Source organism: Cyprinodon tularosa, unplaced genomic scaffold (assembly GCF_016077235.1).
Source record: "Cyprinodon tularosa strain WSP-4 unplaced genomic scaffold, ASM1607723v1 ctg598, whole genome shotgun sequence".
Classification (NCBI taxonomy): domain Eukaryota; kingdom Metazoa; phylum Chordata; class Actinopteri; order Cyprinodontiformes; family Cyprinodontidae; genus Cyprinodon; species Cyprinodon tularosa.
The window spans coordinates 595551-723143 of NW_024039338.1; the positions used below are offsets into that span (position 1 = coordinate 595551).

Sequence of the window (127593 nt, forward strand, 5' to 3'; positions counted from 1 at the left end):
AAAATTGTAGTTGCTTCCACAGGTTGTTTACATGACAGATTTCAAAGGTGGCAATAAGAGAGGCAGTGTAAAGAGTTTAGAACAGATCAAATAACTATGGATCTAACGCAAAAAACAGAAATTAATTCAGCAACCAGCTATTGAAGTTTTAAATGTAATTTTAAACAGTTCTGTCAGGACATAATAAAGGACATCATTACATCATTGCTCCTTTACAGTTACAATCTTAACTGTCACAGTAACAGACAAGCACTGTTGCATTATGGGCCCTACCTTTCTGTGATTTGTCCAGTTTGGTTTAAAACTGAGAGTATTGAGAATAAGTTACTCCACGTGTAAAGGGTGTTTGGTTGGCCTGAATATCATGCCAGGAAATATAGTAGGGTCAGAGGTACGTGACAGTCCTGGAAGAAAAATTATCCTTTATATGCCAGTTTTGAAATTGTGCCACTGGTGCTAGAGCTACATAGCGCTGGCTTACCTCAAATCATAGCCATTTGTTTGAATCCCTCAATAACAGGCAGGAACTGAATCTATGTGATGCACAATAAAAATACAATAGGAATGGGACCAAATGTTCTAAGTTGTTGAGGTGTACCCCAGAAAAATTCAAATTCTCTGCTCAGGGTTGTTCTATGTTGTTAAGTGAAGTTGTTTTTCTTTTCTTTTCTTTTTTTTCTTTACCTTATTTTTTCAACTTCTCATCAATGCTGTTTTAAAACCTCTGTTTCACATTAAGCACTTCAGACATACCTTGATCAGCAGCACTTTGTATAAACCCTTTAAAATGTCATGTTTGTACTGGATGGTTATTTGCAGCAAAATTGAATCAATCGGATTAGAGTGATTCTATTTATACAGCGTGAATCAGAACTCATTAATATGTTTCAGTTCAAATTCTGTACAAATCAGATAAATATATCTGAATATTCCAGTTTAATCTAATAGTCAAATTAGCTCCAAATACTATTACAGAGGTTCTGTATTTAAACAAAGCCCATCCAATGGCATTGAGAGGTTGGTTTTTACAGCAACCCATCAAAATAGAGAAAGCATGTTGAGTTAAGGAAGTACTGTAAGTTATCGTGCAAAACAGAGACCTTTTTTTATTCTCTAATTTCAGGGTTTCAATCTACTATTGTGGTAAACCTACCAGTAGAAAACTATGACAAAGACTTAAGTAAACACCTACTCATATCTTGGTTTATTGTGTAATTTTTAATGCTACTAATGATCTAATATTTATAAATACAGACCAGTTAACATTTTGAGTTGAAAAGCAATTGCTTTTTTCTTATTCACTTTTTGTCTGTTGAAAGCAGCCATGAACTGAACCGAAGTTGTTTGAGCACGAAAGAGTAGAACTGAATGAGAAAACTGAATGAGAAAACCAATGACACTTATAGCCGTAAAAATCATCTCCAACAGAAGAAACATCACCGTTGGTCTCCAGAATTCTATAAGAATGCAGGATGCGACTACAAGCGACCGAAATTAGTTTCCTTTGCAGAGTGGCTGTGGAGTAGAGTTGTTGCTCCTTTTCCACGTCAAAAGGAGCCAGCTGATGTGACTCGGGCATCTGATGCCTCCTGGTCGCCTCCCTCTGGAGGTGTTCCAGGCATGTCCTATTGGGAGGAGGCCTTGTGGAAGGCCCAGGACACGCTGGAGGGACAATGTCCCTGAGCTGGCCTGGTGTCGTCCCAGGGTCCCTCCAGAGCAGCTGGAAGAGGTGTGTGTGGATTGGGAAGTGTGGGCATTTCTGCTTAAAATGCTGCCTCAGCGACCCGGCCCTGAATAAAGCGGAAGAAAATAGATGGAAAAATGTCGGACAGTATTAACCGGCCAAAACACGAACTGTCTTTCTAGTCTTTGCCTCACCTAACATCTTGATGGCCATCACACCTAAGCTATAAGAAAGTTTGCAAAGCTTCCAGGGCACACAGCATTGCATGCAGACATGCTTGGTCTTCTGTTTGCAAGCAGTATCATTACATATGTTTGCATTTTTTTTACCTCTTTAAGTTGGGGTTAGGTACGGTCAGGTGCTCTGTGCCCATCATCCGCAGCTTCTTGATCTGGCAGACCCTTCCTCTGTATCCTGGCCTTCATCACCCTCACTTTCTTTATCCTAATTGTCTGTATCTCCATCACCATCATCATCATCATTTCTGTTCTTCTCTGCCAGCCTCTCATCATAACTGTTGGCACTACACTCTCTGTCCTCATGACAACTGGAGCTGGATCTTAAACTATTCTCTAGGCTGCCCTATTCTTTGATGTGTTAGAAGTTTGCAATATACATAATTGGTATAGTTACAGAATCTACAACTAATTTACACAAAAAGTACTAAAATGTAGATTATAAGTGAATGGCCTGTCTGTGTAAGAGTAAAACAATCATAAGCCACAGAAAAGTGATACCTTCTGTTGAAAAATTACAATGGGTGATGCATGACGTCCACTTCATTGGACACATGGTTAATCGTAACTTTATACATATTGGATAATACATACTGTTGGCCTTGGATTGGATGCATACTGTTGGGCTTTCTGGATTCAGAAGACATTTACTTGCAGTATCTGACCACTGAATTGAACTCAATGGAGTGTGGCAGCAGAGAGCATTTTAAACACTCATGGAATTTCATTAGAGAAATCAATGCATTAAAGAGATATTTACTTTTTTTTAGCTGTCCACTACATTGACCCCTTCAGAGGGTTAGGGGGTATCTTATTTTTAATTGAAACAAATTAATATGTATTTGTAAACATATTCTATAAAGAATCCCATAAAAATGGACGGTTCAACAGAGTTATGGCTCTGGATGAGTTTAGCAACTGCATTAAAAAGATATATAGGATTATTCTTATTCTCCTCAATTAAGGAGGACAAATATGCTGCTCTTGTGGTGTCAAGTCTGACATAGAGGAAAAATTGCAAACCTTCTTTTGGAAAGTACCGTAAGCTTGTATGAGCAATGCAAACAGCAAATTTTAAACAGTGTGCGTGAGGAGAAATGTGCTTGTGCACGCTCTCGCCCGCATTTAACAGGCGTTCCCCCTAGGAAGCGGGTACAGGGTTCTGCATGTGCATTTTTTTTGTGGAGAGGGTTGGTATTTTCAAAAATTTGTGAAAATCCTCCACTATACCTTTAAATTATGAATCAAAAGTTCCATCAAACAGCTGATGATACAAAAGTGGGAGATGACCCATGAGGTCAAAAATGAACACAGAAAAAACAGAAAGAAGTGTTTGTAAAGGAAGCAACATACATTAAGTGTAAAGTCCACTATAATTTCAATAACTCAAAAAGCAGAACCTCAAATCTAAAGCACGTCATTAATGTCTGTTCTGTACATGCGTCTTGTGGGTAGTAAGGGTCAGGTTGGGTGGCGTGTAGAAAAAAAGCTGGTTATGCAGCAGGTTACCATGACAGAGTGCATGAGGAAAGCTCCAAACTCATCCATTCTGGGAGAAGGTTCCAGTTGATTTTTTATTGCCTTTTCGTGTGGATGGGACGCCCTATCTGACCAAGATATGCATGCACCCCCCAACCAGGCTTCTTCTGGGCGTTTATATATCAGACATCTTACACTAAATGTAATGATCTCCAAGGTCAGTGAGACACAAAATATCAGCAGCGATGCTTTGCAGACACTTTATTACACAAATACAACAGTTACTGAAAATAGCACTCTTGTACTTAAACAACTGTAGGCTATATGGTAGGCCATATGTGACAGCGTAGCTTAATATCTATGGCATGCGGTAAGGAAAGCCTTTAAAAAGTCATAGCAAACTATGAGCAGTGGCAGAAAAAAACAGTTTAAAAATAACAACTAAAAACAAACAACACATAACCTGGTGATACAGAAAGCAACTGAGTGGCCTGAGCATATAAATTTATACTTTTTTTGTTTTGTTTTTCGATGCATCTATACTGAATTATTCACTTTCATTTGCTAAACAAAGTGTCTAAATAGCAGTTAAAAGGAAAATAAATTCTTAGTCTCTTCATGCTGTCCTAAATACAGTATCAGAACAAGTGTGCTGTTTTTTGTAAACTCATTAAATGTAAAGAACCAATTTATCAATCTAACCAACTGCTGCAACGAGTTTCAGCAACCAAAACACTACAGAAGCATGAAGATACAGAATATTTTCCTTTAAGAGAACAACAATGCAAATGGAGGAAGGCACAGAAGTACAAATCAAATGATACGCAAGTACAACATTAATGCAGAAAGGACATTAGATGTTACCATTTCAACTTCAGCTACACGTTACAGGCTTCTGCTCTAAAATCCTGCTTGATTTCTGTCCCCATCATAAAAATATTGAAATTTAGGATGAAATTTATCGACCATTTTCCAGCAGAGTGAATCATGTGCAGCAGCCACGGGGTGAAAAAAAGACCTGACAGCAGCCCCACCTAGCATTAGCATTGGTCTATGCACTTCAGTCAGATATAGCTGAAAATTGTATTAAAATGATTTAAAAGAAACAAAAAAAGATAAAAAAAAAAAAATATTAAAAACTTTATGAAAATCATTCACATAATAATAATGCAGATTTTCTTTGACTTTTATGGCTAAACATGAAATTAGTGGACATTTGTTTTAGGGACTGAGCTAATATTTTCCATAAAGGCAATTTTTATAGAAGAAAAATATAAATATAATTATTTTGTCTCCAACACTTTATCAAGATGACAATAAAATAAATTTTATATACAAGAAAACATTTAAAAATATAAAATAAATAGCATTATTGGCAGCTGACAACATTTACAAAAACATTGAATAAGCAGGTGTGATAAATGAGAGGCAGCTGGGCCTGGGCCGCCTAAGAGGAGGACTGAGGAGGAGGTGGACGAGGGGGAGGAGCAGAATACTCCTCTGTGTCAGAATCGCTGCTGTCCTCCACGTTTCTCTCCTGGTCACTGCCTTCAGTGCTCAGCTGGTCGAAACCCTGACGACTGTAGCCTTTGTGGGAAGCAAAGAATTTCCCCAGGTTCAAAGTCCCCACAGCTTTACCTGAGAGCGAGGAGAAGAACGGAGTTAGCTCCTGTTGACATCAGGTCACCCTTCACTGCTGATTTGTTTATATGCAATATATACAGCTACCAATTTCAAATCAGATATATTCTCCTCTAATTAACCCTTTATAGGGCAATCATTGAAATACTTTAAAATCTAAATTCCAGCACAAGACCTTATTACCTTTGTAACATTAAAAAATATGGATATTTTGATGGCAAAAACGTATTAATTAATTAATTAATGTAATAACAAGAAACGCCAAATTACCCAAATATATTAAGAAAAATAACAAAAGTGTTTCTGTAAGAAATTAATGAAAAACACAGAGTAAAAGAAACAATTTTTATTTATTTTTTTTTTGGTGCAACATAACCTTAGAGGCATTAATGCTGATACTGGCACTTAAATTCTTTGGTTTATAAACTTAAATATAATTGTTAACTAGGCTTATTAACTTTTTAACTTTACTTTTTAACTTTTCACTTAGCTTTTTACCTTTTTTCTTGACTTGTTAACTTTTTTTCAACTTTATTTGCTTAATGAGTGGAAATAGATCTTGTGCTTTTAGACCTCACTGAGGGACGGAGGGGGGGGGATTCCATTTGTAAGGGGTCTGACAGTGATCAAAAATGGTAACTTGCCCTATAAAGGTTAAAAGTCTTTCCTGGTATAATGCAATTCTGAGTCAGCTGCTCTATTTATGATAGAACATGAACATAAAATTCAGTTTTGTTTTTTTAATGCTAAACTAAACTTGTTTGTCTTTCTTATTTTTACTTGAACCGATCACAAAAAGACTAGTCAGGGCAAAATCAAAATGTCCAGAAATCTCAGACTAAGCAGTCAAAGTATTTATTTTAAAATCTCCACTGTTCCCGCCTAAACTGACTCAACTCAGATGCTCACCTTTGCTCTGCAAAATCAATGACATTCCAGGGATCTATCTAATACATCCTGTAAGTAAATTATTCTACACAAGGAGAGATAATACAGAAATTATGCAAAACTTTTGATCAGAATACTAGATGTTAAATCAAACACAGAAATGTGGCTTCAATGCTGAGAGGCAAATTCTAAAGGCCAGAACAGCTAAAGAAAACTCCAACAGACTATAAACCAGTGGGGTAGATTAACACTAATTAAGTTAGAATATCTTATTTGCTTAATTAAAAGTTTTAGAGAGTGACGTTTGATCCTCTGCAGAGTCCACCATAAGTATCTGTCAGGTAGGGGAGGTATATACAACTTCACAAACTCTCAGCTCTTAAATAGTTGAAGTTTTCAGTTTCTGAATTTAGGGAAATTAATCTAAATATAAAATACCTCTCCAGCTTCCTGCAAACCGTAGCTGCTACCTTTATCAAACTCCATCACATGCGGGTAAATTAACTGGATTCTCTACTTACTGCCTGATAAAAGTATCCATAGGAGCTTAGTTGTCAAATTAGCTCCTAAATCCTTCAATAATCACGTAGAGGCAATGAACAATGGCGATCATCTATTTTCAGTTTTCTATCTATGTAAACTACAGACCCTGCCTAATTTAAAAAGTCAGTAGTAAATTTGTCTTAAAGTAATATTATTTTCCTTGAATCAAGAAGGTTGGCAAAACTACAAACTAATTGAATTCTATTGTTTACGATTAAAATAAGAAGAAAATCATCTCTGTTATCTTAATTAAATTCCATAATCTCCAATTACCTTAGTTTAAAGGCAGAAACACTGAGATAATCTGATTTACCCTCTTAAATTAAGGGCAAATATACTCATTCTAAGTATTTTTCACTTTTTGGAGGGTCAGTTTTCACAGTGCCACAAATGTTGATTGTTTCCAGTTTTCAGTTTTTACTATGATGAATAACTTACCTCGAATTTTCCCCAGGACTCCACCCATAGAGTGCGGCTCTAGTTTAATGTCATTTCTCTCTGAAAACAAAGAGAACCCTAAATTAGGTCAGGTCACACAGATCCCCACCACTTTAACACCTCATTCACTATAAATATTTAATGTTAGGTTCACACTAGTTGGTGAGCGGGTGACGAGACGTTTAGAGGAAGCACAGAGCTGCTTCCTGTAAACTAAATCTTCATTTCTCTTCTTTCCCTGAAGGAGCTTTGAATTCCATGTAGGGCGTTTGATAAAACTGATGCCAGTTTTTTAACTGTTATGCCACCAGGGCACATCAGGTTAGTATCACGAAGGATTAACAAGTGGAGTTTCTGCTCTAGCTGTCAGACAATTTCAGGGAAGCTTATCTGCATGCCGATTATCTACTTTGGGTTTTCAGTCTGACGGAAATTCTTTGCAGGCAGCTTGATGTCTAATCAGCTTTTCTAAATGTGCAATCACCACCTAGAACTAAGCAAAAGAATTTTTAAATTAAGTGTATTTACTCCTAATTTGTGACAGGGAAAAAAGATGATTTGCCAGTGGAATGGGTATTTTTACTCTTGCCCTAACAACTAGGCCACTAACTCTCCCAAATATAAGAAAATTAGATAATATGCACTTCAAATAAGACAATGCATTTGTTTTTCCTTATTTTAACAAAACTAGCAAAGTAACAACTGTGTTGAAACACTACCAAACCAAACATCTGGTTTATACATGTTGAATCCCACCTCAAAGTTATTACTGAATCTGGGCCTGCATAAGGCAAAATATTTACCAAAATAAAAGCTTCCAGTAAATTTGACTTTCTAAGTTTCTTCCAGAAGAAACTGTTGCTTCCAGATGGAAAAAAAACCTGGGGTGGCACACTGAAACTATTATAGTTTCAGGGTTTGAACCTATTGAATTCTATTGTGGTACACCTGCCAGTATAAATCATAAAGACTTAAGTAAACATGTCGTCATATCTTTGTTTATTGTGTGATTTTTATTGTTACGCCGCTGGCTGTGCATGATGGGATGGAACGCTTCATCGATGCTATAATTTACCCTGGCCAGTGGGGTGGCCATGGCATTTCACAGGGTGGCCACCCCCTGGTGGCGCCACTGCACTCTGGAAGAAACTTCCAACCCTGCTATGATTTTTCTTCATACTTACTGTTTTTACTCCAGCACATGAAGAATCCAAGGAAGACGATGACCAGCAGAAGGATGAGAAGCAGAGAAACGACGACGGCTGGGAGGACGCTCTGTTTTCTGTCGGCTTTAGGAGTGCTTTTCCTCGGTTCCACTTCCACCAGTGGATGGGTTTTTTCGGCCACAGTTTGCTTCTCCTTGATGGTGGCTACCTTTGAAATGTTGAGATGTGGTCTCAGCTTGGCTTGAACAAATGCCTCGACTTCTACATGGAGAGATTAAACAAGCAATATTAATTATCACCAGCTTTTACTAAAGGAAAAAAAAATATTTGTGAGCAGAGAAATATAGTTTGAATTGACTTGGTGATCTGGTTGATTGTAGTATTTTTATACTAGAATCAACCAGATCACCATCAAGTTTAGGATCTTAGTTTGAAGAGAGAAAATAAAAATGAGTCAGAAGGTTAGGGTCAATGTCAATAATTACACAGTAAAATGTTTGGACAGATTATATATCTTATAAATGGTCTTCTTCTCTTAGAGTATAAAATTCTCCAGACATTATTTATTCTGGGTTTTGAAAGTAGTAATATATTTGAGTTATAATCGCGATACAAAATATATATTACATTATGTTTAAATTACCTTCATAAACAATAGAGCACATAAAATTGCACTGATATACTCATTCAAACATCTGTTTTTAAATTTAAAACAGTTTATTTTAACCAGCTCAAAGCTTTTTACAAATGATACTGCACACAATACCAAATAAAATGTGACATCATTCAGAATGAAAAAAGAAATTTCCCTCGCAAATTACAAAAACAAAACTCAAAACTGTCCAAAAAGTAGAGAACTATTAGAGTTTATGCGCTGCTCCTTTTTCTCATAGGCGAAGCGTTTACACTCCAGAGCAGAAGGTGGCGGTACTGCGACCAAAGCCAACCACCAGTAGTAAACAAGAAGAAGAAGAAGCGAAGCAGCGTAGCCGGGTGTAGCAGGGAAAAAAATCAGTTGTGGAGAATTGTGTGGGTATGGCGAGAGGGAAAGAACAGGAGTTGGAAGATGCGCCAGCAGCACTTTATAGGTCTGGTGTATGGGACCACTTTGCATTTAGAGTGACCTACGATGAAGGCGGAAAGAAAGTTGCGGATAAAAGTGCAACAGTGTGCAAGCATTGTGCAACACGTTTTGTTTATGCTAACAGCAACATGACCAACATGTCATGCTAACCCTGAAATCCCTCATACTCCGTCAGCGCTCCGCCCCGCTGCGCTCCAGACCGCCTGCACAAAGCAAAGCCTACAGCCTCCACTGTGGCTCCCGATGGCTCCGCTCTGAGTTCCTTGGAGATCGTAGAGAGCATGCGCCAGATGATTAAATTCAAAGCAGAAAAACATACGGAAATGATCCAGGGTTTCATTTAAAATAATAATAATAATACTAAATAATACTAAATAATCCATTATTTTTTGGGGGATTTTTTTCATTAATTTCATAAATTTTTATGGGATTTCGGGGTAACAATCAACATATACCGAATCGAACCGAACCGAAAACCGTGACCACGAAACCGTGAATCGAACCGAACCGTTGATTTTGTCAAGTTTAGAAAATGCCTGCAAAAACTCTGAACAAGACCACATAACATTGAAAGTATTAGAGCATCTAAGAAAACATGGAAATAACATAATAAATAGCGTCTGTGATTTCCCTCCATCGCTTCCTGTTTCTCTCATGGGATCACTTTTTCAAACGCCAAGGTCAACCTCATCAACTAACAGCGGATTTATTATTTTTGTATATATATATATGTATATGTATATATCTATATATATATATATACATATATATATATATATATATATATATATATATATATATATATATATATATATATATATATATATATATATATATATATATATATAGAATTTGTTTCTGTTTCTTGATTTTTCTGGCTTTCGTTTTGTTTAAATATCCTCTTTTTTATTAGTGTTAAACCAAAAGTATAACTAATTTTCTGTGTAAGAATGGAAAAAAAAAGAACTGTAAAAATACCAAGTCTCAAACATCACTTTAGTATGAAATATTAGGAACATTTCACATAAAATATTACTAAAAATATCAGCAGCTAAGTTACATTCTGCAGAGCTTACCTTCAAGTTCCTGGACTTCAATTCCAGCTTTCTTGACAGAGCGGTGCAACTCTGCAAAGTACAGACAGACAAGTTTCTAATAGAAAGTAAAGAATGTAGTATGCACACATCACAAATGGAACTTCACATCTAATAACAACAAAAATCGATTATAGACAATTATTCGGATTCCCTGCCTGGAAACATTGAAAAGCAGGAGAACTTTTACAGAATGCTTCAGAGTGGCAATAATGAAGATGAACTTACTTTCAGCAGAAAACTTAAAGACTGATTTGTTTCCTGCATCCCCAACAAAAATAGTTCCATCCTTAGTTACAACAATGTCATGAGGCATTTTAAACTCCTGTTGAAAAGGAAAACACTGATCAGTTCATACTTCAAAGGAGGACGAAACATCATGAATATCTAAAAAGTTTTCAAAATTTCAAAATTTTCCCAGTTGACACAAACTTTAATGTATTTTATTTATGCTGGGTGCCCCTGTTGTCTGTTCATGTGTTGTTCTCAAGAACATACTTGGCGAAGGCACGAGTCTGTACTCACATTCTTATGAAATGAGAAACGGTCCTTGTTTTAAAGCTAATGAAACTGGAGGAGCTGCTGCTCATGTGAATGGGCGTCTCAGGCTTATGGCCTCACAATGGAAAAGCAAACAACAAAGCGCCGAGGGAGATTAAAGGTTGCATGAAGTTGTGTTGCAGAGAAGGTCTTTGATAATTTGAATTAGGGTTGCAATTAAAGATTATTTTGCTAATCCATCAAACGGTTAATAATCAGATAGCAAAAAGTTATGTAGAGAAGATTTTTTACAGAACTGAACCAGGTGAAACTAAAACTTTAGTTTTGTGGAGTTCTGGATAAAGCATAATGGCAGCTGAAAAAAGTTTTTGTTAAACTTACATGCAAAATACTTATGTTTTTGTTACAGTTTTGGTATAATTACTGCTCTAAGTGGATCTCTCTTTCAGCTAAAGACATGTTTCAGAGTCTCTATATTCTAGTTAACGATTAATCGATTACTAAAGTAGTTCACCATTATTTGAGGTGTGGGCAGTGCTATCCAAACCTTGAACAAAACTTTCACTATTGTCTGATGGGTCACTGATAAGTCTGCGTTTTTCCTGGGGTGGGCAATCACCTTTGGACTTGCTTGCAGAATCTGAGCCGCTTCCTACCGACTTCTCATTATTCCCTCTCCACCTGGATCGCTATCACCAATATTTTAAAGCATTTCTAAAGCCTCTTTTGCTGTTAGATTTTTTCTAAAAGCCAATTTTCCGTATTAGCCAAAGAGTTCTAGGTAGAATGTTGGCTGCTAGGCAATGGTGCTAAACGTCAATCACCGCTGGAAGAATTTCAAATGCAACTAATAGAGCAATCAAAATGAAGGCCGTGGGAGATCATGTAAAATTAACTACATTTTAAAGTTTTTATTTTATATTTTTTTTAAAACTATGTGAAAATGAAGGAAATATAGAAACAGGAAAAGTCAGTTAACATTAGCAACATATGATTAATGTAAATAAAGTTCTTTGCCTTTAAAATCTCAGACCATCAAAATGACGGCATTGGGAGTTCTAGTGCTAATGGTTTCAGCCTAAGTTTGAATCCGCCTGTTTGGTTCCCATCTTAACCTCAGAGTGCTGCATCCCTCTATGCATTGTGGGAAACTGCAAGCACATTATTTAATTATCCCTCCTGATTCCCTGAAGCTCTTACACATTTCATTGCTACATTTATAAGTAATGTTCTTCCTCATTCGCCTTTCTATTGAAATCAATGCTAAGCCTTTGTCTATTTGCCTTTGAGTCAAACCCTTTGATTAAACAGAGCTCTAAGAGCTGTTGAGCATCCTGACCCTGTTTTAAACCTCTCTACAGCAGAAAAGCCAATAGAAAACCAATAAAAAATCATTTTAAAAGTAAGTTACTGCATTCAATTGGTCGTAAAACAGGCATTTAATTTAATTATTAATCGTAATCTCAAAATATCAACCCTTCCCAACACTTTTAGCATTTTTAAGGACTGAAGCTACTAGAACAATTACAAAAATACAAAATAAACCCAAAATTTGTAATAGTAAAATGCATTTTAGGCCACGGTTTTCTGGTCTCTCTTTATTCAGTAGGGTGTGGGGCTGGTTGAAGGTGAATTCTTTGTTTATGTAAGCATGTTGCCAAGTGTTTACCTTTTGGGTGGGGCTGAAGGAATCCAAAATTTGCTTAGTTGAATAACCCAGAACAAAACCTCTAAGAGGAGTAAAATGGTTGGATGAGTCCCCATTCACTGCAAAGATCAGGCCATCTTCATTGAGGAGAAATAAAGAGAAAGGACCGAAACAACCATGAAACACATCAAGCATATAAAAAATCCCCTAAATGAAACATATACAAACTCAATTACAAATAACATAAGTAAAAAAAAAAAAAAGTTCCAAATGTATTAAATTGCACCAAATTGAGAGAGAGTGAGACTGAAATTTAAAATCATAGATTAAAAAGAAAGGATAACTTGTGGATGACTGACAGGATACTAACCTTCAGCAGGACTATAGGCGATGGCGAAAACTTCTCCTCCAAACTCTTCATTTTTTATTTCTTTGACAAACTCCCCAGTTTCTGCTATGAAGCACTGGATACGTCCATTTTCCCTGTCAGCTACACAAACTTCCTTTCTGTCAGGAAGGAACACTAGGCTGTGAGGGATCTGAAATGGTGTACGCCTCCTTCTGTCTGATGAACCTAAACCAGAAGAAATGACACAAGGCACATATGAAAGATTTCTGTCTCCAGTGCATCAGAGTTAGTGATGAGTAATCCAACTAAATTACACTTTCATTACTGCTCTGTCCAAAAAAGCTAATAAACAATCCACTGGACTTGGTTTCCAAGTTTGAAGACCCATCCAGGAAGCTTTTTAATTCAAATGTACGGAATAGCGTTGAGTTGCTTTATACATTACCCTACACAGCCTTGGAATGGGGGTTGACCCCCATTCCAAAGGGGTGGACCCGTTCGTCTACTGTATAAAGCAACTCAACTCTATATTTGCTATATTTTTATAGAATTTGTGAAGTGAGCTGGTACCTGCACCCCACTGAGACAAGTATGTGCCATCAGCAGTGAACTTCAGTATCCTGGCATTGCAGTAGCCATCGGACACAAAGATGTTCCCAGTTTCAGGGTCGACTGCAACATCAGTTGGTTTGCAGAAGTGGTGGGTGTCACTGCCAGGCATGAACGCCTCACCCAGGACCAGCAGGGTTCTGTCTCTGCCATCACTGCTCACTTTTAACACCTGAAGAACAACAAAGATGGCAAAAGTGAAGAGAGCCACTTTAATAAGACACATCTGTTCTTAATTATTTTTATACATCTAAGGATGAAGTGCCTTTGTACCGTATTTTCACGACCATAAGGCGCACCGGACTAAAAGGCGCACTCTCAGTTATGTGTCCCATTTCTGTATTTAACACACACATAAGGCGCACCGGACTATAGGGCGCGTTTTTTATATACAGGTACAAGTCCTCTACTACCTTTAAATACCTCTACTGCGTATTTAAAAATACAGCGGGGGCAAAACTGAGTATGATTGTGCTTTATTCATGTATTTATTACAAAGTATTAATCAAACCTGGCAGCTGGCCGTGAGACAGAGACATCGCAGATGACACAGCGCTGTGGTCACTCCTAAATTAACTTAAAATCCTGAAACCTGCTGACGGAATATGTTCGCTTTTATTGCCGGTATCCTGGTGCCTGCAGCTAAAATTATTTAGATGAAAAACACCTGCCAGCAGCCGCGGTGAACCCCAGGCTGCCCAGCCTACAGGCTGCTGATGAAGAGATTTCTGCTGTCAGCGCACCGCTGGTATGTGGGGGTCTGAGCGCCTTCGACAGAAATAGATAATCTGGATGAACTGACTGCAATTATTAAGTTTTCAGGTGGACTTTCTCACTTAAAAACATATTAAAACTACTTTATTCCCACTGATCACAGCAAATATAGCTGCAAGATTTAGATTATTTAGATGAAAAAACACCTGCCAGCCACCGCGATGAAGAGGAGGAGACGCGCCGGGGATGCTGTTGAATTAAGTTTTCAGGGAGAAAAATACAGCGGGAGCAAAACTGAGTATGATTGTGCTTTATTCATGTATTTATTACAAAGTATTAATCAAACCCATCAAAGTCATCATCCTCTGTTTCTGAATAAAACAGCTGCGCTAAATCAGACATGCCAGTTTCCCCTTCTTCGCTGTCAGTCACTTTCCGTGCAGCGCGGCTCCTCAGAAATAATGCCGGCTTTTGCGAAAGCTTGAACAACAGAGCCAGCAGACACTTTAGTCCAAGCATCTACAATCCATCCGCAAACTGTGGCGTAATCTGCCCGGCGCTGCCTTCTTATCCTGAAACTGTGGTCTCCGTCGGTCATCCATCGCTCCCACGCCGCTCGCAGCCTTACTTCGAACGGCTGCTTCACACCGATGTCGAGCGGTTGAAGTTCCTTTGTCAGACCCCCGGGATAACGGCGAGCACAGCGTTCATTTGATTCACCTTTTTTTCACATCGGCTGTGAGATGGGCACGCAGCGATGGTGATGCGTGGAAAAAACCACCTAGTCTTCTCACATACACCTGCCTCAGCCACGCATCCATCCAGCCTTTTCCATTTGCGTTAATATCATATGTCATCAGAGCGCTGTCTGTCTCGCTGGCAGCTCCCAGATCAGCTTCTCTGATTGGTTGATGCGGCGCGTCCAGCAGCAAAACTTCAATTTTTCCATCTCGAGCAGCAGAAGCGCGGCGCTTCAGATGCTTAAACGCTCCCGACGTGCTGCACCAAAATGCGCTGCGGGACCTTTTGCTGCACCTATATGCGCGTCAACCATTGACTTTGCATGTAAACTCGCTGCTTCTGCTGCACCTGCTGGGTCCGGTTCACACCGATGTCGAGCAGCGTTAATTTGTTTTCCCATGTTTTTCACATCAGCTGTGAGATGGGCACGCATGGAGTTACATATTAACAGCGATGGTGAGGGGTGGAAAAAAAACACCTGGTCTCCTTACATTCAGCCACTCTTTCATCATCTCCTCAATGAGGTGGTCTCAAAAGTCGCAGTTACAACACACATAAGGCGCACCGCACCATAGGGCGCACCGCACATTTTGAGGGAAAAAAAAGACGTTTAAGTGCGCCTTATAGTCGTGAAAATACGGTATCCTGCTCCTATGAGTCAATACTTTTATGAAACTAGTTTCGTCATTATTGTAGCTTCAAGACGTTGAAAAAGAGTCATTTGCCCGAATAAGCCTCTTTCACATGTCTGGATCTGTTCCTGTTTGGCTGTGACTCCATCCTGGAGAGAAATATCAGCTGTGCTGCTGCCATCAACACCTTTGTTTCTAGATGTTAGAGATCTGCCTTTTTTTCAATGTAGTCCTTTTTCTCTGACTGTGACTAACTGGATGTGCTCTCTACATCCTCTGACATGGGAGCTGGCTCGGAGATCCTCTGCCTGGCTGTGTGTTTCCTAGAGTGGGCCGCCTTTTACAGTTTCCTTTCGTGTCTGCTTCTTTTTCTATGTCTGCTTCTGTCTCCTTGAACCCCAGTCGGCCTCGGCAGGTGGTCGTTCACACTGAGCCTGGTTCTGCTGGAGGTTTCTTCCAGTTAAAAGGGAGTTTTTCCTCTCCACTGTCGCTATAAGGATGCTTGGTGTGAAGGATTGCCTTCGAGTCACTGAGTCGATGTAATCAACTTGCCTAGATAGAAAACTTTGAATGAACTTGACTGTATGATCTGGTGAACTGTAAAGTACCCTGAGGTGACGTGTTGTGAATTGGCGCTATATAAATAAACTGAATTGAATTTTCTCAGATACACTTTAGAACGATGCGTTTAAACAACTAAACTATGTCTCACTGTCCATTTAAACAGCCGATCATTAGCTTCAGATTTGGGTTTTCATGTTAGCTTCTGCTAATGGTGTTGGATCTAGGTAATACTGTGATATAGCTCTTCTTTTAGTGAAGTCCAGCAATAAGTGCTGGAAGATATTTTGTTCTGTTAGCAGTTCCTTTAATCCGCTGGTTTCGGTTAATCTCAGAGAAATATTAAAACTTGGGTCTATCCAGTACATTTACAAACAAGCCTCTCCTGTCAACTTTGTCTTTTACTATTGTTACACATGTTTTGCATAAAGCCTAGGGGTGTAAATATCAATCGTTTTGTATCGATGCATTGATCCAACAACCGACGATACAACAAGCATCGACACGTCTGCAAGTATCGATAAATTTATTTATTATTTCCTCCGATCTATTTTTTCCACTTGCTTCTGGACGTAATTCTGACCCCCGAGCTGCGGTGGCGCTAAACCTATTTTGCCCTCCTACCTCGCTTCCTTTAGCCACTACCCACTTTCCGCATGCACACACAGTGGCGTAAACAGTAGGCAAGACGGACATGGCGGAGATAGCGGAGGTGAAAGAAGAGGCGGAGGAAAAAGAAGATGATGTATTCTTGAGTATCGAAAATAATCGAATCGTTGGGTCAGGAAATCGATACTGATGGGTGTGATTTACACCCCTAATAAAGCCCGTCACTTTTTAAGGGGTAGTGAGCTGCCTCCAATTCATTCGGACAGTAGCTGTCTGTACTGTGGTCTGATCCAAGATGGCCGCCCTCTAGGCTTGTTGCCGACAGTGTCCAATGAGGCATCTGCATATTAATGACTATGCAGTGAGTGACGACCAACGCATTCTAGTCACCAGCCTTTCCAAAGCTAACGCAGGTCAGTTCTTTCCCTCTCAGTAACTAGCCCGGTCATCTCTTTGCTAGCAGTAGCTGTTCAGTTGCCGGTAACTGCCAATCACTGAGCAGCTCACTAGCGGGAATTGGAATAGAAATAGCACAGAAATGGCATCAAAATTAAGACTATTGCAGACCCGGTGGTGCCTATTTCCTAAGCGCAGGAGGATTTCCAGGTGATCAGAAAAGCATCAACTATGAGGAAGCTCTTCTACTTCAAGCCAGACACTTGCTTGACACGTATTTAACTCTTTTCTATTGGTTTGCACATGGAAGGCAAACAAAATGAACTGAGAGTTTATGTCTAGAAAAAAATGTTAAGAAAAAGAAGGGCAAAATATTCTTAAAGTCTGTGAGGCACTTCTTGTGTTGCTTTTTACTTAACTACCCCAGACTTGTAGAAATATTGCTTTCTAAAAACACAAAAGCAACTACAAAAATTTATAACCATTATATAACATGCATTACGCAACATAAAGTGATTAGAAAAAAATATGTTAGTAAATTCACGATAGAAATGGTGATTTGACCAAAAAAGTATTTCATTCTATTATAGTTTGATGCTACTATAAATGCTAGGTTTGTGAAAAAGCAAAAGAGCGCAAACGCAAACAGCAGCTCACCTGATGCAGAGCCACATCTGTCACCCAGTAGTTATTGTCCTTGTCTGTTGTTATTCCATGAGGCAAGTAGAACCTGCAACGTCAGAAAATGGATGATCAAAAGGCCAACTTTTAAGGACTTTAAACCCAACAATAATAACCATCAAAGGAGCGATAAGACATAATCTATTATTTTAGATACAAAGAACAACTAAATAGTGATGTTAAAAACTAAAGGTCTACACCCTATGGACAAAGGACAATCTTTAAGGACCAGAATGTTCACATTTTGGACAAAGAAAATAGGTGGTTTGAGAGGAAGGAAGGAAGTCATTTATGTTAAGAAAGAAAAACCAACCTTAAACAGAGGGGGTGAACTCAGGTTCCAGCTTTCAAAAACCTACAATGCAGCAATTTAGTTGATCCCTTCCCACTATCATTGCAACTCCAACCCCTTTACAGGCGAGCAGAAAACCTTGCCTATTCAGCCAGGCCAGCAATTCTCTTAACGACCGCCCTTTCAGAGACCTAGACAGGTATGGGGTACTGCAGACTAACAAAGAAGCAAAACGACCCCCATTCCAAAGGGGTGGAGGCATTTTTCTGGTTCAATTTGCATGTTTTTTAAACAAAAACAAGGCGTGTTAAAATCGCCTCAGTTCCGATCAGTATGCTGCGGGAACATCAGACCCAGGTCAGACCATTGAACGCAATGTACAGATGTCAACACACCGCACCAGACCTGTCTGACCTAACAAGCCAAAACAACCCTGTTTACATTTGATAAACATGGAGCAGCACTGGTGGGAAGGATTCAGATACATAAAACAGTGAAACAATACAGCACACTATGCCCTGGCTTCCTTACGTGTTGCTCTTCATTGTCTACTTTCCTGATTTCTGTCACACTGGTGACATCATCAACACTAACAGAGCATGACGGTGTAACCAGACACGCAGCTGCGGGGGGACAGAGGCCACGTTGCTTTACAGCTTTTTTTGCCAGTGGGAAGGGAGCCAAATGCTGATTGTGAGCGGGTCGAACCATGTTTGAAAAACAGGCGTAAACCCGATATTTTCAGCGGAAAACAAAATTAATAGAGCAGTGTAGCATTAGAGAAAAATGGCCCTCTGGGAAGAGGCTTCACAGTATTCAATGCACGACCAGCAGATACAGCAACAGCTTCTTCCCCATTGCCATCATACAGCTGAACTGTTGTGAAAACTTGTAATCATGTAACTGACTCGCCATAACACTGAAAACACCAATCCAAAAATTCTGTATATTTGCATCATACATATTTAATGCTCTGAACTTCCACATCAATGCGTTTTTTTTTTTTTGCACTACATTTTTCCCCCCACACTGTTTACATTTGATCACTGCTGCACTTTAAGAAACGGAAATGTTATGAAATTAGTGGCGGCCTAGTGGTTAGTAGCCTGGGTGCCATTCCGAACTTAGTCCCGCCCACAATGTTTGAGGTCGGGAAGTTCGGTCTGGCATTGCTCAATAGTAGCGCGAATATGCTCGCCCAATATCTGGTCGGGCCAATCAAATTGTCAGGGCGGGCTTTATACGATGATGGACGGATGATCAACAGTATTGTAATCAACCACGTCACCAAAGCGCGCTTGGGAGACAACAACAATGTCTGCCGCTGGAGAGTTGAGGTGAGTAGATTCTGCTATTAGGTCTGTTCTAGAAGATATCGACAGCAAATTAATTTTAAAAGAGGAACAGAGAAACGCGATCAAGGCATTTGTTGAAAAGAAAGATGTTTTTGGCGTCCTTCCTACGATTCGGCAAAAGTTTAATTTACCAGCTGGCTCCCTTGGTCGCTTAACATACGTCACGCACTCCGTTGCTCTTATTGGTTGTAGGTCTATCCAATTGAGTGCAGAGGCATTTTTTTCCCCTGGTCTGTTTGAAACACGCCCCATAATCACAGCTCTATGGAGCAGTATCAGACTCATATTCTGACTAGATTTGAGTAGGACTACGTCAGGCTTAGTGGTTAGGGCATAGAGCTTGGAATCCTGAGGTTCTGAGTTCGAGCCCCACTCCCACAGACTGCCACTCTGGCTCTCTGTCAAGAACCTTAACCCCACACTGCTCCCCAAGGGGATGGGTTAAATGCAGAGGTAAATCTCTCCAATGTGAGATCAATAAAGTTAAATTATTATTATATAAAAGTTAAAGTCTAACAGCATTAAAAAGTAACACGTTGCTTAATTCTTTGCCAAACATCAAGTTGATGCTAATTGGCTGAGCATCATTTAATCCAAATATGTGACTGGTGCAAAGAGAGGGGGATAGGGGAGGGGTGGGGTTGAAGAAGGATTTGTAACTGGATTGGAGGTACAGAGAAGCATTGCTTGTCGCATATCTTGTTTCGGTCTACAGACAGTTTACAACAGCCAGCCTTGTGTATAACAATATACATCTTACATGTTTCGGCCAGAGGCTTTTAGAATTCTGCCATTGGCGGGGTCCACAACCAAAATGGCCGACTGCTGGATGGGCCCCAAGAACCTCTGCTGGTATCGAGCCTGGCTGTTGAAAGAACTAAACAAACACAAAAGGATCAACATTTAGTGAGCAAGACAAGAAATGAGACAAGGGATTGGCAAGATTTCAGCCTAAATACAACCTTTTACATAAAAGCTTTTTTATAACACAATGCTAATATTACAGTATCTATGATATAATGCTGTGCTGCTAATAAAATAGAAGTAAACGCTAACTGAGAGGTTTTGGTTAATAAAAATATTTTGCATCCAGCATAGGGCTTTGTGGGATAACCCTTATTTGGATTGCTCTGACTTAAAATATGCATAGAACTATTTTTGTTTTTAATGACAAAACTTAAGACTGAGTCAGAAGAAAATGTGTAGGAGGCTTAAAATCTGATAAATAACAGCAGTATTTAGAGGGATAAAGTTTTCTTTTGAAGTGCAGCTAATGACTCATCTACAGGCAATGACTAACATTTTAGCAATACTTATTTAATGAACAACAGAGATGCTGTTTGATTAAAAAAGGCACCAGTAGCAACAACAAAAAAAACCCCATTAGAGTCGTAGGGAAGCGGTTGTTTCAACTGTTGCGGTTCCGAATTCTCCCGAGTGGTGCATGACTTTACACTTGTGAATAAAGTGAATGTGATTGGTCGATTGTCAAGGGGGCAGGATTGTTGTGGCAGAAGGTTCGCAAGCATGTTTGGTTGTGGCCGGTTTGTCGGAAGCATCTTGCTAAACAATTAGCAACTTAGTGCTAGCAGGTTCCCAATGGGAAATTCCATTGGGACCAAGTAGCACTAAATTGGTGACTGAAAAACGACGCTGTCAAGGAACGCTATGGACAGAGGAAACATGCAAGAGGAGGAGAGTTTAGTGTCGGAGGTCGTGGATGAGTCTCCTCCGTCATCCATTTTTTATTTAGAGGAGGAAAGCGGGGACGAAGATGTTGTGGAAGAGGACGCCAGGGCGGCAGAAGCTTGGTTTGGTGTAGAAGGCTTCCAGCTCCAGCTGATGTATAACTAACATGCCTGCATAAAATAACGAAAACCCCAACCCCCAGGTTTTAAAATAGGATTTTTTTTTAAATAGAAATTTTCTAACTTTTGGGACAATATCGTCTGATAAAGAGTTCATTTATATACATGTTAAAGCCAGAATGAATGGACATTCAATATTTACAAGCTGATGTATAACTAACTGGCCTGCATACTCTAGACAGATTTTTGTCAGCACTTCTTAGCACTTTGATTCCAAAAGGGCGTTATGCTTATCTGCAACAAAATTATTTTCCTAAAGAAAGTCAATTATTTGTAAAACCAGCGAGGACTAAAAAGCCGTTTTAACATTCTACTAAGGTATCTTTGGGAGGGGCTTAATGAGGAAAGTACAGTTAAGCCGAATCCGCCTTTTACAGCTGCTTTTGTATTTCTGTTTCTGTCTCCTTGAACCCCAGTCGGCCTCAGCAGATGGCCGCTCACACTGAGCCTGGTTCAGCTGGAGGTTTCTTTCTGTTAAAAGGGAGTTTTTCCTCTCCACTGTCGCTACAAGCATGCTTAGTGTGAGGGATTGCTGAAGAGTCAATGAGTCGATGCAATCAACTGGTTTTCCTTACATAGAAAACTTTTAATCAATGTGACTGTATGATCTGGTTGAACTGTAAAGTGCCTTGAGATGACTTGTGTTGTGAATTGGTGCTATAGAAATAAACTGAATTGAATTGTAAATTGTGCAAAACCTGCACATAAAACCGATGTCTATGTTGAGGTCTAAGACTAACTAATAGTCAATAGCAATTTAGTTAAAAAATTCTATTTATTAAAGCATCTAAATAAGATTAAAAAGGAAAATCAATAGAAAGAAAGACATACTCTGCACCCCAGTGGTGGTCACCTCTGTGAAAAATGACTAGATTGGAATCAGAGTCGAGGGCGAGTCCTGACACCTGTCCGAGCTGAAGAGGACTCTGTGGCCAATCCGACACGTGCTCCAAATGATAATCTGAAACCATAGCAAATTTTTAGAGACACAGACACACATTTGGGAGAACTTTCAACATTAAGGAAAAGCATAATACTTTGCTTGTATTTTTCTTATATTCCAAGAACGCATTATGCTTTTTTAAGGGTTAGAAAAAGATAATTGTTTTTTAAAAATTAAATCATCTTTTTTTTTTTTAAGAGTTTATTTTTTCTATAACTTTTAGAGCTAGCTTAGCACACAGCTATACAGCATAGCCAGCCTTTGATTTTGTATGGTCATATATCCTTTCAGATGTGTACATTAATATTTAAATTACTCTCTTGTTTTAATTGAGAGTATCTATTCAATCATAAACGCAGTTTGGCTTATTGTTTGATGGTATATTAAACAAACTACAGAAGTCATATCTGTCCTTAAAGTAAGCTAAAGGTGCAACTAAAGCTTAATTTCCTAATTAATTAACCTCTGATTTTTAAAAATATAAATAGATTAATAATTAGACAGCAGAAAGTGTTTTTAGTAGCAACACTGCATAACCTTTGACCCAAACGCTACCTTAATTTAAATCTTAAATCTATGACAATACATAAGGTCAGAACTTGCTCTTCATCTATGTTTAAAATATAATAATAAAAATTATTTAAAAAATAAAGTCTGAAACAGGCCTGGACAAGAATGATGGTAGCCCTATAAATTAATTTAATCTAAGAGAAATGTTAAATTAAGGCGTGTTCACCAATTCTCTTCTAATCAGTCAGTGGGCCTACATATGGCACTAGAGGAGGTGACAGTGCAGATTGGAAGCATGGTGTGTACCACACTCAACATGGACCAGAGGGACTTAAAGGTGCTGTAACTGATTCTGCAGTTTTAAACCATGAGTGAAGAGAACAGTTTAGTTTAAACTGTAAGCACCACCCCTAATCTCCCATTAGGGGTGGTGCTCCGTGCAGGTAATAAAGCGCACATCTTGTAATGAAAGTAATGAAAAGACACCTGTCTAGAAGGACTACAGGCAGTTCAGAGTCCAGATTTAGTCCTGCAAACAATCTACATCGGCTGGTCAGAGATTTAAACAGGTTTTGTTCAGCCTTTGGTCATTCTTGCCTTTAAATGCTTTCGCCTTCCCCCATTTATACCCATTTAGGCTGCTTTGCTGTATATGCAATGAGAGCATCGCAACTTTCCCCTTGTTTGCTACCAAGCTTCTCAGTTTAAAAGTTGTGACGTGGAAACTCTACAGAAGGAACCTCATTGGCAGAGAAAACGATTACGTTAAAGTTAGAATCCACAATAAATTGGCAGGGACTCCTGCATATCAATGAGTAATACGTTTTAATAAAATGACTCCTTCTGCAACAAACTATACCATGTAAAAAGCATTTTGTTAGAGAGATTTAAAAAAAATCGTAGGCATGGTTTGAATGGGAGACAACAAAGGAAGACACTATTTCTGAAGCCAATCTGGAATTTGCCACACTACGTGTTGACAAGCCACAAAGCTTCTGTTCCATAGTTAGATGAGACAAAAATGAGCTTTTTGTCAAGACACATCAGCTCTATGTTGACCGACTCCAGAGAGAAATTTGCTGACCAGAGTCAGAAAGCTTGGTCTCAGCTGCAGGTCATGGGTCTTTGACAGGATAATGACCAGAACACACAGCTAGAAAAACGATGTGGCTTGTCCACACGTAATTTAGCTGTGACCTAAATCCTATTGAGGAATCCTGGAAGGAGCTGAAACAGGCCAGCTCGAAAAGGCAGCCTTCAAACCTTGGACAACTGAAGCAGTTTGCTGATGAAGACTGGAAACAAAACACGAGCTGAGAGCAGCAGAAGTCTGTTGCAGGAATTGATTAATTGCAGTGATTGACCCTTAATGTTGGACAATCAAATATTAAGTTCATTTAATCCAGGCCTGGTTCATTATTATTATTTTTTAATTATTCTGCTAAGGTATGTTTTAAAAGCAATTTCTGACTTTTATTTGTTCATATTCATAGAATTCTTATTTATAATTTCTGAATACTTTATTTATAATTTCTTTGTAACAAAATACATATCTGGGACCACGGTGGGTTTTTTTAAATTAAACAAATGGGTACAACCAATTCTGTCCATGGGTGTAATATAAGATCGTATTGACCTAATATAAAGCAGTTTGGTGAGTATCAATTCTACAACAAACTTTAGTTGAGATTGTCAGTTTTGTAGCTAAATGAATAATTGGAACTTCTCTGATGTAGGATTAAACCTAAAGGGATAATTTGGTCTTTTTAGAAGTAACTGCATGACTTCTCCATCTGCTGGTCTAAAGTGATTTCTATCAGATTTGCAAACACAGACTGTTTCATTTTACACCAATGAAGTGTTGCTAGTTGCTTTTTGAGGAACTAAACCTGGAAGTTACAGATCAACCCCCCCTAGTGGCTAAAGTTACACAGTCTACACAGAGACTCAGTTACAGTTATTTCATTATTCGATTAGGGCCTGTCACACCTTGCCGATTTAGACAGCGTATGCCCGACTTCCCAAAATCTCCTAAAACGCTGGAATACGCCAGTTAAAGCTACGCCCCTCAGTTACAACGCTGCTCCAGAAGGGCCAGCGATACGTCCGGAGGCACCCGGTCTGCATAAAAAGATGCCTTTGATTGTGGTATTAACCTAGCTGCTGTTTACCGCCTGCCCCCAAAAATAGACAAAAAAGAAAACAAAAAAAAGAAAAAGAAAGCAGGTTTGCAGTCGCAGCAGATGCTAGGAAGTTTGTGGGTGGTGGGCGTGAACGCAGAGAGGATCCATCACTCTCACCTTCTAGCTCACCCTATGATGGGGATGAAGTCTGGAGGAGAACTGACGGTTTCCTCCTGTGGACCCCCTTTATACCAAAACGCTGCAAATACGCCGTTAAACAGTAGCTGGAAGTTAGAAACACGTTCAGCGCTCGTCTGGAACACGTCAGATACCTTGATATGCATTGGAGAGAAGTTCTTGATAAATTACGCAGAATTTATGTACATGTTACTCATAGGTTTAGGCTAAGCTAGACGCCACGACTGATGAGTAATTTACACTTAAGGTATGTCGATCAGATAACTTACCTGTAACTTATGGCCCACGTATGGCATACGTCGGGAAATTTTAAGCATGCTCAAACTTATGCTTGCATACTCCCCGTATGTCGATATGTACCAGCGTGTTTCAGCGTGCTCATAACTTATACAAAACGTACCCGTAACTTATCCAAAGTATGCCAAAGTTTCTGCCAGATTTTTCATACGAAAGGCATACGCTGGTCTGAATCGTCAAGGTGTGACAGGGGCTTCAATCATGAACAATCTGATTAATCTGTTCAGTTGTTTCAGCCCTACTGCAAACCATAACTAGTTCTCTCTCTGCAGATTAAAGAATGTTTCTAAATGATGTGAATATTGAGGCTGCTTAGAATTAGAAAACATGCAGTTGGACATTTTTGTAACAGATGATGAACGGATGATCAGTTTGTATTAACCCCACATTTTTCTCCCAATTTTAATTATTATTATCTCATTATGTTTTCTCATAGCTACAGCTTAATATTTGATTGAACTTACCCTGATCCAGATCTGTAATCTCTCTGTTTGTTAAAAGCTGCTTGTCATCTTGATGGATCAAGAAAGAAAAGGAAAAAAAAGAAAAATGTAGTTTTGCAGCAAAAAAGAGATAAGAAAAAACAATACTGATGCTATTTTTGCAAAGATAACAACATGCAAATCAATTATGTCATAAAATTCCCAACTTCTAAACTCGTCAAAAAAGATCAACCTTTCGTAAAATGAAATTTCAGCTAATAACTAATCCCGTCTTTAGCTTTGATTTATGCTATTTTTCATTTTCAAAGGGCCAGTCACCCAGATAGACACACACAGTCCACAAAACTTCACAATCATAATGAGAAAGTGAGTAAAATGCAGACTTAAGACTTTAGTGCGGTAAAAGATCATATCATCAAATAAACCACTATAGAATGTTATAGGCTTGGAAAAAACAATGTAATAGCTGATATTTGCAGCTATAATGTGAAACTATAGCAACAGCTGCTTCCTTTCTGCACAGGGTTTCAAAGTACATTAGCCGAAGCAGATAATGATTACCTGGAAAATCTATTTCTTGGCTTTTATTCCATGTTCTATTCACACGCTATCTTTACAACCTGAAATGGGCTCACTTCAGTTTACCATATTCATACAAAATAAACCATAAAAATATTCACTAATCACTTTGAAATGAGTTAATGTCCCAGTTAAGCACTATGGAGAATCAAAATAGACATAATCAAAAAATAAAAGCAGAAATATATACATTGTATACATTTTCCGTTTTTATCAAGAAATGTATATATTTTGTTTTTCCTTTTCCTTACATAAGCCTTTTAAATTTCCTCCTCTCCTTTTTTTTTCTTTACAGTATCCCGTTCTGCCTCACATTTTTCTGTAATTAGCTTTTTCCATTGCCTGTTTTTCCTCCCTGTGCAGCAGGAACAGTAAAAACAGAGGGGACGTGCTTGTCTCCTATTGGTCAGTAGCTGCTGGTGGCTGCCTGGCTATAGAAGAGCTAAAAGCAATGGCTACCTCCCATCCTGTTCTACATTGGAGAGCAGCAGCAGATTAGTATTGTTTGGCAGCAGGCAGTGCAATTAGTGAGATACTTGACTGCTTTTTGCTGACCAATAAATATAGGAACTTTATACTAGATACATATTTCTGCTTTTAATATTTAATTATGTCAGGGTTGGTCCTCCTTACTGAAACGCATCTCTCATCTGCTGTCATCATTTCAAACATTTTGCTTTCACCCCTTGTAAACTTAGCCAGGAAGAAAAGCTACTAAACACACATGGAAAAAGGGTCAGTAAGTGATTGTGAAATATTTGGGGGGAAAAAGAAAACAAGAAAAAAAAGCCAAGTTTTAGTTTGTTACTGCTTTAAGCATATTGTTAATGCAAAAAAGTTGAACCATCAGTAAGGATTGTTGCTTTACCAAAACTTAGAACAACGAAGCAGCAGAAGCATCAACAAACCACAGCAAAATCACTTTTAAAAGGAACTAAATTGAAGAGGATTAATTTATATGAGTTAGGATTATTCTTAGTAATGAATGAATAAACCCTAATATTACCTGCCTGTTGTTCAGTAGTTTACCTAATTGGGACAGTTAGAATAAAAAATCATCATCATTCTGTATGTGGCAGAATGATGCCACATACAGTCGCTGGAGTCGTGGATGTCTCCTCATCTGCAAACGATGTGATGATCTGGCACACTGAAGTTATATAAAATGGTTCTCGTGGCAACTTCAACGATATATGTGAGCCCAGTTGGTAAGCGCTGCCTTCTGTAACTCTAAGGCTACGTTCACACACAGCCTGAAGTTACCCCAAATCTGATTTTTTTGCCAATATGCGACCTGTATCTGATCTTTTCAGGACAGTCAGAAAAAAATGTATCCAATTTTTTCAAGGCTATGGGGTCCTGAATCCGATACCAATCTGATATTTTAAAATGCAACCTGTGTCTGAAATGCAATGTGTCTGAATTAGGGATGGGGATCGTTAATATTTATTGATATCGATACCTTTATCGATACTTCTTATCGATCAGAGTCTTTATCGATACCACTATCGATACTTTTCTGTTATTTGGTGGAAAGAAGATGCGACAATATGTTTTTAACAGACAGAAAGGAAGTGGGAAAAAATTATTTGAAGAAATGTCTTCTTTTGGTTTAAAAAAATATATAAATTTTCACAATTGTTGGTTAATGTATTGTCTACTGTCACTTTTCATCATGTTTTTATGATTGGGAAAATATTTAGCAAATAAATAATTGTATTTTAAATTAAATGTAATTTTTAATAAATGTTGGCATCAGTAGTTTAATTATATTTTCTAAAATAAATAGAGCAATATACAACTGTATTACTCATGTTTCTCGTCAAAAACTCAATTTCCATTTTCTTTACGTTACACTTGAACGCATCATGATAACCTAAGTGTCGTTTTACTGAGCCAATCTAAACACATCATCACGCAGCACGTCTGAAACTTTATTTACTTTTCAAGCTAACTAGTTTGTATGCTGCCGATTACAACACGGATTTCACGATTACTATTTTTAACTGACCGGACAAGCTACAAAGTCTGTGTGCGCGCTTACCAGCGGTACTCTGAGTGGATGATTAAGACGGGCCCGACTGTGGTGCGGTGGCAGCAGCAGGAGGAGGAGGAGTCTTTTAAACCCGGAGACAGTCGAAGGTACTGCATTTGGCCTTTATTTGATGCACAATACTAATGTGCTTGGCCATTGAGGTGGTTTCCCCCCTTTAAAAGAGATGATTTTGCAACATAACATGCATTTCGCTTCTTCTTTATCTTTGAGCTTGGTAAAATGAAGCCAGACTTTAGACCTTTTCGTCCGTTCAGCCATCCTCCAGTCGCAAGTGAAGTTAACTGCCAGACTTCACTAGTTTTAATTTTAATATCTGTTTGCTTACAATTTCATTCCAAAACATTGGTGGACATGCTGCAGTGATTGGATTGATTAGATTTAAATGCTGTGACGCGACTCAAGGGACACAATTATGTTACAGGACCTCCGGGAGAAAAAGAAAAATAACGACCAGACTCGATAGTGGTATCGATAAGGCCAAACGTTATTGATTTTCGGGTTTTGAAAAAAGTGGAACCGGGTCCTTGATAGAACCGGTTTTCGATCCCCATCCCTAGTCTGAATGTCATTAATATCCGACAAAGGTTACTATTCTGCAACTAGCTATGCAGAAGTGGGAAGAAAAACAACAACCATGGCGGACGATGATGCGGAGAGTAGTATTTATGTTTTTACCGTCTTGAAAAGATTGTGTTTCTAAGGTTGGGAAAGATCACTAGATGTGCTCCAGCACCATCAACCATGTTTACTTCCGTAAACACAGAGCACGCCGGCTTGGGACGTCATTACGTCCTATACAGCACAAGCAGGACAATTAAGATGTATGATTGCAGTTCACATAAGAGATCACATAGAAGTCACATATATTTGGAAAAGTGAACAGCAACGATTTGACAAAAAAATCGGAATTGAGCATTAAGGCCAGCAGTGTGAACGTAGCCTAAGCAACTTCTCTGATCTGACTAAGTTTACTATTTCTGTCCAGATCTGTTGTCATGTCTCATGGTAGATTAATACATATATATTATGAAATATTATTTAAAGAGTTTGTCCTGAGTTTTCTCTTCTCAGGAATAGAACCACCAAAGATTCACTTTGTAAACATGGAGCTTTCCATAACATTAAGGCTATACAGAGAACATCATCCAGGCATCATATCTGTATCTTTGCAACACATCAGAGAGCTCACTCAACATCATCAGCCAAATTTCTAAAAAGGTAGAATGCTATTCATACAGGCATCTGCAATCCAGCTTCACAAAACAAAAACGGCTGTCTATCGAACCTTTCACCGTATTGTAAGCTTTTAGATTAACTTACACCTTGCAAAACACAACTAGAACAGCAGTTAAGTAAATCTGACATGTAGGAGCCAAACTTGAAGATAACAGAGTCGAGTTAACTGTCTAAAGTTTCTTCCAAAGAGAAAAGTTTAACTGCATCACGGCTCTGAATGTCATCTATCAGGGGCTTCTGGTAAATTAAAGCTAAGCTAGTAAAAAAGCTACTAAAATTTTTTAAAACGGTAAATATATGTTCTAAACAGTTTATTTTATTTTATTGCATTGCCATTAGAAAACTACAGATAAAAAAAATAAAGCTTAAATTCATAGTTTAAGCCAAGGATTAGACAGTACGGTCCGTAGATGAGGTAAATTTCCATACCTGCATTGTTTCCCATTCCCATCATGGCGTGCATGTGACCTGGACTGACAGCAATGGGAACATTTGCCTCTGCTGGAATATGTTCAAAAAGTTCTTTGGAGCCTGTCTCCATACAGTTCATGAAGGGATTCGCATGTTTGCTGTCCATGTAATACATCATGTAGAAGTTGCACATTTCATCGCTGGAAGTACCACTGCAAAAAAAAAAGAAGACAATAATTAGAGATACAATCAACAATGACTGATGTTCATACCTCAAAGTAAGTTCAGCTTGGAAACTTTATAACTACATGAACGTTTTTTCTGAGTACAAATAGTTAAAGGAATGGTGGAGGATATGCGAAATTCAGGAATTTTTGAAAAGACCCTCCCACTCCACTTTCCAAAAAAATTGCACATGTACAACCCGGTACCCGCTGTGTATGAAACACCTGCAAGAGTATGCAGGAGCCCATTTGTCCTCGTGCACGTTCGGTTTTACAGTTCCTGTTCACATCGCTCATACAAGCTTACTTGCAAAAAGAAAATTTGCATTTTTTTCACTATGTCAGACTCAGTGAAAATGGGGACAAACAATGGTGTCAAAAGTACACATTTGTTACTTAAGTAGAAGTATAGATACTGCAGTTTAAAAACACTCTGGTAAAAGTTGAAGTATAAACTTTACCTCTTTACTCAATTAAAAGTGAAAAAGTATGTGCTCCAAAAACTACTTAAAGTATAAAAGTATAAAGTAACCTTTAAAAAAACAGCCAGATGCCGCTATATGAACAGAAAGCTCCATTTTACAACTATTTCTATAAATTCTCTGAGATAGGGCCAAAGATGAGGGAGGTCTTGTTGGTGTCCGTCTCCTGATTCGCTCTCGCCTGTGTCCGACCTTTCAGACATTTCAACATCTTTTTCTGTATCCTACATTGTAGCATGGCATAGCCAATTCACGTTAGCAGTTTGAAGAACACCTGCTTGCGTCTGATGAATTCCTTTAGCTAACCAATGAGTGTTTGCGTTTTATGACTCATCCAATTACACTAGTTTCCACTATATATAGATGGCTCTGCATTGAATGGCGCACATGACGTGAAATAATTACTTATAAACATTAATCCAGCAGGTAACCAATTAAAAATCTGTGCAGTCTGAATAAAGACAATCATCAACCAGTAAATGTCCTGAGACATTTTTAATGATCTGTTATTTTAAACAGAATTTAACACTGAAATAAAATGAGGTGTTCATGCATTCATGTTATACATTTAATTTTTTAATAAAAAAAATAGAAATTGCCGAAAATTGCATCCCGTGCTATCTCAGATGAGTTGACACTGTATTCCTGTATATCCATCAGTAGTTAAAGGTCAGCAAATGCTAATTCTGCCTGTAAAACAATGACAGCGTAATTGTCGCTTTAGGATCTGAAGCCTCATTTGGATTTTGAAAAACTTTGATTATTTCCTGCTGTAATATTATAGATTTAGAATTTAGAATAAAAAGCTAGCAGATGTGCATACTCAAAAAATAAATAAATAACAGAAATACAATTATAGAGCATTCAGTATTGTGAGAAAGCCCACAATGTTTCTGAATAGATACATTATTGTATGAGTTAAGTTCTGTTCCGTTTATGTCTCTTTCCTTGTAAGTATTGAAGGCGATAGCTTAAGAGCAGCCTTTAATGCTATCTTAGACACTATTGGCTTTGTTCAAAATGTGAATAGTCCCACGCATTCTCATCTTCATACTTTGGATCTTGTGCTGACATACGGCATAGAATGTGAAGAAATAACAGTATTTCCTCACAACCCTGTCCTCTCTGACCACTTTCTAATAACCTTCAGGATTACTTTAACAGAGTTCTCCTCCCCCAAAAGAAGGTTCAATTTTAGTAGATCTTTATCAGATAGTGCAGTTATAAATTTTAAAGAATCTGCTTCACTTTCTCTCTCCTCTGTGTCACTGAGCAGTGCTGCAGAGTGCAAAAGTTTAGCTTATTCCCCTTCACAGGTTGATGATTTTGTTGATGGGGTTGCTAGTTCTCTGCGTATTGCCTTAGACAACGCAGCTCCTTTGAAAATGAAAACCGTTAAAAATAGAAAGCTTGCTCCTTGGTTTAATGCAGAGCTGCGTACTTTGAAGCAAAATGCTAGGAAACTGGAGAGAAAATATCGCTCCACAGGCCTGCGAGAGTCCTTCCTAGTCTGGAAAAATGGTTTACTGCTGTATAAGAGGACCCTTTGTAAAGCAAGAGCAGCATACTTCTCCTCATTAATAGAGGAGAATAAGAATAATCCTAGATTTCTTTTTAATACAGTTGCCAAACTCACCCAGAGCCATAGCTCTGTTGAACCGTCCATTCCACCTGCTCTTAGCAGCAATGACTTTATGGGATTCTTTATAAATAAGATTGATCTTATTAAAAATAAGATCATAAGCACTCCTCTATCCGCGATTGTACCTGAGGTAGTCATGGAATCTGAACTGGGTTTAGACTGCTTTGTTCCAGTTGAACTCTCTGAATTAGCAAAATTATTGTCTTCATCTAAGCCTTCAACTTGTATGTTAGATCCAGTTCCAACCAGGTTATTTAAGGAGGTATTCCCTTTGATCTCCTCCTCCATTTTAGATGTGATTAATCTATCTCTGTTACAGGGATATGTACCTAAAGCTTTTAAGGTTGCTGTAATTAAACCTCTGCTTAAGAAACCGTCTCTTGACCCAGATGACTTGGTCAATTATAGACCTATATCCAATCTTCCTTTCTTATCCAAAATTCTTGAGAAAGTAGTTGCCAAACAAGTTTGCGATCACTTCCACCATAATGAACTTTTTGAAGAGTTTCAGTCTGGCTTTAGAGCTCATCATAGCACTGAAACAGCTCTGGTGAAAGTCACTAATGATATTCTCATGGCCTCAGATAATGGACTTGTATCTGTGCTCGTCCTGTTGGATCTTAGTGCTGCATTTGATACAGTTGACCATAATATTCTTTTAGAAAGACTTGAATATTTTGTTGGAATTAAAGGAACAGCACTAGACTGGTTTAAATCTTATCTATCTGATCGAATTCAGTTTGTTCATGTTAATGATAGATCTTCAACACGCTCAAAGGTTACCTGTGGAGTACCACAGGGATCAGTGCTAGGACCAATTCTCTTTACTTTATACATGCTCCCAATTGGTAGAATTATTAGACAGCATGGGATTAATTTCCACTGTTATGCTGATGATACCCAGCTATATCTGTCTATAAATCCAGATGAAGCTAACCCATTACATAGATTACAGGCATGTCTTGAAGACATAAAAACCTGGATGACTCTTAACTTTCTGCTTCTGAATGCAGACAAAACAGAAGTTATAGTCTTTGGACCAGAGTCTCTGAAAAAGAAACTGATTAGCCAGTCACTTCATTTGGATGGGATTAAACTGATTTCAGATAATAAAGTAAAAAATCTTGGTGTTGTTTTTGATCAGGACCTGTCATTTAGGTCCCATATCAAGGAGGTTTATAGAATTTCCTTCTTTCATCTGAGGAACATTGCAAAAATTAGAAATATCCTGTCCAGGGGTGATGCTGAGAAACTAGTCCATGCATTTGTTACTTCAAGGCTGGACTATTGTAATTCTTTACTATCAGGAAGTCCACAAACTGTAGTTAAAAGCCTTCAGCTGATCCAAAATGCTGCAGCCAGAGTTCTAATGAAAATTAAAAAGAGAGATCATATCTCGCCTATCCTGGCTTCTCTTCATTGGCTTCCTGTTAAATCAAGAATAGAATTTAAAATCCTCCTTCTCACATATAAAGCCTTAAATGGCCAAGCTCCATCTTATATCAGAGATCTGATTGTTCCTTATGTTCCTAACAGAGCACTTCGCTCTCAATCTGCAGGTTTACTAGTGGTTCCTAGAATTTCTAAAAGTAGAATGGGAGGCAGATCTTTTAGTTATCAGGCTCCTCTCCTGTGGAACCAACTACCAGTTTTAGTCCGTGAGGCAGACACCCTGTCTACTTTTAAGGCTAGGCTTAAAACTTTCCTTTTTGATAAAGCTTATAGTTAGAGTGGCTCAGGTTATCCTGAGCTATCTCTATAGTTATGCTGCTATAGGCTTAGACTTTTGGAGGACATAGGGACCCCCATTTCATCATTCTGCTTCATTCTCTCTCTGTTCTCCTATTCTGCAGAATCTGTTAGTTCAATCTCTAACCTTCTGCTCTCTCTGCTTTTCCTCAGAGTAGCTTTGCCTCGTCTGTTCCTGTTTGGCTGTGACGTCATCCTGGAAAGAAACATCAGCTGTGCTGCTTCTATCAACACCCTTGTTTATAGATGTTGGAGATCGGCCTGTTTTCCAGTGTGGTCCTGTTTCTCTGACCGTGACTGAGTGGATGTGCTTTCTTCGTCCTCTGGCATGGGAGCTGCCTTGGAGCTCGTCTGCCTGGCTGTGTGTTTCCTGGACGGGGCAGCCTTTTACAGCTGCTTTTTGTATCTCTGCTTCTGTCTCCTTGAACCCCAGTCGGCCTCGGCAGATGGCCGCTCACACTGAGCCTGGTTCTGCTGGAGGTTTCTTCCTGTTAAAAGGGAGTTTTTCCTCTCCACTGTCGCTACAAGCATGCTTAGTGTGGGGGATTGTATTTGAGTCAATGAGTCAATGCAATCAACTGGTTTTCCTTAGATAGAAAACTTTGTATCAATTTGATCTGGTTGAACTGTAAAGTGCCTTGAGATGACATGTGTTGTGAATTTGGCGCTATATAAATAAACTGAATTGAATTAAGTATGAGATGTCCCATACTCCTGAATGCACCATAGCTATTTGACGCTCGAGAATGCATCACACTGGTCTGTGACACTGGGCTGTGTTGATGCGCGTTCAATTTTCCGCTTTAGCCAAAGCTTTGCAGTTTCCAAACTCACGTCGGCTATACCCGTTTATTGTTGTGTGTCAATAACAAGAGACTACAACAAATTAATCAGGCGTACCTCGGACAAAATCTTTGGATTTAATGTTGTTCATAACAGCCGTACTTTTGTAAATTAATCTGCCAAATAACCACAATTTTTTTCCCACAAGAGGTATATTTAAACGTTTTTATATCATTAATATAACAACAAGTAGCTCCATTGGTCATATTTTAATCCGTTTTCCTCGCCGATTGTCGCAGCTGTACAGAGCGAAGCGCGCTCCCGCGACTGGGGATGCATGTTTCGGCAGGCATGCACTTTTCGGCATAACACCGGACGCGGTCCTCTAATCAGTGACCTCTGCATTAAACCGAAGCCAAGAGTGACGAGTAACGTTTGTTTTAAAATGTAAGGAATAGAAAGTACAGATATTTGTGTCAAATGTAATGAGTAGAAGTCAGAAGTAGGAGGAAAAATAAGTAATGGAGTAACGTATAGATACCTAAAAAGTGTACTTAAGTACAGTAATGAAATATTTGTACTTTATTACTTGACACCTCTGGGGACGAGCACATAGGACGGCCTTAAATAAACATATCACAAGAATGATTGACCATTAGGAGGACCTTTAATTTTGATTGTCCATCCAAAAAAAGAACATCCTTAACTATAACTGTAAATAAAAAGCTTGGAAAAACTGTAAATAGCCTACCAACTCAAAAGATGATGAATCTAATACATATACACCAAAAATGTTTAAATATGACCCTGTGTGCAAAAAACAATCTGGATGTGAATGAGAGCTTAAGTCATATTTATAGAGATTAATGTAATCAACAAAGCAGTCATAGAGTAAAATCAGGATTTGAAATAATAATAATGATATAATAATAATGTATATAATAATAAGGCTTATATACCCTAAAAGTTATGCTGCTATAGGCTTTGAATGCTAGAGGACATAGGGACAACTTTTCATCATTTAATCTTTATTCTCCCTGTCTGCCGTATTTCTGAATAAATCTCTAACGTTCTGCTCTCTCTGCTTTTTCTCATAGTAGCCTCATCTGGTCTGTTCCTGTTTGGCTGTGACTCCTTTCTGGAGAGAAATATCAGCTGTGCTGCTGCCATTAACACCATTGTTTACAGATGTTGAAGCTTGGCCTGTTTTTCAGTGTAGTCCTGTTTCTCTGACAGTGACTGGCTGGATGTTCTGTCATACATCCTCTGACAATCAAGCTGGCCCAGAGTTCGGCTGGCTGGCTGTTTCTTTCCTGGACACAGGAAAGCCTGTGGAGCTGGTTGACAGTTGCCTTTTGTATCTTCTTCTTTTTCCATGTCTGTTTCTGTCTCTCTGAACCCCAGTAAGCCCTGGCAGATGGCCGCTCACACTGAGCCTGGTTCTGCTGGAGGTTTCTTCCTGTTTAAAGGGAGTTTTTCCTCTCCACTGTCCTTTCATGCATGCTTGGTGTGAGGGATTGCTTTCAAGACAATAAGTCGATGTAATCAACTGGTTTTCCTTAGATAGAAAACTTTTAACCAATCTGACTGTATGATCTGGTTGAATTGTCTCTGTAAAGTGCCTTGAGGCGACGTGTTGTGAATTGGCGCTATATAAATAAACAGAATTAAATTGAAGAGTCCACCTATCATTACTAAATAAGCAGCATTTTCATTTTATTTTAGTTCAATGTGTGTTTATATTGGAGTCTATCAGAAAATCAGAAAGAATTTGCAATGACTGATGAAACTCACCCAATATATGTTTTGGAGGTTCGGCCCTCGCCAGTAAAAACACATCTAGCAGCTATGGTGTCACCATATCGCACAGTCACCTCTTTATTAGCAGGATAGAAAGCCTGGAATTAGAAACAAAACAAAACAATACATAAGTAAAGACACATTAAGTGTTCAGAAATCTAAATATTAGGGATGTACTGACACAACTTCTGAATTTCCAATACGATACAGATATTGCAGCTTTGAGAAATAGCTGATGCGGATATTGACCCAATATGATTTTAGCACAAATCATACCTTCTGGTGAGCACAACTTTCACTCCTCTCCATTTCTATTAAGCTCTTAGTTCCTTATTCCCTGTGGCTGAACTTAGCTTTGCAATCCCCTGGTTGATGGTTCTTTCTTCAAATGCCACTTCAACATGACAGATAGGAGCACTAATGACTGCATTTGGACACCACTGTTTTAGAGATTTGAATTACAAAATTTGAGAAACTCAGAGCAGATATTATTTGTAGTTTATTATTTTATTAAGGCGTTAGTTGCTGCCATTAGGCCAAGTTGTTCAGTAGGATGGGTTCTCGAGTTAGAGTTCTACTTTCTTTGTGGTAATAGATTCAAACTTAAACTTCTCATAGTGAAAGTATGAGAAGAATTAAGACCCTACTGTTTTCTTTTGGTTTGTTTTTAAATAAAAAATAATAATTGTTAAGACGCATAAAGACAACATTTTCCAGGTTCCACTTTATTTCCCCCTCGCTCCTCACACACCGCTAGCAAGCAATCTACGCCAACAACAGAACCAAACCTCGCCATTTCCCCCTCCCTCCCAGGGGAGGTTAACAATAACTGTCACTTCTATGCAAGGTTTTTACAAGTGCTGTAGAATCTGAAGCATAGTTTTTCTACACTTCAATACATCAGGTGGTCTTTGAAACTTACAAGGTACTTTAAAATCACTATTATAATTATACTGGAATGTGATATTAGAAGAATTTATTTGTATTTTTGAATACTTAAAGGTGCAGTACAAGATCTTTTCTAACGCATTTTTTTACCATGTGGCTTAAAGATCTCCCCACAGCCGCTTAGCAAGCAGTGAAATAGAAGGTCTGGAAGAGAAACTAAAATAAATGGTCCCTGCTGCAATCAGAAATCAATGAATAACCCCCAACCAATCACAAAAGACGGTCCATTGTACAGGATTGGTTCCTGACACATCAAGCATGGTCATCTGCTTGTCCCTCCTCCCTGTGCGCATACTCTGACACATGAACGAATCGACCCCCCAATGCTTGTGCAGGAAGCCATGGCTGGAAGCTAGCCACTGTTATTTTGGGGCCACGGACTGGACCGGACCAGCGGCCAGTTTGGCAGGCAGGGGGAAGCACGAGGCCGCCGGTGTCCAGGCTACCGTTACCGGGTCGGGTTCGTCGCTCTGTCCCCAGCCCCGGAGTTCACGGCTCAGTTCTGCTGCGCTGTATTCGACCAAAATCCCGGACGACTTTGAAATCCTCCCGGACATTTTTTTAGATATGAAAAGTAGGACATGGTCACCCTATTCACACCTCAGGCAGCAAAAATGCACGTGCTGCTTCATTTCTGATGCTTGTACAAGTTTAGTTCTGATGCGCAGCTGAAGCATCTTTGCTGCTCTGTGGAAAAAGTGGGTCTGATGGGCGTTGGGTGGAGCTACCCTATCCTTTCTGGATGACTGAGAATCTTCATCAGCATACCCTATCCTTTCTTTGCTTGGAACAATGGCAGCTATATCTGCTGTGATCAGTGGGTAAAAAGTAGTTTGAATCTATTTTAACGTGAGAAAGTTCACCTGAAATCATTGTCAGTGCAGTCAGTTCATCCAAATTACAAATCCTGCCTTCAAAAAAATATTTCTGTCGGAGACCCCCGTACACCCGTGGTGCGGCGTCACTAGGAATCCCATTCATCAGCAGGCTCTGGCCTAGTCGCCTCCTCGCAGTTTGAGCGGCGGCTGGAATGGCTTTTTTATGTACGTAATCCAAACTGCAGGCACCAGGATAACAAAAGCAAACATGTTTTGCCGGCAGATTTCGGCATTTTAATTGGAAGGCGTGGTTTAGAGGGGTGGTCTGAAGGGAGAGGCATGGCTGTGTATGGTCAAAAATCTATCTTCCTGGGACCATTTTTCCAAGATCTCCTACAGCTCCTTTATGTACTTTTAAATCCATGTACTTTTGAATACTTTTGCATTGAGTACTTACTGAAGTGAGTACTTAAACTTGAGTATATGTTTGACTAAGTACTTAACTTGTAGTTGAGTAAGATTTGACTACTAGTATCCATACTTTTACTCAAGTACTACTGTTGAGTACTTCGTCCATCACTGCCTAATCGCAACTCAACAAAATAGCAGTTATGTGTAGGGCTGGGTATTGTTCAAAAATTTTCGGTTCCGGTACCAATACCGATACCTTCACTTCGATACCGGTTCCTAAGTAACTGCTTTACTTAGCAGTTTTCCTTTAGAAAAATTACCATGTCTGACAAACAAGCCCGTTGAATGGGATCCTACTGACAGCGCATAGCGCACCGCTGGTATGGGGGGGTCTGAGCGGCTCCCACAGAAATATTGGAAGGCAGGATGAACTGACTGCACTGATTAAGTTTTCAGGTGGATTTTCCCACTTAAAAACATAATAAAATTACTTTATTCCCACTGATCACAGCAAATATAGCTGCAAGGCGAATAAAGGATAGAGTAGCTCCGCCCAACGCGCGTCAGACACACTTTTGCACCGCGCAGCCAGAGCAGCAAAGCTGCTTCAGCCGCGCGTCAGAAGCTGGTACAAGCAGCAAAAAAGGAAGCAGCAGACGTGATTATGCTTCTCCTGCTGCGTCCAGTTTGAAAGCAGCATTATTCACTCCGCTCTGGCTTTGCTCCGCCCACGGGCTGCTGAGAGGAGGATGGTCGCGCTGGCTGCGGTCCGCTCTTCTTGCAGGCAAACACCGAGCAACTTTCTGCTCTTAAATTATTTCCGTGCACGATGTATTGCATTGCGCACCATTGGCATCAGTCTTAATAAAGTGAAGCCGCACTTTTGACACTCGGTACCGAAACTTGGTACCGAAAGACGAGGCATGTTTCGATACTCTGTAGAACCGAAGCATTTCGGTCGGTACCATAAAATAACCGAAGTTCGGTACCCAGCCCTAGTTGTGTGGAATTTATCTCAGTGTCCACTCACTGGTTACTCACCTGTGGTAACTGAGGGGACTGTCTTCCAATCAGGCTCCATTTTCCATCACGAACTCTATAACCACTGACTACTTTACCTGTGAGAGAAAATTCTATGAACATCTAATATGTTACACAAAGGAATGCTGAAAAAGTTCATTATTTGTAATACCTACCTAGGCTATGTGTGTGAGTCCTGAAGGCAAACGGGTAGATTGGGTAGGAGTCATATTCACAAGCAACATCAGCATTTGTAACTAAAGGAAAAGAAAAAATTCAGTGTATTTTGAATAAATGCTTCAATTTTCAGTTCTTAAAAAAATGGTGAGGTAGGCACTATCTAAATGTTTAAAACATGTGTTGGGATGGATCATGCACTGTTCTGCAGTCCATTAACGGCTTTGAGTGCAGAAAAGAAAATCAGACTCAGGCTTTATATTAAACGTTATATGTTCTGTCCTGGATGGTATCTTTTGGCATAAAACTTAAAATTTAAAGCAAAAGCCTAAGTAAATGGAAAACATTTAAAAGCCCTTAGTATGATAATGAGTTCTTCTTTTTTAAAGAACTTGCTCAAAGTGCAGTTAACAGTAACACAAAGTCACTGTTCCCCATTTGAAACATCTTATCTTTTCACACACTCACATTTCTACATATCCCCGTTTCCACAAAGAAACAAGCCTGTAAAATGTTGGCAGATAATGTTCTACGGTAAACCTATCCACTGCATCATCTGTAGACAGAAAAAGTGTTTTTTTGCTGCCTTGCTACTTAAATGTGCCATATTGCAGAATTAAGCTGTTGAATTGCACAAACTTCTGAGTTTCTGAGTCTTTTGCTAATCCAACTTTAAAGCCATTTTCATATAAATGTTTCACAAATATGGCAAAAAATAGCAGTTATCTTTATTTAGCATAATCCCACAAATTGTTTAGTAATAAAACCAACTTTCTCAAAGTGCAGTTAACAGTAACACAAAGTCACTGTTCCCCATTTGAAACATCTTATCTTTTCACACACTCTCATTTCTACATATCGCCGTTTCCACAAAGTAACAAGCCTGTAAAATGTTGGCAGATAATGTTCTATGGTAAACCTCTCCACTGCATGATCTGCACACAGAAAAAGTGTCTTTTTGCTTCCTTGCATCTTAAATGTGCCCTGTTGCAGAATTAAGCTGTTGAATTGCACAAACTTCTGAGTTTCTGAGTCTTTTGCTGACCCAACTTTAAAGCCATTTTCATATAAATGTTTCAAAAATATGGCAAAAAATAGCAGTTATCTTTATTTAGCATAATCCCACGAATTGTTAAGTAATAAAAAAACAAAACAAACAAAAAAGTAGTGCATTTATATAACCAGTAACTGGAGAGTTGGAGTTAGACTAGACTTGTAGTTTTTTCCTGCTCGTACAGATGAGGCACAATTGTTTCACTAGACTTATTAAATCCACCTGTTTTTAAAACATGGATAATAGGGGAAAATATCAGCAAGAAACACATGAATCCCTTTAAAGTCATAGTGTCAGGAATCCAGTTTTTGTGGGTTGTTTTTTGTGTTTCCTTTTCTCCTCCACCAAGTGGTGCCCCGTTCTCATTAGGCCTCCCTGAACACCTGCAGCTCGGTGGACCATTATCTGGAGGAGTACTTAAGCCATGGACTGTCACTACCTCGGTGTTTGCCAGTTTTGGGAAGCCATCCTGCAAGCTGGATGTTTGGCCTTCTTCCCCTGGAAGGATTGTTTGGTGTTTCACACTGAGCAGGGGTTTCACCTCCACATGTCTCGTTCATGTTCTCTCGGAATTCCAAGTGACAGTCCGCTCTATTGCTCCTCCTGGTCCAACGATTGTCTACCTGTCCACTCTCCAACGAGTCCCCTCTTCTCTGGATCAACCCACACTAACTGGTTTTCAAAGTGAGAGAAGAACCCCCCCCAGACGTGAGTCGCTTACCAGCGTTATCCTTACAGCATCCAAGTTTCCCACGAAACCTGAACTAACCACTGTGAACTTCCCTCCTCCCTTCCAGTTCCGGTTCACCAGCCCACTGAGTACACTGAGTTCCAATTCCAACCCCCTCTACCTTTACCTCAATAAACCTGTTTAACCTTTTGCCTCGCTCTCTGAGTGGTTCTCTGCATTTTTGGGTCAGACCTCTAAACACATCATGACACGTAGGAAAACGGCTGTTCCAACCGTTGCATTTCGATTCTCCTGAGTGGTGCCCGATTTTACACGAGTGAATAAAGTGAATGTGATTGGTAGATTATCAAGGGGGCGGGATTGTTGTGGCGGAAGATTCGCAAGCAGGAATGGTTGTGGCCGGTGTCTCGTAAGCATCTTGCTAATCAGGTAGCAACTTAGTGCTAGTAGGTTCACAATGGGAAATTCCATTGGGACCAAGTAGCACTAAATTGGTGACTTAGAAACTACACTGTCAAGGAACGCTATGGACAGAGGAAACATGCAAGAGGAGGAGAGTTTAGTGTCGGAGGTCGTGGATGAGTCTCCTCCATCATCCATTTTTTATTTAGAGGAAAGTGGGGACAAAAACGTTGTGGAAGAGGACGCCAGGGCGGCAGAAGCTTGGTTTAGTGTAGAAGGCTTATAGCCGTACATGTTTGAGCTCTTGCCTGTTAGCTCTACGCCTGCTGAAGACACAGATGTCCAACCCTGTGAACACTGGGACGTAACTCAATGTAAATTATTCTTATTTCTTATTTCAACCGTTGCATATATTAGCTGCGACATATGAATCAAGATGCTATGACCGGAAAAAATAGATTGACAGATGACTGTTGATATATGATTGGCCGAATTAGTATAACTAACTGGCCTGCATAAAATAACAGAGAAAAAAAAAAACTGATTTTAAGACAGGAGTTTTTTTTTTTATAGAAATTTTTTAACTTTTGGGACAATATGGTCTGATAAAGAGTACATTTATAAACTTCTGGAAATAATAACAGGCTCCTGTTGATATGATCCTAATCCAACCTCTAATCATATTCTTGGTGCTGGGTTAGCATCAATTTGTTAAGCATAGAACCACTTTCTCTTGGTGAAAGTTATGGCTTACGAACAGTATGAGAAATTTACGTAAATTTACGACTTTACTTTTTACAATCTCATTCTTCTAATGTTGCCCCTTCATTCTCCTAATATTACGACTTTATTCTCATAATATTACGACTTTATAATGTTACAAAAATTATTATTATTATAAGGTTATGGGGAAAAAAATCCCTAGCCTGGCCTAAAAGCTTTGTCATAGTTTTAATAGTTTTAATGGCCTTAATTTTAGCAGCTTTCATTTACTACATTTTAAAAAATTTTACAACCCTTTGGACACCGTTGGCTTAGACAAATTCATACAATATATACACATACCTTTTTTCCCTGGAGGTATAATCGTGTCCACAGACATTAGCAGGTATATGCCAGCAATGAATGGCTGCCTTTAATGAAAAAAAAAAAGAAGAAAAACTCTTACTTTCCACATCTAACGCAATAATAAATGAGAACATGCAGCCAGTACGATGTATAACTCTCAAGTGGAAACGTTTTAATTTCCACTGGCTAAAAATTCTTCTTAAAGGAACCCTTTGTTATCAGATTATTAATCCATTAATCAAAAAATAATCGACAGATTAGTCGATAGCATTCATTTACATTGATAGTTGATTAACAGGCTTTTGCAAGCATTTTTTTATTTACATTGATAGCATTTTATTGCAGCCCTACTGCAATAAAATACATGAAACCTTCTTTAAATCCCTTTATTGTCATTGTGTATGTAGCTTTTTGTTGTTCTGGAAGTCCAACCGACTGTGGTGAGCGCAACAGAAAATGCCAGTCGCAATTCAGCAACAAATGTTTTTTTCCTGCTCGTATAGATGAGGCACCATTTTTTCACAAAGTGAGTGCGCGATATAGTTAAATAGCATTGCAAAAGCACATTAAGCATAAGTTTAATAGTATGATTCTGCAGCTGAAGGCTGTTTAAATGCCGCAGTGATAAGTGCCTGTTGAGCAGCACTCGTGTCGGATCCTGTCATGGGCACTGATACAGATGACGTCGCTTCAAATGGGTAGCCATGCTAGATGTATTTCCACTCTCATATGTCTACATACTGTCATTGTTTTGCCCACCACCCTTCCTCCAACATCACAGTATTTGACACGGAAGCCAAAAGGCTCCCATAAAGCAACTTAAAGGATGCAGGTGGTTTTTCAAGCTCCTGTCTTCTTCTGCTAGCCATGAACGCTCCGTTTACTTGACTGGATTGAACAGGCATTCTCCACGTGAGCACGCCTCTTTATGTATTTATTTATTTTGGTCAACCAATCCGTGGACGACTTGCACACCGAACTGTGGAGAGAAATCCGTAATGTTACGTTCAGACCGCAAAAGCGTGAGCAGCAAAATCGCATGTGCTGCTTCATTTTAGATGCTTCTACAAGTTTAGTTCGCGCGGCTGAAGAATCTTTGCTGCTCTAGCTGCGCGGTCGAAAAGTGGGTCTGCTGCTCGTTGGGCGGAGCTACCCTATCCTTTCTTTGACTGTGACAATGGCAGCTATATTTGCTGTTGTATGTGGGTGAAAAGTAGTTTTAATATGTTTATATGTGAGAAAGTCCAACTGACAACCTCATCTGTGCAGCCAGTTCATCAAGATAACAATCCTGCCTTCAAATATTATTTCGCTGTCAGAGCCGCTCAAAACCCCCGCAGTGCGCTGTCACTAGGAATCCTGTTCAACAGCAGCCTCTGGCCCGGTCACATCGTGCACGTCAGATGCTCAGCTCATGATGCTCTGCTCCTGCTGCTCAGACGCGCTGCTCCTGCTGCTCAAAACACACTGCGGGACCTTTTGTTGCACCTTGATGCGCATCAACCATGGACTTTGCATGTATACTAGCCGCTTCTGCTACCTCTGCTGCTTGCGCTCTGAATGTAGCATTACAGACCAGTGATGATACGTTTCACCAATTCTTTCCCTTGATTCCTAACACTAACTCAGGCCTCCCCAAAGGTGGACCTCGAGGGCCGCTGTCCTGCAGGTTTAGAGGTTTCTCTGCTTTGCGTATTCTGATGATTGCACAGCCTGTTAATCAACTATCAGTGTAAATTAGCTGTGCTGGAGCAGCAAGAACCTCCTAAACCTGCATGACAGCGGCCCTCCAGGACTGACTTTGGGAATGCCTGCACAAACCCAATGTCAGTTGTCTTTTAATTCTTAAATGAGTGTAACAAAATGAATACTAACTTTTTAACAATGGTATTTAGATTGTATTTATTTGTACCATTGCCAAGAGTAGGAACATTTTACACAATAATAATAAAAAAAAAGCTGTTTTTATTTAATATTTTTCTTAAAAAATGTCTGACTGCAGCTTCATTTTCAGGTCTCTCTGATATTCCCAACTGAACTGCTAAGCTCAAATGTTGCAGAAAATATGAGTACCACATTCTTCTTAACCTTTTATTTAAAAAAAAATAAAAAATGTTATGTTGGAATGTTATGTTAGGTTAGACGACTAGCTGCTGCATAAAATTGCTTCCTTTCCTACCATGCAAAGATACATCTGATTGTTTGGGCTTCAGACTTACGGTTTTAATGTCATTCTTAAGGTGAGTCCGGAGCAATCTCTGTGATGGTCTGGAAAAAAAGGAGTATAATTGCTTATTAACAAAGCAACTAGAGCTACAGCAAAACCATTTAGAAGCACTAAAATGTGAGATATTCTACCTTATCCACGGATCTCTGTGTGTAGATGTTTTCAAGGTTATTGTGCTTCCACCAGCTTTTAAGAGATTTTTGTTGTTGTTGGATTATGTTGCATTAGGCTTTTAGGCTTTCATAAGGTGGTATACAAAACATACATAATCATGTCTCTGGCACTAGATTAACTGTCCAACTCAAATATAATTTTTTTTATTTAGAAGTGCAGAGATCTAGCTAAACAAAACCTACACTTTGCCATATACAGTGAACCCTCGCTATAACGCGGTTCACTTTTCACGGTCTCGCTGCTTCAAGGATTTACATCATGCATTGTTAAAAATTATTGTCAAACATAATCAAATGTGGCATGTCAGTTTATAAGGATCTTTTGGCCCAGAAGAAAAAAAGTGCGACAACATCTACCGATAACTATGTTCTTCTCTCCAAAAACACACACCTGCACCGCAGGCTTTAGAAGAAAAAAACGCCACAGAGCAGAGTCAGGATGCAGCGGCTCCGTCAGAATAGCAGTGAAATACTGTACTGAACACGTCAGTCACTATTTGTCCTGCTGTATTTTGTATTTTTTTTTCATAATCATTTTTCACTTACTCCTGTTCCAATCTGTCACAGTGGGGCGGTGTTGATCCCCGCAATATTAACCCTTCAGTAAGTATTGATGATTAAAATTATTACTTATTTATCTATAACTGTATTATTTTACAGTACAGTACAGTAGTTATGTGTAAAAAAAAAAAACAACAACAAACGTTTACACAGTACTTTTATTTGTTAAACAAATGCTTGGGCCTGTAAAAAGTTTTTGTTCCTTTGATTTTTTCATTGTATAATGATTGTAAAAAATAAAGGTTTCTACTTCACGGATTTCACCTATCGCGGGTTCTTTTTGGAACATAACCCCCGCCATAAACGAGGGTTCACTGTATAGCAATGCACATTGAACTTGTTACACCTTAAAGGCAAACCGCTGACTTTGTGACCTGAAGAGTTGATACATATGGGTTATTTCAAATGATTCCTCAGACCAATATACAGCGCTTGACACTATCAACGCTATGAGCGTTTATAGTGAAATACAGACTATGGAAGTTGGGAGAAGACTTTTGCTTTTGCTCTATCATTTTTCCGCCTGCTTGACTTCTGGTCATGGCTGAGGCAAGGAAAAAGTTTAAACCTTTTGAGGAGGCTAAAAAGAGAAAATGTGAACAGGACATGACCAAAACAAGAGTCAAACTTAGAAAGGAGTTTTTTCACTGGCGAAGGGTAAAAGAAGAAGCCGGGTGTAAAACCGATTCTCTTTGCTCAACTTTATTTAGACGTCCTTATACTATACAGTCATACATCTTTGTTATTATTTTTGATGTTTAGTAGAATTGCAAAGAAAAATACGGGCAGTTACAGGTCTAGCGCCCCTAGTGGCCCAAAGTTACATGGTGGGCCTTTAGGGTGACCCTGAAAGGTATTCTTGAACATTTTTTCTCAAGTCCCTTTCCAATCATAATTTCAACAACAACAACAACAAAAAAAAACCCGAAACCCCCCCCCCCAGAAATCTAACATTATTAAATCGCTTTGTGTTGTTACATCATGCTGTCCAATCTTCATAGATAAAACAGGGTTCCTACAGCATAAGGCAAGTTAAATTCAAGACTTTTTAAAACTTTTTAATGCCACTTTTAATAAAAATGTAAGACCAAATTCACAAGTAAACCTGCTTGCAACAACTTAACCCAAAGGTTTATTTTAACATAAACCACTGCACTAATGTATCAAATTTTGAAATGCTTCCCATACAGGAAGAAAGCTAAAAACACACAAATGACAGATATATTTTAACAATTATTTAACTGAATTCACAAACTTTGTTTTAGCAGGGAACAAAACAAATCAGTTTTAAAGCCCCAACATAACCAGTGCTAAGTCTTTTTTGCAGCTATTTTTCTTTGTATGGTTTTCTTAGTAGGGGTGGAACGATTCACAAAATCCACGGTTCGGTTCGATTCACGGTTTCTGGTCACGGTTTTCGGTTCGATTCGATACATGTTGATTGTTACACCGAAATTCCATAAAAAAATTATGAAATTAATGAAAAAATCCCGCCAAAAATAATGGATTGTAATTATTTTAAATGATCCGCGGAAACCCTGGATCATTTCCGTATGTTTTGCTGCTTTGAATTTAATCATCTGGCGCATGCTCTCTAACCTGACAACAGCCAGATGCATGTCTCGCTCATGTCTCGCTCCGCCACATGCATCTGGCTGTTGTCAGGTTACATGCTCTCTACCATCTCCAAGGAACTCAGAGGGGAGCGGACGGAGGGAGCCACAGCAGAGGCTGTAGGCTTTGCTTTGAGCAGCCGGTTTGGAGCACAGCGGGGGTTGCTGACGGGTTTATGAGGGATTTCGGGGTTAGCATGACATGTTGCTGTTAGCATAAACAAAACGTGTTGCACAATGCTTGCACACTGTTGCACTTTTATCCACAACTTTCTTTCCGCCGTCATCGTAGGTCACTCTAAATGCAAAGCGCTCCCATACAGCAGACCTATAAAGTGCTGCTGGCGCGTCTTCCAACTCCTGTTCTTTCCCACTCGCCAGTCCGTCACAATTCTCCACAACTGATTTTTTCCCCTGCTACACCCGGCTAAGCTGCTTCGCTTCTTCTTCTTCTTGTTTACTACTGGCGGTTGGCTTTGGTCGCAGCACTGCCACCTTCTGCTCTGGAGTGTAATCGCTTCCTCTATGAGAAAAAGGAGCAGCGCATGAACCGAACGAAACACACGCGAACCGAACCGAGACAGTCGAACCGAACGATTCTGACGGTTTTCATAAATCGTCCCATCCCTATTTCTTAGTATGTTTGATTTAGTGATAAGTGGAGGCGTTGCAGAGACAAGGGTGGAACTAAACTGAGAAATACCGGCTGTTTCTCTGTAACTCCATTTTGACGCTTTGTGTTTCGTGCTTCGCATGTGCGACTCCACTGCCTTAATTCCCATCGTTCTGAGCTTGAATGACTTCTTGCATAAATCCACTGAGCCTCATGTATGTTCCCTGGTTTTAGCCATGGAGAAAACTCTTGGTTGGAGACAATTTTGGTTACATTTACACTTGCTCATATTTTCCAGACAAAAAGTTAATGGTGCATCTCGAAAATGTCCCGGCCGCAACAACGCCTTTATTGGTTCCGCTATCAGGACGGAACCAATAATGGTGAGCTGTTATTTTTTTTAAATAAAAAAAAAATTTATCCAATTTTAATGTTTTATTTAGATTATAAAAATAAATCGTAATAAAAATAATCCTATTTATGATGTTTTAAAAATTAAGACCTACAAAATACTGATTTAAAATTTAAGACATTTTAATACGGTATGAAAACCAGCATGACGGATCCGGTCATGCAAGCTAACGCTAACTCAACTACAGAAAAATTAAAGTAATAAAGTCAACGTTGAGTTAGCGTTAGCTTGCATGACCGGCTCCATGATGCTGGTTTTCCTTCCGTATTAAAATGTCTTAAATCTTAAATCGCCACAAGCGTCACATCACGTGACTAAGAATTGGCTGGGTGTTGGACGCCACAATCCATTGCTAATGTCTGTGACCTGAAGTAACCCTTCCCTTTTTACACTGAATTTAGACGCCGAATTTAAGACAGTGAAATAGAGCCAGTTGAATTTCAGCAGGCTGAAAATATTGAGGTTGAATTTTGAAAGGTTGAATTTTTTTATATGCAGATTTTTTTAACACTGAAAAATAAGTATTGAAAATGTAATCACTGAAATAGTAATGTGAATTTTTAGCTTAAAGAGAAAATAACAAATGAAATTTCAACTGTGAAGAAATAATGACAATGAAATTCTTTTTAGGTCAAAAATGTGTTCTGAATATATTTTAACACTGAAACATTAAGAACAAACATACAACATTTAAATTTCAGTGGCATTTTTAATTCAAATCGCAGAAACACAGATTTACTTCCATACTGGCTGCCGTTAGCCTCGGAGGTCCACTGGTTGCCGCGGTTCTCTCAACTTCAGAAATAGTTTTTTAATTACGTATTAAGTCGGTAAATGGACCATATAGTTATGCTTTAAAGTATAATATTCTCAGCTCAAATGATCTTAAAACATACTTTTATTGAACAACAGCAACAGAAGGAGAACTTTTAACTTTCAATGGAGCGCTTCATTTAAAGGTCTTCCAACCTCGTTATGTGTGATAATTTTGTGCAGCCTTCAATCTAAATGGTAATTATATCTTATACAGATGTGAAACAATAAAAAAAAAACACAACAGTTTTTCACTCTTCTATAAGACTGAACATATAAACAAACAAACTTTCTAATCATGGCTTTGGAGTAAATACAGAAATGCTTTTTTAAATACACTGAAATAATGGAAATGTTTTTGGCATTTACTTAACCATATTTAGTTACTTTAACACAATTGTTTTATGTCCTACCCTGTTACCATGAAATAGTTGTGTAAATAAATATGTTTAAGTAAATGTCAAAAACGTTTGCATTATTTTTTTTAGTGCACTATCATATGAAAATAAAAAACCTCACCTCTGAAGGCACTGACATCTCCGTAATGTATTTGCAGCACAAAGTAAGATGTTCCTGAATTTCTTCCGACTTTAAACCCAACATCTGATGAAGAAAGAAGAAAATTTAGTTTAACCCAAAATCTGATGGAGTATGACGGAGTATTAGGGCCAGGCTAGAGAATTTGTTAAATGTCATAATATTATGAGAATAAAGTCATAATATTACAAGAATAAAATCATATATTTACGAGAATAAAGTCATAAAATTAAGAGAATAAAGTTAAAAAAAAATCATCCTACCTCAACCCGTTTCAGAAAGAAAGCTTGGAGCGTGCATCTTCGATACAGACATAGTTCTTTGCACAATTGTTTCAAAGTTCTGATACTGATAATAACTTTATGATGGTTCGCTAAAAGACTCAATATTTCCTTAAATGTGAAACCGAGGCCAAAGTTTAACTTCACAAGATGCTCAACATTCCTCATTTTAGGAAAGACAGTGCTTCTTGTATTTTCGTAAAATTCCACTTTATTCTCATAATATTACAATTTCATTATTGAAATATTACAACTTTATTTTACATTATTCTCTAAATCTCTAGCCTGGTCATAATACTGCGTCGTCGATGGAGAACCGATACAGAGAGAGCAGACCCATATCTCTCTGTTAGACAGCTCTTTGCTCTTTCTGCTTTGCTCCTGACTACGGCAGGAATGCAAGTCTGAAAGTTTTATTCTGATGTTTTCGATATAATTATCTGTGATATAGATATAAATACAGCTGTTGTTTAGATTCAGATAAAGAGATCAGAACTTTTTTTTACTTTCGTTTCTCTAAACAAAGCAATTTTTATATCACACATATATATGAAACAATATATAACCTGAAATTTTTTAAAACATTTGAATTATTAAAGTGTTTGACTTACTTTTAGGTAATTTTGTTGGCGGAGCATTTCGAGCCCAGGCATACATAATGGAAGAGTCATCTTCACAAGTACCTTGTACGCTGCCACAGTCCCTAAACAGAAATGGGAAATAATCAACACCACATGTTGTCTAAAAATAATCAGGCCATCGTACTTCAATAAAAACTATGGAAATCGCTGTTTTTAATACAGAACAAAAAAAAAAAAAATCAAGATTGTTTTTATATAATTTCTCTCTTTTTTTCCCCGCAATCAGATTCAGTCAGAAATAGCACATTTACAAAGCATTGCATAGAAAATTTTTTGCAGATTTCTTTAATATTTTGTAGAAGCCTATTCAGACTGATGGAAGTGGCACAAAAACGTTGATACCTTCACACCTTCTCAAAACAGTTCTGAAAACTTTTTAAGGTCTCCTTGGTTAAAAACAGTTTTTCAGCTCTGCCCACATACGTATTTTCTACAGATCTTCACTTTGGGCTTTTCCATGCCTGTCCAAAAAAACTTAACTTTGACATCTTCAGGCTCTTTATAACTAATATGACAGATATCTTAGGGTTATTGTCCATTGAAAGACTCATTTGTGGCCACGTTTTAATTTCTTGAATGATGTCGATGCTTCATTCTGTTCTGCTCCATTTCAAATTACTTTACTGATCTAAAAGGAAAATAAATGTTGTAGGAAACGAGTTGCTGTAGATGCACCTGTAGGCAGGAAGGATCTTCTGTAGTAAAGTCTGTTGTCCACATAAACACTGACATATTCATATTTCAACAAAAAGCTTTTTTACTATACAAGGCCATCAATTTTGAGGATGAAATATAGTTTATTCTATGTGAACGTCTGTTTTAAGTCGTTTTTTCTGACAGAAGTTATTAATTTGGATGTTTGTTTTTTTGTGTGTGTTCTCCTTAGATTTTTTGAAATACCAAATATTTAGAGATCCAGCCAAGAAAAAACTACATAAGCCACCAGAAGAGTACTTGATTTTAGAATAAAGAGGTATAACTCAAAAGATTCTCCTGGTCATGTCATCTTTCTATAAAAACACTACTTTGCTATGTTGTTAGTCCTATTTTACCCTTAAAGCTCATCTTTGTTATAGATATTTTACTACCTGTTACCTACAATGATGTTTCATTTGATCACAAAGCTTAAAAAAAGAGATATGGGCAGGAATATATCATTCTGCTTCATTCTATCTCTATTCTCCCAGTCTGCAGAATCTGTTAGTTCAATCTCAAACGTTCTGCTTTCTCTGCTTTTTCTCATAGTAGCTTCATCTGGTCTGTTCCTGTTTGGCTGTGACTCCATCCTGGAGAGAAATATCAGCTGTGCTGCTGCCATCAACACCTTTGTTTCTAGATGTTGGAGATCGGCCTGTTTTACAATGTAGTCCTGTTTCTCTGACTGGCAGGATGTGCTCTCCTCATCCTCTGACATGGGAGCTGGCTCGGATCTCTTCCACATGGCTGTGTGTTTCCTGGACGGGGCCGCCTTTTACAGTTGCCTTTTGTATCTATGCTTCTTTTTCTATGTCTGCTTCTGTCTCCTTGAACCCCAGTCGGCCTCAGCAGATGGCCGCTCACAAAGAGCCTGGTTCTGCTGGAGGTTTCTTCCTGTTCAAAGGGAGTTTTACTCTCCACTGTCGCTACAAGCATGCTTAGTGTGAGTGACTGCCTTCGAGTCAATGAGTCGATGCAATCAACTGGTTTTCTTTAGATAGAAAACTTGAACATTGAACTAATTTGACTGGATGATCTGGTGCAATGTAAACTGCCTTGAGATGACGTGTTGTGAATTGGCACTATATAAATACACTGAATATAATTCAATATAGAGTTATGAAATAATTAATTATGAAATTATTATAATACAATAGTCAATAATTACACTCAAACTACTAAAAATCTAAAAAATTATTTTGCTTAGATAATAAATGTAGGTCTTACCAGTAACCTGTAGTGGAGATAGGGGTCTGACAGCCAAAGAGTAGCATGTGGTGAACTGTGTCCATGCTGGCATGAGGTAGGAAGTCCACTGATTAAGGAAAAAAAAAACATTCACTAATTGCAATTTGTATTTCTATAATCTTTGAGTTTCCTAAATATTTGCTCATTCCATACCAACCTAATACATCGAATGATGTATTAGGTTGAATGCATCGAATACAATACATCGAATGAAGTTGCCCTACGGACAACTTCATTCGTGGGAACAAGCATGCTTGCTGTTTGCAAGCAGGTAAGCTTGAAACTTTGAGAAGTTGCCTGATAACTATAGGAGTATTTTCGATTTATTTTTTGTTCTTTGGGACAATACTGTCTGTGGAATGGGGGAAAAAAACAACAGCTAAGATATAAATGACAACAGGGGAGGGGGTCGCGATCGGTACTAAATCTGTAGCAAATGTCAAACAGATGCCCACGATTTTTTTAATGGTTCTTGGAGAGAATTTGAGTCTTTATTTCATAAAGATCGAAATAGATGCTGTTAGTGGATAACAGTGCGCTTATTTTGCCCTTTGGACATTTATAGCAGGTATAACTGCCCTTCGGTGGAACATACCTGGCTGTGTAAAAAGCCAGGCAAACAATGTACAATTTTTCACCTCCCGATCAGGAATCGTAAGGTCGGGAGAAAATCGCCGTCGTAAGGTATTTGTGAGCAAATCCTATGGTTCAAGCAGAGCTACGACCCGATTTACCAGAACATTGCGCATGTGCAAACAAGGCAGTTCTTCTTCTTCAGGTAGAGCGCATCAGAGCGTCGGGCCGCACCAAGTGAGAACACGCATCATGAGCTGTGAACTTTTAAACCCTGCAGTCTCATCAAACAGTTTGAAATGTAGCTGCATGCAACGGTTGAAAATATTGCAAAGCGCATGGCCGGCTTAACACATCAGTTTACATTCTCAAAATGTACTAAAACACATGAAAACGTGAGAATCAAATTTCAGATTAGTTTCAGTGTCAGCTGTAATCTTAACAGAATAGATAGGCAGAAATAAAAGCAGTCCTCTGTTGGTTTGCAGATTTTGTTGGAAGTATTTGAAGACTGTTTTTCAGTTTTTCGTTCTCAACGAGTCTAAATTTTAACATTTTCTGGGGGAGGATATGCCCAGACTAGGGCTGCAACTAACGATTATTTTGAAAATCGATGAATCGGCCAATTATTTTTTCGATTAATCGATGAATCGGACACAAAATATTTTTTTTATATTAACCTCTTTATTCCAAAATAAACATTTTAGACAGAACAAACAAGCACACAAGTACAGGTTTCTCATTAACTGTACTGGTGCAATATGAAAAATAAATGTTTGTGTTAAAACTACGCAAACTTACATGAGAAATGTAGCTGTACATCCACAAAATATAGGCTACTTTGTTTCATAAAGCGCAAAAAGAGACAGGCATTTTTGTTTTTAAAAGCCCCTAAGGGGTTCAAACAAACCCCCCCCCCCATTTCAACAAATGAGGTTTTTTTAGACTAGAAGAGTTCTGCCTTTTAAGACAGGAAAGTATAGCAGTTAAAGTTGCTACTTGAGAAAATCCTGAACCCTAGAGATAAAAATAGCCCTGTGATTCAAATTATAAATTGTATTTGGAATAAAAATGAGAGAACTAGGGGTGCTAAAAAACACATCCTCCAAAGACAGATATTTACATGGGAATGTGGCAAATAATGAATTGACATATTACTGATCTTGCTGGATTTTATTCTGCTTCACTTCCATAAATTGCAGGATCTTCTTTACTTTATCTTTGCCAGAAGATTTAAACTTTAAAAGCCTTGCCCTCATTATTTGCAAGTTAATTTATTTATAAAGAAAATATAAACGCTGCTTAAGCTAATTCAAATGAAATTAAAAGTAAAATAAGAAGCCAACCTTATCACTGTCTGTAACCTACTAACAAGCTAAGGAAAGCATCAGATGAGCTACCTGAGAAACTAACTTACGTTTCCCCACTTTAAAATGAAACAAACATGGTTACTCATCCTGCTGATCAGCTCTCTTCACTGCCATTGAAGGCTCCAACGTGTTTTCTTTTCAGGTGCTGCGTCATAACAGTGGTGCTTCCGTGCCATGTTCATTTGTTTTTACAAAAGTTGCATGTTACGACTTTTTTCACTTTACAAAGCGCAGGCTATTTTAATTATTGTGATCAATTTGCGCCGTCAATCCCGGGGCATGCGCGCTTCATTTGCAGTCTGGACGCTGAGGGTAAACTCCTCACTAAAATCCTGCGGCTCTGACTGCAGCGCTGAGAGGGATTCTTGTGGGAGAGGGAGAAAGGCGTTGGGATGGGGGAGGCGCCCCACGGCAGCAGCTGCCGCTGTAGGAGAAGAGTAGGAACGATACATGCTTTCACGTAAGAGTCTCCAAAAGCCGCCAGTGACACCGTAAAAAGTCGCCAGATTTGTCGCTAGTAGCTTTTTAAAAAAATAGTCGCTGGAGGGGTCTGAAAAGTCGCTGAGTTGGCAACACTGCAACTGCGGCGCTGACTCGCTCCGCCATATTTTTTTTTTTCTTCCCCGGGATGACGGCGGCGGCGGATGACGCATTAATCGCGCGACACAACTAATCGATGATTAAATTCGTTGCCAACGCTTTTAAAAGTCGATTTTTATCGATTTTATCGATTCGTTGTTGCAGCCCTAGCCCAGACCCCCCTATGACAAAGCCTACACCCTATGAAGTATTCCTAGCTAAAAGCCTGTCCCACTGCAAATAAAAACATGTTGATATTACTTAAATTACTTGTTTAAAAACAAAGACAGACTCACCAATATATGAATCTCGATGTGTTGGCACAGGAAACGCCATGCAAAGGTAAGTGTCCGACTGAAATAATCAAAAAGAGAATGAAGTTAACCACATTAACTCATTTTGACGTGCTCATTATGGGAACATGACAATGGACCACCGCTGTGTCCCGATGTTCACCTTAATCACTGTACACGCCACTATATAGTGGTTAGGCCCACTGTCGATCAATGGCTTAGAGCAGATGTTCGCACACGGACCATTGCTCAATGTTTTCAGACCGTTTCTGACATTTTGGGTTCTTCCCTGTTATATAAAAGGGTTCTATCATAAAAGCAGTGACAGGAATTATTAGCAACCAATTTAGCAACCAACTTTTCTTTGTTTCAATGAGTCTTACAGGCATGTTTTGTTCAATTCATGTCTGAGTAATTCTCAGTATTCTGTTCTCTGAGTAGCGGCTCCTCCGTGTCCTGGGAAAAAAGTGACCACAACTTCCTATATCGATCAGTGCAATGCTGTGCCAGTTAATAGTTAAAATGAACGAGCTCAAAGTTCAGTTCACACATAAAAATTAACTAGCTCACATTGTATACTTGAAGGTCAAACTAACTAACTAACTCAAGTTAATTTGGTAAATTAAGCCACAATCCTACACAATAGAACCTTATATTTCATCCTTTAAATGTGTGATCATGATATATAGACAGAAATGGAAAATACTCGATCCAGTCAAGTTATACTTATGTGCAGAGAAGTCTTTCTTTAGCAGAATTACACAGAACCTATGTTTCTGAAGTTCAGGTTCTGTTGCAAAGATCTGGACCAAAATTATTTCTTACGTTCCTCATTCAGCAGCAGATATTCCCCAAGACAGCTTGGATGCTGTAACTGCATGTGTTGCTTTAAATTTGAGGTGGACGTGGATGAAGTACGGACTTGTTTGTCCCAATGGGCACAGTTTGCAGACAAACTTGAGTTATTTTTGTCTGTCCAAGTCTTCCTTTGTTAGTTCATAAAACTCTGCCAAGCACTCTGCTAAACTGCATTAGAAACACCAGCAGATGAGTCTGAATTGCGCCGACAAGTACTAGCAGTATACATGCTGGTCTGTCATGTTGTTTGCCGTAATAAGTGCCATAAAACCTGACATCCAATGAAAAGTGTCGTTATCAGTTGAACGGCAACATGAGTTGTGTGGGTCACTCATTATTCTGTGTGAACGTCACTCTTGTTCGCATTCATTACCTCAAAAACTGATCTGTCCCGTTCACCATTCTCTAAAACATGAGCGTATTCAATGAACGCCGTTCATGTACATCTCTGAATCAGTCATGGATTACCTTAAATATCAAGCCTTGCTTTTTCAAATGAGGCTGGTCGTGTCAAACCACCATAATTTCTCAATCAAAGGTCATGTAGCATCAAACGGCTCAATTCTGCTGCTTAACCAGCGCACTTATTTTCAAACAAACGTGAAAACATTCAAACAAGGACTAAAACAAGGTTTTAGGCTTTCAAACTGTGGGAGATTTATTTCCAGGTAGTTATAGTACAAAAAGACAAAAATAAACCCTCCACATGTGTTCCTACTTTTTTTCGTGAATACAGAGCTAATCTAAGAAATGTTTAGGTAAATACTGACTCACCTGAGTGGGTAAAACACCAGGCATTCGTAGATCAACAGTGAAATTTTCAGAGTTTAAGAGCTGCAGCGGTTTGACTCTGGACACACAGTCAGTAGGATTTAAGACGTTCTCCCAAACCCTGAGGAAAGACCACAAAAAGAATAAAACATGTTGCTTTACTAAAACATCACTCAGTAAGAAACAGATGTTATTAGGATCTATGACAAGGTTTTTATATTACAAGAACTTGTTTAGCTAAACCTAAGCAAATAAAATGTCTAAAGTCTTATAACACAACCTTTGGTTTTAATAGACAATATTGTGCTGCATGGTAGTAACCTGACTCTGCCAGATGGATTTGCTCCGCATATCCATCTGGAAACCTTCCGTTGAAGTAATTTTGGGAAGGGGCGAAAATACTGGTTAGCTGATTGGCCTATGTTGGTGATAGACGGGCCAAATAAACCAATCAGATCAACGAAGCATATGACGTACTAACAGAGCGACGACGAAGAGGAGCCAATTGATAGATCAAACTCTTACCGAAACCAGTCGGGAGAAGAGCAAAAACATCTTTTCCTCTGAGAAAAGCCTCCAGAGCAGTGTTTTGCTCTTCTTTCAGTGAAGAAATACTCTGTAATTCCGATAAAACTTGCTCGATAGCCACGCTAACGCTAGTTTCATCGGCTGAAGCTGTCATGTTCTTTAGACTGAACTGTCGCGCTTCCCGTTGCGTCACACCTCAACCCGCCTCAAAGCCAACGCTGATTGGACGTTCGTTTGGTGAACGGCTCCAAACTTTCTTCAACGGAGAGTCTCCAGACTGATCTGCGAGTGAAACCTTGAAAGCTCACGAGATCAGGATGGTCTCACGAGGCTAGCATGGTAGGGCTGGGCCATTAAATATTAACATTATATATTGCAATCGACACCTGATTAAAATCCATGAAAAATAAAGAACTTTACTGAATTTGGATCCAGTAGTTCACCACATACTGAGGAATATAGGAAAAATCCTCTCAACCTCTAATGGCCAAGATAAGCATGTGCCATGGTAGGGTGGACCTTTCTTTAAAACATAACTTTTACAAAGGGTTAGGGGAACGTTTGTTCTTTTTTTCCCCTGGTCTTTTTTACAGTAGATTAAATTATTTTCAATACGATTCAATCTCAAATTGCTTTTATTATCATTATTACTATTAAACACGTTTTTTGTAGCAGTTACATGAGTTGTATGATTGTACAGTGATGCAACATATTGATATTATTATTATATTAACATTCAACAGCAAATAACAAAGTCACTGCCTCAAAGACAGAAATGGCGCGGAGGAAGCCCATTTTCCCTCAGTGTTTTAAGTAAAAATGTTTGGGTTTTTAAAATCGATATTAGGAACTAAATGATCAATATTATATTGGGAAGTTGAAAATAACAATATATCACCAAGTCAATTTTTCCCACACCCCTATAAAACATGTTATGCTGATAAGTGTTACAATGAGGGTCTGTTAATATCTTTCAGCTTTTCTTCCCTTTAAATATAAATCCAAAATTGGGAGCTAATGGATGAAAAGGTTTAATTAATTTATTGTTTAATTTATTGTTTAATTAATTCTTTCCATTTCAACAACATATTTTATTGAAAAATCCATTAAGCTGCATTTGCTGTTTTGTCAGTTTCTAAATGACTTACAAAGCTGTTAATCCCATCCTTATATATGTTCTGGTTGGAAGACAACCAGGTGGATGGATGGAACATTAAGCAACAGAAAAGGGGTTAAATTCTGGGTATACAAATCTTGAATCTATATAGCCTCATGTTTTATGTACTACTCCATATCTAAATTAAATTCCAAAGTTTTTCAGGAATGCTGAAGGAGCCATAGATTTTATTAAAATATTTCTTTCATACAAAAGACACAAAGATATCCTGTTTTTAACAATTTAAAGGACTTGATAAAAAACACAGAATGTGAGCTGAAGTTAATATTTATGAAATCATGAGGGCAGTAAACTAGAATTAAGACACAATAGAGGGAAAAAAAAGGACATGGAATTGAACGTTTTACTTACCTTTTTGACCCGTACAGGGAGGGATGCATTTCACTGTGACTGTGATGGAAGAACGCTACCACCAAACAGACCACAAAGAGTCCCATCACACCTACAGGTTTCGCAGAACAATTCACTGCCTGGCTGCAATGTGAAAAAAAAAAAAGAGTCATCAGTACTTGCATGTAATTTACATCCCCAGTGTTAATTCCCTACATGCATTTTGTTAATATGCTTTGGTTTCAATACATTTTCAAACTAGAGAGCTTGATCCATCGTATCATCCTGCCTAATGTACCACATTGTGTCGCCTGTCTAATAAACAATCTTGGTTGGTATTGAGCGCTTTTTGGAATTTCAATCATTGTTTCTTCCCTCTCACCCTACAGCCTTTCAATGCAGGTAGCAGCTGGGCAGCTTAGGAGACTCTTAAACAATCCAGCTGCTGTGATAAAAACACCTGAGCTCTACTGCCAATCTCATTATATCCCATTTCCAGCTAGGAATCACCAGATACAGAATAAAAACAAAAAGAAACAAAATAGCACTGCAAGAGTTCATGCAGGAAATACAATCAGTAGCACAATTAAAACGAGATTTATACTAGATGTTTTATTTAGGTAAAGACAGTTTTCAGATATCTGGATATACATTGAAGTTTTTACACAAACCGATCATTTTACAGCTGAGCGGCTTTTATCTGAATGTTGCACTTTTTATCCTGGAGATTTAACATCTATCAAATACTATCAAACTTGAACTTTTGCCACATTTCAGGCTTCAAACTTAAAAAAATAAAATTGGCATTTTTTTGTGAAGAATCAACAGCAATAAAATTCAACAGCAATATTTATTGGATGTTTGTAAAGTTTTTTTTAACAAATAAAATACTGAAAAAAATTGGGTTTGCGAAATTTTGGAGCCCACTTCAGTTAATACCTTCTAGTGCCAGCTTTAGCTGCGATGAAATTCATCATTCAGGTCTGGGCTTTGACTAGGCCATTCTAACACCTGGATATGTTCATTTGTGAACCATGTTGCTTTCTGTTTTGGATCATTGTCTAGTTGGAAGATAAATCTCCGGCCCAGTCTCAGGCCTTTTCCAGAATCCAACAGGTTTTCTTCCAGAATGGTCCTGTCTTTTGCTCCATCCATCTTCCCATCAATTTAAACCATCGTCCCTGCATCTGCTGAACAAAAGCAGGCCCAAACCATGATGCTGCCACCACCGTGTTTGACAATGGAAAGAATGTGTTCAGGGTGATGAGCTGTGTTTCTTTTATGCCAAACGTAATGTTTTGCATTGCTGCAAAAAGTTGGATTTTGGTTTCTTCCAGAGGTGTCAAGTAACGAAGTACGAATACTTTGTTACTGTACTTAAGTACACTTCTACTCACTACATTTTCACATAAGTATCTGTACTTTCTATTCCTTACATGCTTAAAACAAAAGTTACTTGTTACTCTTGGCTTCAGTTTATTGTTCATAAACAGTGTTTCCCATTAATGAGTGAGACTGTGGCGGCCCGCCACTGTCTTATATAGACAGAGAGAGAGATGATCAGTGGCGGTTCACTCCCCAGGCGAGACCCACTCCAAGTGCCAGTTATGTTTTTTCCAAGCGCGCGTCCCGCCCTCCTTTATAAAGATGCCGCCCTGGCTGCCCGGTCGCCCGTGCAGTGTTGCCAACTCAGCGACTTTGTCGCTATATGTAGAGACTTTTCAGACCCCTCGCGCGCCGGACTGGAGTTGTGATAGGCAGCCCGGGCCACAGGTGGCTACGCTCTACCCCTTCTAGTCAGTGTTGGGAAAGTTCTCTTTCTACGTGAACTAGTTCAAAGTTCAGTTCACACATTTTAAAATGAACTAGTTCAGTTCATAGTTCATAATTCAAAACCAAAAAATGAACTAGTTCATAGTTCTTTTTTTTTTTTCATATATTGCTCAATTACACCATAGCCTACTGTACAACCACAGACAGCAATTATTTTATCAGTTGTAACTCTGAAACTGTGCGTCAGATTTCATCTTCATATCCAGTTTTGAATCCTTATCCAACCAGGGTTTACATTAGCATTGAGGGGACAGCATTTCCCCATTGTTGCTTTAACACTTTGTTGCTGTCCATTCACTTCACACTAGTAGCAGCTGCAGCTTTCACCCCTACAGTATATTCTCAAAAACATCAGGAAAAATGTGCTGCTTGAATGGTCTTTTTTATGAGTAATTATTAAAAAGAAAAATAGGAAAGTAGTCTTTAAGGTGCAAATGTTTTTTTTTTTTTTTTTTTATAATTTTTTCCATTTGAAATTCCATTTCAATACATACTAAAAAGGAATCCTGGAAAATTATACCAGGCAGGTTTAACAAACAAGTTACATGGATAGTAAAACCCTCAAGAACAGGGGTCTTCTATGTTTTCCAGACCAAGGACCCCCAAACTGATGGCGAGATGTAGCGGGGACCCCCTAACTATATATATTGTATGAAATTGTGTCCTATAGTCACTCTATTACAGATGGAGTAATGTAAAGAAATTAATTTCTCCCTGGGATTATTAAAGTTTTTCTGATTCTGATTCCTGGTTGTTGTGAAGGAAACGGTGCCCAGCTTGAAAGAGCTCCTGTGCGTCGCTGAATGTGTGCATTGATGACTGAAAGACATCTTTTGTCTCCATTTATCTGTTTACTACAGTGTGTTGATTTCATGTTAATGAGTATTTAAAGACATTTCAATTAGTGGGGGAAAAAAATTGCAGGGGGGGAATATAAAAATATCAACTAACCATGCAGACCCTCATGCAGTACCTCCGTAGACCCCCTAGGGGTCGCGGATCCCCTGTTGAAGACCTCCGCTCAAGAAGATTTTACTAACACAAACTGAGGGACCAGGCTGAGGGAGGAATTTAAGGTTACTGAAGTGCGGATTTTTTTACTGAAAGCCGGCGGGCAAACTTGTTGCCATCATCATGTTTTAAGTGATCATACTGCTGCTTTGTCGCCTCCACGCTGCTGTGGCTTCCACACGGCATTTTGTTTTGATGACGCACGCGGCTGTAGGCTACGACACTGGTAGCTGGTGTTGCCAGATTGGGTGTTTTTCCTGCTACATATTAAGGCCTGTTTACGGTTTGATTTAGCCGGGGTTTCGCCTGGAGGGCTCTATAGAAATCTGGCAACCTATTGAACGGAGCTGAACTGAGAGAGCGTGCCGTTCACAGACACCAGAATGAACGAGTTCACAAAAACGTTCATCAGGCAGTAATGCAGCACGTTCGCAAAAAATATGAACGAGTTCATGAACTTTCGTTCAATGAACGCGTTCAGGCACAACACTGCTTCTAGTCATTCTAGCTAATCTGAATCATTCAATTCCATCTGGAGAGCGAGATCATCTGTGGTAGCAGCACTAGACATCTTCCAGGCATGTGAGGAAAACTAGCAGTAGTTCAGCGGACAGGAAGAATTATGAATGAGAGACTATCCCACCAAAAAAGATGTTGAAATGTCTAAAAGGTCGGACACAGGCGAGAGCGTAAGGAGATGGAAACCAACAAGACCTCCCTCATCCTACAGCCATTTCTCAAAGAATTTCCCGAAATAGTCGAAAAATTTAGTTTTCAATTCATATAGTGGCGTCTGGCTGTTTCTTTTTAAAGGTTACTTTTTCTGTTTCTCTCATTCTTCAAAAACAAAGTTAATTCTATTAGATCTCAGCTCCACAGCCTTCCTGATCTTCGGCTGCCATCTACCCTTGTACACCATGGGTCCATGAGCTGCTTTGATGAAGTTGCACAGAGTGAAGTGGAGAACATCCTCAAGAAAATGAAGCCTTCATCTTGTGCCCTGGATCCCTGCACCTCATCACTCATAAAATCTAATCATGCCGCAATAAGTCCGTTAATCACACAAATAATAAACAAATCACTGAAATCTGGTCATGTTCCATTGCCTCTTAAAACAGCCATCATTAAACCTCTTCTAAAGAAATCTACCCTGGATCCAGATATTCTTTCCAATTACCGCCCAATTTCACATCTTCCTTTTATGTCAAAAGTGCTGGAAAAAGCTGTTGCCGCTCAGCTGCAGCTTCATCTAGAACAAAACTCCCTGTACGAGAAATTTCAGTCTGGGTTTCGTTCTGCTCACAGCACTGAGACCGCTTTGCTGAGAGTTACTAATGACATCTACATGGCAGCTGATGCTGGGTCTACATCTCTCCTTGTTCTCCTTGATCTAACTGCAGCCTTTGACACTGTGGACCATAACATCCTACTACAACGTCTTCATGCGGAGGTCGGTCTCTGTGACACTGTTCTGGACTGGTTTAAATCTTTTCTCTCCAATCGGCTGGAAAGTGTTAGCCTCGACAAGGCCAAGTCCCAGGCTGTCTCTGTCTCCTGTGGTGTCCCACAGGGGTCAGTATTAGGGCCCCTGCTGTTTTCCCTTTACATGCTGCCTTTGGGTCAAATCATTAATCGATATAACATCTCCTTTCACTGCTACGCCGACGATATACAACTTTATATTAGAACTGGAGCATCACTATCACCATCTTCACTTAATGCTTTCACTACCTGTCTGGAGGAGATAAGGAAGTGGATGACTCAGAATTTCCTTCAGTTAAACTGCTCCATAACTGAGGCCATGCTGATCGGAACACCTCACCAGGTTCAATCTTCAACTATGACGACTGTTTTCTTTTCTGGACAAAACATCCCCTTTTCCACCATAGTTACAAATCTTGGAGTTAGAATGGATTCTCAACTTACTTTTGAAAATCACATTAAGCATCTGTTGAAAATCTGTTTCCTTCATCTTCGTAATATCTCCAAAATTCGTCCGTTTCTTTCTTTTTCTGATGCTGAGACTCTCGTTCATGCATTTGTCTCCTCCAGGTTAGACTACTGCAACTCTCTGTTTGTTGGAATCCATAAAAAATATCTTCAGAAGCTCCAATACACTCAAAACAGCGCAGCCAGGATTCTCTTGAGGGCCCGCAAATCTGCCCATATTACACCTATTCTGCATGACCTTCACTGGCTTCCCATCACCTACAGAATTCAATACAAAATCGCGCTCATCACCCATCAGTGTTTAAACGGATCCTCACCGGATTATCTGAAGGACCTTCTCACTCCACATTCATCCACCAGATCTCTTCGATCACAAGACTGCAACTTCCTTCACCTTCCTCGCTCCAGATTAAGGTCCATGGGAGATCGGGCCTTCGCTGTCGCTGCCCCCGTCTCTGGAACTCTCTCCCAGATCATCTGAGAGCTCCACAACCACTGAATGATTTTAAAAGAGGCTTGAAGACTTTTTTATTTAAGCAAGCCTATTCTGCCTCCACATGATTTTTATGATGTTGATTTTTATCTTTGATTTTATTTGCACTGTGTAGCACTTTGAGATTTTTGTTAATGAAAAGTGCAGTACAAATTGGATTTATTATTATTATTATTATTTTTCACTTTTACTTGAGTAAAGAGGTTGATACTTCAACTTTTACCAGAGTGTTTTTAAACTGCAGTATCTATACTTCTACATAAGTAACAAATATGTACTTTTGACACCACTGGTTTCATCTGACCAGAGCATCTTCTTCCACATGTTTGCTATGTCTTCCATGTGGCAAACTTTAAAAAATGCTTTTTAAGGATATCTTTAAGAAATGGCTTTCTTCCAAGAAGGAAAGATTTGACAAGTATATGCATGACTGTTTTCCTAAGGACAGAGTCTCCTCCTTCAGCTGTAGATCTATGCAGTTCATCCAGTGATCAAGGGCCTCTTGGCTGCATCTACAATCAGACTTCTCTATACTAAAGTAGTTAACAATTATTTCAATAATCAATTAATCAATATTAATCTGATTGGTTCAGCCCTTCCAAAAACTTAAAAATAAACAAAATAAAAACTGACATTTTGTAAATTTAAATAATTTAAGATCATTAAGATTATTTATCTCACCTGTATAAATACTAAAAATGCTAATTACCACACAATATTTGAAACTAAAATCAAAGACATAATAAATCTCCATTAAACAGCTGGTTATCTCTTCCTCCATCATTCTCAGATCATGCAGATCTTGTCTCCTGTTACAAATCCCTATTTTTTCATGAGAAACTCTCATCCAAGCCGAGTAGTAGAAAAGCACAGCTAGGCCTGGAAGCCTATGCTTATAATCACAACCATAAACAGGCAAAGCAACTTATAAAAACTATACTTATAATAACTAACTACCTGATAGTATAAACTAAAGGTCACTAAGTGGGTCTAAATCATCTTTAGACGGACCCTGGTTGATCCCTGGGGAACCACTGATCCAGAATACACGCAGCTTTCAATCATTCTGTTCCATCTAATCAGAGTCTCTTTTACTTATGCGAGCTGCCAGTGATTACCAAACACAGCTGGAGGTTTCTTCCTGTTAAAAGGGAGTTTTTCCTCTCCATTGTCGCTACAAGCATGCTTAGTGTGAGGGATTGCTGAAGAGTCAATCAATCGATGCAATCAGCTGTTTTTCCTTAGATAGAAAACTTTTAATCAATCTGACTGTATGATCTGGTGAACTGGAAAGTGCCTTGAGGTGACATGTGTTGTGAATTGGCGCTATAGAAATAAACAGAAATGAATTGTTCTTAATTTCTATGTAAACAGCAGCGGAACCAGCTACGGTACCAGCCTTTTGCACGCAACATGCTTTCATGCTCATTCTACCATAATTATGGTAGAACATGCATAATTTCCCCCTCATTCATAAAATGGTTAAAATCTGGGCCATTTCCAGGGACAGCTTGAGCTGAGGACAGGAGGTCCACAACGAGGGCTGTCCCAGGAAATAGGGGACGTCTGGTCACCAAATCTTTAAGGGCACCAGCCAGAGAGGATGACTGAAGTCAAAGCTAGTTTTTGATTATAAAGGTAAAGGAAAAACTCTGGTTTCTCAAAAAGTTCTGACAGAACACTATCCAGTTTGTAAATAAAACCATATACAAATTACCTTGCAAGCAATAAATAGGCAACTAAAACCTTAAACCCACAAATAAATCCACAATTAAGAGGACATTTTCTTATGACAATTGCTTTGTATCTATTGGATCTATTGCTATTACAAATTTTTTATAAACCAAGACGTCATCACTCATCAAACTAATTTTAATCTTGCCAGCTCCAATATTGTGTTACGCTAGTTATGGTAACTCCTTGTCCTTAAAAATGAGAGGATATCAATAAAACCACATCACACTGTTTCATTGTAAATAGCTGAATGTCTTTTTGTAACATTTTACGGTTGCAAAAGTAACCATCTGTATGAACAAAACAGCTATTACAAGTTATTTACCTGGTATTTATTTTTTACCATTAAAATAAAGATTTTTTATTCTAGAATATCTCTAAAATGTTAGATCCCAGGACCTAAAACCCATCAAACATTTTAAGTCAATTTTGGGATTCTTGACTTTTTACAGATTTAAGTAAAAATCTAAGTTTATCTCAAAATGCTGTGACCTGTTTGACTTTTACTACAATGGAGTATAAGGGCCAGACTAAAAACAAATTATAATAAAATAATCAGAATAAAGTTTCCCCTATTTTTTTTTGTATATTTCTCTCGTAATATTATCCCAGAAAAAAGTTTTAATACAATAAGATCAAAGTGTTAATAGTACAACTTTATTCTGGTAATATCACAATAATAAAGTCACAATATTTTGAGGACTAAGTCACGATCATAATAATAATTTGATGCTAGTGGTCTAAAAGGTTTAATATTTCCTTATTTGTAAAACTAATATGAAAGTATAACTTCACAGGATTCTCAACAGTCCTCATTTCACTGCAGGGGATGAGTTCTCATTAAATAATATGGACTTTTTTCTTGTTATATTATTATATTCATATCGTAATATTCTGACTTCATTGTGTTAATATTACCAGTTTATTCTCGTACTATAACGACTTTACAATATTATGACTTTATTTTCGTAATTCTAATTTATTCTCATACAGAGGTGTCAAGTAACGAAGTACAAATACTTTGTTACTGTACTTAAGTACTAGCCTGATAAACCAGACTAAATGTGAGATTAATCCGTTAAGGTTCGCTCTTTGTTTTTTTTGTTTCAAAACAAAAACGAAAAAACAAAACAAACGTGTTTTTTTTTTCGATTTTCCGTTTTTAAAACGAAATTAGAAAAACGGCATTTGCAAAAATGAAAAAAGGGTACGTTTTGGGATTTTTTTAAACTACAATGGTTAAACCAAAGACAGAACTTTTATTTTGTTGTTAATTCAACCTTATGGCAGAACTCGAAATGAAGACCTGAACTCCCAAAACATAACTTTTTTTAGTTACCAGTAGGTGGCGGTAATGTACACCTTCAATTTCTTGCCAACCGCCATTACAATCCACAAGAAGAAGAACTTTTTCAGTTAGCACTACCAAAATGGAAACGTTTGGCTCTGTTTGAAATCCTGGGCTGCATCCTCCAAGGACGAGGTCTACCTAGACCTGGATCCTACCTAGACTTGTCCGTGAAAATAAGGAGACGGAAGTGTTTTGGCCGTGAATTCGAACAGGTCTACCCTTTGGGGGGTTTTACCGCCGTATGCTCTGTTGCTTAGCAACCGTGAAAGTTGACACACAAAGCAAGAAAAGAATGAAAGCCGAAGTTTTCAAAACTGTTCATCAAAATTTTAATTTAGATGGCAAAACAAAACTCAAACGCTGTTGATTTTCTATTAGTTTGATTTTTTCATTTTTTCGATTTAGGTTTTAAAAATTGGAAAAACAGAAAACCCACATGCTTGTTTTGTTTTTCCTTTTTTGTTTTGAAACGAAAAAAAACAAACAAAGAACGAACCATACATGGATTAAGATAAAATTTTTAATTTAGTCTGGCCCCGATCGGAATATTGTTGATGAAAACAAACTTGTTGTTTTACAAACCATGTCTGTGCCAATTGGCCAACGCTCTGACCAATGAGTGTAACTGACTGTAACGTAGTAAGCGTGACAGAAAGCTGGTGGGGGGGTGTAAACAAACAGCCTTTCCGTAAAACGATAAATACGTCCTTCTTATAAATGAATGTGCGTAAAGCCATCTACTGCTCACGTTTAAACGAAAAACCCAAGGCTAATCCTTCCAAAACCGATTTCAAAGCTGAGTAAAAAATCGCCATCAGAGCCAGCGGTCCTTCACACATGGCTATGCAGAGAGAGGGCCACTGCAGATGGGCTGCAGTTAGCCCTGGCTAGCCTCGGAGCTCCGCTGGTTGCCACGGTCCTCTCAACTTTGGAAAAAGTTTTTTAAATTACGCATTAAATTGGTGAATGGACCATATAGTGACACTTTAAAGTATAATATTCTTGCCTCAAATGACAACAGCAACAGAAAAGAGAACTTTTATCTTTCAATGGAGCGATCCATTGAATGCTGCTGCCGCAGGGCTAGCTACTGTTCAATAGCTGTTGCCATCTTCCTCGTTGTGCTTTCTCCAGCGTGATGCAGCTTTTTCGTCACGCCCTCAAAACCCCCGCCTACTTTGGATCCAGAAATTCAAAACACATCTCTGCGTTGTGATTGGCCCGCCAGTTCTAGGGCTTGGGGCATTGATCGAGGCTAGATCAATCGCAGGCAAAAATGATTTTGGGCGCAGGTGGGTGGGGCTAGTTTACTAGGCTATAAAAATTGGGGTTGTTAATTCATGTAGTGGTATCAGGCTGTTTTTTTTAAAGGTTACTTTATACCTTAAGTAGTTTTTGGAGCACAATACTTTTTCCCTTTTACTTGAGTAAAGAGGTCAAGCTGATACTTCAACTTTTACCAGAGTGTTTTTAAACAGCAGTATCTATACTTCTACTTAAGTAACAAATGTGTGTACTTTTGACACCACTGTTCTCATAATACTACAAACTATCAAAAACAATATTCTCTTTAGTCTGGCCCTAATACTCAATAGTACTTTTACAGATAATTTTGCTGCCATTTTAAATTTATATCAATATTCTTTCGGGCGTAAAATTAGTTTTTGATACAACTTTAAAGGATGTGTTTCAGCATGAAGGCCTTTTTAAATGTAGATACTGTTGAGAGTTGCTCTGCTTTCCTGGTGACTCATCGCTGTTGACAGAGTGGTGGATTGAAGAGGAAACAGGCTGAAGGTCAGCGCTGTGCTAACATAACAACCTGAGAGCAAAAATGAAACTATGGAAACAGCTCTTCCCACTGAGGGAGGACGTGATCAACTCCTGTCTGCGACGTTACACCGTCAACCATGACTAAAAAACTATGTGGACTCGGTTTGTTTTATATATCACCACCAATCTGCTACCTGCAACTTATTTTCTCTGATGCTTTCTGACAGCCAGTTGCAAATGAATCAGAAATTGTGAACATTACACGAGTTCTAATGCTCAAAAATACGAAGTTAATGTTTCTGGCGATTTTATTGGGCATCATTTTTGCAATAAACATCAGTAACATACAGCAAATCTAAAAGGATAAGAATATCAAACATTATAAAGCTACTGGCGTGTTACGCCTGTTAAAAAGGGGCTAAAATGTAGCTGACCGTGGTTAAAAAAAGCTAAACCTCAGCTTTAAAAATGCTCTACGGGTGTTAGCCTCTTATAAATGGCTAATAAGCTCCGCATGCTAATGTTAGCTTTCTCGAATTCCTTTCTTTTTAACCGACTTCCATTTAAACTGAACCAAACGGGAAGAGACCACTCGACAATAGGATTAACACACTTAATAAAACAAAACAAAATACCTGCTGGCGGTAGCTGCACGCCTGTCCAGATGACGATTGTTTTTTTTTTTCTTCTTTTTTCGTCTGTTAATATAAATAAGCAATGACGTCTACACTTCCTTTTTCAGAGTAAAAGCACCAAATAGGCCATAATTGACCATAACAGAGAGAGGCGAGGCAGAGAGCATACCTAGACGCTGAAGACATGTAGACGTATGATTTGACGCCGCCCCCGGAACTATGGCAGGCGGTACTGACATTTATTAGTTTGACGATTAAAATAAGAATCTGTTATTATTAACATCTTATTAGCTCCCATAAACAGTTCTAAAATCGCTCATTTATACATATCATATATAGTATACACAGGGAACACATTAAAGTCGTAGGGAATTCATATTTAAATGTCAAATCATTCTGGCCTAAACATGTATATAAATGTACTCTTTGTCAGACTATATTGTCCCAAAAGTTTGAACATTTCTATTAAAAAAAAATAAACATTTCTATTTAAAAAAAAAAAAATTTGTGGGGTTTTATTCATTATTTTATACAAACCAGTTAGTTATACGTCAGCTTGTACACATAGATTTGGCCAAACATATATCAACGGTCATCTGTCAACCAACTTTTTTCGGTCATAGCATCTTCATTCATATGTCGCAGGTAATATAAGCAACAGTTGAAATAAGAATAATTTACTTTACCATTGAGTTCCGTCCCAGTGTACAGGGGGATGGACGTCTGTGTCTTCGGCAGGCGTAGAGCTAACAGAACTGGCAGCGTTGCGAGGCAAGGGTTCAAACATGTACGGCTGGAAGCCTTCTACACCAAACCAAGCTTCTGCCGCCCTGGTGTCCTCTTCCACAACATCTTTGACCCTTCTTTCCTCCTCTAAATAAAAGAACGTAGGATAGAGGCGACTCATCCACAACCTCCGACACAAAACTCTCCTCCTCTTGCATGTTTCTGCTGTCCATAGCGTTTCTTGGCAGTGTTGTTTTGTGCTACTTGGTCCCAATGTAATTTCCCATTGTGAACCTACTAGCACTAAGTTGCTAACTGGTTAGCAAGGTGCTTCTGAGACACCGGCCACAACCAAACGTGCTTGTGAATCTTCCGACACAACAATTCCGCACTCTTGATAAACAACCGGTCACATTCACTTTATTCACTCATGTAAAGTCGGGCACCACTCGGGAGAATTCAGAACTGCAACGGTTGGAACAGCCGTTTCCCTACCACTTTAACATTTAGGAATAATCAACTATTATACAATGCTGTTGTGCAAGTGAAATAGACAACAGTTGGAAATTATTGGCAATTAGCAAGACACAATGAATAAAGGAGTTCTGCAGGTGGGGACCATATACCACATCTCAGTACCTATGCTTATGGGCTGATGTTTTGGCCAGTTTTGAAAGTTGGTGGTGGCATGAGACAGACTCTACAACCCACATAAGTTGTTCAGGTAGTTCAGCTCATCCAGGATGGCACATCAGTGTGAGCTGTGGCAAGAAGAGTCAAATGGCTTTGTTGAAAATGTGAATAGTTCCACATTTTCATCTGCATATTTGGGCCTTGTGTGGTCAGATGGCATTGAATGTGAAGAAATAACAGTATTTCCTCACAACCCTGTCCTCTCTGACCAATTTTGAATAACCTTCAAAATTACTTTAACAGAGTTCTCCTCCCCCAAAGTTCAGTTTAGTAGATCATTATCAGATGTGGTTATACATTTTAAATAATCTGTTCCGCTTTTTATCTTCTCTGCATCACTGAACAATTCTCCACAGAGCAAGCATTTAATTTATTCCCACTTACAAACTGATGATTTTGTTGATGGGGTTGCTATTTCCCTGCGTTCTGCGTAGACAACGTAGCCAGTTTGAAAAGGAAAAACTTTAAAAATAGAAAGCTGGCTTCCTGGTTTAATGTAGAGCTGTGCACTTTAAACCAAAATGCTAGGAAACTGGAGAGAAAAGTGCACACTACATGCCTAGCCTATGGGAATCCTACCTAGTCTGGAAAAATAGTTTACTGCCGTATAAGATTACCCTTTGTAAAACAAGAGCAGCATATTTCTCCTCAATAGAGGAGAATAAGAATAATTCTAGATATCTTTTCAATACAGTTGCTAACCTCACCTAGAGCCATAGCTCTGTTGAACCGTCTGTCCCACCTGCTCTTAGCAGTAATGATTTTATGGGATGCTTTATAGATAACATTGATTCTATAGTAAATAATATCATTGACACCCCTACATATATGACTGGTTTATCTCTGGAAGCAGTATCTAAGGTAACTATAGAATCTGAACTGGGTTTAGACTGTATTCCCTCTGATCTCCTCCTCCATTTTAGATGTCATTAATCTATTCCTGTTACAGGGATATTTACCAAAGGCTTTTAAGGTTGCTGTAATTAAACCTTTAGTTAAGAAACTGTCTCTTGGCCCAGATGACTCGGTCAATTATGGACCTATATCAAATTTCCTTTCTTATCTAAAATTGTTGAGAAAATAGTTGCCAAACAAGTGTGCGATCACTTACACTATAACAAACCTTTTGAAGAGTTTCAGTCTGGCTTTAGAGCTCATCATAGCACTGAAATAGCTCTGGTGAAAGTCACTAATGATATTGTGATGGCCTCAGATAATGGACTTTTATATGTACTTGTCCTGTTGGATCGCAGTGCTGCGTTTGGTACAGCTGACCATGATATTCTTTTAGAAAGACGTGAATATTTTGTAGGAGTTAGGGAACAGTAATGTACAGTAATGCTTGTTTGAATCTTATTTTTCTGACAGATTTCTGTTTGTTCATAGTATATGTCTGTCTATACATTTTGATGAAACTAACCAACATCTGTAAGACATAAAAACCTGGAAGACTCTAAACTTTCTACTCCTGAATGCAGACAAAACAGACATTATAGTCCTTGGACCAGAGTCTTTGAAAAAGAAGCTGATTAGTAAGTTCTTTCATTTGGATGGAATTAAATTGATATAAGATAATAATGTATAAAATCTTGGTTTTAATTTTGATCAGGACCTGTTATTTAAAACCCACATCAACGAGGTTTCTAGAATTTCCTAAGCTTAGCCAAAGGGAGCAAGTAACTGGCAGCTTCCTAGAAATGCAGTGGCATAGAAAGCACAATATTTGCCTTGGGAATGAAGTGGAGTGAAAGTTATAAGTAGCCCCTCAAAAATTACTCCAGTAAAAAGTACTAAAGTACACTGATAAAGTAACTGTACTTTGCTACTTTCCACCACTGCAGCTATCTAACGGGCCCCAAAGCTTATGCTGGTTAAACCACTCTAGCTTTTCTATGCAGTTTCACTTTCTATTTTCAGATGCTCAATTCAACAATCACCTTTGATGTGCATTCGGTAATGTATCTCTATAATGCAACTCATTTAACTAATGTTATGCCTGGCAGTGGTCTTTGTCTTTTGATGTTTTAACTTAACAGCCAGACATCAGTTGAATTGCAAACAGACTCTGTTTTCCAAATGATTGATTTCATATGGAAAATAACACTGACAGCATACAAATGTGTATTGGTAAGAAATGAAAAAAGGAAATGCCATGTTTTGCTCTATCATATACAATTACTATAAAATACGTTAAAGTTTGCAACTATAGTGCAACAAAGAATGTAAAACATTTGTGTTGCAAAGCACTTTACAAAATGTTTTACCATTAATCTAAACTTAACTCCTTTTTCAAAATAAATACATCTAATTATATACAATGAGTCAGTCCAGAACAGTGCACATTTCTATAAGGCAGGGGTTTACCACCTAAATAATGAGGCAGCACATCAGAGAAGAATGTACATTGACCGAGGAGTAGAGTTTTCCAGTAACAAAGTGCAAATACCTCGTTATGTTACTTAAGTAGAAATTTTGGAAATCTATACTTTTTATATTTTTTAGACAACTTTTTACTTCTACTCCTTACATGTTTTGCAATTATCTCTACTTTTTACTCTTTACATTTTAAAAATAGACTCGTTATTATTTTTTTTTTTCATTTGAGCACATTTTTGTTATAGCCTGTTGGTATTAAAAAAAATACAATCCGTCAAAATAATTTGTGTCATCCAGACAATTAATATATTTGTGGTTGGACTCTGTGCTCCATTAACTTGTTTTTCGCTACAAACCAAAATAACTAGTTTTCAAGATGATGCACAGTTAAATCTGACACTGTTACCATTAGTTATAAAACTAAGTACCATAAGTATAGGGAAGTTATAATGCAGAATTGTAGAAAAATTGTCCTTTAATAGAGTAGTGCAGTAAAGCATCTGCCCTTAAAATTCTTTGCTTCATTACTTTTACTTTTATACTGTAAGTAGTTTTAAAATTTGTACTTTTACACTTTTACTTTTTTAAAAAGCTTAAGTTGATCCTCTTAACTTCTACAAACAGCTATACTTCTAACTGAGTAATAAACATGAATACGTTTGACAGCTCTACAGTGGAGTGTTGAAACAAAATAAAATCAAGATGTAATTAAGTTTATATAGATTCCTCCAGCAGGTGGCAGTAATGCAGTTCCGTAGTTGTAGGTTGGTTTAAACCTCGAGCAAGAAGAAGAAGGGGATGGAGGGGGAAATGAAGTGAAATGTAGAAGCTTAACTGTCACTTTATGTTCTTCAATACGTTCAGGATCAGCTTCTGAGAATCAGTGAGTGAAGCTGGTTTTGGAAGATGCCGAACGAATGTCGCTTTTAACCTGCTGGTTAGAAAATAATCTAACATGTTTTCGCTGTTTTAGAGTTTCGCTGTTACTATCAGCTGATGATGTCAGGCAACGTTACATTTCTTTCACTGCTGATAGCATTTTTAATCCATTACATTTTTTTTTTTTGACCATCCATATAAAAAAGAACGACGGCGTATTAGGGGCATTCATAGACGGGAAAAAAATTGGAATTAAAATGTTGAGTTTAAAGTGGCATATTTACAAGAATAAACACCCAAATAACTAGTAAAAGCAAACACATTTAGAGACTTTAGACAGGTTTTATTTGTCATTTTGTTTACTGAAGTGTAAAACAAAAATAAATTTCGTTTGGAAACAGCTCACTGGACAATTTCATCTTTTTAAAAGTGCACCCTTGAAAAAAAATTCAGATTCTTTTTACTCTTTAAATGTAGAAGGAAACAAGTAGCAAAGCACGAGCATAAATACACACATTTACAAGAAAAACACGCACATTTATGAGATTATAAAGATGCACCCCTAAAACGAGGAGATAATTCCATCGCTAAACTCCCTGTTAAAGATATATTTGTGCCAATGCAGCTACATGTTTAAACCTTGCAAAATTTCAATTATTTCTCCTAAATGTGCTTGTATTTTTTCTTATTAATTTGCTACATTTTCTCTTACATTTCTATATATTAAATTCGTAAATTTTAGTGTTTATTCTCGTAAACATTTAAGTATATAAGAGTATTAACTTTATTTATGGAGTTATTTTATTTCACTTATAGAAATTTGGTTGATTGAATCATTCAGTAAAGTATTTCAAGTGTTTCTGTTTCTTTTATTATATATTACTGCTTAGGAAAAACCCCACATTTGAGGGATAACAACGAAAATGGAAATAATTAGGACATATTTGAATATATATATCCTTTGTATTACTTTAATGTATTTTTTCTTTTAGTTTATGCAAACAAATTTTTTTTTATCAAAAACTAAGATTGATATACTCATTACAAACCTCTTATTTAAATAAAGGTTTCCTTTTGCAAAAAATCAACATGCAGTAAGATTTATTGGAATGTATTTTGACTTTTTGTAATGTTTTTGCATTTCCTTTTGCCTACAGAGTATCATGGGTCGCCACAGCAGCAGTTTTAACTCCTTTGTCTTTCCTGTTGTAATGGGATGTCTTGCTGCGTTGATGCTTAGCAGCGCCTTGATATACTTGTATCTGGAAGGTGTGTATCAGTCAGATGAGAAGCTAGTGAGTACCCATGCTGGCTGTCTCTCTCAACACTTTAAACTGCCATCAATGGAAAACTGTAGCAAATGGCTCCAGTGTTCACAGATCAAATCAGAAGTGCACAAGGTGAAGCTGATTGGCCAGGGAGCTGTAAAGAAGGTGTGTATACTTTTAAATTCTGTCTCTCTTTATTGTTTATAGATGTGTTGACAGATAATTTATGCGTCCTTAATAATGTTTTCAATAATACGTGAATTGATGCTACACAAGCACATACAAGGGGCGGTTTATTGCCATTTCATAGCTGTATAGATTCGGTTGATTCATACTCCGTCATTCTACTTTTTTTTAATTGTCAATATGCTAGTTTCCTATTCTGTTTTTCTCTCTTTTGGACCAGAACGTTGTAGTAATGTTAATGTTTTTTAATCACCAAGGTGACCAACTCAGGGACACATTCACTTTATGGTGGAACCTGTTTATATTTAGGCTGAAACTGTATCAGAAAGACAGAAGTTGACTCTGGCAAACTAGTTCTGAGCTGGACTTTTTTTTTTAGATGTCTGTTATGTTAAAAAAATGCGTTTGCCACATAATCCTCTTCTCCATTGAAAATAGCTGGTTAAGGCCTGTTTTTCAAACATCGGTTGACCCGCTAACAATCTGCATTTGGCCCCCATCCCACTGGCAAAAAAGCTGGCCTAACCCCTCGCTGGCAGCTGCGTATTTGGTGACATCATCCTGCTGCGTTAGCATTGATGATGTCACCAGTGCGACAGAAATCAGGAAAGTAAACAATGGAGCACAACAGGTAAGGAAGCCAGGGCGTAGTCAGTGTGCTTCGTTGTTTCGCTCTATTATCTGTCTGAATCCTTCTCTCCAGCGCTGCTCCATCTTTATTAAACGTAAACAGAGTTGTTTCAGGTTGTTAGATTAGAAGCGACTGGCGCAGTGTGTTTACCTCCATATGTTGTGTTCAACGGAATCATGTATTTTAGCTGGTCGACCCAAGTTTTATTTTCCCACAGCATGCCACTCAGAGCTGAGGTGATTTTAACATGGGTCGCTTGCCGAGTCATTTGACCCGAGTAGTAGGGGTGTAAATCACATCCATCATGGGGATTTGATTCAGTATCGATTTCCTGACCGAAAGATTTGATTATTTTCGATACTCAAGAATACACCACGATTCAATTCGATTAATCGGTAAATTATTTTTTTTTATTGTTTTTTTATACCTTACAGGCTAAACAAAGTTTCAAGTTTGAAATAAATCAATGAAAGCTGTAATATCGTTATGCATTTTTTATTTTAGAAACAACAGCAAATAACAGAAGTAGAAAAGTTGCATAAAAAAATACTGCAAAAATCAGTGCAATGAGTGCAATTCAATACCCCGGCTCCAGACGTCCCCGCCCCCTCCACAGACGCTCCGCTGCTCTTCTCCCAAATTGTAGCTGACCGCAGACAGGAGGCCGGCTTGTTTTGTTTTTATGACCGAAATTGCGGAAAACAACTCGTGAAGTTTGACCCACTAGAAGAGCGAGGAGCGCGAGAACGCTGGGACCCTTTTTCCGCCTGGATCTCCGCCCTTTTTGGCCCTCATGTCCCTCCGTCGTCGGACTAAACTTGCCTCCACTTCCTCGCCGCCTCGGCCGTATCTAGACCCACAGCGTGTAGCTCAGACCACGCTTCAATACTGAGAATAATTTTAAACTGTCTGTGTCAAGCTCACTGCAACACACTGCTGTAAGAGTATAACCAGGAAGCGAGGTAGGAGGGCAAAATAGGTTTAGCGCCACCGCAGCACGGGAGGGAGAATTACGCCCAGGAGCAAATGGATAAAAATAGACAGGAGGAAAAAAAAAACATGAATCGATTCTCTTGCGGACGTATCAATGCATCGGATCGTCGGCTGTTGGATCGATGCATCGATACAAAACGATTATTATTTACACCCCTACCGAGTAGATACGCTCAATGAGCTGTTCCCACTGCCACTAAAAGCCGATTGTTCCCGAGTTTAAACAGGTTTTTCAGCCAGTGGGAAAGGGTTGCTATAGACCTTTGCTGATATTTGGCCTGCTAAGGTGGAGGTCTAAAAACACTGGTCCAAATACAAGTTGGAATCAGTCACACTAATTTGAGGTAAAGTTTTGCTAAATAGGTTAATAAGGTTGTGTGATTTTAAACTTAAAGACGAATCCTTTAGGTTGAATCTAAGCATTGAAAATTTCTCCACTTTAATGCTTCATATTAGATATAGGTATTAACTTGTGTCTGGCTGCTGTAAATTAAGGCAGCATCTTTCCTTTCACATCAAAATGTATTGTTTCACATGTAGTATTATTATTATTTTTATTAATTTAGATTCAACTTTGCAAAGCAGAAAGGGACTTAATACGGACTGAGCATTTTAGGCTTTTCCAGATCCAAGATAGTTCGCTGTAGAAGATCCTTCCTGCTTACAGCTATCAACACCCATAGCAACTTGTTGAAAAACTGCCCATGAGTTACTACAACATTTAATTTCCCTTTGGGATTAATACTTTATTTTCTTTCTAGTTTCTTCTTAAGAAAAAATCATAGTTTACCTGCACAAATGTGTTTAGATAAAAATTGTAGAAACTTTGACTGTTTATTATTCTTTATTAAGTATGAACGTAATGTGTTGATGTTTATCTTTTCTTAGGTTTACCTGGCAGATTGGAAAGGTCATAAGGTTGCTTTATCTGAGCTAGCCTCTCTAGAATACAGAGAAGACTTTCTTCATGGACTTTCAATGTTACAGGCCCTTCAAGACTCACTTGTGGTGCAGCTGGTTGGGTTCTGTCTGGAAAACAACTCAATCATTACTCAGCACCACCCACATGGGTCATTGTTGAATCTCGAAAATGTTCTGGCGCAGCCAAAGTACCAGCATCTAAACACTTGGCACATACGGCTAAGACTGGCCACAGACTACGTCTCCATTCTCCACTACCTGCATAACAGCCCTGCTGGAAGAAGGGTGATGTGTGACTCGAACAGCTTGGAGAAAACCCTTTCCCAGTTCCTGCTGACGAATGACTTCCATGTGGTGATAAATGACCTAGATGCGCTGCCTGAAGTAAATCCATCTGGGGGCATGTTAGTGAAATGCGGCAGCCGAGAGCTCACTGGACACTTTGTAGCCCCAGAGCAGCTTTGGCCTTTCATAGACGATGAGCAGCCATTCTCAGATGATCTAATGCCACCATATGATGAAAAGACAGATATCTGGAAGATTCCAGATGTGACACAGTTCATAATGGGAAGGACTCCAGGAGGAGATCTAGTACATTTTCATCTTTTTCAGATCCATAAGGAATGCAAAAATGTATTGCCTAGGTTACGACCTTCTGCTTTTGATGTTTTGAAGACATATAAATCAGTCTATGGTGCCGTTGTTAGAGAAAACAGAGATATGCTCTAGAAAGACGTTTTATTAATTAAATAAACAGAAAAGACTGCATGAACTTTTGTTTGAAAGACTTGTGGTTGAATGTGATCTGGGTTAGTAATAAGTGTAACTAAGCCTCTTTATTTAGACAACATTTTAAAAGAATGCTGCTCCAGAAAGGTCATTAAAGTACACATCAGAGAATCTATTTGGTTTTCTATTAAATGTAATGTTTTTGTATTTCCTGAAACACAGATGAGTAGGAAGTGAGGATTTATTTTTCAAAGAGGAGCTATCACCAAGTGATATATTATTTGCTGCATAATTGAGTTAGCAGAAAAAATATTTATAGTGGAGGAAGGTCAGTCATTTTCAAATTCCATCATTCATCTATATAGACAATTTTATATCCACAGTAACAGAGGTGTCATAAGTATTAATGTTTTTATATACTACTCAACTAGAAGTAGAAGTCCTACCGTTTAAATAACTTTTGTTGAAGTTAGTCAACTTCAGCTTTTTACTCAAGTAAGAGAACCATTTTTTTAAAAAATACTTAAGGAATAGAAATAAAAGTAATGCAGGAAAAAAGGTTATGGACAGATGCTTTACTGCACTAGGCCAGGGTTCCCGCGGCTCCTTAAGAATTCTTAAAAGGCATTGAATTCTTCAAAATAAAACTAAGGCCTTAATTTGTATTAAAATGTCTTAAATCAGTCTTTCGTAGGTCTTAATTTTTAAAACATCATAAATAGGATTATTTTTATTAGGATATATTTTTGTAATCTAAATAAAACATTAAAATTGACAATTTTTTTTTTTCTTTTTATAAAAAAAAATTAAATAAGTGGCTCGCCATTATTGGTTCCGTCCCGATAGCGGAACCAATAAAAGCGTTGTTGCGGCCGGGACATTTGGGAGATGCGCCATTAACTTTTTGTCTGGAAAATATGAGCAAGTGTAAATGTAACAAAAATTGTCTCCAGCCAAGAGTTTTCTCCATGGCTAAAACCAGGAAACATACATGAGGCTCAGTGGAATTAGTGCAAGAAGTCATTTAAGCTCAGAACAATGGGAATTAAAGCAGTGGAGTCGCACATGCGAAGCACGAAACACAAAGCGGTATTTCTCAGTTTAGTTCCACCCTTGTCTCTGCAACACCTCCACTTATCACCAAATCAAACATACTAAGAAAACCATACAAAGAAAAATAGCTGCAAAAAAGACTTAGCACTGGTTATGTTGTGGCTTTAAAACTGATTTGTTTTGTTCCCTGCTAAAAGAAAGTTTGTGAATTCAGTTAAATAATTGTTCAAATATATCTGTCATTTGTGTGTTTTTAGCTTTCTTCCTGTATGGGAAGTTTTTCAAAATTTGAAACATTGGTGCAGTGGTTTATGTTAAAGTAAACCTTTGGGTTAAGTTGTCGCAAACAGGTTTTTCTTGTGAATTTGGTCTTAAATTTTTATTTCAAGTGGCATTAAAAAGTCTTAAAAAGTATAGAAATTAACTTGCCTTATGCTGTAGGAACCCTGCTTGGCTGTTAAAGGAACAGTTTTCTACAATTCTGGATGATAATTTCCTTATACTTAATTTTCTTTGAAATAACTAATAACTAATTTCTTTGAAATAACTAATGGCAATAACGCGAAAGGTCATTTTGCATCATCTTGAATATATCTTGTATCTTTGGTATGTTTGGAACAAGTGTGTACAGCAGCAAGTCCAACCACAAAGAAATGAATTGTCTAAACAATAATGACTCCAGTAAAGTATAGATAGCAGAAATTTGTACTTGAGTAAGCTAACAAAGTATTTTTAATTTGTTACTTGAAATCTCTGCACAGTAATGGCAAGAAGTATTATTAAGAAATATTGTTAGAAAAATGTATATCTTATCATTTTATTTCAAGTTACGGGCATTTGGCCAAAGAATGTAAAGTACTGTTCTACATGAGGAGAGCAAATATTTCTCTCAGGGCCTGGTATTATTCAGCCATGCAGCCGTAGGTGACTGATAACTTCTGACCCCTCATGATATCATCAGACCCCTCCTGGTAACGTTTGACCACTCCTGTAATTCCTTTGAAGTCCAACAATAAAAGCAGCAGAAAAGAGAGGTTTGGGCAGAGTTGAGTACAGACTTTCAAGGGGTCTCACCCTTGCTCTCTCACTTTTCTGCAGAAAAGAAACAAATACTTGCTCTGTTTGGTTTTTATTTCTAGGACAATAAGTGGTTATGATTATTAACCCTATCAAATACCAGGACCAAAAGTGAAACAAGAATAGAATATAAATAATATTATAATAATAATGAGGATCATTAGTGGGAAATGTTGGGAGTTGATGTTTCAGTGTAAGGCTGAAAATGCCCTTAATGAGTCAACCTGTTAACCCTCCACATATATGAGATTTTTCTGACGGTTAGCTAAAGTAAAACTTATATCCAGAATTTTTGAGGCATTTACAACTGATAGTAGATCAGAAGAAACCCATATCAAAAAGATCCCATTTTTCACAACTAGATTTTGGCCAAATTGGAGATAATAATCAAATTAGACTAGCTAATAGAGTTTAATCTGCACGTATATTTCAATCTGATAATGTCATATGCAAAATATCTTAGCTTGGAACTCCTCACTCACCAGTTTTTCATTGAAAAAGCCCTTCAGAGTCAAACATTTTCAGATAGAATAACTAAAGTCCAGTTTATTTGTTTTTGGACCTTTTTTGGAACTATTGCAAAGAGGGGTCTCTTAAATGTCCTTCATTGAGCTTTAGGAACCAGTTTACTGCTGAAACTGTGCAGTTTGAAGTTTAAAGGAGAAGTTCGGTTTTTAACACTTTTAGCCCATTTTCTGTAGTGTCCAGGATGAAATCGAATGATCGACACCAAAATTTTGACAATTGGTCCTGTCTCTGCTTTTTGGCTCATTTAGAATCCCCCCCTGGCTGCTTTAGAATGGCTTCCATAGAGCATGTCCGATAATGTCCTTAAAACAACCTTAAACATTCTTTTTTTAAAATATGCTACTCACCGGGTCGTCAGCGCTGTTCAATGACGTTCCAAAAAAAGTTTCGTGAAGAAAAAACGTTCCTGTAGTGTTTTATTTAGCATTTTGTAAATCCCATTGAGTTCTGTTGGAATAGTCAATATTCCCCTGCCACCGGAAACGAAAATGGGGCCTGTTTACACAGTTGTAGTCTTTTCGCTTCACTCTGTGTACTCCGACGTCGAGAATCAAGAATCCACCTTTCGTATTCCATTTTCAGAGTTTTTTAAAGTGTTTAACAGAGACGTTAGCACCTCGACGTCGGAGTACACAGAGTGAAGCGAAAAGACTACAACTGTGTAAACAGGCCCCATTTCCGTTTCCGGTGGCAGGGGAATATTGACTATTCCAACAGAACTCAATGGGATTTACAAAATGCTAAATAAAACACTACAGGAACGTTTTTTCTTTACAAAACTTTTTTTGGAACGTCATTGAACAGCGCTGACGACCCGGTGAGTAGCATATTTAAAAAAAAGAACGTTTAAGGTTGTTTTAAGGACATTATCGGGCATGCACTATGGAAGCCGTTCTGAAGCAGCCAGGGGTTGATTCTAAATGAGCCAAAAAGCAGAGACAGGACCAATTGTCAAAATTTTGGTGTCGATCATTCGATTTCATCCTGGACACTACAGAAAATGGGCTAAAAGTGTTAAAAACCGAACTTCTCCTTTAAAGATATGTTCCTAATCCAGTGTATTTCATAGGACCCAGTTCCATAAATTGATGTTAAGCCGGCTTACACTGTGCGATTTTTTTTACCCTTTTCTGGGTGATTGTCCATTCATGCGATAATTCTTCAATCGGGCCGACTTTCAGCCTTAACTTGCGCCGTGTAGTCTACAGGGGGTAACGAGGGACGAACAGCCTCTCATGACCACCTCCCGATCAGGAATCGTGAGGTCGGGAACATGTTTGATTTTCTTCGGACCGATCGCTCAGTGGGCATGCGTGAACAAGTAGTCTTATATTTATTCTTACTCTCAGATGTAGACACAGAAGCATGGTGGGGGTGCGGGTGAAATGGAGTTCTCTCTGTAAAATTGACAGACCGTAGTAGCCACGTTTGCTCAGCCATTTCGTTGTCCAAATATGTCGTCACCTTTTCTTTTTAGGGTTTTCAGCTCAAAATTGCACAAATTGCCAAAATTTCACTATACTGAGCTTCATATTTCTTCTACTCATTTGGGTTCCGGACAGACAAGCCTGAGTAGTGCCATCTCACTGCGGAGCTGAGTCTGACGTGTTTTTTAGACAGTGTGAGCAGGTAGATTGCATCAGAGCGTCGGGCCGAACATGCATTGTGAGCTGTGAACTCACACTGTGTGAGCTGCAGCTGCGTGCAACGATTGAAAAAAATCGCATAGTGTAGGCCTGGCTTTAGCATTAAAATTACCCTTAAGGGAACGCTGTGGAACCGGGAACCAAGATGGCAGCTAAAAGTGGATGTGCTCAAAATGCTCAAAACTTCTAAAAAACAGCCCAGTATCAGAAGTAAAATAACTCGGAAAGTGTCTAAACCGACTATTCTCAGACTGTGGTTTTTGTCACACTAAAATGCGGTTCTCGAAAAAACCAGCTCAGTCTGATACTCCGATGACAGACCAAAACAAAAAGCTGACTGCTAGAACTGATGGCATTTGTGATCTTAGCGTAGTGCTAGCTGAACTTCGGTTGCTGCATTCAGGGTTTGGTGGATTTGGAAACAAACTGGACAGGATCGATAACCATGTGGCTGAAAAGTCCTTTATAGCTTACGAGAAAAATATGACAGAAGTGAAGCAAAATGTTGCCCACAATACTACACAACTTGATGAAGCTGAAAACAGGATGATCATCACGGAGGAACTCCTAGAAACTGTTACTGCTAAACTACCTGGATCCTAAGACTGATGACCTAGAGAACCAAGGCTGAAGGAAGAACCTGCGCCTATTTAATTCCAGGATGGCACCGAGGGATAGCGACCATTACTGGAGTTTATACAGGAGATGTCGCCGGGCTGGCTGGCGATAGATCCTTCACCACTGAAAGGGCTCACAGTATGCTGGCACCTCCAGAAATGAACCAGCACAGAGGGTTTCAATATACTCCATATCCTCCAAAATGAGGATCCTCATCAATGGGAAGATGGTACCGTTTTAATCGCCAAAGGAAGCTGGGGATTTTCTCTGGGTACAGTCTGGACAGGACTGATTGATTTGGGGAGCAGTTCAGTTTCTGAGCTACGTGATCAGCTAATTGAATGCTACACGTCTATGCTTTAGCTGAGATAATATTCAGTTAATCTTTGACTTATTATTCTATAAGACAAGCAACTTGGGGAAGACTTTTTATCTTTGCTCCTGTTATACAAGATATCTCGTAAAATTTTGCTATAAAAAATTGTGTACATGCGTATCAATGCCTTATATTACAAGGATATGTACAAGTGTCCTCACAGACATTTTTAACATCTCTCTGGCCGATCCCTAGTGCCAACATGCTTCAAGTCTGCCACCATTACTCCGGTCCTTTCCCTCCATTACCGGCCTTTCGCACTGACTCCCATCATGATGAAGTGCTTCCAAAGGCTGGTTAAAGAACACATCGTCTCCAGTCTGCCACCAACATTCGACCCATTCCAGCTTGCCTACCGCTCCACTGAGGACGCCATCATTGCTGCTCTCCACCTGAGCCTGGCACACCCTGAGGACAAGAAGACCCAGGTCAGATGCTGTTCCTGGACTTCAGTTCAGCTTTCAACATCATCATCCCACAGCATCTGATGGGCAAACTGGAACAGCTGGGATTCAATACACCCCTCTGCTATTGGCTGCTAGACTTCCTCACCAACAGACCTCAGTCAGTCCGGGTTGGACAGAACACCTCTGATATCATCATCCTAAGCAAAGGCTCCCCTCAGGGCTGCATCCTGAGCCCCTGGCTGTTTACCCTGATGACACATGACTGCGTCCCCAGGTTCACCACCAATCACATCGCGAAGTTCACAGATGACACTATGGGGGAGGGCCGCATCAGAGACGAAAACTACCAGGACTACAGAGAGGAGTTGGAGCAGCTGGTGGTGCAGAGATAACAGCCTGATCCTGAATGTGGAGAAAAGGAGATCATCGTCAACTTCAGGAAGAACCAGCCTAACCACCCTCCACTGCTCATCAACAGCTCAGCTGTAGAGGCGGTCAGCAGCACCAAATTGTTGGAGGTGCACATCACAGACACCCCCACCTGGACTGGAAACACCACCTCACTGGTAAAAATGGCACAAAAGCGCTTGTATCTCCTGGGGAGGATGAGGAGAGCCCACCTGCCCCCACCCATCCTCCCCACCTTCTACAGAAGCACCATAGAGAGCGTTCTGAGCAGCTGTCTCACTGTGTGGTGTGGAGGCTGCAGCGCCTCAGACTGGAAGAAGATGAGAAGAGTGAGAGTAGCAGAGAGCATCATTGGGGCTCCTCTTCCCTACATTAAAGACATTTCATCCCAGTGCAGTGTGTCCCAAGCCCGTGACATCATCAATGACCTCTCAAACCCCCACCATGGACTGTTATACCTGCTGCCCTCTGGATAGAAGCTTTGCAGCATTTGATGCAGGTCCAGCAGATTCTGAAACAGCTTCTTCCCCACCACCATCAGACAGCTGAACTGTTGAGAAAACTCAAAATCATGTCACAGACTGCATGAAACTGATAACAAACCAAACCACTGCAAAATTGCACCATATATATTAATGCTCTCAACTTCCTTATCAATGCGTTTTCCCCCCCATGTTTTTTCTCCCACTCTGTTTAGATTTGACCACTGCTGCACTTTAATAAAATGGAAATGTCATGAAAGCTATATTAAACAAAATTTTGTTTTGTGTACACTCTGTGTTTACAAAACGACAATTAAAGTTGTCTAACTCTAAGTCTAAGCAGGTTTCCTACTGGACCCCTTTGCTGCAGACCAGCCTCTGAGAGACACAGCCTTTTTCACACAAACACAAAGGCAGGGTAATCAAAACTACATAGGCAGAAAAAAAGCACTCTCTTTCTTGGCAACTCCAGAAAATCAGACACACATTGAACTCCAGGAGTAGGTTGGGTGTTGTGACTCTCCATCTCAATTAGCCTGCCCAGGCCCCCACCCTGCAGCAAGCAAACTGTACCTGATCTAAAATCTTTTCCTGCATGCTGTGGTTGTTTCATGAAAAAAAGTGAAAAAGGGCGAAGGATTGTTTGCAAAACACTTTACTTCTGCAAAAACATGTTAACACCATTTTACAGATTCAAAGACAAAAAGCTTGAAATGCAGTAAGTTCATATTTTTTTTTTTAGGTTTTATCATAACCACAGCAGGAACAAATACACAATTGAAATATAGAGTCACTGCATATAAAAGGGAAAAATGCTCACAGTCAGAATCAGAGTGCCTTCATTTGTTACAGAGTAGCAACCCATCGAAGAGAACAAAATACAAACAACATAAATGGTGAGGAAAAGTTCTTGAGGCCGCAGCCAGCACTGCCTTTACAGGATTGCATTTTAGCCAGCAGATTATTTATGTTTTGGGATGTTGTTGACTATATGTCAGGCAAAGTCTTTTCGTAAATATGGGGCTTGATGCTGAGAAAATGCCTTCGGGAGAGATATGCTTTCTTTTGGCACAGCCCCATGCGACTCAACAATAGCAGGATGTCTCTGTGGAAAGCCTTAGTTAGGATGGCATAAAAGAAAGGGTGCGCACAAGAATTAAGTGGATAGAAGAGTACAAGCAGCACCTGTTGGAGATATAGAAATTGACATTTATTTTCAGAAACAAAAACAAAATCTGAATTATATTACAGAGAAAAATGCAAACCTTAGAATCTGTGATGGTCATAAGTGGTTGATTGAGCACTGCAGACAAACCATAAAAACAAATTGGAGCCAGACACAGAAAGTTGGTAAAAATAAGAACAGCCATGCGTTTGGCCATTCTGGTGTCATATCTGCTAGAGTCACGCTGGGGATTGTGCACCATACAATAGATGTGAAGGTAGCATAAGCATACTGCCATGAATGCCATTACATTTATAACTAAAACAGACACAATATAAAACTGCCCAACAGCTGTCTCAGTGTCCATAGGTAAACAAATGCTCACTCTCTGGTAGGTGTTTACGCCAAGTACTGGCAAAGAAGCAATGGTCCCACACAATAACCACCCTAAGAGCATCAGCAGGGCCGCATGCCGCAACCTCATCTGTCTGTCTGGCCTCATGGCATTAAAGATTGCATGCCAGCGTTGGAAGCTAATTGAAGTTAATGTGTACACAGATAACTCACTAGAAAACACAGATAGAATCCCTGCCAAGTTACAGCCACGTCCCGTTTGCCAGGAAATGGCATATTGGTAATAACGAGAGTGTGTGTAGAAATCAACCAATGCAATAAACAGTAAATACATACCCATGCACCCATCTGCAAAGGCTAGGTGACCCAAAAAGAAACGGGTGACAGACAGCTTCTGATGGGATGTCAATAAGATGAACAGCACAAACGAATTTGCTGAAATGGCTACAAAACTGACCACCCAGACCAATACCCTGAGGAAGCCTTGGCTCATTACATCCTCACAGGGATTCAGGGCATCAGGCAGAGGTGTGCATGACGGTCCTTTGTCTCTGAAAAGATCATTACACAGAGCAAAGTCAAACTCCTCTCCAAACTGCTCTGAAGATAAATCCACCACATACGAGCCCTCCTCCTGAGCCTGTTTGTCTGGACACCCGTCGCCAAGGTTGTTCATATTGTAATGTTGTCCTCCAGTAGTTGGGACCAATGAGCTGTTTTTTTGTCGCTGGAAAAGACCAATTCCCAGAAGCTTCTCGGACAAAAGGCCAAAGGATTCCTGCTGATTTGCAAGGGCGGCCCTAGTTAGGTTGCAGAATTTTGCCTCTCTGTGTTTAGGACATAAAAGAAAAAGAAAAACTGTGATTTAATTTAAAAAAGACATTAATCACAAAATGAATATACAGTGAACATATATAAATCAGCTGCTAGATAAAAACAACCATAGTATTTCTCAGTTTTGGTCAGTTTTGTTAAAGTGTCCACTTGCACATTTGTTTTTAGAACCGCAAAACTTTGTGATTTATTTCATCCTTTTAAAAACCTGACTGAAATTGTATTTAGATAGGTAGGTCTGAACTTTGAGGGGAATAGATTAATTAAGGCCTGCCATTTTAATTAAAGCTTATATAAAAGCATGTTTAGGGCCCCACAGACCACATTCATACCACAGGGTTCGTACGAGTGCTGGAAATCTTTGAAAATGCTTGAATTTTGACGTGTTTTCAAGGTTTGAAAAGTGCTTATATTTTGGATGAAATGCTTGAAAATGCTTGAAATTGTAACTATTTCTTTCGCAACAAATACCTATCTAACTGAATCGTGTGTTTATTAAATGGAAAAATAAAATGTTGGAGAGCCCGAAAATGAAACCTGCTCGCTTATGTGTGACTGCGATCTGCCAGTCTATTTCCATGTGTGACTCCGCCCCCATGAAACCACTACTGCACCATGCCGGGAGGTTGTCGTTTCAATGAACGTTGGCTGGAAGATGAAAAATACAAATTATGGATTAAACGGGGACATACCCCACAAGTTGCATCTTGTAAAGTCTGCAAAAAAGATGTGCAGCATTTCACAATGGGCGAGTCTGCGCTCTCGAGTCACATGAAGGGTAAGTCATAATGACTGAGAATATGGTGTGATAATGTAATGTTAGTATTGCAGTGTTTCCCGCAGCACTAACTTGGCGAGGCGGCCTCACCCTACCGCCTCGCCAACGTTCCAAAAAAAACCCCAAAAAACCCTGAAGTTTTAATTCATTGCCAGGCCCTTACCTTAAAACTGTACGGCTGATAATACTGAATTGCGACACCCTCTGGCTGTTTATATTACAACGCCATGGCAGAGGAGTCATTTTCTTTGATCATCAGAAAACTGATAATATAAAATAAATATCTGCCTCGTGTGCTCTGACAAATGAAGATAGGATTTAGTTTTATGTATTCATTTCGACCCCCAACCCCCCGGCCGTCATCCGCGCAAAACTGGTTCCGTAAGGTGCTGGAAAATGTTTTTAAAATGGATCTTGAAAGTGCTTGAAAAGTGCTTGATTTTCACTTTGGAAAAGGGGTACGAACCCTAATACCAATATTACTATTTACAATAGCCAAAAGCTCTGGTCCAATGGTAATAAAAACATTTTTAAAAAGGTGAAAGGGAATAAGATTACAAGGAGAACCAAAGGTTTCATATGATCAATGAAGCTGTTCAAACTTGAGATACAGACTATATTTGATGAAGAGATGCTAGACAACAAGTCAATATAGATGGGTCATATAAAGGAGGTGAAACAAGTGATTTAGGGAAAGTGAAACCTTTCAAACAAAGAAATTGAGAAATCTCTCACACAGTCAGTTGTTTTTATAAATGTGCTAATTTAAATATTTAATATGCCATGATCATGGTTTTTGGACATTGGGAACCAGTGTCCATATTTCATCTTGACATGATGACCACAGAGGAAAATAAAGGTTTTGGTGAATAACCAGCTATAAGATCTCTCCAAGCAAAACAGACCTTTTGCAGCACATTTTTCTTGAGTTTCAGGACTTATAGAGTCAGGCTGGATGAGAAGCCTGCCTTTATGAACAACTGAGACAAAGGAGAGCCTGCCATGACTGCTGAGCTGCAGTTGGATGAAACTCAAGCCTTCCAAATGGAAATGTACAAAAAGGTTTGCAGGTCTGGCACAATTAGGGCCAGAACAAACAATATGTCTTTTGATGATTTTGATCATTTCATGTGTTTACTGATGGGTAGAGGCAAGCTAACAGGATGGACTGCATGCTATGCTATGCTACAGTAACGTGTTGAGCTGGACAAGCTTTATTCACTAAGGGTTTAAACACTGATATAACATTAGTGTTCATGTGTTCCTCAGATGCTCATTACATTTCCATTACCAAGTATGACCAAGAGTCATTTAGTGAAATCCTGATGTCTATTCGCTGCTAGCTATTTCAAAGAGGTTAAAGAATCATTTGACTAAAGTTTATTGGTTCTTGATTGAGTAAATAATTTAATAAAACATTATTTGGCCAAATAATGTTTTATTCACCTCATGGATTTGCATTGTGAATTGGTCTAAAAACATCCCAAATTCTTCCAGATAAGCTTTGGTTTTAAAACTTAAAACCCATCTTAAAGGAATAGTACACCCAAAACATGATTAGCCTTCATTTTCTACTCACCCCCATGCTTAACAACACTCTGGAGTACTTTTTTGATATCTCAAATGCATCTGGAGATCTGGGAGGCTTCTTGCTGTCTGCTGACATTCAAATAATGGAGGTCTATGGTGACCGAGACAGAAAGGTCCATAAAAGTCCACAAAAAACGTGTCAATATTCCTCCATACTGCTCGTCCAATGTATTCCAAGTGTCCTGAGTGGGTAGCATCCAGAATTTACTCGAAACGAAGTCATTTAGAATGTTTTTAGAGCATAAACAGTAGTGTATAGGATTTCCTGAAAGCGCGCACATGCGCGTTCACGACGCTAAGGAAGCCGGCAGACCAAACCAGATGAAAGTGCGCATTCAGCGTCTGCTCTGCCGATAATGCAAGCGTAGAAGAAGAAATGTGCTGTTTACCTGTGAAAAGAAAGAAACAACGAAAGAAAAATGTCTGAGGACTTCAGTGTTGAGGAAGAGCATGAGTTCTTTGCCGAGCTGAATGCGCTGGTTTGGTCTGCCGGCTTCCGTAGCGTCGTGAACGCGCATGTGCGCGCTTTCAGGAAATCCTATACACTACTGTTTATGCTCTAAAAACATTCTAAATGACTTCGTTTCGAGTAAATTCTGGATGCTACCCACTCAGGAAACTTGGAATACATTGGACGAGCAGTATGGAGGAATATTGACACGTTTTTTGTGGACTTTTATGGACCTTTCTGCCTCGGGCGCCACAGACCTCCATTATTTGAATGTCAGCAGACAGCAAGAAGCCTCCCAGATCTCCAGATGCATTTGAGATATCAAAAAAGTACTCTAGAGTGTTGTTCAGCATGGGGGTGAGTAGAAAATGAAGGCTAATCATGTTTTGGGTGTACTATTCCTTTAAACTGTAATATGGTTTTCAACCATGTTTCCCCTTCCTCTTTATACATAGTAGTTTAGTTTAGTTGAATTTCACTTGTCATGGTCTTGGTTCTGCTGTTCTTTTCTTTGCTCCTTGTTTTCTAGATTTATTGGCCTAATTCAAGTTTTGTTGTATTTCTAGATTTATATTAGTTCTCATGTTTTTCTGTTGTCCTCTTTTGCCCTCTTGTGTGTGTATGTTCCTTTCTTCTTGGCTCCCTCGTTGTCTTCTTCTTCTTCTAATGGGGTTTTATGGCGGTTGGCAGACTTGTGAATTGTGCATTACCGCCACCAACTGATATGGAGTAAAGCAAGAAAACAGAAAACGATTCACCCCCCCCCCCCCCCCCCCCCAAAAAAAAAAAAAAAAAAAAAAAAAAAAAAAAAAAAAAAAAAAAAAAAACCTGTGTAACTTAAACCAACATAATACTAAATCACATTTGCCCATATAATTTTTAATTTACTCTAGGTCATCTTAACTCTGCCAGTTTCTGATGGTCCCATCGGTCCTCCCATCATACTTCCAACCATCTCCCAGTTCAAATCTTTAATGTCCAGATATTTTTCTGCAGCCTTCACTATTATTTTGATTTTTTCCGTTTTTTTTTGTTGTCTGTGCAGTACAATTAATTACTTCTACCATGAAAAGAACAAAATTTGTCTTTTTAACAATAAGTGAGTCTTCATCAATTTTTTGATTCTCTAGAGGTTTGGAATTTGCCGTGTGTTGAACTGTAGGTTTGGGTTTTTCTGACTGAGATGGGATCCTTTTTGCAGCTTCAGCGTAGGTTATTCCGAGCTCAAATTTCATTTTTTTAATTTCCTCAGACCTTTTGCTTGCTTCACAGCCGCGATAGGCAGCAGTATGTTCTCCACCACAATTACAGCATTTTATTTTAGCTTCTTTTCCACATTTTCCGTACTCATGTTCTCCTGCACACCTTCCACACCTCTGTTTCCCTTTACAAACTGCTGCAATGTGACCGAATTTTTGGCATTTGAAACATCTCAATGGTGGAGGATTGTAGATTTTGACATTATAGCTTATGTAACCGATGAATACTTTGCTTGGTAATTGCTCTTCCTCAAATTTAATTAGCACTGATAAACTGTCAGATCTTTCTCCGTTTCTTGTTGTTTTTAACCGTTTTACTTCTTTTACTTTTGCACCGCTTATGTTTTCCAGAATCTCTTTTTCAGAAATTTTTAGAGGAACTCCTCCAATGACTCCCCTGCTGATCTTTTTGTTCTCCATTAGGCTGCACTGAACTCTTATCCCGTCAATTTTGTTGATCCGTATTGCTTTGCCTTGCTGGGCGCTGTCTCTGCAGTTAATTAGCAGGTCTCCACTGTACAGAATTCTGGCACCTCTGACTTCTCCGACAAGTTTATTGATGGTTTTTGTTAAGTGAACCGGATTCCAATTTGTAAAAGAGTCTGCCTGATTAACGACTTTGAATATGACTTTGAATTCATTTTGTTGTGCTGTGGAATGTATGGAATGATCATCACTGGATTGTTCTGAACTAGATTCCCCTTGAACTGATCTCTGTTTTTTCCGCTTTTTCTCATTTTTTGATGTTGCTATCTTCCAACCTTCATTGTCACTATTTCCCTCTTCCATCCCACAAGAATCGCTTCCTGTTTCCTCACTACTCACGGCCCAAGACATTTCTCCATAAGCAGCTTCAAAACACGCGCCATGCACCAAACGACCATCCACATGCAATCCTCCGGGGCCAATCCTCCCTCGTTGTCTCCTCTCACACCTGTTCCTTGTCTGCTCGTTAGCCCTCCCTTTGTCTCTCTCTCCTATATATGCTCTCCCTCTGCTCTCACTCTTTGTTGGTTCCTTGTCTTTGCTGTCCTCCCGTGCTGTTGTCCACGTTCCTCGTCTCTCCCTGGCTCCTCGTGTTTGGTTTCCCCCAGATGTCTCCATAGTTCTGGTTTGCTTTGATTTTTAGTTGGATTTTTGCATTCCTGCCTTTGTTACTGTTTGCCCCCATTAAACTCCCAAGAAATCTCCTCAGCCTCTCTGCCTCTGCATTTGGGTCCTCTACAACAACCAAACCCTGACATTAGGAACCAACCACAATGGACCCAGCAGAGCCCAGTCTGGACACCCTAAGGGACTTTTTCCTCAATCTAGGCAATACTCTGGACTCAATATCCAACCTTACACCGCCTTGGAAGAGGGTGAGTGCAACTAGCCAACTTAAACAGATTCTCCTCTCAAACTCCACACTCATTTCTCCCCCAGTATTATCTGAACTGTTTGAAGAGTTGGAGTGGAACCACCAAGCAGCCAGCGCCCAGCTCTTCAGCAGACCTCCACCACCCAAACCATCTCTTCATCTCCTCCCTACCCTGCCGTCAATCGCCTCCGGTCCAGTTCCACCACCTTCACCAGCTGTTGGTCCCCCCATGCCGTCTGCCTCCTCCAGGCGTAAGCGCCGCCGGGGGAAGAAATCCACTCCCTCTCCGGCGGGTCAGCCTGACGCCTCCACTCCCTCTCCGGCGGGTCAGCCTGACGCCTCCACTCCCTCTCCGGCGGGTCAGCCTGACGCCTCCACTCCCTCTCCGGCGGGTCAGCCTGACGCCTCCACTCCCTCTCCGGCGGGTCAGCCTGACGCCTCCACTCCCTCTCCGGCGGGTCAGCCTGACGCCACCACTCCCTCTCCGGCGGGTCAGCCTGACGCCTCCACTCCCTCTCCGGCGGGTCAGCCTGACGCCTCCACTCCCTCTCCGGCGGGTCAGCCTCACGCCTCCACTCCCTCTCCAGCGGGTCAGCCTGACGCCTCCACTCCCATGGGTCAGCCAGCTGCCAGCCTTAGCTCCCCTCATAACCATGTCAGTTTCTCCCTAAATCTAAGTTGTCACCTCCATGACCAACAGCTAGCCCCATCCTTAAAGAAACTCATTATTACACCCCCTACAGTCAGTGCTCCCCATATTGAGGAGTCTCAATTATGGACCTTCTTTTACGGGGAGAGGGAAGATCTTTTCCCTTTCGTTCCACCTCCATCAGTTCCCTGTCAGCCAGCACATCCCAAGCCCTTCAGCGGGCCAGTGTCCTTAGCTTCAGAGCCCTTTAGCAGGCCGGTTTACCTAGCTCCAGAGCCCATTGACGGGCCAGTTTCCCTAGCTCCAGAGCCCATTGACGGGCCAGTTTCCCTAGCTCCAGTGCCCAGTAGAGGGCCAGATTCCCTAGCTCCAGAGCCCATTAGAGGGCCAGTTTCCCTAGCTCCAGAGCCCATTAGAGGGCCAGTTTCCCTAGCTCCAGAGCCCATTAGAGGGCCAGTTTCCCTAGCTCCAGAGCCCATTAGAGGGCCAGTTTCCCTAGCTCCAGAGCCCATTAGAGGGCCAGTTTCCCTAGCTCCAGAGCCCATTAGAGGGCCAGTTTCCCTAGCTCCAGAGCCCAGTAGAGGGCCAGTTTCCCTAGCTCCAGTCCCCCTTAGCGGTCCTGTTTCCCTAGCTCCAGTCCCCCTTAGCGGTCCTGTTTCCCTAGCTCCAGTCCCCCTTAGCGGTCCTGTTTCCCTAGCTCCAGTCCCCCTTAGCGGTCCTGTTTCCCTAGCTCCAGTCCCCCTTAGCGGTCCTGTTTCCCTAGCTCCAGTCCCCCTTAGCGGTCCTGTTTCCCTAGCTCCAGTCCCCCTTAGCGGTCCTGTTTCCCTAGCTCCAGTCCCCATTAGCGGTCCTGTTTCCCTAGCTCCAGTCCCCATTAGCGGTCCTGTTTCCCTAGCTCCAGTGCCCATTAGCGGGGCAGCTTCCCCAGTGCCCATTAGCGGGGCAGCTTCCCCAGTGCCCATTAGCGGGGCAGCTTCCCCAGTGCCCATTAGCGGGGCAGCTTCCCCAGTGCCTGAGCCCATTAGCGGGGCAGCTTCCCCAGTGCCTGAGCCCATTAGCGGGGCAGCTTCCCCAGTGCCTGAGCCCATTAGCGGGGCAGCTTCCCCAGTGCCTGAGCCCATTAGCGGAGCAGCTTCCCCAGTGCCTGAGCCCATTAGCGGGGCAGCTTCCCCAGTGCCTGAGCCCATTAGCGGGGCAGCTTCCCCAGTGCCTGAGCCCATTAGCGGGCCGTTTTGCCTAGCGCCAGAGACTCCTGAGCCCATTAGCGGGCCGTTTTGCCTAGCGCCAGAGACTCCTGTGGCCATTAGCGGGCCGTTTAGCCTAGCGCCAGAGACTCCTGTGGCCATTAGCGGGCCGTTCAGCTTAGCGCCAGAGACTCCTGTGGCCATTAGCGGGCCGTTTAGCCTAGCGCCTGGGACCCCTGAGCCCGCTCAAAGTCATCCTGATATCCCTGAGCACACAAGTAAAAGGCTCTCTAAAATAAAGCTAAGCGGGCGCTCCAAGCCCCCACGGCCCCTCAGCGGGCGCTCCAAGCCTCCACGGCCCCTCAGCGGGCGCTCCAAGCCTCCTCTGAGGCTGTTCCAGTGCCGCAGTCGGCGGCCCCCTCTGAGGCTGTTGCTGCGTCTGAGACGGCGTCCCCCAAGGTTCCCGCAGCTGCGTCTGAGACGGCGTCCCCCAAGGTTCCCGCAGCTGCGTCTGAGACGGCGTTCCCCAAGGTTCCCGCAGCTGCGTCAGAGACACCGCCGGCCTCCTCCTGGGGCCCTCCTCCTTCGTCAGAGACGCCGCCGGCCTCCTCCTGGGGCCCTCCTCCTTCGTCAGAGACGCCGCCGGCCTCCTCCTGGGGTCCTCCTCCTTCGTCAGAGACGCCGCCGTCCTCCTCCTGGGGCCCTCCTCCTTCGTCAGAGACGGCGTCGCCGTCGCCGTCCTCCTGAGACTCTTCCTCGCCTCCGGCCCCACGGCCGTCCTCCAGAGGCCCACCTTCGTCCTCGCTGGCGACCTCCAGAGACCCTCCTTCGTCAGAGACGGCGTCGCCGCCGGCGACCTCCAGAGACCCTCCTTCGTCAGAGACGGCGTCGCCGCCGGCGACCTCCAGAGACCCTCCTTCGTCAGAGACGGCGTCGTCGCCGGCGTCCTAAAGAGACCCTCCTACAGAGACGGCGTCCCCGCTGGCCGCCTCCTGGGGCCCTCTGTCGCCGCCGGACCCCTCCTGGGGCCCTCCTCCTTCAGAGACGGCGTCGCCGCCGGCCTCCTCCAGAGGCCCTCTTTCGCCGCCGGCCTCCTCCAGAGAGCCTCCTTCATCAGAGACGGCGTCGCCGTCGCCGTCCTCCTCCAGAGAGCCTCCTTCATCAGAGACGGCGTCGCCGTCCTCCTCCAGAGAGCCTCCTTCATCAGAGACGGCGTCGCCTCACGGCCGCCCTCCAGAGACTCTTCCTGGCCTCCGGCCTCACGGCCGCCCTCCAGAGACTCTTCCTGGCCTCCGGCCTCACGGCCGCCCTCCAGAGACTCTTCCTGGCCTCCGGCCTCACGGCCGCCCTCCAGAGACTCTTCCTGGCCTCCGGCCTCACGGCCGCCCTCCAGAGACTTTGTTTGCCCTCGCCCACCTTGGGTGGGTTGTTTTGGTTTTTGTTTGGACTCTGCGTTTGGTTTTGTATTTCGTGCCCTCCTTCCTGGTCCCCCTCCGCCCACCCAGGGTGGGTTGTTTTTTGTTTCTGGACATTTTGGGCGTCTGGGATCCGCCCTTAAGTGGGGGGCACTGTCATGGTCTTGGTTCTGCTGTTCTTTTCTTTGCTCCTTGTTTTCTAGATTTATTGGCCTAATTCAAGTTTTGTTGTATTTCTAGATTTATAATAGTTCTCATGTTTTTCTGTTGTCCTCTTTTGCCCTCTTGTGTGTGTATGTTCCTTTCTTCTTGGCTCCCTCGTTGTCTCCTCTCACACCTGTTCCTTGTCTGCTCGTTAGCCCTCCCTTTGTCTCTCTCTCCTATATATGCTCTCCCTCTGCTCTCACTCTTTGTTGGTTCCTTGTCTTTGCTGTCCTCCCGTGCTGTTGTCCACGTTCCTCGTCTCTCCCTGGCTCCTCGTGTTTGGTTTCCCCCAGATGTCTCCATAGTTCTGGTTTGCTTTGATTTTTAGTTGGATTTTTGCATTCCTGCCTTTGTTACTGTTTGCCCCCATTAAACTCCCAAGAAATCTCCTCAGCCTCTCTGCCTCTGCATTTGGGTCCTCTACAACAACCAAACCCTGACATCACTAGTCTTAGTTGAGAGTGTTAAACTGAAACATGTTTGACTTGGAGCTCAATATATTTTTTTTAATTAATAAATTCTTATATTTTGAACAGAAGTTGTGGTGAATTTTAGCCTGACGCAGTCCGACTCAATTCTAGTCAGAATATGAGTCTGATACTGCTCCATAGAGCTGTGATTATGGGGCGTGTTTTGAACGAACCAGGAAAAAAAATGCCTCTGCACTCAATTGGATAGACCTACAACCAATAAGAGCAACGGAGTGCGTGACGTATGTTAAGCGAGGCATAGTTGTTGTCCACAAAAATCAAAGCGTGCAGTCGCGTTTCTCTGTTCCTCTTTTAAAATTAATTTGCTGTCGATATCTTCTAGAACAGACCTAATAGCAGAATCTACAGGTGCTGGTCATAAAATTAGAATATCATGAAAAAGTAGATTGATTTCAGTAATTCCATTTAAAAAGTGAAACTAGTATATTATATTCATACATTACATACAAACTCATATATTTCAGATGTTTATTTTGTTTAATTTTGATGATTACAAATGACAACAAATGAAAATCTCAAATTCATCATATCAGAAAATTAGAATATTACTGAAGACCAATAAAAACAAAGGATTTATAGAAATGTTGGCCAACTGAAAAGTATGAACATGAAAAGTATGAGCATGTACAGCACTCAGTATTTAGTTGGGCCTCCTTTGGCCTGTATTACTGCAGCAATGCGGCGTGGCATGGAGTCGATCAGTCTGTGGCACTGCTCAGGTGTTATGATAGCCCAGGTTGCTCTAATAGTGGCTTTTAGCTCTTCTGAATTGTTGGGTCTGGTGTATTGCATCTTCTTCTTCACAATACCCCATAGATTTTCTATGGGGTTAAGGTCAGGAGAGTTTGCTGGCCAATTAAGAACAGGGATACCATGGTCCTTCAACCAGGTACTGGTAGCTTTGGCACTGTGTGCAGGTGCCAAGTCCTGTTGGAAAATGAAATCTGCATCTCCAAAAAGTTGGTCAGCTGCAGGAAGCATGAAGTGCTCTAAAACTTCCTGGTATGTGGCTGCGTTGACCCTGGACCTCAGAAAACACAATGGACCAACACCAGCAGATGACATGGCACCCCAAACCATCACTGACTGTGGAAACTTTACACTGGACTTCAAGCAACGTGGATGAAGTGCCTCTCTTCTTTTCCTCCAGACTCTGGGACCTTGATTTCCAAAGGAAATGCAAAATTTACTTTCATCAGAGAACATGACTTTGGACCACTCACCAGCAGTCCAGTCCTGTTTCTCTTTAGCCCAGGCAAGACGCTTCTGACGCTGTCTGTGGTTCAAGAGTGGCTTGACACAAGGAATGCGACAGCAGAAACCCATGTCTTTCATACGTCTGTGTGTGGTGGTTCTTGAAGCACTCACTCCAGCTGCAGTCCACTCTTTGTGAATCTCCCCCACATTTTTGAATGGGTTTTGTTTCACAATCCTCTCCAGGGTGCGGTTATCTCTCTTGCTTGTACACTTTTTTCGACCACATCTTTTCCTTCCCTTCGCCTCTCTATTAATGTGCTTGGACACTGAGCTCTGTGAACAGCCAGCCTCTTTAGCGATGACCTTTTGTGTCTTGCCCTCCTTGTGCAAGGTGTTGATGGTCGTCTTTTGGACAACTGTCAAGTCAGCAGTCTTCCCCATGATTGTGTAGCCTATAGAACTAGACTGAAAGACCATTTAAAGGCTTTTGCAGGTGGTTTGAGTTAATTAGCTGATTAGAGTGTGGCACCAGGGGCCATCAATTTTTAACCTTTTCACAATATTCTAATTTTCTGATATGATGAATTTGAGATTTTCATTTGTTGTCATTTGTAATCATCAAAATTAAACAAAATAAACATCTGAAATATATGAGTTTGTATGTAATGTATGAATATAATATACAAGTTTCACTTTTTAAATGGAATTACTGAAATCAATCTACTTTTTCATGATATTCTAATTTTATGACCAGCACCTGTACTCACCCAAACTCTCCAGCGGCAGCCATTGTTGTTGTCACCCAAGCGCGCTTTGGTCACGTGGTTGATAACGTTACTCTTGATCATCTGTCCATCATCGTATAAAGCCCGCCCTGACAATTTGATTGGATCGCCTGACAGTGGGCTTTAATACTCGCGCTACTATGGAGCAGAGCCAGACCGAACTTCCCCGAACTCAAACCTTGTGGGCGGGACTAAGTTCGGACTGGCACCCAGGCTAGGTGAATTTATTACATGTGCAGAATTAACTGTTTGACCATGATTAGAGCTCGAATCACTCTTTCATCTATTTTTCTAACACACAGTTAGTAGGACTGTTTGTCATAAACAATATATAACAGCTGAAATAATATCTGATTAAATAAGATATTTTAACACCTCTACAGGGGAGGGCAATAGACATCTTAAAGTATCAGAAATATAAATTCCCAGCTGGCTGGGAATTGAATAGAACATAAAATCACTACACCGCTCTTCAACCATATTTGATCACCACCACTTTTTAAACCCAATTAAGTTTTAACTGCAGTCAAAGTCATTTTTTTCTAAGTTTTTCCAGTAAACAATAGGTTTGGTGAAATGAATATTGCTATGGAATATAGCAAAAATAATAATAAAAAAAAGAATGATAAAGCAGTTGAAGATATTCTATTAAAAATAGACAAGCATTTTATATATGATGTTAATTCTGATAATGTAGCTTCTTTTTTTTTTTTTACAGTAATTTGTTCTATTGTGAGCACTGGAGTTGGTTGGAATGCAAAAGACATGGGGATTTTTTCAAGCACTGTTTTCTTACCTCCTCCATCTTTCAAGCATTCTAAGACCACAGCAGTGGCTTGCATAGGTCACATGGGCAGTCTGCAAATGAAGAAAGGCACTCAAAGGAGGAAGAGCTTTGAGTTCCCACGTTTTGCTAATTTGAAGCCTTTCAATGCTGGTCATGCCTAATGAAGGCAAAGAATGTACTTTGGTTTCTGAAAGGTCTCTGGAGGGACAGAAAAAAACAAAACACACATTAACTCACAAGGCTTTCATTTAGTTACAATAAATTTCAAAGATCTTATGAAAGAATTCTTTATGTGTTATTCAAATTATTTTGTCATTATATATCTGTATTTTAGCTTTTGTCTCCTTACCATGTTTCAGATGATTAAATGTGGTAATATCAGATCAAGTCTTTTTTTTCAGCATTTTTATCGTCATTAAACTGTCACAAGTACAGCGCAACAAAATTCATTCTCTGCATTTGACCCTTCCCCTTGGGGAGCAGTGGGCTGCCAGTGTGCGGAGTCCAGGGAGCAGTGTGGGGTTCGAGACCCCAATTAGCAGTCTGTGGGAGTGAGTTTCAAACTCACAACTTCAGGATTCCAAGCCCTATGCCCTAACCACTAGGCTGCCACTCCCCCATCTAATCTAATGTAATCAACTCTAATCAGATTGATTGATTACATTTCTGGTCAAAGCAGGAAAGCTAGTTTAGCCTTCAGTTTTGACAGGTGACAGGTTGCGTTTTATTAAATTATTGAGACCACAGACATTCCAGCTTCTGATTCTTGTGACAGCACCCTTTCTATCTTTGATGTTTTATGTTGCCATTTATCAAAAGATCAGAAGGAAAAAGTGAATATAGGGGATTAGAAGGGGTGAAGGAATGTACCGATATATGGACAAACTTAAAACTACAAATGACAATACCTTTAAACAAATAACTGAAAAGTAAACCAATCAACAAGATTGTTGGCACTCATGTTATAATAATTTTTTCATCAAACTTCCAAACTATTCTCTACTAACTAACTTGCCTCATCATTCAAAACTATAATCAGAGCCATTAATAAGTCGATCAAGTCATCAACAAAAGTTAATGCTATAACATTGTTTATTCAGGTAAACATAAGTTCTAAGTCCAAAGAAAAATGACACTGACTGCTTGTAAAGAAGTCATGTATAAGTTTAAAGAGATGGAAGGAAACAAAGACCTGATCATTGCAACCTTCAGTTTAGAAACAGTATTAAGTCTAAAAACACTAATCAAATCAAACAGGACTTGAGTAGGAAAAGACTATGAGGAAAACTAGAAAATGGATAAAGACAGCCTTTTTGTTTACAAAGAGCTTTGCATACAAGATGTAGCTGAGGGAAACAGTAGTCATACTAGTTCAAGCCACTGGGAGTCAATTTTCTTGCTGCATGTTTCATTTATAAACAGTATATAGTAGAGTGGTGGATGGGATCTCACCAGACGTACATTGGTGGACTATGGGGCCCAGCTTTTCCAGCATAAAAGCTTTAAACTTGATAGAATCTGTGAAGCTACCTTGACCCATCTTTCAATTATCATAGGATCTGCAGGGTACCAAAGCCCAAGATGGATGCCTTAGCGTTAGTTCGAAAAGTTGCATGCAGTCTGTGAAGGCTGAGTGCTGCCTGGAGACAGCCTGGGTGAAATCTGCAAATCATGGACCGTATCTTCTTCTCTTGTTTTTAGTTGCCGCATTGTCATTGCTTCCTCAGAATCTTTTCAATATCTGGAAAGTAGTAGCATCTTATAATAAAAGCCCGCATTGGCTGATGTCAATAAAAGAAACAGTTAAGTAGATGAGCTCTGAGCCTGTTTTCACACCAAATGGAAGGAGAGAGGGCACATAGAATTAGTCAGAGTAAAAGCCAAACCCAGAGCTAAGAAACTTGCCAAAACAATGAAACACAGGGCCAACTGTATTATCAGAGGACAAAACAGTTGAAACTCCTATGACAAAAAGAAAAAACTGAGAGAACATAAAGTCAGGGGTTAAACTAACAAATACACACTTTGATAATAAAAGTAAAATGAAGCAGAATGATCACTGAGTACCTATGTCCTCCAGCAGTCTAAGCCTATAGCAGCATAAATTTAGAGGTAACTCAGGATAACCTGAACCACTCTAACTATAATATTAATCAAAAAGGAAAGTTTTAAGCCTCGCCTTAAAAGTAGACAGGCTGTCTTCCTAAATGATTAAAACTGGTAGTTGGTTACACAGGAGAGGAGCCAGATAATAAAAAAGACTGCCTCCTATTCTACCTTTAGAAGTTTAAGGAACCACTTGAAAGCCTAAAGATCGAGGGTAATGTGCTCTTTTAAGAACATGAGGAACAATCAGATCAAATATAAGATGGAACCTGTTTATTTAGAAGTTAATACGTAAGGAGGATTTGAAGTTCTATATTGGGTTTAACAACCGGTCAATAAAGGGAAGCTCAAATCTGGATTTAGCATTTTGAATCTTCTTAAGACTCATAACTACAGTTTGTGGACTTCCTGATAGTAAAGAATTATATCAGTCTTCCTTTGAAATATCTTAGACATATCTTCTAGTTTCTCATCATCATCTCTGGAGTAGATATTTCTAATTTTTGTAATATTCCTAGGTGAAAAAAAAAAAATTCCGGAATCCCCTTTAATACTGGACTGAAGCCCAGTATTAGATAACATCAAGACCACTTTAATGCCATCCAGATTGGGTGACTTTCTAATCACCTTCTTTTTAAAAGACTGGTCTAAAAGCAATAGAAATCCATATGGCACTCCACATGTAACCCTGAAACACTGAAATCTGTAAGACCAATATAAACCAACCTACAGTATGTCATGGTTCCCCCTTTTTGGGACTTTTGTCTGAGTTTTTAGTTTTTTTTTTAGTTTTCGTTATCTAAGTAATTCTGTTTTCTTGATCTTTGGTTTATTTTCTGTTTTGTGTTGTATTTAAGCCAATCTTTAGTTACTCTCTGTTGCCCCCTTGTGACTGTCTCCTTTCTCCTAGCTCCCTTCTAGTCACTTCCATCCACACCTGCTCCATATCTTCTGATTACTTCAGTCTGTGTTCCTTCTCCCATATATACTCTCCCTGTTCAGTTCTTCAGTGCTGGTTCCTTGTTGATTGTTAGTTGCTTCCTCATCTCTGTCTCTCCATGTGAGTTTTCCCTGATGTTTGCTGGTTTTTTGTCTCAGTATTTTTGTGTTTTGGATGTTTGCCTCAGTTTACATTAAATCTACAAGAACGCATCAATTTTTCACTCATATCTGCTTTTCAGTCCTCAAGCAACCTCATCCCCCTTGTTGACAATCTACTGCTGTTCACTTAATCCCTATTGTTGTGACTTACAACCAAAAATGACGAAGCGAGACGGTCAGTTTCATTTGGTTTAACTTTAGTGAAGAACGGTGAAGGAAAAAAGTAACATACAACGTGCGCCAGTCAGCTCGGCTCAACAACACTCTTTTTTTTCCCTTTTTTGCTCCTAGAGCATCCTGGGTAATAGAGTCCAATTCAATACAACTACAAATAAATGCAGTCCCAAATTTAACCACGGTTTAAAACATGAACTGTGTTATCAACATTAACGTTAACTTATATTTTTAACTCATTAACTTATCATTCAAAGGTTATGAAATAATAAGTCCTCAACAAATAAATTCACAACATCCTCCCCCCCGATAAACTACAGTTTATCTAAATTTCCAAAGAATACAGTAACTGAACTGGTCTCCGCAGAAGGGCGCCTGAACATGTTCGAACAGCACATGACCTGACAAGACCATCACGTCCTGGGAAGAGTTCTTGAATTCGCCCCATTTTCCAGCTCTGTCTTGGTAGATTATCCTCTCCGATTAGCACAACGTCTCCCACCTTCAGCAGAGAGGGCTGCTGGGAGTCGCAGCGATGGGCTGACTTCAAGTCCAGTAAATATTCTCTTCGCCATCTGTTCCAGAAGTTGGTCATAAGTCTCTGCCTGTAGCGCCACCTCCGTGTCATCTCCTCCTTATTTGCTGTTGGATGGATTGTTTCAGCTGGAAATGGCTTTGGGGGTAAACAAGTCAGTCTCTGACCCACCAAGAAGTGAGAAGGTGTCAGCGGCTGTGGTTCATCCACGTCATTGTGCACGTAAGTGAGTGGCCTCGAGTTTATTATGGCTTCAGCTTCAGCTAGAATGGTGCACACTTCTTCAAAGCCAAGTTTAGCTCTGCCAAGCACCTTCCTAAGAATTACTTTGACTGACCTTACAAGCCTTTCCCAGAATCCCCCCCACCAGGCTGCTCTTTCAGCGATGAACCGCCAGGTGATGCCCTTCTCTGAGAAAAATTCTTGTAGCTGTGGATCTTTGATGCCTTTCCAGAGTTCCTTCAGATCCTGATCAGCTCTCTTGAATGTTTTGGCATTATCTGAATAGATCACCTTGCATAATCCTCTTCTTGAGACAAACCTTTTCAGTGCCAGCAGAAAGTTCTCTGTTGATAAGTCTGAGACCAGTTCTAAATGCACAGCTCTGGTTACAGCGCAAGTGAACAGCGCTATGTACGCCTTGGTCATGGAGTTCTGTGTCTTCACATAGAGTGGCCCTGCGAAGTCCACACCTGTGATCTCAAATGGTGGTGACTCAGTTATTCTGTCCTTGGGCAGCGGTGCTGTTGTCTGTTGCCCAGCCTTTGCTTTGAACCTTTTGCAAAATACACATCTTGACACCACCTTCTTAACTACTTGCCGTGCTCTCAAAATCCAAAACTGTTCTCTCGTTTGCACTAAAGTGTCTCGCACCCCTGCATGCATTACCTTCTCATGTTGATAATGTACCAGCATTTCGGTATATCTGTGATCGCTGGGCAAAATCCATGGGTGTTTTTCTCTGTAAGAGAAGTCGGAATGCTGGAGCCTTCCTCCTACACTGAGCAGCTCATCTTGGTCCAGAAAGGGTTTCAGCTGTCGGATTCTGGAGTCTGCCTGTGTGCATTTTCCTGTTTTGAGCGATTGAATTTCGGAGCTGAAACTCTGGTTCTGAATAACCTTTATCCAATATTTTCCTGCTTCATGCAGCTCTTCTGCTGTCAGTTCACCACTCATTTTTGTAGTTGAGCGGGCGTTAGCGATAAACCTTTTCATCCAAGCCGTCACTCGGAGCACGGTTTTCAGTCTACTGTACTTCTCTAGACACAAAGGAGGTTTTAAGAAGTTTGTGTCTTGATTAACAAGCTGTACAACAAGCTGATATTTGGATCTCAGCTCAGACTTTACCTCATCTTCCTGAATGTCTTCCTGACTGCTCTCTAACTGATCAGGTGATATCAAAGCACAAGGACCATTCCACCACAGTGTGCTCTGCTTCAAGTCCTGTACTGTTAGACCTCTAGTGGGAAGGTCAGCTGGATTTGTTTTTCCCTTACAGTGAGACCATGACTGTGGATCTGTTAGAGTCTGAATTTCTGTCACTCGATTTGCTACAAACTGTTTCCACTTGTGAGCAGAACTGCGAATCCAGTGTAGCACTATCATTGAGTCTGTCCATAGTCTCACCTGGGCCTTGTCAAGCCGCAGTGTTTCCTTGAGGGTGCTCCCCAGCCTGGCTGCTATTACAGCTCCCATCAGCTCCAGCCGTGGCAACGTCATTCTTTTCAGTGGAGCCACTCTGGACTTGGATGCAACGAGGCTTGTGGTCACTTTTCCGTCACTCGTTTCTCCCTGAAGATAAGCAACTGCACTGTAAGCCCTTTCACTTGCATCACAAAACACATGCAGCTTTAGATCCTGACCATTTGGCTGTTGTGTGTGTGTTCTATACCAACGTGGGATTGACAGCTGGTGCAGTTGGGGGAGCTCCGAACACCACTGTTGCCACTTCTTAGTCAAATCGGGCGGCAGCTCCTCATCCCATCTGAGTCCCCTCTCCCACATCTCTTGGAATAAACATTTTATCCTGATTGTGAAAGGGGTCAAGAATCCAAGAGGGTCAAAAATGCGAGCGGAAGACTGCAGAACACTTCTTTTAGTGTTTTCTCTCACCTTCAGATTGTCAAGCAGCCCTCTGAGGTCGAACACAAAATCATCAGTGGCAGGTCTCCACACCAGGCCTAGAACCTTCAGGACCGACCCGTGTGTTTCTGGCTGTGCAGTGCAATCCAACGAGATCTCCTGCCATTTTTCTCTAAGCTCAGGAGAGTTCGTCATCCATTTACACAGCTCCATGCCTGCCGCAGACATAATATTTTTGACTGTTGTTGTCACTGCCTGAGCTTCTGCCACCTCCTTTGCACTTGAGATAAAGTCATCCACATAAAGTGAGGAACGGACAATGTCTATCACTTCTGGGTGTTTACCCTCATATTGTCTCAGGTGCTTCCTAATGGTGGCAGCCAGTAAAAATGGGCTGGATGAAGCTCCAAACACCACTCTTGTCATCCTGAGGACACGCAGATTATCCTCCGTTGGTGGGCCTGTGAACCACAGAAATCTTACAGAGTCCCTGTCTACTTCTGAGAGTGAAATCTGTAAAAATGCCTTCTTAATGTCTGCCATGTATGCAATTTCATGCAGTCTAAACTTGATCAAAACACTCATCAGATCTGGATTCAAATTGGGACCTGTTAAGAGACAGTCATTTAGTGAGGGACTGCCATCTTCGTGGGATGAAGCATCAAAGACAACTCGCAATTTCGTTCTCACCTTATCCTCCCTCAGTACAGCATGGTGGGGTAAGTAGTAAATCCGACTGCTTGGTGGTGGTGTACACTCCTTAGGGACATCTTCAGCCATTCCTTGTGTTAAGTAGTCCTCCACCACATCATTGTATCTGCTGTAGAGCGTAACATCCCTTTGTAGTTTCCTTTTCAAACTCTCAAGACGCCTTTTTGCAATGCGGTAATTGTCTTGAAGTGGAGGATGAGTCTGTCGTCACTGGCGTGTTCAGGGAGTGGCCTTGGGTGGCACAGGCCACCCCTGAAATCTGATTGGCCACCCCAAGTGCCACCCCAAAATTTTAAAATATGATTGGCTATATGCCCAGTCAGAGGCGGGCCACTGCACTGAACGTAAAATGCGCTCTTGTTTTGATTTGAAGTTGAAGAAGACGCGAAGAAGACGTTGATGAACCTACAGGTGAATACTCCAGTCTATCAGAAAGCAGCACGTCTCTGGCGCGACGTTGGGAAATATGTGAGTAGCCTACATTTTACTACACTTACTGTGCCTGTAGTTAGAAGCTGTAACGGTAATAAGCTAAACATGCTAAACTGTCTTGTTTTATTTGTTTTATTGTAATTGGCACACGGCTGTCGTCTCCTCATCTCGTTAGAAAACACTGTTTTGACTGTCAACGATGCTAACGCTAACATTTAGCTATTCTGTACTGAGTAAAACTGTTATATTAGACCCCTATAACATCATTTACATTTCATTTTCATTCTTGTGTGTACACAATTATTTATTGTACAACATACTGTATAAGAATGTCGTGCATTATGGGACTATTACAGTATGAAAAGAAGTCAGAATATTAAAGATTTCTTCGCAAGGAAGAAATCTAAGATAGAGCCAGAGCAGGGGCAGAGCAGTCAGGCACAGGATGAGAGCCAGCCTTCAGCCTCAGCTGTACACATTGGTATGTGAAATCCTGATAGTTCAAGTTTGTTCTCATGTTTGAACTTACTAATTTGGTTTGATTGTACCATACCTCTTAGTTTACTTAGGAAAGGCTGATTGTATTATCATTCTAATCACAGCTTATGTATTATTATAGAGTCACCCTCAACATCACATACACATCAGGGTACGTATGAATTTACCTTCTTTAAATAATTATGTGCATTGATTCGAACTGAGATATTTCAAATATACTACAGTGTCATATACTGCCATTAAGTGTGTAGACAATTTTTAAACAATACTGGTGTGAAAAGCCTAAATGTGGCAAGTTGAAATATATTTAAATTAATAAAATCTCTGTATTGCTACAGGTGTGTCCAGTGCTGAGGCTCTTGCAGGCCATCCACAGGGGGATAGTGGTGTGGGAGCCTCTTATAGCCAGCCGGGACCTATTGGTATGTCTTAACAATTCATTTTTCATATGAAGTATAATATACTTAGGCACATTTTCATTCTAATGACAACCTATGTGTTATTGCAGAATCAGGTGAAGATTCTTCTGATGAGGGCCCTTCACCATCACACATGCAGCATAGTATGTATGCTTTACCTTTTTTCAAATTAAAGGTACACTATGCAACCGGTGTTGATTTTCCAGCGAGGCTCCCCCCAGAGGGCGAAAGTAAAAGTGCACTGTTGTAAATATGCTCAGCTGTTCTCCTGGTTTCTCCGTCAAGCCAGGCGCGGTTGTTTTGAGCTTAGCAGACAGGCGAACGCAACGAATGACTAAGCATCTGACGCACGTGACGCGCAGCAAACGTGCTGCTGCTCGAGATGGAAGAATTGAATTTTTGCTGCTCGACGCGCCACGTCAACCAATCAGAGAAGCTGATTTGGGAGCTGGCAGGGAGAGAGACACAGCGCTGATGATCAGAGTGCTATGATCACTCCTCTTAAACGCCTAAATTAACTTAAAATGCAGAAATCTGCCGGCAGAATATGTTCGCTTTTATTATCCTGCTGCCTGCAGTTTGGATTATTTAGATGAAAAACACCTACCAGCTGCCGCGGTGAACAGCGAGGAGGCGACCCGGCCAGAGGCTGCTGATGAAGGGATTCCTACTGTCGGCGCACTGCTGGTATGTGGGGGTCTGAGCGACTCCGACAGAAAAAATATTGAAGGCAGGATAATAATCTGAATGAACTGACGGCACTGATTACGTTTTCAGGTGTATTTTCTCACTTAAAAACATATTAAAACTACTTTATTCCCACTGATCACAGCAAATATAGTTGCAAGGCAGAGAAAGGATAGTGAAGCTCCGCCCAACGCGCCTCAGACACACTTTTGCACCGCGCAGCCAGAGCAGCAAAGCTGCTACAGCCGCGCGTCAGAACTAACTGGTACAAGCAGCAAAAATGAAGCAGCAGACGCGATTTTGCTGCTTTTGCTGTGTCCGGTGTGAAAGCAGCGCTGCACAAAGATCGCCACTGTGCTAGCAACGAGCATGCTTTTAACTGGGAGGTGTAGCAGTTCTCGCCGTAAAGCAAGACCGACTCTCGCGAGACTTCTGAGCCTGTGGGTGCGGGTCGGTGCTCCTGCAATTGCAAGTGCGGTATTTCCCCCACAGACCACCAGGGCGGCCGAGAATACCTTTGTTCAACCTGAAATGACTCATTTAATCATCCAAAACGTTATGGAACACATTAACTGAAAAATGTTGCATGGTGTGCCTTTAACATCACAGTATCTGCTTTTATTTAGATCAGGATAACAATAATACTGGTGTTTAAAATCTAAATGTGGCAAGTTGAAATATATTTAAATTAATAAAATCTCTGTATTGCTACAGGTGTGTCCAGTGCTGAGGCTCTTGCAGGCCATCCACAGGGGGATAGTGGTGTGGGAGCCTCTTATAGCCAGCCGGGACCTATTGGTATGTCTTAACAATTAATTTTTCATATGAAGTATAATATACTTTGGCACATTTTCATTCTAATGACAACCTATGTGTTATTGCAGAATCAGGTGAAGATTCTTCTGATGAGGGCCCTTCACCATCACACATGCAGCAAAGTATGTATGCTTTACCTTTTTTTAAATTAACATCACAGTATCTGCTTTTATTTAGATCAGGATACCAATAATACTGGTGATTAAAATCTAAATGTGGCAAGATGAAATATATTTAAATTAATAAAATCTCTGTATTGATACAGGTGTGTCCAGGGCTGATGTTCTTACAGGCCATCCACAGGGGGATAGTGGTGTGCGAGCCTCTTATAGCCGGCCCGGACCTATTGGTATGTCTTAACAATTCATTTAAGTTAGTGACTTATGTGACACTAAAAGGTCCTGATTCCCATACATTTGTCACTTACAGATATTTCACAGTCAAGAGCAACAGGACCCACTCAACCCCAGTTAAAGTTGTATCCAAAAACCATGCAAGGGGAGAAGAGGAGGGCGTTCAATCCATCCTGGTACAACAGGTTTTCATGGCTTGAGTACTCAATAATAAAAGACTCAACGTACTGCTATGCATGCAGGCAGTTCTCTTTGCCTAGCACGTCAGAATCTGTGTTCACCTCAGAATCCGGCTTTTCACATTGGAAAAAAGCAATGTATAAAGATGCTGGCTTTAAGTTGCATGAAAAATCAGATTCTCACATTACTTCCATGTTAGCTTGGAGTGAACACAAGAGGGCTGCACTTACAGATGCTTCTGTATTAAACATGATCAACAAAGAGTACAAAAAGAAGGTCGAAGAGAATCGCAGTTACATTAAAACTGTTGCAGATGTATTGCTTTTGACAGCCACACAAAATATGGCACAAAGAGGGCACTGTGAGTCTGAGCAGTCTGACAACAAAGGGAATTTCTTAGAAATTCTTGAAATGATTGCTAAACACAATCCTGTGGTAGCCAAAAAAATGAAAGCAAAAGGCAATGCCAAATACATAAGCAATACCATACAAAATGAAATTCTACAGTGCTTAGCCAGTATGGTGCAGGATTCCATTGTGAAAGAAGTGAAAGAGAGTGAGGTATTCTCCATCATCGCTGATGAAACCAAAGATCTCCAAAAAAAGGAACAGCTGTCATTAGTACTTCGATATTACTATAATGGGGCTGTGCATGAAAGCTTCCTTGAATTCCAGCACGCACAAAATCTAGATGCTAAGGGGCTTAGTGACATGATCATCAAGTGCTTAGAAAGCTATGGCCTTCAGTACAAATCAAACCTTGTTGGACAAGGTTATGATGGCGCCTCAGTAATGAGTGGTAAACATTCGGGTGTGGCAGCCAGAATCAAGACAGAGGCTAAAACTGCGTTTTATGTCCACTGTAATGCACACTGTCTAAACCTGGTCTTGGTTGACACTGTGAAGTCAGTTCCAGAGGCCGATTGTTTCTTTTCGCTACTTGAGAAGATCTATGTATACATGTCAGGCTCTTATGTGCACCAGAAATGGCTTACAGTCCAGAAAGAGATGTATGGTGGCACACCTAGAGAGTTACAAAGATTAAGTGACACAAGATGAGCATGTAGAGCACTAGCTTGCAGGAATTTGATGGATAGATTACCAGCTGTGTTGTGTGTTCTTCAAAATATAAGTGCAGAAAATCACAGAGACAGGTCCATTGATGCTAGAGGTCTGCTTGCACAGATTGACCTCACATTCATAGGCCTCCTTGCAACCTTCCGAAAAGTTTTCGGTGACACAAAGCTGCTTTCTGACCTGTTGCAGTCACCCTCAGTTGATTTAGCTATGGCAGCAGACATGGTGGAGTCACTTCTTGATACTTTTCATGAGTATAGGACTGAGGCATTTAGTGATAAACTGTGGAATGACATAGTAGAGACAGCCAAACACTGCAACATAGCTGTTGAGAATGTTGAGAATAAAAGAGCACACAAAGTCAGCACCAAACTTTGTGGGTCGTATGTGACATGCACTATAGGCCTGCACAACAGTAATGCAGACAAAGATGCATTCAGGCAGAAACTACTCTACCCCATCCTTGACACCTTAGTTGCTGAAATAGAAAGAAGGTTCTCAAAAATGAACTGTTCAGTAATGAGAGGTATACAGGCCTTAAATCCTAAAAGCAGTACATTCCTTAAAGATGATCAGGTCTTTGACTTTGGAAAAATATATGAGTGTAATGAGGAAGATCTTACTCATGAGCTTCACCAGGCTAGAAGAATTTTGTCAAGGAAAGCTGAGAGTGGGACAGCACAGTTGGGAAACATCTTAGATTTAACTGTGTTTTTGGAACCATACCAGGAGGTGTTTGTTGAGCTCTTCAGGCTATGCAAAATAGCTATAGCCCTCCCAGTCAGCAGTGCTGCATGTGAGCGAAGTTTTTCAGCTCTAAAGCTCATTAAAACTCATTTGAGGACAACTATGCTAGACAACAGACTAAGCCATTTAGGTTTGCTAAGTATTGAGTCAAGAAGAGCGAGGGCACTCAACATGGATGATTTTATCAAAGTGTTTGCAAACAAACACAAGAACAGGCGAATTGCACTGTTTTGACCCTCCTGTTTTCCTTAGGTCAGGGAAGGAAGAAGGGAGTAAGGGAGGAAGGAAGGAAGGTTTGGTTAAATAATTTGTTCAGAGGCATATGTATTTTAAATATGTTTGCACTTTATAGGTAGACTGTGTTTTTTTAATTTTTTTATGTGCATTGTTTACTTATGTTGGCATGGTAAGGTAAGCTATATTTGTTTTGTACAGTCTGTACCTCTACCAAGTTTTGCACAGTTTCATCAAGCAAATATCAATATATAAATATACCAAAGTCTAGGTGTGGGTGTGTATTTTCTTGTGTGCATGTGTGCGTGCATATGTGAGTGTATATGTCTGTGCGCAGGCGGTCCTGCTCATACTTCATGCCACCCCTGCATAAGTCAGTGCCCCACTGGTGCCACCCCTATCAAAAATGTCTGGACACGCCCCATGGCAACTCCACTTGATAACGCCCATCCTTAAAGATGGAGGTTTCTTCAAACCGCTGCAATGCTTCCACATCATCTGGATTCTCAGATTTCTCGCTTGTGATACCCAGGGACTCAAGCTCCCAAAATGCATGCAGCTGTTTGTCCATCTGTGCATCCTTGCTGAGCTGAATATGCATGCATGTTGTCTCTGTTATGCTGGACATGGCCACTGGGCCCTGTACTGCCCATCCAAAGGTGCTCTCAAGTGCCACCAGGCTCTCTGTCAGTCTTTCTACTCGGCCTGATACGATCTGCCAGTAGTAATCTGAGCCAATTAGCACAGAAAGTTCAGTTTCATCACCTCCACCAGCGAAGTCTGCGAGTTGAAGCCCTTTTCTTCTCATTTCGTTCTGAATGTGTTCACCAGGAACTTTCATCAATGCTGTACACACATTGGGGGTCACAACTGCTTCTATTTCAATTCTTTGCTGTCCATCCCAAACATTTTCCAAGCTGAGCTTCACTATGTTACGCTTCACCGTTGTGGGAGCAGAGGAGCCAAATGTGTGGAGGGTAAGCGTCCCTTGTCTGGTAATAGGTAGCTGCAGCGCCCTCACCACATTTTCATGCACAAAGCTTCCCTGGCTGCCTCCATCCAGCAAGCAGCGAACAATCTTCCTGCTTGTGGGACCTACCACCCATGCCTTGGCGGTTTGTAGCAGCACAGTGTTCTCAGTTTCAGTTTTGCCCCTTTTTGTTTGGGGAATTACAGAGGAAATTACAGTGTCCATGTTGGCAGAGACAACAGGCGGGGAAGCCTCATTTTTCTCACAGATGGCCACATGATGCCTGCCTCCACATGTGGCACATGACATGCCCTTTAACCTGCAGAACCTTGCAATGTGTTTGGGTCCCAAACAGATAAAACACCTGCCAAGTTTCTTCAGCCTTTCTTTACGTGCTGCCACCTGGTGGTCTGGGCAGCTTTCAGATTTGTGTTCAGCACGCTCACAGAACAGGCAGTTTTGTGTCTTCTCATTGGCAGCGTGTAGTGTAGCTGCAGATGTCATGCTTGGTTTCCTTAGTTTCACATCACAGGTTGAATATGATTTGCTGCATGTTTTGTGAGCAGACTGGTTCTCTCTCTGGTTGTATGATCTGGTCATTTGTAAAGCTCTCTCTCGGCTGTTTACCTCTCTCTGCAGAAACTTTAGCACATCTGGCACCTTCCACTCATCCTGTTCTCCTCTCTGTCGGCTGTATTCAAGAGCCATGTCCTCTGGCAGCATTTGGAGGATTATTGGACATAACATGCCTCCATACGTGTCTGATACTACTCCCAGTGACTCTAGGCTTCTGATTTGAATTTCACAGTCATCATATAACTGCCTCAGCGCACTGACATCGGATGACTTCTTTACAGGAGTGAGATTCAAAAGCTTTGACATGTGGGCATTTACAATAAGATCCTTCCTTCCGAATCTGCTTTGAAGTATATCAACTGCAGCATTATAGTTACTGTCTGTCAGTGTGAGCCCTGCTACTGCCTTTGCAGCCGTTCCAGTGAGGTAAGTTTTCAGGTAGGTAAACTTTTCTTTACTGCAGAGAGCCTCATTGTTGTGAATAGCAGTCTCATACTGACTCCAAAACTCCTGCCATAAACTTACGTCTCCGTTGAATTTCTCAATCATAAGTTTCGGCAGTCGTACGGTCGGGTTGCTGCGCTGAGAGCCAGCGGTGCTTGCGCTAACGTCACTTAGCCGAGCAGGTCGGGGGTCCTCTTTACTCACAGTCTCCTGTGCACGGATTACTTGGTGAGCCCGCGCCTTCATCTCGATGATACGGTCTCTGTATTCCTCTGCGAGTTCAATCTCCGCATCCATGGCGTCCAGCGGCGTGTATTCCTCCGCTATGCGGTCCAGCTCGCGCAAACTGTCCTCTTTCGCCGACAACACGGCTAACATCTCTCGCACACGGTTAATGTCCGGGTCTTCCTTTGATACTTCACCGTCAATCTGGTTCAGCACCTTCGTTGTGGAACTCCGTATTCTCCGCCGCTTCCGTTTCGCTCTTTCAACCAGTAGTTCCTCAGCATTCGGTTGCTCTTCGGTGCTTCTAGCTTCGTCAGCCATTATCTCCTTAATATTTCCGGGTTTTCGGCACCAAAAAATGTTGTGAATTACAACCAAAAATGACGAAGCGAGACGGTCAGTTTCATTTGGTTTAACTTTAGTGAAGAACGGTGAAGGAAAAAAGTAACATACAACGTGCGCCAGTCAGCTCGGCTCAACAACACTCTTTTTTTTTCCTTTTTTGCTCCTAGAGCATCCTGGGTAATAGAGTCCAATTCAATACAACTACAAATAAATGCAGTCCCAAATTTAACCACGGTTTAAAACATGAACTGTGTTATCAACATTAACGTTAACTTATATTTTTAACTCATTAACTTATCATTCAAAGGTTATGAAATAATAAGTCCTCAACAAATAAATTCACAACACCTATAGAATGTAGAGTTTCTCAAAGAAAAATGTGATCCACTGGTCAGCATCCCAAGTTGGTCTCTTCCCTTAACCAAGGTTTCCTTATGGAATAGTCTTGTAAGAATGTAAAAATCAAATTGTGTAGAAAAGCTATCACCGCAAAAAAAAAAAAAAAAAGAAACCTGGCTCAGTGTAAACAGCAGTCTACCACTGACTTGAGCATAAGGAAGACAAAAGCATTGATCAAAAAGACTATCTATGTGAGAAGAGTTAAAGTATAAATAGAAAAAAAAAAATAGATGGACATACAGGCACACAGAGAAACAGGACGGGATTGGGGCCCTGGCACACTTTCATTCTAAAGCTCTCAGTTTTGTTCTGTTGAAAATCTCAAAATACTTAATCAACCCCAATGGGAAATTAAAAGTTCAGTTCAGTTTATTACTTATAAGTCATATATGGCTTCATATATAGTGTCTCAAGTCACAAGACCATACCCCCACAATAAATATACATCCCAATTCCTTCATTACTGATTTTGCCTTTCACACCAAACAAGTGAATCGGTACGCATCACTTAATGCCACATTATGCTCAGTGAATGCAGAACAAGGGGTGTTGTTTACAACAAGTGGGAATGACTTCACCTGAACACTGCGATGAATGTATGCCATTTTGGTTCACCTCTTTGTAATCAACATACAGGCTTTTTCCAGTCCAATCAGTATAGTGGTCCAATTCTCAATGACTGTTACTGGTCTGTTATTGGACCTTCTCTGCTTCTGTCTCCTTGAACCCCAGTGGGCCTCAGCAGATGGCTGCTCACACTGAGCCTGGTTCTGCTGGAGGTTTCTTCCTGTTAAAAGGGAGTTTTTCCTCTCCACTGTCGCTACAAGCATGCTTAGTGTGAGGGATTGAGGGATCAATGAATCGATACAATCAACTGGTTTTCCTTAGATAGAGAACTTTGTATCAATTTGACTGTATGATCTGGTTGAACTGTAAAGTGCCTTGAGATGACATGTGTTGTGAATTTGACGCTATACAAATAAACTGAATTGAATTGAATTCTTGTCACATATGTTTTTAGGGCATCATAAAGATAATTTAACCACAAGACTGAATGAATTTTGTGTGTTTCATAGACTTACAAATGAGTTGGGCCATGAATCACCCCAGAGAATGCTAATTCGGCTATATTTTCCAAATCCATATTCCTGTTAAGGTATCTGGAATGACAATGAAAGGATAAAAACATTTTGATCATTTTTTTGCTGATTAAAAAAGTAATTTAAATTAAGTGTACTGTAGAAGAAACCAGGGAGCTAAATATTAAACATAGAACAAAAGACTTCAACATGCATCATAATTTGCTGAAATGAGCTCAACAGTGTTTTTCTTTTAGTTCTCGTTATTTTTGCTTAGGTAACTCAAAGGCCTCACACTTCCTCCAGCTGGGTACTATTGAAAGCATAGTCCTGGATTTCTGTCAGGCCATTGCCATGAAGTATGCTAAAAAAAGGAGGGAGACAAAGAAAATACTCAATACCTACTTCAAAACAGCTGCTAACTTTACAGTGCTGAATGGTTTAAGTGGTTAAAAACAATCTAACAGATGTTATATATATTGTGGTTATAGGTGCCCGAAATTTGTACTGAAAATTTAAAAGAAACAATATTACATGATTATTATTATTGTTGTCGTTTTTCTTCTCCACTGTCGCTACAAGCATGCTTAATGTGAGGGATCGTCTTCGAATCAATGATTCGATGCAATCAATGACATGTGTTTGTTAAATGGTGCTATATAAATAAACTTAACTAGTTTTAAAGTTATTAATAGATCTATGGTACTACTGCTTTATAGAGGGAATCAAGCAAATCAACATGGCGACGCCCGTAACATTCAGGCGGAGACGGGAGCCTCAGGCGGTATATTTTGTGCATAACGACCAGTAATCATTATTTTATTTAAGACCACGTTTATTTCTTATTAGTCTTTTAATAAAGAACTAATGGAAATACCCTTACATTAGTTTAGAGATTTCCCTATCATTTTAGGACAATAAATAATCTTAAATTTGTTTTACCAAATTTCATCACGAAGAATCACACTGAATTAGGCTAAATCCAACTTACAGTGTTAAAGCATTCTTAGATATTCCAGTGAAAGAATTGGCAGGAATGACTCGTATGAAGAGATTTTGCTCCATTTCCCTAAAAAAAAAGATGAAATGATCAGACAAAAATGTTCAATAATAAAAAGCACTACGAGTTATTTTCTTGGCTATTAAACGACTTTGCAGTTTGCATACTCAATTAGGATACATACAAAATAACATTCTCTTGTCTTGAGTGAATGTATTGTACAATAGGAAATGATGTTAGGCCTGTGTTGATGATCCCACTGCATTGAAAAACAAATAAGTCAATAACTGCTGACTGCTTTAATGGAGAAAGGATAAAATAAAAATTTTTTTCAATGTTATTAATGAGAATCTCTTCTGCTGTAAAAAGAAAAAAATAACACTTGCAAATAGAAAAAGTGTAAATAAACACTTACAGATATCTTAAGCTTGGAAGTTCCATAAAAGCCTCTCGATCAACGTACATCAGTGTTTTGATACTATTTAGCTCTCTGTTTGATACATAGACACAACCATCATGTCCATAGACACAAAAACACACATACTCAAACAACTGTTTTCTTTTGTAATGATCCTGTTAAGAAGAACAAATGTTTTGTCTAGTGTATGTTGATTAATTTGATTGGTGGATTAGGGTTAAATAAGAGTATATGGGTATTTCAAACTTAATAACATTTGTTTTTCAGAATATGATAAGTTGTTCCTGCTCCACAGCTGACCTACATATGAATAACCTTGGACAGGTGGTAAAAAGAATGCCTCTCAAGAGACATTATGGCTTCATCCTCAAAGATGTATCTGGAGAAACAAAAACAAAACAAAACAGAAGTTTAAGTAGAAAATATTACAAGTAGTCTGCAAAACATTGCATATAATTTGCCTCTTAAAACAAACGTTTTTGTGGATCAAAGTGTGCCTTGAGTTGGGCTCTGTATTAAGTTACTCACCCAAATATTTCACTTACAGTATGTCACTAACCCCATTACACTAATCATTAACAGAGGGGAAGTTTTCATATAGTGTATTACTTTACAACCAGAATTCAAATTATCCATTCAACTTAGGCAAGTAAAAACATTAAAGCTGTCACAGGGCCTGATCTAATACGATCCCCAATATCAAGAGCTAAATTGCATGTGTAAGCTAAAGAGTTCCACAATCTTTTAGTAGATGTGGTGTAGGTTACTTAAGATACATAAAAAATTAACAGGAACTGCAAAAGTGGTGCAGACAGCCTTTTTTAAATGTACATTCCATTTGTACTGGTTTTAAATGGGAGTGTTTAGGAGAGCAGCTTTGATTTATTCGGCCCATCCCAAAGACAACAGCACTGCACGTTGATGGAAAACATGTTCGTTAGATGTAAAATGCAGGCAGGGGAGAAGAGGAAGTCCCTTGTCTGTATATGTAAAATACAAGAAAATATTTAGCGATCTCATTTATAAAACTTAGTTATATTATAGAATTCTGCTGCATAAAATGGCTGCATGCTGGACTTGCTCTGCTAGCTTGCTTTTGTTGCCTGCTGTGAAACTGGAAGAATTTTTACAGATTTTTTTTTTCTTTTTAGACCCTTGTTATGATCCATAACCATAAAAAACACATTAGATTTTCAACACTAGAGAGCAGCTCATGAAGAAGGATTGCAGTGGTTTTTAAGGATACAGCCACTTTTGGCCAAAATATGGAACTGTATAGAACTGCAGCACTCTTCTACTCATTCTCCTAGCTTGCAGACATCCCAATTTCCAAAACTGATTTCCGGAACATTATCATCCAACCCCCCCCCAAACTTATTTTTAAGACTAATCCAATCAGCGCGCTCTCTGAAAACCAGCCACCTGGAACGCTGGTTGAACAGAGCATCGCTGTGGACAGATACGCTGCACAGCTTTCACAGGTTTCACAAGCAACCTCCCCCTCACATCCCACTCTCTCTTGTTGTCTGCGTAATCACAGTGGTTCTAATCCACACATGATGCACAAATTATTGTATTACCTGCTCGCTCTCACTCACATTAAAAAACACCACCTCCCATAGTCTAAAATCCGGGATAATTTATCCGACTTGCGGGCATCCGTGAACAACTATCGATATCAGGGAGACTCCCGGAACTTGCAGGAGACTTGGGATCTGAGCTTGAGCTTCATGCTGGTCACTTTTAAGTACTCACAAAATCCGTACTGAATATAATGCTGTGATTGTTACTAAACATTTTGTCATGGTCTTAGATCTGTTATGCTTTACTTTGCTCCATGTTTTATTGTTTTATTTGTTTAATTCATATTTTGTTGTATTTTCTGTATATATGAGTTCTTTGGTTTTTATTTGTTGCCCTCTTGTGTTGGTCTCCTTTCCCTAGTTACTTCCTAGACTGCTCTTCACACACACCTGCTCCTTATCAGCTCGTTAGCCCTGCCTTTGTTCAGTCAGCCATATACTGTATACTCTCCCTCTGCTGTCACTCTTTGCTGGTTCCTTGTCATTGCTGGTTTCTCATTGCTGGTGTCTTCCTACCTCGTCTTTCTCTGGCTCCTCGTGTTCGGTTTCCCCTGATGTCTCCATGGTTCTGGTTTGTTTTGCATTTTTACGTTGGATTTTTAAATTCCTGCCTTTGTTTCCTGCTTTCACCAATTAAACTGCAAGAAATCACCTCAGCCTCTCTGCCTCTGCATTTGGGTCCTCAAACCTCAACCAGACTCTGACAGAAGGAACCAGCCAAAATGGACCCTGCAGAGCCCAGTCTGGATGCCCTGAGGAATTTTTTCCTTGGGGTCCTCAAACCTCAACCAAACTCTGACACATTTAACATGGAATCATTTGGCGTTACATCAGCAGAACAGCGTGGGAATTTCTGACTCAAAGTACATTCAGGGAAAACATCTTCTAGCAACTAGGCTGAACTACTGTGGTGGCAGTCTTCTCCTTAAGCAAAGTTTTAGTCATAAAGGGTCTGTAGTGGGAAAAAGTATTCAACTATTCACCCGAGTTAAATAAACGGAGATCAATGGATTTCACTCAGTTGGCATATTTATTCATACAGCCCTTATGGCACAGCATTCAGCCCTGTTTTGCCTGAGCAGCGTGTGTTCCCCCTTACTTACAACAATGGAAAGTAGTCAGAGTTAAAACAAATTACAGACACTTTGGTTAACAATAACATATTATGATTAAACCTTGAAGAAGAATCCGGTTTATTATTGGAAGAAGCTATGTTTGGTCTACAACCACCATCATGCTGAGAATTCTGTGGCCTTGAAGGTGAAACAGACAGAGTGCAAACTTTTATAGTAAGTAAATAGGATAAATGAATATTTCATAGAAGAGAAATCTAAATTTTCCGACAACAAATCAAATAAAAAGACTATTGTAAAGACATTTTCATTAAACACTCACAAAATGTCTCTTTACCTTCACTAAAGTTGAAATAATACTTACGCAAGTACCAGCTGAGTTTGAAAAGCAGGAGCTGGAGTTGCAAAGCAGAGTAAGGTAAAGAGAGAGGAACAGGAAATTTAAGCCTTCTCTTGGATCATTTTTGGCAATGAGAGATCTTGAGGAAAGAAGTTAGAGCAGAATAGGAGAAGAGAGAGGAACAGAAAATGTAAGCCATCTCTTCAATCAATCATTATGGGCAATTAAAGATCCTGAGCAACAAGTCAGAAGACTCCAAAATATAGCAAGGTTCCAGCCAGTATATCAGCAATGCAGCATTATGTTTTACTAAAAAGCTCAAGATCATGTCTTGGACTCCAGTGTCTCTCTCTCTCTCTCTGCCAAACTTTCTGAACATACAAGCAAGATGAAATTTAAGGAAGGCTAGAAGACTTAAGGGAGGTGGGTTGGCTGAGCTTGTGAACAACAGACAGTGTCATACAGGACATGTTAAAGATTTATCGTTGCAGCCCAGATATTAAACTGTTGGAAGTTGTTTTTCGGACATCCTATTTGCCCAAAGAGGTTACCAGTGTTCTTTGGTAACTGTTTACATTCCACCTTCTAGATAGGTACTGAACAGGAGTGGGTATACTTGTTGCCCCTCATCTTGGTGCCTGTACGTTGGGGTTCACCCCGGTGAACAAGAGGGTTGCCTCCCTCCACATACGTGTGGGGGGATGGGTTCTGACTTGTGCTTATGCGCCAAACAACAGCTCAGATTACGCACCCTTTTTGGAGTGTTTAGCAGGGGGACCGGAGAGTGCCCCTCCTGGGGACTCCCTTGTTCTTCTGGGGGACTTCAATGCTCATGTGGGCAATGAAAGTAAGTCCTGGGGAGGCGTGGTTGGAAGGAATTGCCCACCTGACCTGAACTTGAGTGGTGTTCTGTTCTTGGACTTCTTTGCTCATCATGGATTGTCCATAACGAACACCATGTTCAAGCATAAGGGTGTCCATATGTGGCACCAGGACACACTAGGCCCGGGCTATTCAATTGGCGGCCCCAGGGACGGGTCCGGCCCCTTTGGGTTTTTGTACCGGCCCCTAGAGTGTACTGTGATTATTACATACTGATAGTCTTACTTAGTGCATGAATATCACTGACTGCACGTTCTCTCGTCCAGTAGGGGGTGGGATGCGCACGTTTAAGTCATGGTGGAAAAACAGGAATACAAAAACAAATACCTGTTTTCGTTGGACATATATTTTGGGAGACCGCACATGACCAATCAAAAATCACCATTCACGGCGCGCTCTAATTCAATTCTCTGACTTTTATCTGTCAAGCGTGAAGGATTGGCTAACAAGACAAAATGTCTCTCTCTACCTTAAAAAAAAGAAAAGTTGACTCGGAGAACAGGCAGTTCAACAATGAATGGACAGAGAAATACGCGTTTATTGCAGTTGATGCGAATCCTGTGTGCTTAATCTGCAACGAGTGCCTCGCCGTGTGTAAAGAGTATAATTTAAGAAGGCATCACAACACAACGCATGCTAACTTCAACGCTACTTTCCCACCGGGCTCAGCCGCTCGGAGGCAGAAGATTTAAGGGCTCACATTTTGTTATGAGCAAAGACGTCGCATATTGTTTCGGGCCTGTACGGATCAAGAGAGAGCAACGGCGGCATCGTTACGAGTGGCATGGATATTGGGAAAAAAGAAAAAGCCGTTTACAGACTCGGAGATAGTCAAGGAATGTATGCTGGCATCCATTAATGAGGTGGTAACAGATGAAAAAACCCGAAAAAGCGTTATTGATTCGATCAAGCAAATTCCAATATCTGACACGTCAAATATGAGGAGAGTCGAGTCCCTTGCCTCGGATGTTTTCTAGACACTTTTGGACAAGCTGAGGAAGATTGAGGTGATGTCTTTGGCCGTGGATGAGTCGACAGATAACGGTGATGTTGCGCAGCTGTGTCTCTATGTGCGATTTTTTGATGGAGAATGTTTTTGCGAGGATCTGCTTGGACTAATTCCTCTGGAAGGGCACACCACTGGTGAGATTTTATTCACCAAAATTGCTTCATTCTTTGAGGAGAACAACTTGGATTTGGCGCACGTCAACATGCTGGTGACGGATGGCGCGCCCTCGATGGTGGGCAGGGATCAGGGGCTTGCCGCGAGGATGGCAGCCGTGGCTCCACATATGAGATCGCTACATTGCCTCATCCACCAAAGCCTTCTGTGTGCCAAACTCAGTGCTAAGTTAAAAGAGACCATGGACTCTGTCATGGCAATTATAAACTTTATCCGTTGCACCTCCAGTTTACAGCACCGCCTTTTCCGCCAGCTGTTAACTGACATGTCTGCTGAATACAAAGATTTGCTCATTCACAATGACATTAGATGGCTTAGCAAAGGAAATGCATTGAAACGTTTTTGTGAACTAAAAGAGGAGATTCTGGTGTTTCTCCAGTCTTCAAAAATGAAAAAAGCTGGCAAGTTTCTGTCTCTGATGGGAAATGATGATTTTAATGCCACTGTTTGCTTTTTGAGTGACGTTTTCCATCATTTGAATCAACTCAACATGGAGTTGCAGGGCAGGGATAAAATAGTCTCAGAACTTGAGGAGAAACTTCATGCTTTTCTAAGAAAGCTCTCACTCTTCTCTGCTGATCTTTGTCCTGGGAAGATGCTCCACTTCCCCACATTAAGGAAATCTGGTCTGCAAATGACTGAGGTGATGTCAGGCTTTATTGACTCACTGAAAAACAACTTTTCCACCAGGTTCAATGATTTCAGCATCTCCAGCGAAGTGGTGAGATATGTTAAGGACCCTTTCTGTGTGAATGTTGAGACAGACTTTGCATTGAAAGGAAAGGAGCTAGTACCATCATTGGATGAAGCTTTTTTACAACTGGAACTCATTGACATTCAGTCGTCAGATGACTTGCGACAGTCATTGCAGCAGGCAGGTTTTGAAAAATTCTGGACTCATGTAGTCAGCCAAGAAAAATTTCCACACTCAAGGGGTCTTGCACTTTTTCTTATGACAATGTTTGGCTCAACATACACTTGTGAGTCGTCATTCTCACACATGAATGCCATTAAAACTCACAATCGCATATCCCTCACTGACCAGCATCTGCAACACTGCTTACGCATTGCCCTGACAACATATACACCTGACTTCACTGCTCTTGCTAAGTCAAAAAAATGCCATTTCTCTCATTAGATGCAAATGTTGGCAAACTACATGCAAAGTGACAGTCATGTTAGTCAAACAAGTAATGAGGATTGATTTTTGAACAGTATGATGCAATTAACATGTTATTCACCTCCACTGTTAAAAAAGTAAATGGCAATTGTTGTTCTAACACACAATTGTATTGTAATCCAACTCAGAAATATAAATTTGACATCTAACAAATAAATACATGTTTGCCCAACTCAAATTCTCAGAAGTTGGTTTAACAAGGAGTTTTAAATCGCCTATACAAGATTTTTTGAGTTCCCTCAACTGTAAACTCATGGGCATGCGCACTGCTTATGTTCATGGACACGCCCACTACGGTACGGGGTTTCCTATCCCTTTCTTCAAGTGCACAGCCTTTTTCCCTCGCGTTTGAGAAGACTGGCGGACATTGTGCTTTTATGCATCTGGAGAACCATGGAGGAACGACCCTGGGACCTTACCAGTTTTCTGAATCTTTTCTTTTCCCGGTGAGTGCTGCAAAGTACAGACAGTTAGCGGTTAGCTCTGTGAGTTAGCATTCCCTTGTGGTGTATTGCCACCGAGTTGAAGCATGAGTTCACATGTTTTTCACGTTCTGATGAAAGGAAAAGCCGCGCGCGTGCGTGTTTATAGTGCGCGTGTGCGCGTGCGTGTTTATGCCGCGCATGTGCAGGTGAGTGTTTATAGAGAAAAGAGTGTGCCTGTTATTTTCATTGTACAAATGAAAAGAGACATTAAGTTGAGTGTAATAACTTATGAAATTTCTAAACTGTTTTATGTAGTGCAGTGTTGTTGCACTCAGGCACAGAATATTACAAGACTACATTATTTTACTTTCTTAATCCGATGTGGATATTTACTGTTTAACTGTAAGTGGTTTTATAATTATTTACATGTGGATTTTTTGCTTTCATGATTTTATTTGCTTTAAAAGAAAAACAGTGACATTAACATTTTATATGTTAACCCTGTAATGCAGCAGTTAATTCGTAATGAGTTAGAAAAGTTACATTACACACTGAAATTTATCATACTTGGAGAGATATAAACTGTACAGTTAAGAACAAGAAGTGAATGGATTTAACTAAGCCCTGTTGTGCTATGCAGGCAGGGTTTTTGGATACCCTGGATTCTGGATTCTCTCCTTAAATGGAGATGGCGAGCCAACCGTGTGAACATCTGGATTTGGACTGAAGAAGAGGATTTGGACTGAAGAGGACTTTCTTTTCTTGCATTCATCGTCCTGTCGGAGTGGTAGGACTAAAAAGAAAAACTCAGAGATAAAAAGGGGAAACCTTTTTCTTTTTCCGTTGGGAAACAAGACATTTTATTTCATTTAATTTTTTTTAAAGGGTGCACCCAATTTAAAGAGACTACAATTGAAAAAATCAAACTGAAGTCCGTCCAAATATGTAAAACTGTTATTTTTTCATATATGTTAATACACTTACTTCACAAAAAATTACCTGTGTGTTTTCCTCTTACTAAATCGGTGTCTTACTGTTTTTTCCCTCATCATCACTCCCTCTTACGAATCTAGAACATTCTGGTCCAGTGTCAGGTTACTTTGATCTGTGCAGTTAAGATTATGTTCTTGAACATGGTTTTATACTGTATCTATTGATACAATGTTTGACTTCAAGCAATAAAAATGTTGTATTAACATAATTTTTTGTGTGTTGAATGATTGGTAGTGAAGACGATTGGTAGGACTAAAAAAACTGAGTTGATAGAACTCAACTTGCAGATAACACTACAAAATCTGAGTTTGTAGAACTCAAAATCTATATGTCAAACTCATAAAACAAAGTTGATAGAACTCAGAACTTAAAGGTGAAACTCAAAAACCTAAGTTGGTAGAACTCAAAATTTCTATGTAACACTCCAAAAACCTAAGTTGGTAGAACTCAAAATTTCTATGTAACACTCCAAAAACCTAAGTTGGTAGAACTCAAAATTTCTATGTAACACTCCAAAAACCTAAGTTGGCAGAACTCAAAAATCTTTGTAAACTCAACCACAGTGAATTTAAGTAAGGAAAACTCAAAAAACCAAATGCATCACGTTGCCTAGAAAATTTAAGTTCTGTCAACCTCTATTTTTTTTTCAGTGTCATAATATGCACTTAATGTTTTTTTTTTATATGGTATGGCTCAACTGAACTGAATATTGAGGTGTCTGATGCAATTTCAATATAGGCAGATAAAGGAAAAAAAATGTAAAGAGAGGTCAACTAAGGGACTGTTACAGTGATTTTTTTTCTCATGTTAGCAGGGCTAAAATGGCTGAGGTGATTATTGTTGAAAGCAGTTTGAAATGTGCCTTGATAAAGTTCACTGTTATGTTGTTGTAATTAGAAGCATACTATGCAGTTTTGTTTTTTATATTTGTTGGTGCACTTGGAATTGAAGTTGTTTGTCAGTTAAATGAATGAAAATGTAAACAACTGACAGTAGTAGTCCATGTGTGGATTTATGTGTATATGTTGTTCTGTATTTACAAAACAGAATATATTGACTTCAGTATGTTGTAATTTCTTTTTTTGTTGCCGTGATTACTCATATTCTCTGGCCCCTTATTTTGCCTCAGATTCATGAACTGGCCCCAATTCCAAATTAATTGAATAGCCCTGCACTAGGCCATAGTTCAATGATTGACTTTGCTGTTGTTTCATCTGATCTGCGGCCGCACGTCTTGGACACTTGGGTGAAGAGTGGGTTGGAGCTCTCCACCGACCACTGCCTGGTGGTGACTTGGCTCAGATTGTGGGGGAGGACGCAGGTCAGACCTGGTTGGCCATGGAGAAAGACTTCCGTAACATACGACGTCCCGAGTCAAGATCAGCAGCACACCACCCCCACTATAAATAGTGTTGGTACTGCACTGCTTCCCCCTCCTGAGATGCCGGATTGTGGAACGTATTGTCCCCTGTGGCACT

General features: G+C 40.0%; 3 protein-coding genes across 4 annotated transcripts; 1 reads left to right on the forward strand and 2 right to left on the reverse strand.

Annotated features, from left to right (window-relative positions):
* Positions 1–3645: 3645 nt before the first annotated feature.
* On the reverse strand, positions 3646–70504 carry pam (peptidylglycine alpha-amidating monooxygenase). 2 transcript variants are annotated; one of them, XM_038306941.1, is made up of 25 exons: positions 70349–70504; positions 59590–59712; positions 57537–57654; positions 55908–55965; positions 53069–53156; positions 51116–51207; positions 50206–50289; positions 45494–45542; positions 43272–43339; positions 40059–40139; positions 39904–39980; positions 36680–36783; positions 30024–30217; positions 25745–25792; positions 22041–22170; positions 20102–20218; positions 17671–17743; positions 13322–13532; positions 12773–12976; positions 12424–12539; positions 10482–10578; positions 10236–10286; positions 8094–8336; positions 6910–6969; positions 4847–5037 (listed from the first exon to the last, which is right to left on the reverse strand). In XM_038306941.1, exons 2-25 carry the CDS (start codon positions 59673–59675, stop codon positions 4847–4849), a joined length of 2640 nt encoding a protein of 879 aa, XP_038162869.1. In that variant the 5' UTR covers positions 59676–59712; positions 70349–70504. The 2 variants fall into 2 exon arrangements, with proteins under 2 accessions (XP_038162870.1, XP_038162869.1); XM_038306942.1 differs by lacking the exon at positions 70349–70504 and having other exon boundaries at positions 3646–5037; positions 59590–59675.
* Positions 70505–74900: 4396 nt separating this feature from the next.
* pomk (protein O-mannose kinase) lies at positions 74901–79793 on the forward strand. The gene is made up of 3 exons (XM_038306960.1): positions 74901–75026; positions 76180–76455; positions 78989–79793. The coding sequence occupies exons 2-3, from the start codon at positions 76186–76188 to the stop codon at positions 79748–79750; spliced, it is 1032 nt and encodes a 343-aa protein (XP_038162888.1). The 5' UTR covers positions 74901–75026; positions 76180–76185; the 3' UTR covers positions 79751–79793.
* Positions 79794–104554: 24761 nt separating this feature from the next.
* On the reverse strand, positions 104555–107626 carry LOC119797746. Its single transcript, XM_038306948.1, has one exon. It carries the CDS (start codon positions 107624–107626, stop codon positions 104555–104557), a length of 3072 nt encoding a protein of 1023 aa, XP_038162876.1.
* Positions 107627–127593: the final 19967 nt, after the last annotated feature.

Bases quoted from the DNA above. Each gene is read 5' to 3' on its own strand.
- pam (XM_038306942.1), bottom strand. From the start codon at position 59,675: ATGGGACTCTTTGTGGTCTGTTTGGTGGTAGCGTTCTTCCATCACAGT. The intron at 43,340-45,493 runs GTAAGTCTGAAG...TTTTCATTAAAG, and splicing joins TTAAGAATGACATTAAAACC to GCAGCCATTCATTGCTGGCA. The intron at 8,337-10,235 runs GTAAGCTCTGCA...CTCTCCATGTAG, and splicing joins TGAAGTCCAGGAACTTGAAG to AAGTCGAGGCATTTGTTCAA.
- pomk (XM_038306960.1), top strand. From the start codon at position 76,186: ATGGGTCGCCACAGCAGCAGTTTTAACTCCTTTGTCTTTCCTGTTGTA. The intron at 76,456-78,988 runs GTGTGTATACTT...ATCTTTTCTTAG, and splicing joins GCCAGGGAGCTGTAAAGAAG to GTTTACCTGGCAGATTGGAA.
- LOC119797746 (XM_038306948.1), bottom strand. From the start codon at position 107,626: ATGGCTGAAGATGTCCCTAAGGAGTGTACACCACCACCAAGCAGTCGG.